The sequence below is a fragment of the Seriola aureovittata genome, chromosome 17, assembly GCF_021018895.1.
Source record: "Seriola aureovittata isolate HTS-2021-v1 ecotype China chromosome 17, ASM2101889v1, whole genome shotgun sequence".
NCBI classification, from domain to species: domain Eukaryota; kingdom Metazoa; phylum Chordata; class Actinopteri; order Carangiformes; family Carangidae; genus Seriola; species Seriola aureovittata.
In genome coordinates, this window is record NC_079380.1 from 17,226,258 (window position 1) to 17,360,043 (window position 133,786).

Consider the following 133,786-nt stretch of genomic DNA (forward strand, 5'->3'; position numbering starts at 1 on the left):
AGGCATAAAAAAGTCATAGTATAGTGAGTTATAAAAAAGTCATAGTATAATAAGGCATAAAAATGTCATAGTATAGTAAGGCATAAAAATGTCATAGTATAGTAAGGCATTAAAAAGTCAGTATAATAAGGCATTAAAAAGCCATAGTATAGTAAGGCATGAAAACGTCATGGTATAGTAAGTCATATAAAAAGTCATAGTATAGTAAGGCATAAATAAAGTCATACTATGGTAAGATATATAAAGTAATACTTTAGTAAGGCATAAAAATGTCATACTATAGTAAGGCATAAAAAAGTATAGTATAGTAAAGCCTAAAACCACATAGTATAGGAAAGCATAAAAAGTCATACTATATTACGGTATAAAAATATCATAGTATAATAAGGCACAAAAATGTCACAGTATAGTAAGATATAAAAAGACATTAGGGTAAGGCATAAAAACAAATAGTATCGTAAAGCATAAAATTGTCATAGTATGGTAAGGCATAAAAAGTCATAGTATAATAAGGCATAAAAATGTCATAGTATAGTAAGGCATTAAAAAGTCATAGTATAATAAAGCATAAAAATGTCATAGTATAGTAAGGCATTAAAAAGTCATAGTATAGTAAGGCATGAAAACGTCATGGTATAGTAAGTCATAAAAAGTCATAGTATAATAAGGCATTAAAAAGTCATAGTATAATAAAGCATAAAAATGTCATAGTATAGTAAGGCATTAAAAAGTCATAGTATAGTAAGGCATGAAAACGTCATGGTATAGTAAGTCATAAAAAGTCATAGTATAATAAGGCATAAAAAAGTCATAGTATAGTGAGTTATAAAAAAGTCATAGTATAATAAGGCATAAAAATGTCATAGTATAGTAAGGCATAAAAATGTCATAGTATAATAAGGCATAAAAAAGTATAGTATAGTAAAGCCTAAAACCACATAGTATAGGAAAGCATAAAAAGTCATACTATATTACGGTATAAAAATATCATAGTATAATAAGGCACAAAAATGTCACAATATAGTAAGATATAAAAAGACATTAGGGTAAGGCATAAAAACAAATAGTATCGTAAAGCATAAAATTGTCATAGTATGGTAAGGCATAAAAAGTCATAGTATAAGAAGGCATAAAAATGTCATAGTATAGTAAGGCATTAAAAAGTCATAGTATAATAAAGCATAAAAATGTCATAGTATAGTAAGGCATTAAAAAGTCATAGTATAGTAAGGCATGAAAACGTCATGGTATAGTAAGTCATAAAAAGTCATAGTATAATAAGGCATTAAAAAGTCATAGTATAATAAAGCATAAAAATGTCATAGTATAGTAAGGCATTAAAAAGTCATAGTATAGTAAGGCATGAAAACGTCATGGTATAGTAAGTCATAAAAAGTCATAGTATAATAAGGCATAAAAAGTCATAGTATAGTGAGTTATAAAAAAGTCATAGTATAATAAGGCATAAAAATGTCATAGTATAGTAAGGCATAAAAATGTCATAGTATAATAAGGCATAAAAAAGTATAGTATAGTAAAGCCTAAAACCACATAGTATAGGAAAGCATAAAAAGTCATACTATATTACGGTATAAAAATATCATAGTATAATAAGGCACAAAAATGTCACAATATAGTAAGATATAAAAAGACATTAGGGTAAGGCATAAAAACAAATAGTATCGTAAAGCATAAAATTGTCATAGTATGGTAAGGCATAAAAAGTCATAGTATAAGAAGGCATAAAAATGTCATAGTATAGTAAGGCATAAAAAGTCATAGTATAATAAGGCATAAGAAATGTCATAGTATAGTATGGCATTAAAAAGTCATAGTATAATAAGGCATAAAAATGTCATAGTATAGTAAGGCATTAAAAAGTCATAGTATAATAAGGCATAAAAAGTCATACTATAATAAGGCATAAAAATGTCATAGTATAGTAAGTCATAAAAAGTCATAGTATAATAAGGCATAAAAATGTCATAGTATAGTAAGGCATTAAAAAGTCATAGTATAATAAGGCATAAAAAAGTCATAGTATAGTAAGGCATGAAAACGTCATGGTATAGTAAGTCATAAAAAGTCATAGTATAATAAGGCATAAAAAAGTCATAGTATAGTGAGTTATAAAAAAGTCATAGTATAATAAGGCATAAAAATGTCATAGTATAGTAAGGCATAAAAATGTCATAGTATAGTAAGGCATTAAAAAGTCATAGTATAATAAGGCATTAAAAAGTCATAGTATAGTAAGGCATAAAAATGTCATAGTATAATAAGGCATAAAAAAGTATAGTATAGTAAAGCCTAAAACCACATAGTATAGGAAAGCATAAAAAGTCATACTATATTACGGTATAAAAATATCATAGTATAATAAGGCACAAAAATGTCACAGTATAGTAAGATATAAAAAGACATTAGGGTAAGGCATAAAAACAAATAGTATCGTAAAGCATAAAATTGTCATAGTATGGTAAGGCATAAAAAGTCATAGTATAAGAAGGCATAAAAATGTCATAGTATAGTAAGGTATAAAAAAAGTCATAGTATAATAAGGCATAAAAATGTCATAGTGTAGTAAGGCATTAAAAAGTCATAGTATAATAAGGCATAAAAACGTCATGGTATAGTGAGTTATAAAAAAGTCATAGTATAGTAAGGCATAAAAAGTCATAGTATAATAAGGCATAAAAATGTCATAGTATAGTATGGCATTAAAAAGTCATAGTATAATAAGGCATAAAAATGTCATAGTATAGTAAGGCATTAAAAAGTCATAGTATAATAAGGCATAAAAAGTCATACTATAATAAGGCATAAAAATGTCATAGTATAGTAAGGCATTAAAAAGTCATAGTATAATAAGGCATTAAAAAGTCATAGTATAGTAAGGCATGAAAACGTCATGGTATAGTAAGTCATATAAAACGTCATAGTATAGTAAGGTATAAAAAAAGTCATAGTATAATAAGGCATAAAAATGTCATAGTATAGTAAGGCATTAAAATTTCATAGTATAATAAGGCATAAAAATGTCATAGTATAGTAAGGCATTAAAAAGTCATAGTATAATAAGGCATAAAAATGTCATAGTATAGTAAGGCATTAAAAAGTCATAGTATAATAAGGCATTAAAAAGTCATAGTATAGTAAGGCATGAAAACGTCATGGTATAGTAAGTCATATAAAAAGTCATAATATAGTAAGGTATAAAAAAAGTCATAGTATAATAAGGCATAAAAATGTCATAGTATAGTAAGGCATTAAAAATTCATAGTATAATAAGGCATAAAAACGTCATGGTATAGTGAGTTATAAAAAAGTCATAGTATAGTAAGGCATAAAAAAGTCATAGTATAATAAGGCATAAAAATGTCATAGTATAGTATGGCATTAAAAAGTCATAGTATAATAAGGCATAAAAATGTCATAGTATAGTAAGGCATGAAAACGTCATAGTATAATAAGGCATAAAAAAGTCATACTATAATAAGGCATAAAAATGTCATAGTATAGTAAGTCATAAAAAGTCATAGTATAATAAGGCATAAAAATGTCATAGTATAGTAAGGCATTAAAAAGTCATAGTATAATAAGGCATAAAAATGTCATAGTATAGTAAGGCATTAAAAAGTCATAGTATAATAAGGCATAAAAAAGTCATAGTATAGTAAGGCATGAAAACGTCATGGTATAGTAAGTCATATAAAAAGTCATAATATAGTAAGGTATAAAAAAAGTCATAGTATAATAAGGCATAAAAATGTCATAGTATAGTAAGGCATTAAAAATTCATAGTATAATAAGGCATAAAAACGTCATGGTATAGTGAGTTATAAAAAAGTCATAGTATAGTAAGGCATAAAAAGTCATAGTATAATAAGGCATAAAAATGTCATAGTATAGTATGGCATTAAAAAGTCATAGTATAATAAGGCATAAAAATGTCATAGTATAGTAAGGCATGAAAACGTCATAGTATAATAAGGCATAAAAAGTCATACTATAATAAGGCATAAAAATGTCATAGTATAGTAAGTCATAAAAAGTCATAGTATAATAAGGCATAAAAATGTCATAGTATAGTAAGGCATTAAAAAGTCATAGTATAATAAGGCATAAAAATGTCATAGTATAGTAAGGCATTAAAAAGTCATAGTATAATAAGGCATAAAAAAGTCATAGTATAGTAAGGCATGAAAACGTCATGGTATAGTAAGTCATAAAAAGTCATAGTATAATAAGGCATAAAAAAGTCATAGTATAGTGAGTTATAAAAAAGTCATAGTATAATAAGGCATAAAAATGTCATAGTATAGTAAGGCATTAAAAATTCATAGTATAATAAGGCATAAAAATGTCATAGTATAGTAAGGCATTAAAAAGTCATAGTATAATAAGGCATAAAAATGTCATAGTATAGTAAGGCATAAAAATTTCATAGTATAGTAAGGCATTAAAAAGTCATAGTATAATAAAGCATTAAAAAGTCATAGTATAGTAAGGCATGAAAACGTCATGGTATAGTAAGTCATTAAAAAGTCATAGTATAATAAGGCATAAAAAAGTCATAGTATAGTAAGGCATTAAAAAGTCATAGTATAATAAGGCATAAAAATGTCATAGTAAGTCATAAAAAGTCATAGTATAATAAAGCATAAAAATGTCATGGTATAGTGAGTTATAAAAAAGTCATAGTATAGTAAGGCATTAAAAAGTCATAGTATAATAAGGCATAAAAAAGTCATAGTATAGTAAGGCATTAAAAAGTCATAGTATAATAAGGCATAAAAATGTCATAGTAAGTCATAAAAAGTCATAGTATAATAAGGCATTAAAAAGTCATAGTATAATAAGGCATAAAAAAGTCATAGTATAGTGAGTTATAAAAAAGTCATAGTATAATAAGGCATAAAAATGTCATAGTATAGTAAGGCATAAAAATGTCATAGTATAGTAAGGCATTAAAAAGTCATAGTATAATAAGGCATAAAAATGTCATAGTATAGTATGGCATTAAAAAGTCATAGTATAATAAGGCATAAAAATGTCATAGTATAGTAAGGCATTAAAAAGTCATAGTATAATAAGGCATAAAAAGTCATACTATAATAAGGCATAAAAATGTCATAGTATAGTAAGTCATAAAAAGTCATAGTATAATAAGGCATAAAAATGTCATAGTATAGTAAGGCATTAAAAAGTCATAGTATAATAAGGCATAAAAATGTCATAGTATAGTAAGGCATTAAAAAGTCATAGTATAATAAAGCATAAAAATGTCATAGTATAGTAAGGCATAAAAATGTCATAGTATAGTAAGGCATTAAAAAGTCATAGTATAATAAGGCATTAAAAAGTCATAGTATAGTAAGGCATGAAAACGTCATGGTATAGTAAGTCATAAAAAGTCATACTATAATAAGGCATAAAAATGTCATAGTATAGTAAGGCATGAAAATGTCATGGTATAGTAAGGCATTAAAAAGTCATAGTATAATAAGGCATAAAAAAGTCATAGTATAGTGAGTTATAAAAAAGTCATAGTATAATAAGGCATAAAAATGTCATAGTATAGTAAGGCATAAAAATGTCATAGTATAGTAAGGCATTAAAAAGTCATAGTATAATAAGGCATAAAAATGTCATAGTATAGTATGGCATTAAAAAGTCATAGTATAATAAGGCATAAAAATGTCATAGTATAGTAAGGCATTAAAAAGTCATAGTATAATAAGGCATAAAAAGTCATACTATAATAAGGCATAAAAATGTCATAGTATAGTAAGTCATAAAAAGTCATAGTATAATAAGGCATAAAAATGTCATAGTATAGTAAGGCATTAAAAAGTCATAGTATAATAAGGCATAAAAATGTCATAGTATAGTAAGGCATTAAAAAGTCATAGTATAATAAGGCATAAAAATGTCATAGTATAGTAAGGCATAAAAATGTCATAGTATAGTAAGGCATTAAAAAGTCATAGTATAATAAGGCATTAAAAAGTCATAGTATAGTAAGGCATGAAAACGTCATGGTATAGTAAGTCATATAAAAAGTCATAGTATAGTAAGGTATAAAAAAAGTCATAGTATAATAAGGCATAAAAATGTCATAGTATAGTAAGGCATAAAAAGTCATAGTATAATAAAGCATAAAAACGTCATGGTATAGTGAGTTATAAAAAAGTCATAGTATAGTAAGGCATAAAAAGTCATAGTATAATAAGGCATAAAAATGTCATAGTATAGTAAGGCATTAAGAATTCATGTATAATAAGGCATAAAAATGTCATAGTATAGTAAGGCATAAAAAGTCATAGTATAATAAGGCATAAAAATGTCATAGTATAGTAAGTCATAAAAAGTCATAGTATAATAAGGCATAAAAATGTCATAGTATAGTAAGGCATGAAAACGTCATGGTATAGTAAGTCATAAAATTGTCATAGTATAATAAGGCATAAAAATGTCATAGTATAGTAAGGCATTAAAAAGTCATAGTATAATAAGGCATAAAAATGTCATAGTATAGTAAGGCATAAAAATGTCATAGTATAGAAAGGCATTAAAAAGTCATAGTATAGTAAGGCATAAAAAGTCATAGTATAATAAGGCATTAAAAATGTCATAGTATAGTATGGCATTAAAAAGTCATAGTATAGTAAGGCATAAAAATGTCATAGTATAGTAAGGCATAAAAAGTCATACTATAATAAGGCATAAAAATGTCATAGTATAGTAAGTCATAAAAAGTCATAGTATAGTAAGGCATAAATAAAGTCATACTATGGTAAGATATATAAAGTAATACTTTAGTAAGGCATAAAAATGTCATACTATAATAAGGCATAAAAAAGTATAGTATAGTAAAGCCTAAAACCACATAGTATAGGAAAGCATAAAAAGTCATACTATATTACGGTATAAAAATATCATAGTATAATAAAGCACAAAAATGTCATAGTATAGTAAGATATAAAAAGACATTAGGGTAAGGCATAAAAACAAATAGTATCGTAAAGCATAAAATTGTCATAGTATAGTAAGGCATAAAAATATCATGTCATAGTAATTCATAAAAGTATCATAGTATAGTAAGGCACAAAAATGTCATACTATAGTAAGCCATAAAAAGTCATAGTATAGTAAGGCTTAAAAATGTCATACTATTGTAAGGCATAAAAAAAGTCACAATGTAGCAAGGCATAAAAACATTATAGTATAGTCAGGCATTTAAACATCATGGCATAGCAAGGTATAAAAGCATCATAGTATAGTAAGTCATAAAAAGTCACAGTATATATAGTACATAGTATATATATATATATATATATCCTCCAAAAATATTGGTAGCACATTTCCCTACCATCCATATGCAAACTTTCACCTTTGGACAGATAACTAATTGGCAACAATTTTGTTTTTAAGTAAAAATATCAAAAGTTACTGCTTCACAAATTTTCTATAGTATCTCAACATCTTGCTGTTTTTTTTTTACAGTTTATCAGACAAAACAAGCAATTTGAGTATGTTATCCATTTGAATTGTAGGAAAAGTATAGTTGAGGCAGTCTTTCTATCAGGCCTAAATTATGGTGATATAATCTACAGACATGCTGCTGCTTCCACTCTCAAACCCCTAGCCTCAGTTTACAATTCTGCCCTTAGATTCATTACCAGAGATCCCTGTGACACTTACCATTACATTCTGTATAACAAAGTTGGTTGATCCACTCTGGCGCAGAGTATGTCTTCATCCATAAAGTCATTATTGGACATTGTTTTCAATGAGTATTGTCCCCTTTTGAATTTTTTTTACACAGTAGTTTTCTTTCTAGCCATCATTGCAAATGAGCCAAACCTCTGATTTTCTAGGCTTCAATAAAGGTTTGAAACTACATGAAAAATTTACTCCATCAGCTGAGTGAGGGCAGCCTCTGTGAGCCAATACTCTTTAAGCTTCTCCCTCTGTTAGTTTCTCCAGATTGAACTAGTATAGTGTAGTGTAGCCTATGTTTGATTCACATTAGTGATTACCTCTGATACAGGATAAGTGAACTTTGAATGTAGATATGAAAATTTTACAGTAATGCAATGGAGAAACTCTGAACTAAAATCATAACTGTGCAGTAATTAATAGCAATATTATAGAATCAGGGATTATTAACGTTTAATAATGCAATACGATTGTAAAAAATCTCCAATTTGTTTTTGTATATCAGGACTGAGATCAATTTTCCCTTGGCCAACAGACTACACACACAATGTAAAACTGCTTATTTACCCAATAATCATGAGGTACATTTACAAGCAGGACACATCATACGTGGTCATTAAAGACTATGGGTGTTTAGCCTTTCACATCACATGAATCATATTTTGGCTGTGTGGTCAATGGTCAAATCTGCTGACACTGCCTTCTCACTGATGGCACAGAAAAGATGATATCAAGGTGTTTTGATATCACAACATCATGACAGAATATAGGCCTGTCATGTCTGAATTGTGTGTCCAGTTTGGGTGTTTACTGTGCATTCTCAATGCTACAAGGCTGAGGTAGTCCATAATGCATGCACAAAAAGAGACTCAGAGTGTCCTTATTTTACCTCAGATTTAATATTTAGCACATTACACAGATACATATTACACACAGAGAGGCCTGCTGTAGATGAAAATAGCAGAGAATTCATTTGAGTCCAGGACTTATCAGGACTTTGAGGCACGGGCTTCAAATGTACTTGGAAAGAAGAAGTTGACCTCTTCTGTCAACACTGATCTGGTCCATAATGTCCAAGATTAGCGAACCATATTCACAGAGGAGTATCACACCGCTGTCCCCTCTTTGCTCCGCCTCTCTTCTTCCTGCCTGCGGAAATAGTCTTTGTTGAGCTGGACTTGCCTCTTTAAAGGTAAGGCAGGCTCCTCTGCCAGTACTGTGCCTGTTGCTTTTTTGTGCTGGGCCAGCATCATGGCGCGGAGCAGGGGGGGGTAGGGGACATAGCGTACAGGTGGCTCAGGGAGTGGCTCAAATTCCCTGAACTGCTGCTCTATGTGTTTGGGAACCAGCCTCCAGTCATGGTACATCACCTTGTCCACCTCCTTGACCTCGCTCTCCTGTTTTCCTGCCAAGCACAAAACACAACAAAGTTACCAGATGCATCCACATTCTTTCTAGAGCAATACAAATAAAGACATCTGAGTAAATACAGAAAATCACAAGCAGAGAGGTGAAGCGGATGTAGATAAAAATCAGACTGTTCAATAAACAGAGTCACAATTATAAAGATGGACTGTGTGTAGATTATATTCTGAGCTGAGGATGAATCCAGCATGTGTAATATTTGATCGTAAGGAAAGAGATGGCTGCCTCTGTCCTTAACACTCAACTGAAACAGATCGGTCATAAAGGCAGTCACGTTAGTAAAGATAGTGCTTGGTTAACAAACTAGTGCCCAACTGAGATTTTGATCTTCTTCTCCCAAAGTAAACTTGTGCCATGTAATGTGCTCCGATGTGGACTGTATGTATGAAGAAATTAAATGCCTGGTCACACCTCATCCGTTCCTCATCGCAGGGTTAACAAACTCAGAATTTTCACTAAACTGCTTTCTGGAATAAGGGGTCCCCTCTTACCTTTGTAGGTGAGGACGCCCCATGCCTTGCCATGATCCATGTTCTAGAAAACAACAAGAAACAAGTTGTACTTTGGTTACAGGACATATTATATCAGACTTTGTTTGGCAGTGAGTTTAAGTCACCACATTCTTTTCTACACTTATTTATGATGACAATATGCAGACTTCACACACTGTCACAGTGCATGGATGTGGCCCGCTCTCACCTCAGATGTGTAGTCGACCTTGACTTTGGTGATCTGCCAGTAGCAGGGCTCAGTGTGGTCCTCTATCCAGGACTTGCGGGTGAAGAGGCGGCCCACTCCGAACAGCCTCATGCCCGCCAGAAGGGAGAAGAGGCGGCTCTCCCTGCGGACATCGGGCCATGCCAGCACCGGCAGCCTCTTCCCCGTGAGGGGCCGTTTCATCGTGTCATAGTCCAGGGCGTACTTCTGGGACTCCCGTGGCCGGGACTTGAGCTCCCGATATGCCCGGATCTTCCGAGCCATTTCTGCTATGAGACGAAGTTGTTTTTTCTTCACCATGATTATCTGTTGTTACAGCAGCTCCTCCGCGATCTGGTTTGTCCTGCAAGACAGGAAATTCGTTTACTTACATTTGAACCTGAAGTAGCTCCTGTCCCCGATGGTTACAGAACAAACTAACCCCTTTAAGTCTGTCAGCACAAACACATTACAGCCCCTCTGTAACAAGGCTAACCGGAGCTAGCCATTAGCTTTAGATTGTGAAAACAACTCACTCAAGATAAAAACGACACTGACGACAGCTGATTGATTTTTAACGAATGTCGCTGAACTATCGATACTGTTTATAACCTACACATATTTGAAATACCTGATGAGCAGGACTAGTCTCACTTGACCTCAGCAAGCAAGCAAGGCATACAACCACCGTTTTTCTGGTACGACCTCAAAATGTTCCGTGTGAACTGCTGGCGTACTTTAGTTCCGCATGAGGGAAAATCAGTTAACATTTAAAAATTTTAATTGGGTGAATAATATAATAATAAGAATAACTAATCTTTAAAGATTTCCAACATAATATCTAAATACCTGTTAAATCAAGGAGTTTTGGTTGTGTCCAAAGTTGTCTTATTACTTAAAGAAATAATGGTGAAATACACCTTTATATTAACTTAAATTAATTTTGAATGGATTTCTCAACAGTACATGATATTCAAGAACCATGCTTCAAAGAAGCTATCACGTGAAAAGTATGTGATTTTGAATTGTTTAAAACTGATATGGACTATTGGTGACTTGTCAAACTTGTCAAAGAAAGCATCTTTCATCATCTCTCCAGAACACTACAGTATTATACTAAAACAATCATCAGGCTGTATGGGTATGTGAAACAAGGTCCCATATTAACTACTGGAAAAACAAAAAACTTTTCCAGCTAATCTGCACATGGCAGGAAGGATGTCTGTTCTGTCTAAGGAATTTGACAGAAAAGGCAATGACTCACTGGCAGCTGCTGCAAAACATTCACAACAAGAGTCAAGTCAGTCCCCTTTAAATGGTGGTCTGCCATTAATACAAACTGTTGTCCCCACATCTGTAACTTCCAACAAACAAACAAAAAAATCTCAAATGTTGCTGATCCTGGACACTACAAAGTAGTAGAAGCGCATAGTAGTGCATAATTAGCATTTATTTTATTTTCAGCTGAAAATCATGCTGATCAGATATACAGAAAAAGGCCAGTAAAGGCCTCCACATACAGTATTATTAATATGACATGATATAGAAGAAACACTTTGAATTTTTCTATTTACAGTATAACAGTAAGAAAAAGTGCATGGATGCATCAATGTGAAGACAAATACAGTGAAATAAGTCTAAAAAAAAAAAAACATAATAATGCTGGACTACAACTAACTTCACTGTGGTTACATTGCTGGATCTACAGAGAGAGGTTCCTGATAAATCATTACAACAACTAGACAGAATTAAGCCATGTCACTACTCATGTCTGATGAGCATGGTCCTCTGGTACCATCACCACTGTTGTTGTGCCAGTGTCTCCATCACAGCACCCCATCCATCTCTTCTGAAAACTATTATCACAGAAAATGCTTTTATTGCATAGTACCTTAAATCTTTGTATCTAGATTTATTTACACCAAGACCTTGAGGAGTGCACATGATCAGAGACGAGTGACTGAGGCAGCAGTTGGCAAACTGTGTAGTTTCAACACCTGGGTCAAACACTATTATACTTTTATTGTTATGGTTTGGTATTCAGGAGAAATTGAATCAAAGAATTATTTAAATATCTGACCCAGGGGTAATATTCCCCTCCTAAGTCATTCATGATCAATTAATACTTAGATTGATCTTTTAACATCACTCAGCCCCTGTAGACTTCAAAGGTCAATGTAAAATGTCTGTATTTCGTGACAGGTTTTGGCAGACATATTGGTACAGCCACAGAAATGTTGCAGACCATTCAGGCAGCAGAGTCCACCTCTCTACTGTCCTTTCATGTGCTCAACATTAAAACTGTTTTTAGCCGTATTTAAAAAAAATATATATATATATAAAACTGTTAGAAACACACTAAACATACACACAGAGAGCTGACATTAGTCTATTCTGCAGCACTAGTTTCATCTTGGAACTCATCATCTGCTGCAAAAACTTCATTAAAATCCAATGTAATCAACTTCAAGCTGACCACAGCATGTGGTCCTTTATTGGGGACACTGGCACCTTTCTACAACAATGTTTTAGGCCAAGTGGGGCTGAGTGATATTGAAAGGATTTAGAATAGAGTATGGCCTTAGTGAATAAGAGTCAAGAGGAGTTTTTAAGGAAAGAGATGAAACAAGGCCTTGAGGAAAACCAAAACAAGGCCATTGCATAAACAGTACAAAAAGGTTTAACATTAAATCTGCTTATAATCTCATATTTTGTCAATCAAATACAATAATTTAAAAAAAAATGTTTAAGAAACGATAAAGTGTAACAGCGAGGAAAAGTTACTTGAAAGGTGTGACAGTGACATATTTAGTGACATATTTGTCTCATGATAGATTTAAAAGAGTTACACTTAACAATGGATACTGCTTACATCTTTTAGAGGAAATCCATAGTTTCTACAAACAAATAGCATGACTATTGGACAAAAGACTTTGAAAGGCTCTTGACAGGCTGATGTTGCCATGAATGTAACAAATATTTCACTAATAACTTTTTTCAATAATGTGATGAGCAATCAGACGTGCATAAGTTGTTTGGAGATGATGGCTGTTCCATGAAAGACAAAAAGGAATAATTTCATTGTTGAGGGGCTAAAAGCTGCAAAGTGCACTCAGGTTAATTCTATCTCCTTCTTACTTTTCTTAGGCTTTTGACAGTTTAAGATTTAGAGCTGTGACGTGTGGTAAAAAATATAGAATAAACTGATTCTCACTTTGGAAATCCAGAAATCGTAGATGCCAGTAAAACAGGTAACAGATGACTCTGAAAATGCATGGATAGCATTTAGGTTGAGAACAATATACAGTATTTGCATACAGGATAAAAACACAGAAAATACCTATACAGTCTCTCATCTCATGAAACCCCCTTTTCTTTACAAATATACCATGATGACCACTAAAATTTGGCCATACTTTACTTCAGTGTCACACTGTACAGTTTACTGTATCATTCCCACACTATGTCACTAATCCCCATTCATGAATGGCAACAGATCTGTAACAATTTATTCTAGCTAACAAAATAACAACATATCTTTTCGCGTATTACTGAAGCTGGTTTTGGGTACTGAGTGTATGATGAGCATGAAGACGTGAATGGCATGAGAGAAGATCACAGTAATTAAGTGTGCAAGCAAAAATACTGCCGTCACAGTTTTCTACCTACGTACCACTCTCTCTGCTCAACCGATCCTGGTTCTTCTCTTCACTACTGTGTAACACTGATGTTGAGGAACGCTTGAGGCAGTTAAGTAACACTAGATTAGATGCCATAGGGCAGTAACCTCTGCCAGTGTTTAAGAGGAGGTAGGATTCAAGCTGTCCAGTCATGTCCAGCGGCATCTTTTCCTCTGACAGGCTTCAGGGTCAGACGTACAACCCTCTGAGTCACTCTCAGAGGAGGATGGTCCAGCTAAGGGCGGGACAGGCAATTGTGAGGGGCGCTCAGGCTCATCTGCGGTTTCATCTGTGGTGCCACTATTGAGACTGAGCACCCAACCTAGTTTGTTGTGGAGCAACTGACGAAGTCCTGGCGGCAGTGGCAACACGTCCAGGGTGTCTATACAGTCCGGCAGCAGCTGGCGAAGGCGAGCGCAGCAAAGGTATAGCAGAGAGGTGGGCGCAGAGCAGGATCTGATCACCTTCATGCTGCTTTTCGCTGCTGTGGAGCACGCCATCGGATAAAACCTCTTATTTTGTAGCTCTGTGGCAGCAACACCTAGGTTGAGAAAGGTGATAAAAAAATTCATGATCGTGTGCAATACCTTGTTCGAACACAACAAAGCACAGAACCCCCACTGAATAAATGTGCACACATCTATTATGTCTGTAAGGTCTTACAGTTTTGCATGTGGGTGATATATAAACTGTGTAGAAAAATGTTCTACATCGCCTTTTATGTACACCCGTATGCTTCATACTATAGCCATATGGTTATGGTTCCTAATTTTGCATTCACAAAAATTATATCACAGATGAAACTAGTTTGTAAATTTGTACAAAGTACCAAGGAACCAATCTGATATGCCAGATTGATATTAGCCAGATGTGACCAATTTACATTAAAGTGTCATCAAATTCTGTGTTCCCAGTACCAGTTTGTCATAGCAGCCCAGTGACTCAATTTTTAGTGCCACACCACACCTGGCCAATGTGTGGTAACCAGTACTGAAGTACCCGAATTGGTATCAAAAGATACCAATCAAAAGATCATGTAATTAAAATAGGAATCAAACTGCCAGCACTCTGATCGATAGTGGACTTTGCTTGTCAGTACTAACCTATGCACTTCCTATTCTTGAAGAAAGTAAGTGTGCCGTGCCACGTGTCCAGATGGACTCCGATGATGGATCCCTGTCCGAATCGAGAAGAGAAATTCATCTTGTCTCCTTTATGATGCAACAAGCCTGAAATAAAAAAAGACAACCAATGATATCTAACTCATAATGTAACCATTTGGAGCAGCCATTGTTACATTATAGCATGTTGTTTTGGTCTTACCTGTGTAAGAAAGACCCCAGCTATCTATATCTTTTCCCAACAGGCTGCAGAACGTGTGTCTGTATTTGTCTAGGTTGACATCAGAAGTACCGATGCCAACCATCTGTACAGAAAAAAGGAACCATTTAGAAAATAAATACATTCGAGTGTCCACGCAGCATGCTTTTGCTCTACTTTTTTTTTTATTTCTTTGAAAATGACTTTACATAACAGGGGCAGGCCAATGTAAGAAGATAAAGAGTAGAGCTTTACCATGTCTGTTCCATAAACTGGGGATGTCATCTTGATTTCCCAGAAGTGCTGCCCTTCAGCCAGCTCTTTGGAGCCACGGATCGCAGCTGTACCACAGCTGTATTCAGAGTGGAAGTTCACTTTGCGATTGTCGCAGCTCAGTAATGTTGCTGTCGATCGGCTGTTTGCATCCCACACCCAGTCAAATTCTAAAACATCAGAAGTCATTCATTCAAGGACAGTGACACACAAAATTTACTTTAATTCACTTTACCTAATATCAATAAACAAATAAAACTTTATTCTTATGATTAATTGAGAATTTAGAGGTCAGTAAAGTATAACATGACTGGATACAGTGATATAACTCAAGTGACATCATTTAATCAACCTATTCATTATAAAATGGGTGTGCCCTATATTACTAAACCCTGGAAATGCAGCAGCTCCCTTGTACCTTGATCATCCTCTCCGCAGTGGCAGTCTTTGACTTGGTGAAATCCTCGCAGACGAGAGTTGTAGCTGGTCTCAGCCTGGGAATCGCAGCCACAGTAGGACTCTCCGGTGACAGGCACTGCACTGGGGACAGGAGGGACCATCACTGCTGAAAAGTCCACCTCAGAGTCTGAATCACTGTACTTGAGAGCAACAATGCAGAAAGAAATAGCACAATCAAATGTCAGCAGCATTGCTTATGCAACTAAACAGCACTGATTGTGGATGTTTCACAGAAATTGGGTGTTGCACTGAAAAAAATTCACATCGCTACGATTTAAAAGTAAAAGGCAGACATCATAGTACATCTCCTTCTCTGGAAAAATGATTAGTTCTGATACAAAGCATGTAAACAACTGAGCCTTTAGCTTCAGGCATCAGACAGAAGCATCAACAAACACATACTGTTAATAGTGGCCACAGGCAAATTAAAAGCTTTCAGTAAGAAAGGGAACCTTGAGGTGAATTTTGCCAGCCTTTTCATGGTGACACATCCTATCCCTTGCCTACAGTGGCATCATATGACACAAACAAAAAATTGCACAATCTCTGACACTTCCTATCTGTTCAGCTGCTGTGTGCTTACCTCTAGTCGGTCATAACTCCATTCCTCACTTTCAGAGGCCAAAACAAGTGCCCTGGCATCAGCATCCCGCCGTATTCCACCCCAGACATATCTCCATGCACGACTGTTCCTGCTCCGTCTAGACATGGCAGCAACTCACTGTCTCAGTAGTAGAAGAACCTGACAGTCAGTTCAGGCTTTAGTCCAGATGTTGGAATAACAGCATCAGTCCAAGCTGCTGAAACACAAAATGACAGCATGCTTATCTTGAGAGGCACAGAAGACTAAAGACTGTGACAGATAATGCACTGCATGTCCTCTTAAAGTTTAAATGACAAGAAAGAAAATACATTTGTACTAACATAACTTGGTGGTTTCTTCCTCTTGTCCTGGTTTCTTGTTTTTTTTTAAAAGAAGAATGCTGTATATTAATATTTCTCAAACCCGTGATATCTGCTCCACCTTTCGGTACTCACTGTTTGATCCTGCAATTTGAAGCTTCATCATAGTTTCATCCAATTTAAGGAAATCTAATAAAGAAATTTAGCGGACTGATTTATGGAGCAATGTAACCCACAACATACCACAAAACACTTACACACACACAACACCCTAACTACTTAACCTAACTCTAACATACTGTTAGTAGTCTGGTCCCAGTCCACAGGTCATTGCCATTATCAGTAAAATCAATATTACTTTGTCGTGTTGATGTTGTTACGCTAACTAGCTCTAGGTAGCCGCCTAGCCCGGCTAACAGGAGCAGCTAACGATACCCGCTGAACAGCGTATGCATTAACAAGTTAGCAGGCTGCTACAACAAGGTCAGCAGCATCACAATTCAAGTCAGACTGCTGGCTATATGTGTACATATAGGTTTGTACACTTGAACACGCCACTGACTATAGTGCGTTCACAGTTTATGAGCCAAGTAGTGAGAAAACATGTCAGCAGGCTCAATAACTGGGCTAGTGATGCAGATTCAGACCTAGCGTATAGTAGCTAGTTAGCTTTCGTTAGCTGCTTGCTGCTACCAGCCTCGGATAAAAGGACTGCGTTAATATTACCTGCCTGTTGTCCACATCCAGAATTCACGTAAAATTAATGACACCGCAGAGATGCTGATCCCAGAAGCCACCTATAACCACCTGGATGATACGGAACAGTTGAATGAGTGACTGGATAAGCTTCCCTTTTCCATGACCTACTTTACATTAGTCTGACCGTAAACAATAACAGGCAGGCTCTCTGTGGGAGCTCACAGCAGTCTCCCGCACAGGAAGTTTTCAACGCGCAACAAAGACTCCTGACATCTCAACCACCTCAACCGACTGAGGTTATTTTATCCAGTATTGCAAGAAATATTTAGATACTTTATTGAAGTAGAACAACAAATACAACACTACAAAATAACTCAATGAAGTTCTGAATTCAAAGAAATACAGTACACAAGTATTATCAGCGATATACATGTCAATGATGGAAAGTATCAACTTAGTAACTACTACTTAGTACAAGTAGTTCAGTTCAGTTTTGAGGTACTCGCACTTTAGAGTATGTCCATCTTATATCACGTTTTGCTTATATTCCACTACATTTCAAAGGGAAATATTTAACCTTTTACTGACTACATCTATCTAAGATTAAGACTGAACATAAAAAACATGAAATGAACCTATGATATGCTTATAAAATGAAATGTATCTTTCAGATTATGCCAAAAGTTTCCACACTGTTTGACTAGTGACCGCTTTAGTGAATAGCAGTTTCCACTTGGAGCACCTTGTCATGTTTCTACTTTCTGAGTTGTTTTTAGCTGTTTTCAGTTCCACCAGATTTCCCCTCCAAACCTCTCACATTGTTTCATGTTTGAGCCCCTAGGATGTAACATTTTCCAAGAAAATAGATACAAATCATTAAACTTTAAATGAAAAGCAATAACAAATTGGAGTTGCAGGTTTTTGATTCAGTAGAAATTAAAACATAGTATAAAAGTTTAGCTGATGTTATGCACATTCAAAAAACAAACAAAAACACTTGGTGTAAGACTTGGTATTAACTTAGGAACTTAGCCGACATTGAAATGTATTTCATAACAAAATTTATTATCTTTCCTGTATAACTGGGGGCTTTCTGAGCTTTCTAATACTCCCCCTCGTTCTCTCCCTCTCCCTCACCCTCAACAGAGTCAAGTCCAACCTCCTCATAATCCTTCTCCAGAGCTGCCATGTCCTCTCTGGCCTCAGAGAACTCTCCCTCCTCCATACCCTCACCTACATACCAGTGGACAAAGGCACGCTTAGCGTACATCAAATCAAACTTGTGGTCAAGCCGAGCCCAGGCCTCTGCAATAGCAGTGGTGTTGCTCAGCATGCACACAGCCCTCTGGACCTTGGCCAGGTCTCCACCAGGAACTACAGTGGGGGGCTGGTAGTTGATGCCGACCTTGAAACCAGTGGGACACCAGTCCACAAACTGGATGGTGCGCTTGGTCTTAATACTGCAAATGGCAGCATTGACATCTTTGGGGACCACATCGCCACGGTACAAAAGGCAGCAGGCCATGTATTTGCCATGGCGAGGGTCGCATTTTACCATCTGATTGGATGGCTCAAAGCAGGCGTTGGTAATTTCTGCCACTGTCAACTGCTCATGGTACGCCTTCTCAGCGGAGATGACAGGGGCATAGGTGGCAAGAGGGAAGTGGATACGGGGATATGGCACCAAGTTGGTCTGAAACTCTGTAAGATCAACATTAAGGGCACCGTCAAAACGAAGGGAAGCAGTAATGGAGGACACAATCTGACTCATCAGCCTGTTCAGGTTGGTGTAGGTAGGACGCTCGATGTCCAGGTTCCTGCGACAGATATCATAGATGGCCTCATTATCCACCATGAAGGCACAGTCAGAGTGCTCTAGGGTGGTGTGTGTGGTCAGGATGGCGTTGTAAGGCTCCACCACAGCAGTGGACACCTGGGGAGCTGGGTAGATGGCAAACTCCAGCTTGGACTTCTTGCCGTAGTCTACAGACAAACGCTCCATCAGCAGGGAGGTGAAGCCCGAGCCGGTACCACCTCCAAAGCTGTGGAAAACCAGGAATCCCTGAAGACCAGTGCACTGGTCAGCCTGAGGATGGATATAAATAAAAAGATTGCAGTAATATAATATAGATCAGTGGTTCTCAACATTTCTGAGGCAATTGATTTGACACTTGACAGTTCTGCACATTCAGAAAACAAACAAACAAAATACACTGCACAGATGATAAAATCAAACTCAAGCATTAATTTAAAATATAAATAAACATAAATCAAATGGTCAGGAGTCATAGTTGCAATGGATAATGATTAGGTGCCCTCTGGTGGTGGAAAGGTAAACTGTATAATTTGAGTAATAATTTGAGTTGTTACAGCATACAGTACATGCACTGCTCTTACTTTCCTGGTGTGTGTCTTCCTGCTCTTATGTGACTCACCAATTTACGGATCCTGTCCAGCACCAGGTCAATTATCTCTTTGCCAATGGTGTAGTGTCCACGGGCGTAGTTGTTGGCAGCATCCTCCTTGCCAGTGATCAGCTGCTCAGGGTGGAACAGCTGCCGGTAGGTCCCAGTGCGCACCTCATCTGAAGAGACAGGTTAAATCAAAATGAGTCAAGGCTTTACTAATCTAATCAAGCAGCAACTATAGTCGACCTTTAATCATGAGTTTACCGATGACAGTGGGCTCCAGATCCACAAAAACAGCTCTGGGGACATGCTTTCCAGCTCCAGTCTCACTGAAGAATGTGTTGAAGGAATCATCCCCTTCTCCAATGGTCTTGTCACTCGGCATTTGACCATCAGGTTGAATCCCATGTTCCAGACAGTAAAGCTCCCAGCAGGCATTGCCAATCTGGACACCAGCCTGACCCACGTGGATTGAGATACACTCACGCTGGAGCAAAACAAAGGCCATTTGTAACATTTTGCAAGTTCACAATAATCAGACGCTTTAGCTCACTCATCACATGGTGAAGAAAGTTAAATAGCAAACACAAGATTCATTTGCATGGGGGAAGGAACTAAACACTTTCATTAATTTACCCGTTGATAAATCAAGAGAAACTGGGTGTACACAACATCACAGACCTCAAATCAGAACCTTAATGGAGTTCTATACATGTGTCCCTTATCTCAGTTATAGATTACTTCACCCTATTGACACCACTCATAGTAAAATCTGCTTTCAACCATCCTTAAAAAAAAAAAAAAAATAGAAGTGTCCATTTCTTTGTTATTTCAACAGGATTTCATTTTTATTCAAAATGTCACCACCTACTACAATATTTTTCTTAGTGTTTTTCCATGGCAGAGGGTTTGGCTGTTGCTTCATAAACATTTCATAGAGATGTCCTTTAAACTTTTACAAAACGTTTACCCTGTAAAAACACTTCATTCAAAGATTTAAGAATGATATCCATGTATGGTGGTTTTGAGTTTATTAATGATAGATTAATGGCTGATTTTGCTTTACTGTATGAACATGAACTGTCTGGCATTGAAATCAAAACAGGAAAAAGATGGAAAAACAATTATGTTAGCTTAGTTTCATAATCATGAATGTAAATTTGATAAGCACCTCTCTTTTGTTTTAAATGAAAAATCTGAACAGTATTTAGAGACCATTAAATCTTGCATCAATAAGAAGTCACTAAAAACTGTAAATGAATGTATTGTTTTTTAAGTTTTTATTTAACTATATTTTGTTGTTTTATTTATTGTTTATGCATACTTTATTGCCCCGTAATTTGTTTGTTGTTATTCATTTTGTTCCATCATGTTGTGCAATGTTAAAGTACAGCCAAGATCTCAAACTGAATTTAGAGGATGCTCTTCCATTAACCAGAAAACATAAATAACGCAATGAAGCTACACTTAAAAAAATACAATTAAAACAGCCTATAGAATAAAGAAACTTAGTTTGCTGGTTCCTCCACCTCAGACTTTTTAGTCAATGTAGCGTAGTGCTCTGACCAAACCTAGCTTAGCATTCGAACGTCATCAAACCTAGCAGTGTTCTGACCGTTAGAAATCCTTAACATTAGCATTAGCTAACAGGATTCAGTTCCCTTGACAATTGATAGCTAACACTGATGTGGGCTACTTCATCCTAGAGATTTCAAAACTGTTAGATAAAAAAATAACCAACATTATCCCATACTCACCATGTTTTTCGAAGTTATGAAACACGAAGATTACCTTAGAAATGAACTAACAATCCACTACCATTTAAGGTCGCCCGTTTGTGCGACACTTGAATCCTCTGTGGCTTTTTATACTCGCTTATGCCGGGAAAATATTTGCTGAATCTGATTGGTCGAGTGTTACATGAGCTCTTTTCCTATTGGTTGAAAAAACTGTCATCTTCTTCAACAGGGTGTCAGAGTTGTTTACTTACAAAGTTTACTCAATTTTCGGACTATTGGGGACGTTTTTGAAATTACACTTAACTAGATATAAAAGTATTTTATATACAATATATCTATAATTAATCTCTAAATATGACTTGTTTATTTTCTTTTTGAGGGAATTTTAATTGTTTGCTGTGTTATTTGCCTCTACATCATATTCTTGCTGGTGCATGTATGTACTTGGGTACCTTGACATGAAAACATTTGGGAGTCCCTTTATAATACTTTGGCAAGTTTTCCATATTCACAGCTCACATTTCCCCAGTTAATCCTTATTCAGGCATAATCCTCGTTCATGATCATATTATTACAGAAAAAAAAATCAACTTAAGTCAGACTGCCATCCTGTGGTTCTTGAAATATTTATGCATTTTATAAAATGTAATACTGCATTATTTGAATTAACTTGCCAATGCCACACTGAAAGACATTCCTCATGCCAGAGCTTATTTTATTGTTCACATTTACCAACTAAATGTGTGAGTACGGCATTTACACAGTGTCCACTTGTCCATACAGTAAACCAACACATCTCTTCACATATGTACATGTGTAGGCCCTGATAAAGCCAGGGTCACTGTGCACTCGGCATAACACCCAGTCACTTAAGGTTCTGAACAGGCTGATGGACTCTAGATGTTCAATATACTGTGACAGATGACGTGTATTTGTGTTACTGTAATCGTACACACCTGAAATAGGGGCAGCTTAGGGGGAGAATGGGCAAATTCTGAATTTTCTGAAGCTAATTTGAAGTCTGAATCTGTTCATTTCAGACACAGTAACTGTCTCTTCATCTATCAGTAAGTTATGCCCATGACTGATAGTGTTTTTTCAAGTTTTGCCTGTTTCCGTTTGGTTTGCTGCTCAAATGAAGGTGATGTTTGTTGAGAATAAAAAATAGCAATATGATAACTACTTTAGTGGTGAAAGTATCAGCAGCAACATGGTCCTGAGATGAAGTGCTTTGTGTGGGGTTTGTCACAGCCAAAGGAATGTAACTGCAGTGTTAGAGAAGCAGAGGGTTATCAAAATCAACTGTTAAAGTTAACTTTGCCTAATGGGGTAAACAAAGTTTGTAATATGGTTTGGCTGATTCCAGTGTTTTTGAGGTGCACTGTCTGGATTTCATTAAATATTTGATTAAGTTTACAATTTCATGTATTGATGAAAACAGCTAAACTTACCTCTTAATATTTACCACTGAAACTTTCAGTACTTTTAAGGCTGTAAAAAGAAAAACATAGGGAACTGCTGAGGTAAGGCATAGTTAAAAAAAAACACTTATCAAAACATTAAAACATGTTACCTGTTTTAATGTGGCTGATCAGTTATATATTCTACAAGACATTCATGTTGTATATGGTATTTATTGTTGTACAGCAAATTCTAAAACTCAAGTCTGTGATTTTCTGGATTCAGAATTAAGATTTTAAATGACCAATTAAATCACTGGTTTCCATTCATCATCAAAACAAAGCAAAAGAACCATGTTCTCCAAAGAAACAGATCAACAGATGCAGCTTTGTATGTCACAGGAACTTTATTCAGAACACTGCCAGTATTTTTTTATTATGAACAAATTGTATATTTGATAGATTAACATTAGTTTTTGGAATGCATTTTAGAAAAAAAACTTGAATCATCTTCAGCTTCACAAGGGCTGTTAAGTCACTTACTTTCCTCCCTCACCCATAACAGTCCAGTCCAACTTCCTCATTCCTTTTTTTTTTTTTTTTTTAAAATACTTTGTGTAACAGGAACATAGGAACCTAGCCAAAATGGCATTTCACAAAAAAAACATTAATGTATTTCATAACAAAATATGTGTGTTTGTTCTGTATAACTGGCAGCTTTCTGAGCTTTCTAATACTCCCCCTCGTTCTCTCCCTCTCCCTCACCCTCAACAGAGTCAAGTCCAACCTCCTCATAATCCTTCTCCAGAGCTGCCATGTCCTCTCTGGCCTCAGAGAACTCTCCCTCCTCCATACCCTCACCTACATACCAGTGGACAAAGGCACGCTTAGCGTACATCAAATCAAACTTGTGGTCAAGCCGAGCCCAGGCCTCTGCAATAGCAGTGGTGTTGCTCAGCATGCACACAGCCCTCTGGACCTTGGCCAGGTCTCCACCAGGAACTACAGTGGGGGGCTGGTAGTTGATGCCGACCTTGAAACCAGTGGGACACCAGTCCACAAACTGGATGGTGCGCTTGGTCTTAATACTGCAAATGGCAGCGTTGACATCTTTGGGGACCACATCGCCACGGTACAAAAGGCAGCAGGCCATGTATTTGCCGTGGCGAGGGTCGCATTTTACCATCTGATTGGATGGCTCAAAGCAGGCGTTGGTAATTTCTGCCACTGTCAACTGCTCATGGTACGCCTTCTCAGCGGAGATGACAGGGGCATAGGTGGCAAGAGGGAAGTGGATACGGGGATATGGCACCAAGTTGGTCTGAAACTCTGTAAGATCAACATTAAGGGCACCGTCAAAACGAAGGGAAGCAGTAATGGAGGACACAATCTGACTCATCAGCCTGTTCAGGTTGGTGTAGGTAGGACGCTCGATGTCCAGGTTCCTGCGACAGATATCATAGATGGCCTCATTATCCACCATGAAGGCACAGTCAGAGTGCTCTAGGGTGGTGTGTGTGGTCAGGATGGAGTTGTAAGGCTCCACCACAGCAGTGGACACCTGGGGAGCTGGGTAGATGGAGAACTCCAGCTTGGACTTCTTGCCGTAGTCTACAGACAAACGCTCCATCAGCAGGGAGGTGAAGCCCGAGCCGGTACCACCTCCAAAGCTGTGGAAAACCAGGAATCCCTGAAGACCAGTGCACTGGTCAGCCTGAGGACGGATATAAATAAAAAGATTGCAGTAATATAATATAGATCAGTGATTCTCAACATTTCTGAGGAAATTGATTTGACACTTGACAGTTCTGCACATTCAGAAAACAAACAAACAAAATACACTGCACAGATGATAAAATATATTTAAAATAATAATAAATGATAAATAATAAATATATATAAAATTTAAAATATAAATAAACATAAATCAAATGGTCAGGAGTCATAGTTGCCATGGATAATGATTAGGTGCCCTCTGGTGGTGGAAAGGTAATGTATAATGTATAATTGAGTAATAATTTGAGTTGATACAGCATACAGTACATGCACTGCTCTTACTTTCCTGGTGTGTGTCTTCCTGCTCTTATGTGACTCACCAATTTACGGATCCTGTCCAGCACCAGGTCAATTATCTCTTTGCCAATGGTGTAGTGTCCACGGGCGTAGTTGTTGGCAGCATCCTCCTTGCCAGTGATCAGCTGCTCAGGGTGGAACAGCTGCCGGTAGGTCCCAGTGCGCACCTCATCTGAAGAGAAAGGTTAAATCAAAATGAGTCAAGGCTTTACTAATCTAATCAAGCAGCAACTATAGTCGACTTGTAATCATGAGTTTACCGATGACAGTGGGCTCCAGATCCACAAAAACAGCTCTGGGGACATGCTTTCCAGCTCCAGTCTCACTGAAGAATGTGTTGAAGGAATCATCCCCTTCTCCAATGGTCTTGTCACTCGGCATTTGACCATCAGGTTGAATCCCATGTTCTAGGCAGTAAAGCTCCCAGCAGGCATTGCCAATCTGGACACCAGCCTGACCCACGTGGATTGAGATACACTCACGCTGGAGCAAAACAAAGGCCATTTGTAACATTTTGCAAGTTCACAATAATCAGACCTTTTAGCTAAATTAATAACTAATTTTGCATTACAACAAAAAGAGAAAAAAACAAGCATATGTCATCAATATAACTGCATAATTATCTTAGGTAGGTTTCATAATCATAGATGTATATTTATCAAGGAAAACCGCTTTTGTGAGTGTACTTAGAGACCATTAAATCTTTTCTAATTTAAAATAAGGCTCTAAAACTGTAAGTGAATTTATTATTTGTGATGTCTTTAGTCAACTTTATTCAGCTGTTTTATTTATTTATTTTATTACACCTTGGTATTTTGTCCCCACATGTTGTCCATTGTTAATGTACAGCCTGCATATCCAAACTGAATTTAAAGGGTGACTTTCCATTAATCAGCAAACACCATAAATCCAATTAAAATACACTTAATCCCATAATGTTTTTCTGATTCCTCTACCTAAAACCTTTCGCCAGAAATCTTACCACTCTGAGGATTATAAAACCTAGTTCAGTACTCTGACCGTTATAAAACCTAGTTCAGTACTCTGACCGTTATCAAACCTAGCTTAGTATTCTGACCGTTACAAAATCTTAGCATTAGCATTAGCTAATTCAGTAACTTCTCAAAGCTTAGCTAACACCAATGTGGGCTACTGCATGCGATGAGACCACAGATGTTTCAAAACTGTTAAATAAAAACAATTAACATAATCCTATACTCACCATTCTTTTCGAGGTTGTGAAGCACGAAGATTACGTTAAAATGATCTGACAATCGAGTACGTTTAACCGTTACGTTCGTTACTGCTTGTATCCTCTGGGGCTTTCAAACGCTCTAATGCCCGGGAAAATATTTGCTGAATCTGATTGGTCCAATGTGACATGAGCTCTTTTTCTATTGGTTAACCAAACTATCTTCTTTTTCGGTCGCTCAAACCTTGATGTTCAAAAATGTGACAGAAAGCGCCTTTCAAATGGGGTTTACAACTGCAGCGTTAGATGACCACATGCTTACTTAGCAATTACTTGGAAAAATCGTTATTAAAATTAACTGTAAAAATTAACTTTTGTCTGGTGGGGTAAACAAAGTTTATAAAATGGTAAAGTAAATCACAACATTGTTTTTTTGTTGTTTTGTTTTTACCTATTTCCATGACAATATTTAGACTGCAGCATATGACCTGCCCATTTCAAGAATAATCAGATTACCGAAACTATAAACTCCACATAAATATTTGGACTGATCATTCAGATAATTTGATGCATCTTGAAATCTCATATTACAGAAAAAAACAGATGATTGTGTGAGGCCTCATTTTTAATTTATTCATGTTCTTGCCACACATCCATTAAAGTGGAGTACTTGTGTTTCATGTGAGTGTGTGTGTCTATGCCTGCTCAGATGTAAATATGTATGTCAGAGGTCAGTGCTCACTGCTTCAGAGAAAAGGATTTTGCAAGAAGTACAAGGCCCGGGGAGTTTACGGCCACAGGGAGAAGAGGGAGCACCAGGCTCCTTTGTTCTCTGCTCTTGGTTTTGTCACTTGTCCAGCAAGAGGCTTGTTCCTAGAGCTACAAAGGAAGCAGATAGAAAAAGGAGAAGTGTTTAACATGACTGATTTGTTATTGTTTGTTATTATGCATGTTGTCACTGACATTTCTCATTTATTTCTTGTTTTGCGCTCAGTTATGTCGAGTATTTTGTTGTTTTTCTTTTCAATCCCTTATTCATTATTATTATTTTTTATTAATTTTAAATTTGTCTTTACTCTGACAAATTCAATAGTGAATTGCAAAAACAACAAATCTAAGCAGAAATTCAACCACCCAATCAGCCCTGACCTGTAACGTCATGACTTTCTCAATCATTCCCCTTCTCAGCAAAACAATGCAATTGTATATTAACTCAGAACAGATGAAGTATTGCATGTCTGAAACCTCAACAGGCTGGGCCTTTTATCAAGGGTAATGTAGAAGTCCTTTATGATGGCAAAGCACATTTATGTAACCTAAGCTAATCAATCAAGGATGAGCATGGTATGTTACTTACTTAATATTAATATAACACACTTAAAACAGTTTTTCTAAGGTTAAATGCAAATTTGTTGTAATATTGACATATTTTAGAGCTCAAATATACATTGGACGGTATTGCCTCATTACAGTTAGAGTGACTTTGGAAAGTGTTTGACAGTTTCAGTATTTTCACATTTTATGTTTATGCTGCAGTCTTCTGGTTAAAAAAAAAATCTACAGTTAATGCCACATAACGACAAAGTGAAAACAGAATTTCAAGTTTTTTTGCAAATATATTAAAGAGACAAGAGTGAAATATCACACTGAGACAAGTATTCAGACCCTTTGCTATGACACTTGAAATTTAGCTCAGGTGCCTCCTATTTCTTTGAATCATCTTTGAGATGTTTCTACATCTTGATTGGCTTCCACCTGTGGTAAATTCGATTGATTGGACATAATTTTGAAAGGCACACACCCATCTATATAAGGTCTCAAAGCTGACAATGCATACCAGAGTAATAATATGCATTGGGGTGGAAGGTGGAGGGAACTGCCTGCAGAGCTCAGAGACAGGATTGTGTTGAGGCACAGATCCAGGGAAGGATACAAAAAAATTCTGCTGCATTAAAAAGTTCCCAAGAGCACAGAGGCCTCCATAACTCTTATATGCATGGGAATTCTCTTTGGGGACCTTGGAGGTCCCTGGACCCCAGTTCAGGCAGTCTTTCCTCATATTCCCCATAAGGAAAATAAACTATTTTTATACACTTCTATGGTAATAAACTGAAAATCTTTAGGCGTTGGAATAATGCTAAAAACAACAAAAGAAATACATTTTAAATAGTCAACATGGGCTTTAGAAAACTGTAATGACACTCAAAATGTTTACAGACCAATCAATAAAATAATCTATAACTGATAATGAAAATTATTGTTAGTTGTAGCCCTAGTTGAAACCTCTGTATTCATTTTAAAAATGTATCGCCTTTGTCCTTACCTGTTTGAAAGATTTTAAGATAATTAAATTACATTTTTGATGAAAACTACAATGATCTATAGGAAGTCCTTCCTGCTTTACATTTAATTTACCAATTTAACCATTTTCCATTTAGACTACAGGTTTACTCACTCCGTTAATTTCAGAAAAGAGACTTGACAATGATGTTCTGGAGGAGGTTGAGTTTTATTTGGAAATCTGACAGGCATGGCTGAACAGTGAGCTTTCACCTTAAACAAAACCAAAAAAAAAAAAAAAAAAAAAAAAAAAAAAAAATCAAGACAGCAGCACTACAGGTAAACGATACTAGTGTTTGAGAATGTCATATTAAACATAAATCCACTTGCACACATTATGCACTCAGCTCATTCACACGCACGCACACACACACACACACACATACACACACACACATACACTCTGTCAACTCCATGTCAACATGTGGACATCCTCCATTAATAATCACACTACACCCAGAGGAATTCCAAGCACTTTGAACAATTACCCACAGTGCAATTAATCTAACTATACACAGATAATTTATATATATTTTTTTAATGTATATAGGGTATTCAATAAACAGTATTCCATTTAGACAGTTTCATTAAGTCAAAATCTTCATAGCTTTTCATAAATACTGAAAAAAAAAGTCTTGACAGCTCCTCACCACTGTGATTCAAAAATGGTCCCCAAAAAGAACATGAAAAAATAAAATACTAATGTGCACGATTTTTCAGCAGTCTCGAAACAGAGAATGACAATCAGAACCACCAACGTAAAACAAAAATCAAAGGAGGGGAAAGGGGCAAAGGGGTAAACGTTGATACTCACACTCACAGCACAGACTGGTTACTACATTTACAGGAGGTGGAGGGACTCGGGATCACTGTACAGGTTAAGATCAGACAACAAATCAGGCAGACTGTCCACACATCATCCCACAACAACCAATACATCTTCATGCCCGTTCTGTACGCACAGGACCTGACACAACTGGATGGCTTTAAACAATATGGATAGATGATATCTACTGAGGACACAGGTGCCAAAGTCGACCGCCAACATGTTTCTGTTGCCATCCCATCCTGTCAGACCCACAGGGTGTAATGGAAGTAGGTGAAAATCTCCTATTTGTTCTTGCTGCTTTGATGTGGAATGAATGAGATGGTGTTTGATGCAGACACTTATTTTGTAGATAGAATGAGGGCCACGATGAGGCCGTAAAGCCCCAACACCTCAGCAAAGATCAGGATCAGGATCATGCCCACGAAAAGCCGGGGCTGCTGGGCAGTGCCTCGCACCCCGGCGTCGCCCACGATGCCGATGGCGAACCCGGCCGCCAGACCACTCAGACCCACACTCAGACCAGCGCCAAGATGCAGGAAACTCCTGTTGGAGAGAGAAAAGAGAACCGTCACTGTACAAGGTAATAATATCTCTAACATCCAGTAGATCAACATCCAGCCCTGTTCTATGAAGTTATCTGGGAAACTGCTGCATGAAATTTCAACTGAATACTTCTGATATCTGTGGCAATTCACAGTACAGGCATTACATTTTAGCTCATCTGTATCAACACGCTTTTAATGTGGTACAGAGGTAGTGTATTCAGCCATATCTTGGCAATAATACACATACTGCATATACAGATCACACCCATATTTTCCTCCATTCAGAGCAGCAACAAGTGTGGTTTTCCAATAAAAAGATACATGGTGCCACCAGCGAGGACATTAAAGGACTTGAACAGGTAAAATGTGGCTGTTTGGACCAATACTGTGCGGTCATTCTCCTGCTTGTTAAATTGCTCTGGAACTTCAAAGATAAAGTGAAATAAAAAAAATTAAAAATTAAAAAATAATAAAATTCACTTGTCTATTCCTTTAAAATGTCAACATATTTTCAGAGATATCATGGGTCAGGTCAATTTTTTTTCATTTTCAAATAATGTGATTGTAGTTAGCGTAAAAGAAGTGTAATTTAGGTCATCGTGATATATGATAATATCAAATATATGCCCCCTGATAATAACTTAATATTGCAATATTTGGGCTGAACTATATCTAGATATTAAATTTTGGATATCTCCCAAGCCTAGTGTAGGTGGAGGCGAAAGGTCCTCTACAGCATCACACAAGGATATGCAGACTTTTAAGTAAATAAAGGCCACCTGCAGATTCTGTTTCAGTCAGAAATACGTCACATTAATGAAACTAAAGACGCTGCAACTGCTGTTTCACTGTGACTTCACGCAAAGCAAACAGCACCACTTATAAGCAATTGTCAAACCACTTATAGGCAATAGTTTCAATATTAACAATGAGTGGCATCTGGTGGCCTAATGGTTAGGATGCATCACCCTCATGTAAACCCTCATATAAAAATGTAACCAGCAAGTCCAAGTGAATGGTTTACTGCAAAACACAGCATCAAGCCAGATGTAGCAAATGTCCCATGACAAAGGAAGTCACATGTTCAGAAAGCTTAAGAGCCAGATGCTTTTCTCAGGAATTGAGTTTGTGAGTTAAGGAGATGGTGGGGTTGTTTGTGTGTGTGTGTGTGTGTGTGTGTGTGTGTGTGTGTGTGTGTGAGAGAGATTCCATTGGAAAGCATAAACATAATGTAAAAGATATAAAATAATGTGTTTCTCAATCCATACAAATTGCATAAACAAAAATGAAAAGGTAAAAATGATCAGAGGTTCATCTTACTTGTAAAGGTTGACTCTCTCAGAGATGTTGTTTGCTATCAGCACAGCCACCACCAGCCCATAGATGGCGATGATACCCGCCATGACCACAGGGATGATGGACTTCATGATGAGCTCTGGCCGCATCACGGACATGGCAGCAATGCCTGTGCCGCTCTTTGCTGTCCCATACGCTGCTCCTAATGCTGAGTACGAGATGAGAGACTTGGTGTTAATTGTTCTGTTCATTTCAGTCTTCACTTACAAATGATTCCCAATGAAACAGTAGTAGAAATGTTCTGACTTCCAGCTCTCTCACATCCAGCAATAATTAGCTGAGAAATTAAAGATAGATATTTTAAAAAATGTTCATCTATGTTTGGGTTTTCTCACAGAACACATAACTGCAAACATGTTGCCAGTTAGTGTATTGTATATATATTGCATATACCTGTACAATCTAAAACGCAATCTACAGTAATACAGTAGCCTTGCAATAATCCTAAACTTCAAGCTTTTGTGTTTTTCTGTATATTTTCGTTTTGTTTTTCATAGTAAGTTCTCTTTTTGTATTTCTTGTATCTGCTCTTATGTTATTTTTGTTTTCTTTGTTTTGCTGTCTGATGTTTATAACTGTACTTGACTGAATTGTTTTGTATTTGGGGAGGACATTGTACAAGCCCTTTGGCTTCCTTCCTGCCATGAGCTCTATTACAGTATGTATTTTACCATAATGACTACAGATAGACTAAAGACCATATTGTGGTTTTCAGAAAAATTTAAATTTTCAGTTTTTGTTGACACTTTGTCAGACAAGCATGAGCAACATAAAATATTCTGTGTTGTATTCAGGACAGGATCAGTAAATTATTTCACTTTCAGGTCAAAGACTTCACCAGCAGTAGGGAGCACATCATGTGCTTTATGTCAGCCAGTTCATCACATCCCACGTGTTGTCACCTGTAGTTGTTCATCTACACTCGTCACTTGACGCAGGGAAATCTCTCTTTTCCTCTGACGATTTAACAGCATCTACGTTCAATGTGAAAATTAATGTATGCAGTCTACAGTATTCAGTGCTATTCTTTGTTAGCTGGTGAGCATGGATCTACACAGGCCAACTGCCGATCATTATACATGGCTTAGATGGCAGCAAGTGGTGAGAAACTCTGCACACAGGATGTTACCTGCTTACAATGAATCCCTGCTGTGCATGAATAAATGTATCACACAACACAGTTTTCACCTCTACTCACTTGCTGCTGTGGGTGTGTTGACACATTCAATGGTTATGTAAATGGTTGTTAATAAGCACTGTGTAAATAAGTAACAGCATTTTCTCTATTAAATTTAACAAGCAGTACATTTCTGATACCTCCCCTTTTCAATGCATTATGGGCCAACTCTGCACAGCCTGCTTTCTCCCCCAGTTTTTTTAAAAGGCGGAGTACTCGCATCCCATTGATATTGAATAGGGTTGGACATCATATTTCTGTCCAGTGGGTCTTCAGCTTTACACAAATGTCAGTTATTAGAGGCCTGATTGAGTTGTCCTGAATGTTTAATAAGGATCATCTTTCTCATCTCCTTTCCTAAATGTTACATCAGGGATTCCACTTCATGCAACTGCCACCTTTGAGAAATCCTGGACCGACTCCATAGTGAGCAATCAAACAACGGTTGTGGCACTGTAGCAACACCCATGGAGAGTTTATTGAGATATGGGCACACTGTTTTCTGATTAAAAGCTGTGAAGCGTACGATGTGGCAATAATGCAAAACAGAGCCCGGCCAGTACGGAAAAAATGGCAATGTTTGATGTAATCATTACTAATAGTTATTTAATAACCAAATTTCCCATGTAGCATTTACACTGAGCCATAACAGCTGAAGCTGACCAAAGTTTGTGCAGGACAGTCTCAAAATATAGTCGATTTTGGTATAAATGAGCTACTGAACAGAGACCTCTGGGATAGGTAGTAAGATACTACATTAAAATAAAACTAATTTAGATTTAATTAAGGACGCACTGATTGAGTTGGGTGTCAGCCAGGGTGTGACCGATCTACATTAAACACAGATTCTTTGCCTGACTTATTCTAAAATTTTAGTTACATTCAGGTACAACAGGCTACTGACTCAGTTTTAGTCCCACAGCAGTCCCTGGCCTAGTGTTACTTTATATAAAAATAATCCAGAAGCAGATTTTAAATTTGCGAAAAAGAGAACACTAGTATCAGATTAATACAATGTGTTGCAGTTACTGGAAAAAAAATGGATCTCTGCATCTCTAGATTACTGTTATGAGCCCAGTCTCTCACTAACCAGATGGACAACCACCAAGTGTCAACTGCTGTCATCATCAAATCATCAGCGACTTCCAAATTATGGAGACAGTTATCTGAGTCTGCAGGAATCGAAATCCCTCGACTTCCCCACAATATCTCCCCCAACAGCACACTGTCTGTAGCGGATTATATTTCCTCTGTGACACACTGGGTGTACCCTGTCTACTGCACATGAATGAATGGAGGGATTTCGCCTTTAATGTGACAGACTGACGTGCAGGCCTTGGCGTTGGCCCTCCTGTGATGCAGCTCAGTAAAACCAATGGGGAAACATGCGCTGTGTTCAATCTCATCAAGAATCCTGTTTATTTTATTATTCGTGTGAATCTGGTCCTTCGTGCGCTGATAGATAAAATACATTTTGACAGATTAAAGAAAGCAGCTGCAAGAGGGTCTGCGTCACCAACCTAGCAGGCACCAGAAAACATCGTTACAGCTATGATATAATATAACCTGGCTCACGCAGGACGCGGTTAGCTACGAGGCTGGTGGCGTGAGGAGCTGGTGGGTCAGCAGCTTGATGTCAACGGACACCTTCCCCCGCCTCTCCCTCGCATCCTTGGCAGGTGTGTGTGAGCTGTGACCGACCCAGCTAACAGCAACACTGCATCTCTGACGACAGTACGTGTGTTGTCTTTCTCTAACAACGCAGTAGGAATTCAACATCTGTCTGAGCTAAGTCGTGGTTAGCGTTGAAAGAATGAAACAGAGATGTCAGGTGGAGAAGCTAGGGTAGTTACCGCTGAAGACCATGGCCGCAGAGGCTCCCATCACAGCGAAGAAAGGGGAGTACTCGGGGCTCTCCTCAGAAGACATTCTCGCTCTTCTCTCGGGGCGATACAGCTACAAGGCAGACTATGTTCTTTTTAGGGTTTCCCCTATCCCACCGTCAGCTTTGGGCTGGTTAAAACGCTGACAGGGAGCGACAACGTATCTGCCAGCGAAGGGACCGGGTTTAGAAGAGGAAAATGGCGAAACGGAAAAAGTCACATGACCAACCTCCTCGGAAGAATCCATTTGTGTGGACGTGGGGGTGGTCGACAGAAACAGGCTTTAAATATCTAACCCTTGTTGTATATTGCACCTAAAATTATCTTGTAGAACGTGTTGTTGTTTGGTAGCAATTTTTAAAGCAATTACATATTACAGAAGTTTGGAAAACCGTGAAATAAAATGTAGAGTTTGTAGAGCGTGTGTGTTGTGGTATCTTCTGCTGCAAGTGCACTGACTGCAGTTGAAACGCTAGTAGTCACTACACACTGGCGTATTAATTATTAGGTGTCAAATAAATCTTAAAATCAACCACTAAATACTGTGTTTTTTGCAATAATTACAAAGTGAGACAACAGCGTAATGTAGAGACGATCAGCAAACACAATAACACAGTGTCAAGTTCCAGCATACACCCGCCTAGGAATAGAGCACAGTATACATGTGTCTGTTGTATGTTGCTTTCACCATGGGATAACAAGCGTGGAAGGGAGATGTTCATTTAAATCAACATTAAACTCCTTGTAGGAGTCAAACAATTAAAGGCTGACTTGATTGAATGACCAGGAGACACACTCTGGGGCTCCCTTTGTCAAGGTGACACTGTAAAATGAAAATGGGTGTTTCTGATGTCAGCTAAAGGGACATTTCACCTCACTTCAGAACATTTGTTTCCTTTCTATGGCAGATTTTGTCTATAGATTAAATCTTTACCCAATCATATATTGTCTTCACGCAATAAATCTCCTAAAATGTATATTTCACCCATAGCATCCATTAGTGAGTCTTGATGGCTATCACAGTTTGTCATATGCATAATTTATTTGTAATTTTATTTATTGAGGTTTATATCCTCAGAGCATTTTTGATTTGACTGAGGCCTCTTGCATAGAACCAACATGCCTTGTTTTTTGTCTTGATTTTCTGTGTATTCAAAAACTAGTCATTGTAATTAAACAAACATTAGAGCTTTGACAGAATTTGAGTCAGATCAAATTAAATTCATTTTTTAAAACTGATTAATAACTGATTTTACTGCTGCAGTCCAATATCACAGGAGAAAAGGACATAGTGTACATTTGGCATCAGTAAAGACCAGGTTAGTCTGCATCACCGCAGCACAACACAACCACTTTTCATGATGAGGAAAGGCGTCTGCATGAAATGTCTGTGTAAATAAATAATTTAATTTTGATTTTGATTTGGTTCATGACAGTTTAATTTCTGACACCAGTAGCTTTGACCACAATACAAATTATACAGTAGGCCTACATCATTTTAACTGAGAGACATGTGCCTAGGTGAGTGGGTTGTCTTGCTAAAACTTGCTTGACATGGAAATCTAAGCTTTACTTACTCCAGCTACCTCCCAGCTCCATCACATTACATGTCCTACATTCCCCCAAGCTTTTATATTCAGTACACTGGGAGAAAACACCTGCACTACTTGGTGGTGTGTACCCCACAGTGTAACAGACCTTCTGTATGCTGCAACATATTATTTTAAATTTTAAATTTTATTGAAGAAGAAAAACATTTAAATGAATATCCCTCAATGCTACTTGTAAAGTTTCTCACTACTACTATAATGTATACATACAATAGACTTTGTGAGGACTGAAAAGTGAAAGCAGAGCAGACAGCTGGGAATGAACTGCACACACATGACTATCAGCAGCCTCTCTACCACATGCCTTTTAAAAAAAAGCTTAGTTCTGATCAGAGTTCACTCATGTGACCTGTTCCTGCTTCAAGTATAATCACCATTTCTTTACAATAAGAGGAGGGTGTGTATTAACTTTCTATTGCTGCCTGTGTTTTGAAAATCCAAAACAAGTTGAGTAATTTTGATAATGCAACAGTCAAACTGTCAGTGATGCAACAGATAATAAAATGTGTAGTTTTTGTCTAACTTTGATTGTGCAAGGCATGAAATTAATGTTTTTATCCTCTGCAAATTTGAATTTGTTTTTCTGTAAATGTGGTTTCTTACCAGACAGAATACAAGTGAAAAAAAGATATTTATAGATAGTTTACCTGTTTACCTAATATATCAGTATTAATTATCCAAACAAGTTTTAATCAGTTGCATACATCAGACGTACACAGATAAATCCAGCTGCAATGTAATAAACCTTAACTAGCCATCATTTGTGAAATCTGAATCCCATAAAATATACATGTAAAATACTACTATATAACATCACTATTGCAGTACATAGATCATTTAATAACTTTCACTCACAAAATGAATCGTCTTCTATATGTATTGTATATACAATTCATTTGATGTTTTATTATTTTCTGTAAGAAAGTGTTTTCGAATCAGACCTGATATAAATTTTGTAATAGAAAAAAAGATTTTTAACCAATTAATGCAGCCCAACTGTTTGTATTGTGTGCTGTAGCATATTGTAACCAGCAGGGTGCCTACAAATTGATATATGGTCTATTATATATATAAAGTTAAAATATATTCTAAAGTACCAACTCCAGTGGTACAGTACTACAGTGCTCACACCACCTGCTGGCTGATTTGTTGACCAGTCACAGCACTCTGTTGGATTTCTTCCTCCATGAATGCGAACTCTGTTAAAATGCACAAGTCGTCTTGTTTTTAATCAGAAATTAGATAGAACTGATGCTGTGAACTTTATAACAGTTTCTTCCAGCACCATTATGTCATATGCATCAGCAAGTGCTCAGTTAAAAAATAAGTTAAAAATGATGCTGAAAGTCAAGTGATGTGGAGGATTATCACTTTTCATGTGGTGAAGAGAGTTCTACATTGTTTCTGTACTTTGAAGAGAAACCTCTTCGCTCAAGCATCTCAAAAAAGACAGACATGTGTTGTGGGAGTCAGGGTCAGAATTATATCTACAACAACATATCACAAGCAAAAGAAAACTGAACTACGCACGTTTCGGACACTGTATTTTAATGAAAGATCAGGTTAAAATAATACACTTTAATGAAAGAAGCAGACATTAAAAATCACCATAAATATGCTACATAATCCTAATCACACTTTGCTCTAACATGATTGAGTAAATGTATCAGTAAGGGCAGCTCAGTATTCGGCTATACACAAACACAAAGGGTAGATTTCATCATCATTAAGTAAAAGTGAAGATATCCCAACTGTGCAGTGGAAACTGTAGATGTGAACCCGACTAATACACCATCCAACTTAAGGCATCTCAGCGACACACACACACACACGCACGCACGCACGCACACACACACACGCACGCACGCACGCACGCACGCACGCACGCACACACGCACGCACACAATGTATAACTACAATCACAAGACACTCATACTCCAGATTTAAGAATTCTTTTTGTGGGCTTTAACATTACTAATTCAACACACTGATTGCCTTTGGCACAAGATGAACAAGTGTCACTGATCTTACTATAAAATAAAACAAAACAGGAATTTCACTGATAAAAAAAAAAGCCCTCCCACTGCTCTAAGCATTCCCATACCCTCGCATCACTCGCAAATGATCTATGGGTTAAACAAGCCTAAATACTTTACACAGTTTGGGCCAGATAGTCTAAACTCAAAGGGAAAACCCAAATACCTGTATCTGATGTGTAAGAGGATTTTTTGACTTGCACTTGCCTCGCCCCCACAGAGCGAGGCTGTTTCGTGGTCACTGATAAGGGTTTCGTCACTCGAACACGCACATGTGTCTGTGTGACTACATCTGCCAGTCTTTCACACACAAACCCTGCACTCATTCGGTCCATGTCCCAGCACAACTAGCAATTAGGATAGCGATATCAGCAAATGTGTTGTTGTGGTCGCTGGAAAAACACGAAGAACAGAAAAAGATAAGGCATCACATGCTACTCTTGGCAAAGCCATACGAAGTGAAAGTGTGGCACAGCGATGGCTTGAACACGGGATGAGGAAGCTACACTGGAACCCTTTTAAGTCGAGGGGGATGCAACTTTTGAAAAAGTCATGAAGAAAGATGAAGTTTTCCCCTCTCAGTCCCAGCCGTTGTCCTTTATCATGTGGGACAGCTCGATGATGTACTTCCCCTCCTTGTACTTCTGACTCAGTTCAAAGGCTTGTTCCTGCAGAAGGAAAGTCCAACAGGGTAAATAATAAAAGAAGATTAAAGTGTAGCTCAAACCAAACTTATACCTGGGTTGTGAACTGCTCAGTACTAATTTCATGTAAGGATATGCAGAAACTCTGAATGTGTCATTTATTCAACTCTTTAACTATCTAATCATAACAATATTAATATGAATAATATTCAAAATTTCAAACTTGTTCTTCAAACTTGATACTATGTTAATTTTTTCACTGAAGAATCATTTGTTTACTCCCCCCACAAAAAAGCACTGTAGCATTATTGAGAAAGAGTGTATGAATGTGTAGCAATGTGTGCTTCACACACACAGGGATAACAAACTACATTAAGCCATCTCCAAAAACATCATAAAATGTGTTAAACTGTATTTATATTTGTACGTTGAGGGGTGATGATGTAACTTTGGAGCCTACACCATAATGGTTGTAGCTACACTGAAGCTGATGTGTAGCTTCTCAAAAATTTAATTAAATATGTGGGTTAGAAAGGCGCCACATGGGGACTGCAAGAACTGTGAGTAGCCCGTTTTTGATGTCAGACATCTAGCAAAGCCATCTCTACTTCAATCCTTCAAGCTCACCACGACCACTCTTCTCCATCACAGACAATGAATGAAAGTAAACGTGGGCAGGACCTGACCTAATCATGTGCGATAAATCAATTTAAAGCTACAGGGGTGCCATCAATGGATGAAATATGATGCCAAGTTGTAAATGGTGGGGCCCAGGTTAACCTCTTTTCGTAAAAGCATAAATCCAGTTTAATGGTCAACAAGCCAGCATCCTCTGTGCAGGAGTACATGCTTACATATTTCCAGCCCAGTGTGGTGTGACAGTTTTCACAGTAGATGTCGGCCACTGCGTGAAGTCCTGTGAGCAGCAGCCTCTCCTCTGCAGGACCACAGCCGACGTTCACCCTGAAACCAAACGCAGTGTCATCAAACAACAGCTCTTCTCTGATTCACAGTACTAAAATCATTCTCCTGTTCACGCACAAGTACAATTTCATCACTCTGGTATCAAACTAATATTCTTGATGAATTGCTTTGTGAGGAAAAAAGACTAAAGTTCGTGAAACAGTCATGGGGAAATGGAGGAAACCATTTAGTGACTCACCTGAGCAGATTAAGTTTAAATTGAATCGGTGCTAATAAAGCTAGATTAAGTTATTTTGACTGGAGAGTCTTGATGCCTTTTCAAGTTATGGTTACAGCCAGAGTATTCCTGACCTACTAACCCAGTAGGAACGTGACTAAAGTTAACTCCCCCAACTTCAAGGTCCAGTCTGCAGTAAATCAAATTATCTGTTGACAGTGTGTAAACATGTCTGATACTGGGAATTTGTTTTCAGGGAGAACATGACTATTTTTGGAATAATATACTGGGAAAATAAAAGAAAATCATAGATTGTAAGGCCCACAAAAAGCTTACAAGGCCACTAATCTAACCTGAAAAGATTGGACCATAATGTGGGGTGAATACAAAGGAATATTTATTGATTTGATTTATTTAATGTGATTTCTACCTTTCTACTTAGTGATAATAGGTCCAAAAATAAGACTGGAAATCTACGATTAAGTGTAGCCACTTTTCTACAGTCAATGTGCCAACAATAAGTAATATTCAAAAATAAAATACTCACACAGAGTTGAAGAGGTAGGCTCGGCCCTGACTGCCTTGGAAAGACTAGATGACAGAGGAAAAATTAAATTAGAGAAAAAATGCAAAACAAGGGGGATACTTCACATACATACATACATATGGATCAAAAAGACAATATGATATCAATTGTAATTTCTCCACTTTCACAAAATATACCCAAAATGTAAGTTTGAGACATCTCCTTTAAAGGTTTATGTCAGTCCAGATTTTCTACTTTCTTAACTATGCGAGAACCATGAAGCGGTGTACGAGCCTTACGAACGAAATGATCATGAACAACAAAGGGTGGCAGCAGGCTGACCTTGGAGATAAGATCGTCATGGTTGGCCAGATGGGCGCGGCAGTGCACACAGCTGTAACGGCGGTGGCAGGAGTCCAGGTAAGCCTGGAATGTCTTGGCCTTTGTCAGCTTCACCATGTCTGAGGAGGAAAGGAGGAAGCAGGATGGTGGTTTGTTGTTGTGCATGGGTTAGTGATGCAGGCATACAGGCTATGACTCCTGAGACCAACTAATTAGTGATAAAGGAGTGGTGCTGGCCGGGTTCCTTTCCTGTGTTTGATCAACTTTACTCCTATCTGTGAGGAATTCCAGGACATCAGACAGACAGGTTTTCCAACAAGTTAGAACACAACTGATAATAGCAAGATGCCGTTCCCAAGCTTTATCCCAAAATAACCTGACCAAAGTAACAAGAAACAACCAGAGCATTAACTGGCCAGACAATGTCCAGAATAAAAGTCAATGTAATGTCTTAACTGAGGACCTGCTTCATAAATCCTTTGCTGGCTTTGTTATCCGTCAAATTATAGAGTGAATATCAAGAGAAAGTGAGAAATCATAAGACAAAACTTTGGGCTCAGGTAACTTCTGGGTGTCTTCTTTTATAGACAAAGTTAATTGTTTTAAAAAAAAAAAAAATCTATGGAAGCCCAATTCATAATTTAGACTTCCTATCAGCAAATGTTTGAGCTGGAATGATTAGCCAACTACTCTGATAGTCAATTAATTATTTTAGTCATGAATAATTACTTCAGTCATTTTTTAAGCAAAAGTGTCAAATATTTCTTATTTTCTTAGTTCTCTAATAAGATGTCTGATTAAATTTTGGTTTCTTGACAGAAATTGGCTTCCATAAAAATGGACACTTTAATCTACTAACAATACGTGAAATGCAGCCCTAGTAAACAACCTGAATGTGTTGCAATCATGCATCTGTGTTATTGTCACTGTGCAGAAACTGAAAGTCATAGAGTCAAAGTAACGTTTGTAACAAAGCAAGTGTTATTGTAAATGAACACAATTAGTTCAGATTTATGCTGGCAGATGGGTTACGGCAGCCGTTTATCAAGCAGCTTGTTTCCTGGTTCATAACAGTTTGCACAAAGAATTGTCGCTTCATTAGCTGCAATCAGTTAACCCAAATTCAAGCCCTGCTGCGACGTTTCTGCACAACACTTCCAACACTGGTGACCGTCTACCAGTGGTTAAATAATGACACAAATGCCCACAAGCGGCCTGATGCATGTGTCAGCTACAGGAGAAATTAGCTCCGACCTAGCGAGTGTGTTAGCTAGCTGGCTAGCTCCGCATAGTCACAACAGACAGCAGCTAACAGCAGCTCAGAAGCGCATTGCAGGATATTCCTCGGTGTCTGTCGACTCACCTGATACTACCGGAGCTCTTCGCAGTCTAAGCAGCGGCCCAATGTTACTGACAGCTGAAAACCATGCGATTACAGCCGGTATTAGGTCGGCAGGTGTGCTCGGTTCAGCAGTCGACCACCACGCGTTGACCGTTCGGACAATGAAGACAACACCGACCGTCTCTGGTTGTTGCAGCGTTTGCCCGCGTCTCTTTTTTGAACTAGCTTTCAAAGCTTCTCCGCAGCCTCTTCCTTAAACCAGGAGCAGGAATCCGACAATGCTGGCAAGCTGACAGGGTGAGAGTGCGGCGGCCCCGGCGGGAGGAAAAATTTGGTTTGTTTATGAAAACACGCAGAGGAGGAAGTCTGAAGACTGCAAAACAAATCCCTGTCGACCAATGAGAGCCTCAGAGTGACGTTTAGAATGTGGGTCAACCAATCAGATTCGACTTCACATGAGCCCTTTATTGCCATCAGAATGATTGTTGGTACAGTTTCATGAAGGCTGTTCGTGGGTTATCTGTTCCTGCTGCTGGATTTGGGATGAAAGTCTCCTGTAGACTGACTAAAAAGTACATTTATTCAACTACTGCACTTAAGTTCACACTTAAGGTACTTGTACTTACCTTGAGCATTATCTTTTCTTTTCATGCCACTGTGTACTTTTACTTCACTACATTATATTGTAGATGATCAACACAAAATCTGCTATTTTGATAATAGATAAATACTTGCTGTTTCCAACTTATCAAATATGAGGATTTGATGCTCTTGTTTGTCACACTCAATAGTAAACTCCATATATTTATCTGATTTTATACTGCTGGTAAAACAAAAGAAGATATTTGAAGATGTCAAAATTACTCACAAGTGAAGATGGTAAAATCTAAAATGGGAAATTTCTCACTTTTTTCTGGCGTTTTGTAGTTAGTTGTAGCCTTAAAATATTGCTCTTTTTTACCTATCAGATTTTTTAACCTATTATCCTATCCTACCCAGCAGTATTGACAAGCATCAATAAATTGATTGACAGAAAATTAACTGGGCTTTTTGGATAATTTTCAAGACAGGTTTATCAGGTGTTGGCTATTGCGTGGACAAAATAAGCTCAAATTGACGTTTTACAATAATATGCATTTGTTTTGTCCAAAACCCAAAAGATACACACACACACACACACACACACACACACACAACACACACACACACACACACACACACACACACACACACACACACAGAAAATTAAGACAAACAGCAAATATTTACATTTCAGAGTCTTAAACCAAGACGTTTTGTCATTTTTGCTTTAGAAATTACTAAAATAATTATTCAATTATAAAAATGATTTCAGATGAATTTTCTGTAATTGATTCACTCTATTAAAAAGCTTTCCTTCTAGGTAGAAACTGTAGTTTGGTGGACGATACTTTAGTCTTTAAGGTATTTAGTCCCACAACATATATGTGAATCTAAATTGGCCTCAATGTCGATAAACCGCCTTGATTCCTAGAAATATCACTGACAACAGATCCCCTGTGTCCTCAGTGGTAGCTGTGAATGTCCCTGGTTGTATGGTCACAAGAGCCTTATTTCTCTGCTTGGTGACTTAATCACACCTTTTCTCTTTGCATTTATTGTAAAGACCTCGTTGGCACTGATCCACTTATATTCCATTAACTCACTCGTCACACTGCAAGGCACAGCTAAATAGGGTCAGGAAAATACAGCCTTTGTTTCACTAATAGACTGGTTGATTATAAACGGACTTTGACCGTGCACGGCCTGGGAAAACAAGGACACAGGTGTGGTCTGCTGCACATGTAAACCCTCAGTTTATGTGCATATATAGTAGATGTGAGACTGTTTGACTGAATACAGATGCACAACACAACCTCAACAACACTGTACTCACCTTCATAAATATATTTGTAGCACCAATAATTGTAATTTTTCTTTACTTTAGTTTCTGACCCCATGTTTGTGTTCCTTTCAACTTAATAGCACAAAAAAGAGAATATAACAGCTTAATACAAGTGAATTGTCCCAGATCATTTATTTAAGTCCAGCACTTACTCAAACCAGACAAATAATGTCAGGAAATAACACGAGACACAGTCAAAACAAAGTCATGTTGCTCTCTTATCATGAGAAATGTGATGTCATGTGACATGGTCCAGCTGGTTAAATATTCACTCTAGCACTGGCATATTTGCTGCAAAGAAAATCAATGGCTGTTTCTTCTGGGTGGAGGCCATAGATATGAACTGATTGCAGATCACTCCCCAAACAAATAATTCCATCAACAGTGCTTTTAGGTTTGAGATTAAAGAGTTGAATGATAGTTCTGTTCCTGTTGGATAGTGTTTAACATTTCCTGGTAGACCAACAGCTCTCTGACTAATCTTGTCATGGGTGTGGAAATGAGTCTCACACTTGTACTACTTCTCTTTTATAGTCTGGTCTTTTCTTTTTTTTTTCTTTTCTTTTTGTTTTACACAATCCTCATTCATGAGAAAACTGCCATGTCTGAGTTCTCATGACTGGATGTGTTTCGAAGTCACTCCTGACTTCTGTTTCTGCTGAGGTAGTTTGATAGAACAGTTGGATAGTCACTCATCACCCCTGTGGCTCCTACTTCAAATGCAGCCTTTATGTCGTCATCTTCATTGCACACAAACAAATGCACCTGAAATTACAGATATATCAATCAACCCTAGTGATCGGTTTGGGATCCTGGAGAGCACAGGCCCTCTTTAACAACTCAAAAACATACTTAGCTATTGTTTCATCACCTTGATACCTTTTCCTTATACATGTGATTCTGAACTGATGACATGTTTCAGACCCCAGCTGTAAAACATGGTTAAATGCAATTGCATCTATGATTGGTGTTGACTATACTCTTTATGCATCACTACCCCTCCCAAATCCTGAATAAATCTATGTGGATGTCTGTCATTGGAGTAACAGTTTGTTCATAAAAGGTCTAACTATATAACACATGAAATGTATATCTTTTTCATTTCTGTATTTTGTCACCTTCATCAGATATGCGAGCCTACAGTACTTTTCTACATATTGGGTTTGAATGAGGTCAGACGGAAAGAGACAGGGGGAAAAATAACTGGTTTTATTATGATTACTTTGGTCTGTGGGACTGCAAATAACAAGGAAATAAAGCTGACCACAAAAAACCCCCAAGGATTATGTTTGAACATAAACAGTAAAATCACATAGTGTCCTTTTCCCCTGTCATCCTTGCTGCAGTTCTGAGCTACAGCTACAGCTTAATGGTACTGAAAACTAAAGTGGGAGAGGAGCAGTTGTCTCAGATGTAACAGAGCAGACATCAACATAAAGTAAGACACTGGGGCATCAAGGAGCAGTTGTTCAGCTACACTGTAGTCAAATAATTGATAGAGCACAATGTCATGATATTGATATGTAATAATATGTTATCAGTCCCATGGCAGCAGCATTGAGATACTCCTCAGTGTTATTGTACATTATTGAAATATACAGTACACTGAACTCATACTAACATGTACAGTGGACTTTGTCAGGCTAATGTTTCCGTCATTGGTTACACAGATGTCATGATGTATTACAGATGATGTTCTTGCAATATATCACATACTGCTTAATCATGAGAAACAGTAGCCCCCCCTTTTTTTTTTGTTTCTCCCACTTCTACAACTGACACTTAACTACTTTCTCCTGGAGTGTGGTGGGAAAAAAAATCATCCCTCTGTTTTTATATGGATGATGGGGCGAAGAGCTTTTCTTCCCTGCTTCAGAAATCCTCACAAGTGCGGCGAGGCCCTCAGCAGCTGACAGAGCTACAGCATATGACTTGTTGTTTTCATGCTCAAACTATTCAGTGACCACTCGTGGCCTGACGATGGGGGTGATCTCATCCCAGTGGAGATTACTCACATCAGGGCAGAGGTGATGCATCGGAGACACTCACAGCGGCTGTGTGAGCTGAACTGTTAATCTTAGCTGAAATAATGAGGTGTTTTCTGCATTAAAACACTACGTTCTTTGGTTAAATTAAGTCCTACAGATAAACATGCAGATATTTTGGTTTTAAAGTCTTGTTCGTGTATCCTGGGAAAAATAATTATTTCAGATGTTGGGGCCAAAATATGTTCTTTTCTAGATACATTATGATAGATAGATAGATAGATAGATAGATAGATAGATAGATAGATAGATAGATAGATAGATAGATAGATAGATAGATAGATAGATAGATAGATTGATAGATATAGATGCTGGTGGTTTCATACCTGAATTCCACGGGCTGCAAGATGTTTAAAAAGACTCTTCCTCATAGTTACTCTGGAATGACAGCATGTAAAAATCTATGAAAATTCAGTCTATACACAAACTAAACTGCTTGATTTTACCCATAACATGTTGTAATTCTGCGTACAAAGTCAGTCAGCTATACTTTTTTATGGAAATGTTCGTTAATGTCTCTCTCATTATCACTTTAAATTTCAAAAGCCATTCTAACTAGAACCATAGCTTCACTCACTTTTCTAACAAACAGACGAGGAGCTTGTTCCTCAGGATGCGCTTCTCAGGAATGAACGTCCTTCATCAGCACATAGAGAGAAACAATAAACATTGATACCAAAGGTTAGAGAGGAAAAATCTGAGTGGATTAAACCAGATGAATGTACAGAATGGCAAACAGCCACAGTAACTAAAATATCATAGTGTGATATGTTAAAACTCAGATTAAGATGTGGGATGCTGCTATAAAACATAGACAACTGTGGTTTAGTCCAATCATCAAGGTCAACCGTTTCCCTCCTCTTTATGAACAGATTTGCAAATTTCAACAAGGACCTCATTGTGTAATGACACACGCCCATGACCACACGCATTGACTCAACATGCAAAGATACACAAGCGTGCAGCCACACCTGTTGATGATGCGCGGAAAGTAGAACTGCAGTAAACTCTCTCCCAGCGGCACAAAGGGCAGCAGGCCGCTGTAGAAGAGAAGCAGAAGCAGGACACCTCGGTTCATACTGAAACTGTACGGCATGGATCCGTTCTACGAAGAAGCAGAGACACAGAGAGAGAGGTGGGGGGGTGGGGGTGGGTGTCAACACTGACACAGAGACAGCTTTTATGAACGTGAGGAGTAAAGACAGCTAATGGTGCACTAAGAGAAGCTTGTAATGCCATCACATTTTTACATTAGGTGTGAAATGGTAGCATAACACTGTACAAGTAACTTTGTCTCCCCCAAGTGGGTTATGTACCATTCTGTGGCATTCCTTCATGATCCTGGAGTTCACAGAGGCCCAGACGGTGATCTCCTCCCTGTTGTAGCATCTCACCAGGTCAGACACCTACAGACAGACAAGGGGGGGGGGAAATCAAGGGCAGTCAATTATCACCTTTAATCGTGGAAGTCTAAAAGCAACATGACGTCCAAAAGGGCTTCAAACAGGAAGAGAACTGACAAATGGTGGCTGCAATTTAAAGCTCATAATCTGGGATAATCCTGACATTTCACCAGATAGTTGCAAGTCACCACAAAACTCCGAACTACAAACCTTGGTGAAACACTTTAAATGAATACAACACATCTTCAGCCTCGCAAAGCTTGTCCATGGGGCCTGACTGACATTTACAGGCCGCTCATATCCATCCCTCATTTGTAAAACCTGCACAAAACCTAAAGCCTTGAAACTGATATGCTCTGATTAGTTGCCTAACACTCCCTAAACCATGTTTCTATTGTTATGAGTATATCGCTCACCAAGTGTTTATCTATTACATGGTTGATTTTCTTACTTTACAAAATGCACTTTAAAATCATACATTGCATCAAAGTTGAAATAAAAGTGGAGGTTTTCTGCAGCGTGATCCAGGAGTGAGGAAGGGCAGAGTTTTTTTTCATATCCTTTGGGGAAGACACTGTGCTGTGGTTATTCTATTTATTTATTTATCTATTTTTAGGTGTTCTGTACCTTTTCTATCAGCTTGTGGTTGTTCTCCTTGATCTCTAGGCTGACTGGGATCTCAGGGAACTTCCTGAACACGTCCTCCAGCAGAGCAAGCTTCCTGTCAGCACCGCTGCTATAGTGACCTGGAGGATGGGAGGGGTGAAAAGGAAGGTTGCACCACAAACACAGACACACACACAGACACACACACAGACACACACACAGACACACACACAGACACACACAGACACACACACACACACACACACACACACACACACACACACACACACACACACACACTGTTTGACCTAGTTCATCAGCAGCTTTTTGTTAAAGAATAAGAGGAAAAACTCACCTGCATAAAATGTCACCTCCAGTCTCTCCTTATACAAAGGCAAATCCTGAAAGAGTGGAAAAACAGACCTGAAAAACTAGATTATTGTGGTGTTTATTGTCATGAAATATATATCTTGTTATGATCGTATGCTGCAGCTGCATTGTTGCATGCAAGATAGCTGGATGCAAACTCAAGTATTTATTTGAAGGTAATACAATTCTTCAGTAAATACTCACTTAGAAAACAGCAATATATCTGACGAAAAACTCAGTGAATATAAAAAAAGATTTAAATGTATCTTAGCACACACTGATGTAAAACACAGTTCCAGTTAAAAGGAAACCTTAAAAGTCCTGCTGCATATGTGGCTCCATGGCTCAGGTAAGTTTAAAGTGAATACTTGGGTTTGCATGCAGCTGTTCCACCTGAAATGCAGCTGAATATGTAACATGTAAATGTAACTGCTGTGTGTGAGCACATGATGAGAAACTCATCCTGTTTTATGTAACAAGCCTCTTCCATGCCAGTGTCATGGGCTAAAAAAAGTAACCCAGAAAACACTGTTTGGCCCGCGGAAGCCGGAGCTGCTGTCTCAGCGTGACCTTTGACCTAACCCACAGTCCTGTGAGGTCTGTCCTCCCACCTGTAGTTCGAGCGAGGAGATGGTGACGTCGTGTCCGGTCTGCCTCAGCAGATTCTCATCATGTGACACCACCACATGTCCGTCATGTGTCAAGCGACAGTCCAGCTCCAGCATCTGTGTGCCGTGCTGCACAGCACTGCGGACAGACGCACAGATGGAGAAACCATAAGAAATGAGAATATACACATTTGTTACCTGCAAACTGAGAGAGCGTCTGCAGCACGCCACTCTTACATGAGAAAACAATCTCTTCAAATGCGGTACCACAAACAACAAAGGACAGCACACAGTGTGATTCCTTAATGAAGCACAAATGTATTTTGTACAGTGCGTCATTAAATGATTTTCAGCCCTGACACCCAGCAACACTGATATCTTTAATACTAGGATTTTTATTTCAGCAGTTTTAACTTGTCTCATGACACAGGCGACAAGACGACATAGTTCTGATTTCTAGAAGAGGCCGAAAACCTCTCATACAGTCAATTAGACAGCACCCAAGGGTGTGCAAGTGGAGAGATGACGAATGTATAAACACAGAAAATTTCTTATCACATATAAGACAATTTACCAGGCTGGATAATCTACTTGATGTTAAGCTCATCAGAAAGAAAAGATAAAATCAGGGGAAACTGGACTGAGTTACAGGGGAAAGTCTGTGTTCCTCTAACAACTGAGCAGCTGTTCTGCCTCTGCAGCTCACCTCTTCAGTTCGGTACTCACTGTGTGAATGCCTCCATGGTGCCTTCTATCCTCTCCCCACATCCTGAAAACAAACAGAGTCAGGGTCGATGATGGCAGCAGAGGGACCCCAGGGCGAGTCTGCCAGGGACCCCAGAAATACAGAAAACAGGCACACTTGGCTACATTTGGACAAACTTTAGTTGAGGAGAATTTTTTTTTCAAATTGTCATATTATTAAAAATTTTCAATATACTTCCAGATATATGGAAGCAGAACAAGACTGAGCCACTGAAACAGTGCTACTCCTCACTACAACACATTAAGTTGTCATCGGTTATCAGATATTCGTATTATCTTTTGTATTATTTGTTGACTTTGACTTTGACTTGACTTTTTGCTGCAGGTTAAAAACAAAATTGCAGAAAAAAACATCAGTAAAATAAAATGAGATTGTCTTAAAAGTTAGTGAAGAATATTTGTGCAACTATTAGATGTCTTGAGTCATTAACCCAGAAAGCAACACTGTGCAACCTGTGAAAATGAATGAGCCTTTAAGATGTGGAAAGTTGAAGCACAAATCCTTTGATAGTGAAGCATCCGTCTCCTTGGCTACTTAACAGCCAGTCAGTAATCCTTCATGACACCCTGAATATTGACGGACACACAGCTGTGCTGACAGTTGCACTGCACAAGTCACAATCAGGTTTTGAATCAGCCTGATTCAAAACCTGATTATAGATACCTCCACCTCCTGCCCCCACCTCCACACCCTTACCTCCTCTATGCGAGATGTGTGTGCAGTAAAAGGCTGTGCGTTTCCTCCTATGGAGAATGTGTGGGTTCTTCAGCAGGTACAACGAGGTGAGCGTGTATCCTCCCAACGCCGGGAGGATGAAATACAAAAAATTGCTCATCTTTCCCCAACAAACACGTCCAGTGACCCCCTGATAGACTTCACCTTTTATGTTATATAAAAAACTGTGATCAATCTAAACTGGCAGATAAGTGTCTCCTAGTGTCCAAGCTCTCAGTGGTGACAGCCAACACCTCTCTTTGGTCTTCCACTGACGAACAGGTCTAAAAGCTTGACGGAAGACAACCTCTGCTCCCTGTCTTCTTTGGAAGATAAGAAAAAAACTTGACAGACTGGTAAGACCGAAGACATGAATCCCACGAATGTTTCATAACTCAAGAAAAGGGTAAGTCTTGCTCTTACTCACGCTTTGCAAAGACACCTGAAACCTCCAGAGCTGTAAAAAATAGTTAATGAAGCACGGACTCAAAGCTCAGAGCTCACCTCACTGCCCTCTCCCTCACTGGCCTCTCCCTTGCCTGTGGCAGGACTATTTCACCCTGTTTACACTGCTTTTGTTCTGCAGGAACGAGTGGCTTTGTGTGTGTGTGTGTGTGTGTGTGTGTGTGTGTGTGTGTGTGTGTGTGTGTGTACACGTGTGTCATACCTGGACACCACATTTACCAACATTTTTCTACTTCATTGTCGGGGACATCGCATTAATGAAACAGAACACATCTAACAGTAATTAGCCTCAAAATAATCTCACAGGTGGTGTAAATGAGGAAAAATCTATTGTTCTTTCCAGATTTAAGCTTGAAGAAAAACAAGCATAGACGAAAAGTAAATCAAAGGCATCCTCGGAAGTGCAGCAGGTTTTCTTAGCCTGCGTCTGTTTGACAAAGAGGATGTGGCAGCGTGTGGAGGTATGTAAACTGAACTCTGACCCACAAGGCCAGAAATATGAAAACAGCTACATGTCTGGAGGCATGTGCGCTCGCTATACCTACAGTACAAAGTCAGCAGAGTGTAGTACTGTATTGTTTAGCTCCAATAACAAAGCTGGCATCTGACAACAATGGTGCAACAGGCCTAGGTCGCTCTTAGATGTTACAACAAACCTGGTTTTCACCAGAAGGCAGAAATCTATTCACTGCAGTGCAATGTGATTTTCTAGCATGTTCTCACACTCCCAGGTTTGTCCTGTTGACTTATAAAGGATGTTTATATGCTGGTTGTTTTGAAAAACAGATCAAGTTCAATGTTTGTTTATTTTTCTGTTTTCACATAAATTTCAAACTTAAAATCCGACACCTCTGCTGCCAAAGACTCTGGGAATGTCGGGGATGGAGAGAAAAGCCATGCTGAGACATGTAACTTCGAAAGTAGCGTCGTAACTTTATTTCTTCTGAGGCCAGTTTCACAAAGATTCTGACTTGTTTGAAGGCTAAGCCATGTTTCCATGGTAACAACCAATGACACCTGCCAACAGTTCCACAAAATGACAAAAAAATAAAAAGAGGAAAACAGTTTTCCAACAATGTTGTGAAAGGAGTGATGAGAAAGCAGAGATTTTTTTTAAGGAGAACAGCCGCCTGTTGGAAATGTCCAGCTGTGGGGACAGATTCACAGAAGGGGAAATGAGTAAAAGTGACTCACATTTAAAACCTTGATTCTCACATTATAAATACTAACATTATTTATTCAGTAGGATAGATGAATGACAAGTAAACAACTTTAAATAATCTAATATTAAATAATATCAATAAGTAGCTGCTATTTATAACTCCAAATACTCTATAGCCCTTGAAAAGACCCCCCCACCTCTCCTTTATAGGAGCAAGACACCCAGACTGAAAGAGATGCAAAGTGACCACACACCACATCTCTTTGTGGTTGTTTTACATCAGCTTTATAGTTGTGTGGCTTCATTTCCCGTTTCTTCTGAGCCGTGGGTTCTCGTACTAAAACTAAGCTAAGCAGTTTGCTGCTGTTGTCAGGTCAGCCATGTTTCTTATCTGATAAAGATTAACAGAATCACAGCAAATTATTACCTTAGATAGTCAAGAAACTTTGTCCAGGTGAACGGGTGAGTTCAAAAGTGCTGAAAGGACCATAAAAGAAAGAACTAAATACTACAAGAGGAAAAGAAACAAACATCCACAGACAGTTGTAACAGTATCAGGAAATTTTATTTAATTATAGGTATATAATTCTGTTTCTTTATTAATCGTTTAATTCATAATACCCATAGAATATACAGACTATAACCCTCAATAACTCATATCTCTTTGACAGTCTACTTATATCTTCTTTTAAAATAATTCCTTCTAAGATCTTGGAGGGGAAATTAAAAAACAAAACAAAAAACAATACAAAAAAAACAAGAAAAAACAAACAAAAAAACCCTAACTTTTAGAAAGATTGAAAACACTGCCAATAATAATTCACCCATAAGAGAAATAAGGAAGAAAAAAATACAAATAAAAACATCCTAATAATAAAAAAATGATACAACTATAACTCCCTTTTATGTAAAAAAAAAAAAGAAAAAAAAAGAATGAAAGAAAGAAGAGAAAAAGAAAAATACAACAACTCACCAATATAACAACAATAGCAATAATAAGAACAGCCATTTAAAAACAACAATATCTGGAAAGAGGCCTCAGACTGACAGGCCTTTAGACTTGTCGATACTGTGTGTGAATGTATGTGGTGTGTTTAAGTGCAACACTTCACAAACACACAGATACACTCCTCAGCGAGAGAGAAGTGTGTGTGTGTGTGTGTGTGTGTGTGTGTGTGTGTGTCTCAGGAGGATTGCAAAAAAAGGGGTCCTCTTGGTTCATTCCCATGGTTAGTTACCCAGTGAGATGTTTGGTTTGGTGGCAGGTCGGAGGGAAAAAAAAATATTTGTGTGACTGTTTTCTTTGTTGGTCAAAAAGAAGAGAAAGAAAAACAGTCACACAGATGTAAAAGCACAGGTAACTGCAGGGAGAGGGCCCAAGCTGTGAGGAAACAATACACACTTCCAACACACACACACACACGCGCACACACACACACAGACGACAAAGAGTCTTGGCTTTATGTTACTCATGAGCAGATACAGAAACACTTTTACACAGACATAAATTACTGCGGACAATGAGCCTTAAACACACGCAGCAGGGGAAACTTAAAGCTGGACGAGCAGGATACGAGACAGAGAGGGAAAGACCGACCAAAATAACAACCTCGAAGGGGACAGAGCATGGCTGGAAAGACAAAGTGCTGGCGTGCTGATTGAGTTGTGTGATTGGAGCGAGTTTTCCTGCTTGTATGACCGTCCATGATCTAGGAATCAGCTGAGACAACGGGCGGGGGGCATGATTTTCTGAGGAGGGAGGAGGAAAGCGACAGCAAAGTCAGAGATATTAAAAGGTCTTCATCAGTCTCACAGTAGATAAGCAGAAAAAGGTGTGAAAAAATAAGGGGGGGGGGGGGGGGGCAGCCCTTTTGGTTAAAGCGTGGTGAGAGTTGGGAGGGTGAACAAAACGAGCGTCACCACATGCACCAAAAAGCCTCACACTGACCCCACAGTGCTGGCTATGGCTTGAGAGAGAACCGCCTACCATGTCAAACAAACCGATGATTTTGCATGTGTTGGTCCATTTTGGGAGGGAGGGAGGGGAGCGGGCTTCTCTTACTGGTCCCAGTGCAAGAGGCAAAAATTAGTGCAGACTGAGCTGGTGACTGAGCTGGACCCACAGGTCGGTGGGTGGTCACAGAGGAGAGGAGGGAGCAGACACTGACGACTGATGCGAACAATGAACACACAGAAGTAGTAGCCTATAACGTGCACACACTCAAAGACACACGAGTAACCATCTCTGAGGAACAGCACTATAATCACCCACATTAAAGAAATACACATCCAGTATGTTAACAGGCGGCTGGGAAAACACACACAAAACACACAGGCAAAGGGAGGAGGGAACAGGAGCGCAAAAAAGAAAACTGGGCAGAGAGGGGCAAACTGGGATATATGCTGTACAACCATGAAGTGCTGATGGTTGCTTGGCCGCGCACTGAGCAGGAATAACAGTACAGCACTCCTCTGGGACATTCTTGACCGTTTTAGCTGTTTTTGTTTTTGCAGTAGTCCTACAGGAGGCGCTGTTCTCGTAAATGTTCGCAACAAAACCGGAGAACGCCAAGCTGCAGTGACAGACTTCTCAAACTCAGGCCAGTTACATTCAACACACACATAAATCGACAGGACTTTTTCCCACGGCAGACGTTTCGGCGTGTCGCAGCAGGAGAAGCACAGGTGTTACTCACAACATCAGTAATTAGGACATTCCATTCAGGTGAGCGAGTGTCAGGGTCCTGTTACTGTGAGTGTGCTGGATCACTGGCATGATTTACTGGGAAACTGCGTTTCCCTCTGCTAAGACAAGTCCAAGTGTCCGCCGTGACAAAGGTATGTAGGCCGAGATAACCATAATCTAAAAATGCTTGCCGAAAATTGCGTCCGTTTGAATGTATGAATATTAAGTTATTCAGATTTGGGCCTTCACTATCACTTTAGGTCTCAGCCTGCCAACACTTCTGACTCCATGTGGTCGTCCTGGATCAAACAGCAGCACACAGGAACACAGTCCAAAAACAGCACTGAGCGATGGAAAGGCTGATGTCAACTACACCCCCCATTTTCCAGAACAAGGTGTTCCCTAAAAATGGTTACAGTGAAAATTAGGGTTCAGAGGAGCCGAGGAAGAGAGAGGGCTTCAGTGGTGTCATGAGACAAATAGTTCACCAGTCAGCTGCTATGTATTTGTTACAGGAATGTAATTTAACATAGGAATGTAATGCTGACGGTGGATACGTTATTTGATGTTGGTTGTCTTTAATAGAAAAGTGACTTTACAGGGCCAAATGTGGACAATATAATATTGTTATACCAGTGGCTTACATCAATGTTCTGGTGGCATTTCTTTCACTACAGAACTTCTGTTAACTGAGGTGGACACTGAGCATCACGTGTTTGGCGTTTCAAGCCTCCACGGTGCTAATTTGTGAGCTGTTGGAGAGGACTGCAGTAAGAACACATGAACGTTCTGGAAAATGGGGCTTAGGCATCACAGGTGAAAGAAATCTGACTGAACAGGCAATCATGGAATCTATTTTATGCTCTCTGCTTCGGTGTGATTTGCTCTGAACATGCAGCGCCTCCTGAATATAACGGTTTTGTTCAGTTCAGTTTGTCTGCCCCTGATACGAGTTGCAGATCAATGTAGTTAAGGTAAAAACTGATATTCCTTAGTTGCTCCCCAGCCAAGGTCCTTGCATCTCTCTGCCACTTTGGTAAATTTCAGGAATGCATGCATTCATATGAACATCATACGCGGTTGTTTTTTTGTTTTTGTTTTTTGTAAGAAAAAAAAAAAAAAAAAGCGACAACAAAGAAATCTATAAACCTGCCAACATGCCAGTAAAAACACTGAATGTTTGTCTCAAAATCAAGAGTTCAAAAATGACTTGCAAATATAAACCCCAAAACATACAAATACGACTCTGAACTGATTCGAAAACACTCAAACAACAGTATACAAACGAAAACTGCAACAAGCACACTTAAAAAGAAAAAAAAAGAAAAAAGAAAAAAAAAAAGCTTTTATATTTTTGTATATACATACACACACCCGATTAACATCCCCGTTCTTTTAGCCCTCAATTTTTCCAGGTTGTAATTTACATGGAGCAAGACAAGAGAGTTATGGTGTTGGTTAATACAGTAGTATGTGTTTATATGAGAGGGAGCGACAGACAGATCAGCGACAGGAGCAGGAGAGATGAACAAAGGAGTGTGATGAGGAGAGGAGAGGAAAGGAGAGGAGAGGAGAGGAGAGGAGAGGAAAGGAGAAGAGAAGAGAAGAGAGGAGAGGAGAGGAGAGGAAAGGAGAAGAGAAGAGAGGAGAGGAGAGGAGAGGAGAGGAGAGGAGCAGTGAGTTACGGCAGATGGGACAGTGGGAGTCGGGACATTTGACTGGAGGCAAACGTGAGGCGAGAGGAGGGAGAGTCCAACATGGACAAAACTGAAACAGTATGAGTACGACAGACCCTACCACCCCACCCAACCACAGAAATCAAAGTTAAACTTAGCTCTCTCTTGCAGTAGAAATGGAAAGATAAGCAGTTAAATGTTCATATTTCTTGTTTTCTCTTTTTGTTGGTTTCTTGAAGATTCCTTTTTCTTTTTGTTTTAGCATGTCATTTGGAGTCTTCTTGTTCCGAGCCTCTGCGTGGCTTTGTCACTCTTTAGGGCTAGAAAACAGATCCAGACTTTTAATTAATGAACATTAAACATTAAATATTAAGTCACATTCTCGTGACTGTGACATCCTAAAGACACAATTCTTATCAAATAAAGGATTTTGACCCATCCCTATTATTTATAGTAAGATTTGAGAGATGCAGCGGAGATGAAAACTAAGATGAGCTGATTACATATTGCTGCATGGAAAACTGAAGAAAAAAAGGTTTTAAAATGCAGTCAAGGTTTACTCTGTAAAATTTGACAGACATGAACAATTCACTGTTCAGGTAATAACTTTCACTTTCAGAACTTTCACATTTTAACCTGCCACAGTTGTTTTCACTCCCAAACAAATGGTTTAGATAATATGCAAGACTGACGTCACCACCTCCCCACAGTGACAGGAACCACAACTAAGGTCTAAACTAAGGAAATAAGAGCCCAGGTTGTAGAAAAACAAAGACCAGAGGAAGTTTTTAAGTTTGTGTTGATCCTGTAATTATTACTTTAGTATTTGGAACAAAATGTCTTGTAGCCTGAATCTAATCTGTCCATTCAGTGAACATGGAAAATTACATTTAAAGGCTTCTGACATCATGTTTATTCATTTACATAAGCCATAATCACATCACATGAAGCTGGACAAGCACATATTTTCTATTCATATATTACTGTCCTGTTGTCTCTGTGTGACAGCAAACAGGTTCACTGGCTTTAAAACTTGCTGCTGAGGTTTGGGTGTTTTTACATGCACGCACGAATCACGGGAGCTCCACTGACATCTAGTGGTCTCAAATCAAACTATTCAATTCAAAGCTCTCACAGTTTTAAGAAAACAAATCAGACAAAGCATGCATCTTTTTGACACATGCAGATAGCTGATTGAAGCTGTTTTCTTTTGCTTAACTTGCTTTTACCAGAGCAGGTACTGGACTGTGGCTCTGCTGGTGCAGGCTGCTGTGGAGGTGTGTGTTTGGGTTTCATTTCTTATGTACCTGTGTGTCTCAGGAGCCCTGGTAGGTTTCCTGGAAACGAGCCGTTTCCTCAAAGATCAGTTCCTTCAGCTTCTCCTTGGGAAGGTCGTCCAGCTCCATGGAGAAGGTGAAGGGCTCCTCTGCAACTGGCTACACACACACACACACACACACATTTACATTTAACAACCCTTCAGTGCTAAAATTGAGAAGTGCGGTGTGAAAACTGTTCTGTACTTCCATTTCACAGTTGCAACATTGTGCACACAGTTATTAAATTTACCAAAACAACAGCAGCAATGATCTGGAAACAGTGTTTAAACTAGGGCTGAACAATTTATCAAATTATTATCAAAATTGCAATATCCAAATCACAGGAGCTGCAATATTTCTATAAAAGGTAAAATGTATCACAACATATTGTACCATCAATCAAGCATTGTGGTGCTACAGAGATGCCCCCAAAACATATTGCCAGAGGTAAGGGAACCTGCTTGTTTGGTACAAAACATCATCATCATTTCTATTTTTTTTTCAGTGAAAATGAAATGCAATAATTACCATTCCAACTGAAATCGTGACTCATATCGCAATATCTGCCAAAATAATTTAAGTATAATTTTTTTTGCATATTGTTCACCCTTAGCCTAAAGTTAGGATTTAAAGCTTAGTACTGCTGTTGAATGGGAAAACCTAAAAAAGAAAACAGAAAGAACAAGAAGTACAATTAAAAATACTGGAAAAACAAAAGGAAGAAATCCACGCTTTAGCTTTCTACATAATCACGCAATCACATCTTCATCCTTACACAAATTAAGATGTGATGAGTGATTACATTCTTTACCCAGTCTCAGGCTGAACCATGGAGCAAACTTCATACTAATTGCATTCCAAACACAGCTAAGAGGCTTCCCAGCACAAAGCAGAAAGGCTTACAATTAAAGCTTGGCTCGTGGTTGACGAACATGTTTGAATTAATAACCCCTTCTGCCACCGACATTTGTGCAAAGCTCAATACTAAGTGTTGTTGTTCCTCATTTCGGGCAAATTCAGTGCAGCACAGTTTTAATACTGATCGAGCGAGCATTCAAAAAGACACTGCTGCTCTTACAACTTCGATCTCTATGCGTACCTCATCTGTGGGATCGTAGTACTGCTCCAGGTAGGGATGAGCCAGGGCCTCCTCAACGCTGATACGCTTGATGGGGTTAAAGGTCAACATGCGGCCCAGCAGGTCCAGAGCTGCGATAGATTCATCAAGAACTTTAAATTAGTTCAGTCACCAGGTTGTGCAGCAATATAAAATACAGCTTTGTCAAAATATTTACTGGACTGAAACTTCAATTCAGGGATTTTAAACAATGATAAAATAGTTCAATTTAATATACTCAAGTTTTTTTTACATTTCTTTTATGCTCTCTATCAAGACATTATATACATATTTTATAATAGTAATTTGAGTTAAATTTGAGGAACACTGAATATGATTTTACTATCCCACTAATCTAAATAACTTTAATATTAATACCATGATAAATTTGCCAAAATACCACTTCACTAGATAATCTTGATGAATTTCTAATGTAGCTTCTAAATTATTATAATAATTATACATTAAAGGCTGTTGTAAAAAATATCCTTTCAGGCTATAAATAATAATAATAATAATAATAATAATAATAATAATAATAATAATAATAATAATAATAATAATAATAATAATAATAATAATAATAATAATAATAATAATATAAATGAATGTGACTTTAAAATGTCTTTGTTAATGTCACTGATCCAATTACAGCAGTTACAACAGAATCATTTCACCTGCAAAGTCATTTTCACAGCCAACAGTTAGTTTGACCGCACAGCGACATCTGTGTCATGTTCAATACAGAGCTCAGAGCGCTACAAAGCATCTTCAGCCTCCAGCTCCTCCCTCAGATTAGTCTAGGTTTTGTTATTTTAAATAAATGTCTTCTTTTCTCACATTCAATGGCTACAAATGAGCAGCATCACTCTACCTTTAGAGTCCGCCTTGTAGAAGAGCTTCTCCCAGGGGATCTTGGGTTTTTCAGGCAGGGACTGCAGGTAATTCCTCGCCTTCATGTTGATGATGCAGTTCAGATCTTCTTGAGATGGAGAGCCAAGGACGCCTGCACACAGAGGAGAGTAAGGGACATTTTTCAATATGGCTGTGATGTTATAGTGCATGGTGTTAACATCTTGCAGAAATGACTGAGAACAGTGTCTCACCCAGTATGTGGTTGAGCTGGTCCAAGTAGTGTTTCCCAGGGAAGATAGGCTTGTTGGACAACATCTCAGCCAAGATGCAGCCCACTGACCAGATGTCGATGGACTTAGAGTAGCCCTGAAACAGACACAGACACACACACACGCACACGCGCACACACACACACACACACACACACACACACACACACACACACACACACACACACACACACACAGTCAACTAACTGAGAAACTATCTAGTCAAATACAAAATCCACATCAGTCAGGCGCACACCTACCTTTGAGTTGAGCATGATTTCTGGAGCCCTGTACCAACGTGTAGCCACGTACTCAGTCAAGAAACCTGTGTGGTCGTGCTCGGGGTCGGCTATCCGTGCCAGGCCAAAGTCGCAGATCTGAGGACAGCAAAGAGGGTCAAAGGTCAACATCAGTCTGCAAGCTGGTCACACTTATCATATTAATCACTGGTCAGATTTACAAGTCACTCATAGACCTTTCGAAACTGAACAGCTGACGAGAAGTGGTTGGTCAGGTAAGAGAGCTGGTGAGTTTGTAAAAGTTTTACACAGTTCCTGCAGTTCCTGTTTTTATGCTTGTCTCATAAACTTTATTTCTCCTGAAATCTTTTTACTCTTGAGGCCTCTTTTTGAAGGCTTCTAAATTATGTTTTTGTTTCATCAAATGACTAAACTGCAGGAAATCTGGAGCCCGGCAGTAATCCAGCAGAGCATTACAGTACACGGTGTACAAGTGGGGAGAAATGGGGGGCTTAATGGTGGTTTTAGTATTACACTACACATACTAAAGTAACAATAGTGGCACAACGCCATAGATGTAATGATGTAATGTGTAGCTGCAGTTATAAGGGTTTATTTTGATTTTTTTGTCTTGGAGTGGAATGGATCAGAAAGCTGCAACAATATGTGCTGCCTTTGTTCTTCACTCCTCCCACATGATCAACTAATCCAGGGATTGATGGTTGGCTGCCGAGAGTTCACAAGTGTACTCTGAGGCTGAACAACACGCCAAAGAGCAAAGAGAACCCTGATGGCTCATTTCACCCCCAAAAAAACAACAACAAAAATAAATAAATAAATGAATAAAATAAAAACCCACTGATGACGATGGCCTCAGTTATGTTTCCTAGTAGCTTGTGATGATGATATATCAAAAAGTGACCAGCCCCGGCACCAAGGCTGTATTGTGTTATTGAAACTGCCTAAAGTCCTTTCCTAAATCCTAAAGTACTGACACCTAACTGGACAGTAAAAGTTATTCATTTACATTGTTTAGATCTTCATTGATAATCTCTGCTGTAGACACTCCAGCAGTATTACACTTTAGGCCACTTCATGTTCAGCCACTTACATGCTAAAAAAAGAAACAGATGCCTGAGAACATTGTGGAATCAGGAAAGGAAAATGCCTTCAGGGCTTTTCTTTTTTTTCCTTTTTCTTTTAATACAACATACCAATTTAGTGTTTGTATTTTCAAGCGTTACACTTAAAAAAGCCTCAACTAGACCTAGATGGGAAAAAAAAAAGCTAAGTCCATTCAGACAAGGTAAGAAGAGACAACAGGACGTCAGAGGAGGGGATTAAGGCTCACCTGTGTTGTCATGTAACTTTAACTTTAAAACAGCACATTTTAAGTGTGAAAGTCTGCATCATTTAAATAGTGACAACTCTGGTTTCTTGGCAGGGTCAGGAAGGGCTTGCGTCAATCCATCACCCGTATCCAACATTCCTGGGATTCTTTCTTGCTACTGGTGCCAATGCTTAAATAAACATAATGGCTAAAAAACACATTATGGTTCTTAGTGAAAGGAACTGAAGCATTTGACTTTAAAACACCATGTGAGATCAAGAAAATATCCCCTTTTGCCTCCAAAATGAAGTTAAGCGTACCCGATACCAAATAGTAACTTCGACACAGAGATATGTTTAATATCTATACCAAATTTACAACATATAAATGTAACATATGCGCTATGCAAAGTTATTAAATGTAGTTTTCTTGTATGTGCATGTGTAAAATCTACCAGAAATGATGTGTGTGTGTGTGTGTGTGTGAGCTGACCTTGAGGTCGCAGGTGGTGTTGATGAGCAGGTTGGAGGGTTTGAGGTCACGGTGCAACACATTGGCTGAGTGAATGTACTTGAGGCCTCGCAGGATCTGGTAGAGGAAGTAGCAGACATGGTCGTTGCTCAGTCTCTGGCTCTTCAGCAGCTTGTACAGGTCCGTCTCCATCAGAGTCTGCACGATGTAGCTGGAAGGACGCACGGGTCAAGGAGGGACAACAACTGACTATATCAAAGATAAAACATAAGGGCCGTTTTTAAATGTTTCCTGCATTATACAATGGAAGTTAATGAATTTAAAAAAAAAAAAAATAAATAAATCGAGCCGAGAGCTGCTGAATCAGGCACATCATCATCTAAACCACACTCCGTAGCTCACTGACTGGACCAGCTTCCAGCTTCTGGATGCAATGATTCTCCGTCATGTTTTCTCGACTCATATCATGTAGACAAACTGAAACTTAGTCATGTCTAATAGATGCAATGATTGTATTGCAACAATTTTGTTACTCAAGTCATACATCAGAAACCTTAAAAAAAATGTGACCACAGAAACTACAGTGGCAACTAAAATATGTAGTGTCTCATTTGAGAGTTTTTCTATCATGAATGAGACACACAGACAGACAGACAGACAGACACGAGCCCAGAGAAGTCTGAAACATCAGCACTAATGTCCTTTAGCAGAATCTTGCAGCTCCACAAAGAGAAACCTTTTATCCATGCCGCTGGCGTGGCTCTAGGGATGGCAATGTCAGTCAATCAGTCCACCACTTTGGTCCAGACTGAAATATTTCAGCTTACTGGATGGACTGCCATGAAATTTTGTAAACATTTATATCCTTCTCAGGATAAACTGTAATAACTTTGAAGGTCCCTTGACTTTTCCTCTAGAACAACCATCAAGTCAAAATTTCTATTTGTCTAATACTTTGGTTTAAGACCAAATACCTGCAAAATTAATAACTCTCGTCAGTGCCTTACTACTGCCTCAACAGTCATGCTGATATAACAGGACAGGCCCTGCTGTTGTCTCTGTCTCTGGATATTGTAACATCAACCCTAAATCAGGAGTCATCACAAGTCAGCAACAACACAATACAACAAAGTGGAGCAACCAGGCAGATCAAACAAGAAAACCAGACACAAAAAAAAACACAAGGACATCACACATTTCCTTTCCGTTTTTCAGGGGACAAAGGAGCTTTTCAGAGAGAAACTGCCAGGGCAGCAGGCAGTCACAGCGAGTCACTGACCGGCCATGCCCACGGTCCAGTGCTAGCTGCTTTGCAGATGGTCACTAGGACTGACCTGAATAACGTGGCTGAATGGAAACAGCAAAGTTGAAACAGAACTAGTAAATTCTTAAATGATCGATTAAGAGGGTGCTCACAGTTTAGATGGGTTACTCACAACATTTGTGCCTAGTCACCGAAAACATCTTGCATTTTTACCTCTGGAATATGCCAACATATCAAAGCTCCTTTAATGTCTTTTGTATCAACTTTGGTTCCAACTTCTATTAGACAATGTTATTCAACAAGCTAATAAAAATTGCATATTTCAGAAACTGCAGTTGAAAATAATGTTCAGGAAGACCAGCAGCTCTGGGATATCTATATTTCATTTGCAGCCTTAAGTCAGCTTGTCCAGCCAAAACATTAATTTCTTCTTCCCTTTTAACTATTGAACTTTTGGTCAAACTAGTCTTTGTTCATTTGTTGGGTTTAACTGCACCACACACCTCAATCATTTTTGGTCAGGTGTAGTCACAGCAGAGTTCTCAAAGCCACATACTTCAAGTGAAAAAACAAAGCTGTTGCAATAGTGTTAATGACTCTTCAAATGTCACTGCACACTGTTTTGTTATGAGTTATTGACCCCAACATGGTTAAATGAAAACTTTCTGAGTGTTACACTTATAGCAAGTGTGGCACTTTATATATTAAAAAAAAATAATTAAAAAAAATCAACCCGTTTCTTTTTTAGTGCTTTTTTTTGTTGTTGCAAAGATCATTGAAACTGTTGATTTCCTTGCAATTGTGCAGTGTTGAGTCAGCCTGAAACAAGAAATTAAATGCTTTTAGCAGTTAAAGACTAAGGATGAGCTATTTTTTAAATTTTTAATTAATCAGTTGAATCCTATATTAAAATAAGTTTGGGGAATATGTGACATATGCATGAACACTATGTAGAAAAATGCAGTGACACCATGAAAGGATACACATCCCTCATGTTGTCAATGTGCCGTGCCCTGAGAATGTCGTTGATGCCGATGATATTCTCATGGTGGAAACGCAGCAGGATCTTGATTTCCCTCAGTGTGCGCTGGCAGTATGTCTGGTGCTCAAAAGGGCTGATTTTCTTGATGGCAACACGCTGGCTCGTCATGTTGTCCATGGCAGAGCTGGACAGGGTGGAAAGCACAAGACAGGTCTCATATTACACACTGCATACTTCACACACAATGACTATCAGAAACTGGGCTGGTACTAAGCTCCAAATAGGGCGTTGTCTGACCGTCTCCACTGCCAAGATGCACATGTGACACGCATCTTTTTTTTTGCTGTGATATGTTGTGAAGTGCTGTAGGTGTAGGCCTGAGTGTAGGTGCAGTGTCAGTGTGGTGTAGGTGTAGAGTAGATGGAGAACAGGCAGTGCTGAGTGCAGCAGTGAATGATGTGTTTCTGGGTCTGTTGCATTTACGGTCAATCCCCCTGTAAATTTCAGTGCCAAACCTGTCAGACCTTTCACTGATCGCTTGATTCCCTTTGTGGGGAAAAAAAAACATCCAAGCTAGGTTTTTACACAGGCACTCACCAACAACAGGAACAACCGTTACATCACATCTTTCCTATTGGTAAAAGCATTTTCTCTTATTGCACAACACACGGCATGATCTGCTCAAGTTCACGGGCACTGTTCCTTCTTCAATGGCTGAAATGCACTGACATGAACAATAACAGCTGTAAAAGAAACATCTGTACGCCGTTTTGAAGCTAGTGTAACGCCATATATTCGGTTTTCTTACACTGTACCAACCAATGGGTGTTGACAATGTTTACAAACACCAAATGCTGCAACAGTGGAATCACGTGACCATGATGACACAAACAAAACAGCACCGTGCTGACACACTCCTGAGATGCGAGTGATCCACACGGTGAGTCCTGTTGGAGTGGATGTGTGGGCCCAGCTCTCCTGCTACCATCCACTTTACACTGACACACAGCGCTGTCACATCTGATCGTGTTCACAGCTCAGCGTCGGTAGCACTGACTTGGCATTGATACCAAGAGTAACAGGGTTGTTCAACATGTCCACACAAGGCTGTAGATTACAAACAGCGATAACACGAGGAAAGGCCTCCCTCGCTACAACTAACAAATCCCACTTGCATCCTCTGCAGCGGCTTTACTGCAGGCTGAATGTTTAAGAACTGAAGTACAGATTAATGTGACTGGGAGACAGATACCGGAAGAAACAAATGGCCACAGCGACAACTAGTTGGAAATCTGTGGTAAAATGCAGTCTGCAAACGATTTCTGATCAGATAGCAAACTACGTCCTGCGCAATCACTCCCAATCTTGTTTCCTGTAAAGCTGATAGCCACGCCTGTAGCTAGTCAGCTAACCTGCTAAACACAAGCTGGGCTTATTGAGGTTCAACAATGTCTGAATGTTGGGCAGCTATTGAAAATACAAACATCGTGACCGCACTCTCATTTTCTGTTAAACGTTTGTTGCACACAAGAGCTAAGATTAGCTGGCTGACAGTATTTGCTAACAAACAGCTTACGTTAGCTAGCACTTTTGATTCAGATACTACGGTAGCCCAGCAGAGACGACAAGCACAACTCACCACACCATTCCGTACGCCCCCTCCCCGATGTAAGACAGGTTCGTGTAACGGGGGCCCACATCGAATATCTGGCCCTTCACGGACTCGGAACCGGTCTTGGATCCCGCTGCTCCGGGCGCTCCATCATGCGCAACAGTGCCAGTCGCCCCGGCAGCAGCAGCGCTGTTGGAGCCTGCGGCCCCGACTGCTGCGGTGCTGCTCGAATCCGCCATTCTTCCTCTCCAAACGGCTCCTGCTCTGTCAGAGTGTTTCACCAAGGGACCGCCGTCGCCGTTGCCGTCGCCGCCGCTCTCAACACGGTTTAACGTTTGTCCGATGCTTTAATCGAGTGGATTGTTTGACTGACGGAGCAGAGTACCGACCGGGCCCTCTGTACTACCGGACTGTAAATGGATTTCGTGCGCGAGCGCGGATTTAGTCTCAGCACCGAGCGTAAATGCGCGTGCCAAACTACGGTAATACAGGTGCGTTAGATATATTACTGGGGTGACTTGTTTGGGCGGAGTCGTGCCAGCTGGCTACAGTTCGAATATGAGGCACCGCCTTTCCAGCTCCATTGTTATAGTGAAACAAGCGCAACCTGCAAAATAAACATGCAGCAGCGAGAGTGGGCGTGCCGAAATATGTTGCATGCTGCCTGTTATGGCAAGAATAATAGAGTTTATGATCAAATGGTCCATTTATCGATTTTTTTGGGACATTCCACCCCGACTACCACGGGTGTTTTATTATAAACTGATTGCACTTTGTTGCACCCATTAACGTTATGTCAGAGTGCTGTGCCCACAGGTGAGGCCTTTTTGTTAGCATGTATAAGGATTTTACTTAATTAACATGAGAAAAACAGGATTCAGGTATTATAGTTGACAGTAAATGATAGTATATGTATTGTGCACCCTTATATTCTAGACATATTCATCAATCTGTAATGTACTGTAGTATTAAAAGAGAAACCTGTTTTAATAAAAAAGGGGAGTTAGAAGGGCCCACCTAAAAGCCTTTGCATTGTTCCAAGTCATAATTAGCATCATTGATGAAATGGGTGTTTGTTATCTTTTGATATGTCTAAAGATTTCCCACATTCAATACCTTTCTAAAATATAATATAATATGTTTGTAATTTTTGCCTTGTGCATAGAGATAAATACAAAACACAACAAAGTGATACTGTGCCAACCGAATCGTACACTACCAAATGCATTTTAAAACAGGCAACAAAACACACAAAGACTACAAACACAAAGTTATTTTCATGCATACATATACATACATATTTAAAACGGAAGTAAACGATCAAATGATATGTCATTAAACGTCACACAAGAGAGCTCACCCAAAAATACTGCATGGTTTGTCCGAGTAGTACTCACTCATCTTCATCATCTATCAAATCCATACAGTTTCAAAACCAATGGTCCCTGGACCTGTATAAAAGCCTACCTTTAATTTTAACATCTACACGGTCTGATAACCATGTCCTTAATTTGTCCATATTTGATCATATTTGCACTTTTCTTGAGTCACAGCTTAGAATTTTCCTCTTTCGACCTAACAGACAACTGAAATGTTAATAAATTTCCCTCAATTAAGGAGATTAGTTTTTTAAATAAATATTTACAAAGCAATATATGCACGTATTAACCAAAACAAAATTACGAGGGACACAACAGAAACGCAACATAAATTGCGTTTGGAAAAACTGGCCTATCTGTTTTACATTCATTTATTTATTTGTAAGAGGGACAGGTTCACCATAAATACTCGAATGTGGTCACCGTGGAAACGATTGCGACTGCTGTAACCACACCCCTTTGCTGACGTCACCGCGCCGGGCGGTGCACTTCCTGGTTACGGTGCGCTGAATGCTGCATGTACTGGTTGTACTGTTGTTGATGAGTTTGTCTCAAGGAATGGTTCATTTCCTTCTGCAACCAAACTGGATCCGTCGGATCCGTCTAGCGCTCACTCTCTTTGGACTCCCGTACACCGTCTGCACCTCCGGAGTTAGGTATGGACTGAAACGTTATTTTTAAAGATTTATCTAGCAGATATGAAAATGTTACATTTATAGGACAGTTTAGGCTTTAAGCTAACATTGCAATCTAAAGAAGACATAGTTAGCTATTTAGGTAAAACTTCATGATCAGTTGCATTATTATCAGAGCCAGGCGATATGATTGAAGTCAGTATTACAGTAGCCATAACCTTTCGTTGTTTCGATATCAATACACACAGTATTGACGTGGCTTATGTGCAAAATCAAAGTAAGTAACATATTAGTATGAAATGTTGAACAAATTTTAACAAATAATAATTCAAGCTTTTCTAAACTAGACTATTATTAATTTAGGCAACAGATGGGTGTGCAGTAGTGTAGCAATAGCTCTCATCCTGTTTCAGTGATTCCCAATAGTGACAAGTGTCAGTGTTTGGTTCCTTCCTTAATATGTGTTGTCAGTTAATGACAGATTTAGGCTGGGGGAAGGTACTTTCTATAATTTGCTAAACAGTCAGGCGGGCAATGTGTGGATGTGGGGTGGTGCCAGGATCATACTGCTGCTGCAGCTGCTGCAGCTACAGGGAAGGCAGAGTGAAGCTTACTTACTGGATTTCAATGGCTCACATTTCTTCTCCCTCAGGTCTGCTATCTCCTGCTCATCTTATCCTTTCAGCACCATCAGACCAATCACTTCCAGTTGCTATAACCTCTACATGACCAGTGCCTGGACAATGCCATCATCAGCAGCACCTCATGTAAAGTCCAGATGCCCCCAGTATCCAGGATCCAACATCAAGCGCTTCCCAGTGCCTGATGACAAGGTGGACTGGAGTCAGAACTGGCCGCAATATAAACCCGTCAGCTACACTGACCCTTCAGTTGCAAAGAAACCAGCATGGGCGGATCCTGATATTGGGTGAGCAACACAAAAAACTTTAAGTGCATCAAGTATATTTTGATAAAATTAGGACTGCATGTTGAATTAATTATAGATTTCCTTGTGTTATGTATGCCAGTTGTTTTCAGAGATAATCTGCAGTTTATTCATTCCTGTTTTGATGACTTTTTCATATTTTACAGCTCTTTCTCTCCACATTTCAACACTGTGGATGGTGCTGTGGACAGGACAGGCTTTGAGGGCAGCTACAAAGTGGAAGAGGGAAAGCCACTGTAAGTTATTGAGAACCAAGAGAAATGGTTTTACTCAAAAACAGCTACCGGTAGTTCATATCTGCATTTTGTGATTTTCAAGCTTTGAGGGGTACAAAGCTGACTATAAGAAAGTCATAGTATCAGGACTTTGTATTCTATATCAGCTTATGTAGTTCTGATGGCTAATGTGTTAGCAAACCATTTCCTGATGTTACTTTAACATCCAGCAGTGGTTGTATAGAGCTACTTTTTTGAATATTGATTCTCAAGCGAGGATCTATAGTATTACCAACCCTTTCACATTCCAGAAATATTTAATTAAATCATTTCAAAGGCATCACTTAATGCATACCTTTTAAAGTCATTTTGGCAAATATATCGTCTTAAAACTTCTGAGAAATAAATGAGCAAATTCACTTTTTCCATCATTTAGAAATCCTCATGGACGTACAGGGCTGAATGGTAGAGGTCTGCTGGGACGATGGGGACCCAATCATGCAGCAGATCCCATTGTCACAAGGTAACATTTTATTTACTTCCAGATACTCACTAACCATAGTTCATTACTCAGTGAACATAGAGTACACATACATGTACACATTAGAGTTATATAACTCAATTTAGTCATGTTAAGAATGACTCAGAAGAGTAAAACTCTATAATGCATTTTTATGAGGCAAGGTTCGTAACATTATAACAGTTTTCTGTCATGTCAAAAAGATGGATTTGCTCAATTACCAAAGAAAAGGGAACTTTGTGCACTATTCTGTTTTTCTTTTGAAAAATGTCTGATGTACATCACTATCTGGCAGATGGAAAGTAGATGCCAAAGGAGTGAAGATACAGCACCTGGTCACCAAACGGCCTATCCTGCAGTTTGTGTCCATCAAGAGGAAAGACTGTGGGGAGTGGGCCATTCCTGGGGTTGGTGGCTTTTACAAATCAAATATTATTGATGCTATGTGTTGTTTTGCACTCAACCTTCTCTGCAACTTATCCTCTTACACTGTGTCATTCTACCTTGCTTTTTATTGTGCTGACCATGATGTGCTAGCAGCTATTCAAGAGTACAGCCAAGACACAGAGGGGGGGAGTGGTTTTGGGTATGTAAGATGTCATGGTCCTGTGACTTGCTTGTTCATGTGTGTGCACGTGCTTGTGTTGTAGGGGATGGTAGATCCTGGTGAGCAAGTCTCTCTCACGCTGCAGCGGGAGTTCTCAGAAGAGGCGTTGAACTCCCTTTCACTGTTGCCATCAGAGAAAGCAAAGATCCATGAGCGCATTACCAAACTCTTCAAATCACCAGGGTTGCAGGTCAGCAGTTGACTAATACTTCCTGTCTACTGTCACCTTTTATCCAACAAGCGCTTCTATAAGGAAAACTTATATATTTTTTCTCCTTCAGGTCTATAAAGGCTATGTGGATGATCCTAGAAACACTGACAATGCTTGGATGGAGACAGTTGCAGTCAACTTCCATGATGACTCAGGTATCAATGATTAGGAAAAATTGTTTTTTTTCTTTTTAATCGTAACTCTTTACGTTTTTGCACATTGATTTAATACTTTAAAAATCTAGTGTGTCATGCTCCAGAAATTTGTCAACACAGCAATTTAAAAAAAAGCTCATTATAGTTCTGAAGACATTTTCTCCCTGAGTGGCAACAAACAGCATTTTTGTGGGACAATGAGATGTCTTTGTCGTTACTGTAGGCGACAGTGTGAGTGAGCTGCCGCTGCAAGCTGGTGATGACGCAGGACAAGTCCAATGGGTTGATGTTGACTCGTCTTTCACCCTCTATGCGAGTCATTCCCGCTTCCTGGAGCTGGTTGCCAAAGAGAAGAAAGCTCACTGGTAACCAAGGATGAAGGACTGTTCTGATACGACGATGAAAGAAACATTAAGAGCATTATTGCTCTCTGTTTGCTTAGAGTGCCTGTGTATTTAGGATGCATGACACCCAACCTTATGTACCTCACTAATTTAAACATTATAATCACAGCTACAATAGTGAAAGCCTAATATGCATCTCATTAGTTTGACACCCGCATATGTATGTCCAGTATATAATGCACAGCAACATTGTGGCTATGCAGTTTTAAGACTAATATAGAACTTATGAAATGAATGGAACTAGCAGGTTGAAAGCTTGGCTGCTAAAAGGACATGCAAATTTAAAAAGGTGTGAAATTGAACTTTTCCAACTGTGTTCAAGCTGCTGTCTGACTTTTGTAATAGAACAGAAAAGAGGAGAGGAACTGTACATGCTCATAAAAAAGAAACTGAGACATGAGACAGTAAAAAGCACGATGCTGCTCAGTGGCACCCTTCACCAAAAGACATGGCTAACCACATTATTTCTATTGGCACAAATTATGTAAATTTATTCAATATTAACAAGGATCGCATTAACCCAGTGAGATCGTGTAAGAACAAACACAATGAGCTGCTGAACATAACACATACCACATGAATGTAAGTGTGATAATCAGAATGAAAAAGTGTAGACTGACTTTGATCTCTACATGTGAATAGAATATGAAGATGCGCTGGAGCTCCTCACAGCACAGCAGTGCACTGATGCTCGGCACAGACGGGCTGAAGCTTAGAGGACAAACATGTTTTCAAGTGCTAACAGACGGTGGAAGCAAAGGCCATTTCACATTCAACAGCTTGGCCTTTCCAAATGTTCACATCAGTATGTGTCATCTCACTGGTGGGCATTCTTTGCAACGAAGCAGGGAGTGAGAATTGCGCATTAAATGGTTTGTATGTGTTAGGATTACTAATGCAAATGCTTCTATCATTGAAAGGTAGTCAGCAACAGACAGCCCAACTCAAATTAGTTTCTTAATGAGAGATAGCAGCATAATATTATGCTTCTAGCAGTAAAACATGTTTGTCTTCGGGCTGAATGAACAGATTTCAGAAGATGTGATGTAAATGTTTTACATGCTGTAACTCTATTGAGGATTGCCCTTTACTCTCATCACTGATCAGGTCCTAACATTTGTCTGTATGACATGATTTTCAACCTCACAGGATAGATTTATATAGTAAAATCTATAAATTCTCCACATCCATTCAGGTTCTCAGCTCATTCAGCTCTGTTAGTCTCCCAGTGCACCCAGGGCACTTACCCCACTGGAGCCTTTACAGCAGAAGCACTAATAGCATTTGTGTTGTGGGAAAGCCCTTTAATCTTTGGCTTTAATGTTTTGATGCTTTCATTTTTTTGGGCTTGTGGTTAGTACAAGACAAAAGTAAATAAATGACAGAATGAGAGAGTCATCACTGAGATGCTTCACAACCAAGTGATCAAAAAATTTCAATTTAAATTACTTTCATTTTAATGACCAATGTTATACATAAGGTTTTGCTGATTGGATTGTCTGTCTGCTATAATATGAAAATGAACTCAAAGTTGTCTTCTTACAAACTTGCACTGAATTTCCTGGAAGTGACTGAATACTAAAGTGTTTGAAACTGTGTTTTTGTTTGATTCATCTACTTTAAATAGCAAATTATTATGAATTCTTCTGAACATCTTTTTCCTCACAAAATGTATGTGTCTTGAAACTGATCATTCTACATTGTATACTGTATGCACACTGTATTTATTGTCTTACAGTGTGGATAACAGCTGTCCTGTCTAATGTCTCATGGTCGTATTAGAAGCAGTAATCTTCAAATGTTCATGCACACATTTAGACCTTATACACTATGAGGTGCTACAAAACCAAGCATTTGTTTCTTGCTCTACATGAGCAGATCTATACAAATGTCCGATGTGTAGATTTTTTAACAAATTCTGTTGTGAAAAGAAAAAGTTTTCATGTGCAATTAAACACAATGGACTGAAGTTTACCTGGACTAAAGAGCATCAGAGACAAATATTTATCTATAGTATTTGTCATACTGTTAAGTTGTGTGCACAGTGACTGCTCTTTTCACCAGCATGATGCTTCTACTGGCTATCGGATGGTCTCATCTGTAATCATTTACTAAATCGGGTGCAGTGTATTTCTAAGTGGCCTTGAACCAGACTGTAGCAAGCTATACTGCATGGTTACTGTGGCTATATTCTATACTGTAAGGACAGTTCAGCAACACAGGCAATGAGGTGTAAGGTTGACAACATTTACATAACCTACACTGTATTTTCAGATTTAAAATTATTTGTAGAAAGTGTAATGTTACTGACCGGAGATTGTGTTGCTCACCAGACAATTTCAAAGGCCAAATGCAGTAGAAAAATGTCAAGGTATAATCACTTACAAATAATTGTGTTTCCAGGTCAGGCTCGGTGGAAAGAACAGCTTAACAGTAAAATTGATTCATTTTGCAGACACAGCTCTGCCTGTGTGTAGTCGTTAATGTTAGGGTGTATGCCTGTCTGCACATTTACTGCAGACATAATTGCATGTGAGCTGAGAGTCTGCTTGAAAGTGGAAAATATTTCATCCTCTTGACATAATTTGTAAGTTTGTAAGGTCTCCTTTAGAAATTTAGTCTAACTTTTGAACAGGTTTTGATCTGTACATATCTCACTTGTTTACCTTCTTTTTCCAAAATGAGGAACATTTTTCATCTTTTCATCTTATCATTTCATCTCTCGCTCTTTGATGGAGATGATTACTCAACCATTTGTTGGCCCACATCCTGTTGCTAAGCTTCAGTTTTTATAAGCTAGGCTATGTATTTTATGCACCCCTCTTGAATGGCTGTTTACTTAAGTAAAATGCCCGGGTTGGTCATGAACATGGCAATTTGTGACACTGCAACTACATTACCCAAAGGCCTTTGCGATAAAAGCCGCTGAAGCTGACGACGTGGCCGAGCTACGTCTCAACCCCGTGTTTCAACCAACGGACCGGGGCGATTCAAACAAGGCAAACCGGCTTTGTTCAGAGAGTCATAGACTGTTGCTTGATGCTTGAACGAGTCTCTCAGAAACTTTGATATCACCACTTTCTAACAATGTCTGGGAAAATCAAGAACCGAAGTGCCGCGAACGCAGAATCGATATCTGGCGGTGTGTCCTGCGATGAGCGCATCTTGCGGGATTGTCATCAGCTGTACACGGATCCCGACAGTGGTGAGTTGGCTGACATACTGTCTTCAGGACGCAGACCCTCCCTGGAAATGGCTCCAACATTGACTTTTTTGATAAAGAAGTGAACCCAGCAAAGCCCCCGGCAGGGGTTACCTCACTAAGTTGTAACGTGAGGTTATCCCTGATGCCGCAGGGGGCTAACCGTTAGCTAGCTAATATGCACGGGTGTTGTGATTTTGGCTGACGTTGCGCTGGACAGCATTAAGCTAGTTAATGTAGCCGCCCACGGATGCAGCAGCCTTTGTTAAGTTATTAGTTAACGATGATTGAGGGACACAGCGGGGTACGGCAACGTCCATGTAAAGGAGCTGTTCATATACTACGGACTGTCAGTTTGCAATAGACAGCTCAGTCAGGGGCGTCGCTAGGAAGTATGGGACCCAATGAAATCAATGAAGGGAAAATGCCATCATTGTTCCAGCTCCTTCACTATCAGTCATGCTCCTGACTAACTGACCTGAATCCTGCAAGTGCAACCACAGCACCACAGTGACTGGAAAGATGCACCCTTTTAATGGAAACTAGTGCACCAGTTACAGCAGAGTTAATCAGTCATCACATGTTTAGAGCTGCAATGATTAATTGCTTGAAACAAAATTAATTGTTCTCTGTCTTGTTCAGGGCTGATCACGGTGGCTGAAACTGTTGGTGTGAAGTTGCTGGCTCCCAGGAAAAAGATCACTGTGATGCTGATGGGCAACCACTCTGCTGGGAAAAGCTCTTTCATCAACTGGTAAATATATTTTACCGATGTATGTGACAGGAGATTTAACAGAGAGCAAGTCTGTCCACCCAAGATCAAACTACTCAACGATTACTGAACCACACAAAGCTATATATGCTGCAAAATAGAAATATTGCAATATTAATATCATGTTGAAAAGATATAACAAGTCTACCTTCACTTAGTCTAAGCCTGTCCATCTTCATTTCTGTCTCTACCTTCATTGACACAGTGTTCTCTACAATTTAACTGATGAATACAATGCACAATCATAAGTACATTAGCATCTTACTGGGAATACTCACGTCAGTCAGTACAGATTGTACACCACTCTGTTGATTGTACAGAATAAGATTTAATTGATTTAGTTTGGACAGTGGACAAAACTGATTTAAACACAAATGTTTCCCATCTATGCATCACAAATTTGCTTGGTACAAGCTTCTTTAAATTAAGCTTTGTTTTTCTTTGGCAGGTATGTGGAGGAGCACATCCAGCGCACTGGAGTGGCTATTGAGACCCAGGGCTTCAGCTTTGTCACAAGTGGACGCAAGAGAGAATCTCTCACAGTGAGTGCAACAGTATCTTATTTTTGTGAAATATGTTCTATTTGGTCCAGTAAAAAATTAAAGAAAGGTCCTTTCAAAAATGTATTTCTTATTCCCAACATGTTTCATTAAAAGTTGTACTGCCAATCGCTCACTTTCCCTGTAAGTCACTCCTCATGATAGTGATTTATTACATGAACATAAGTGAGATCTTCTCTAGTGATTTCAGTTCTTCTGATGGGCCTGACACCTGGTTTATGAAATGTCTAACTGATCTTTATCTTTTGTTCCTTAGGGAAATGCCACCCTTCATCTGTATCCACACTTCAAGCCTCTGCAAGAGTTCAAAGGTGAGATTTTCATTTCCAATTGGCTCAGAGATTTTCTATATTTGTTGTTGTCTTTCCATTGTACAATTAATTCAACATGATTTACGTGTGGCCTATGGAGGATGCAACACAAATTTGACAGACACAATGGATCAGTGTGACGGCACCCTCACAGCTCTGTAGTGTGAGCAAACGGTGTAGCTAACGCCTAGTCTTGTGGAAGATAAACGGGGATGGTTGATGTGTCACTCAAAGAAGCATTGCGTTTATTCGGCTGCACGTTTGTTAAAGCCGCTTCCGTTTTTCTTATTGCAAGTTTTTGATCTCATTTGATTTCCAGGTGTTTCAGAGTACCTGAGCACAGAGGTCTGCACGTCACGACAGAAACGGTTCAGCCTGGTGACGTTTGTGGATTCGCCAGGCTTGGTGGATGGTGATATGAAGTATCCCTTTGACGTAGACGAGGTCATCATGTGGCTTGGTGGGTTGCCACTAACTGACCTTGGCTGTTGTTGTACTGTAGTCCTCAACGGTCCCCTAAGGCTTAGTGACACTGAGTTATTTTAAAAGGCATTCTTTAAATAGTGCAAAATCAGACAGATGTTTTGTGTGTTAAATCTGTGACATTAATGTGATACACAGGCCATGTTGGATTTGAATTTAAATTACTTCCAGGGTGTGTGTGTGTGTGTGTGTGTGTGTGTGTGTGTGTGTGTGTGTGTGTGTGTGTGTGTATATATATATATATTCCTCCATATTGAGCTAAAGCTTAAAAAAACAGGTTTCTAAAAGTACTATAGTGCTTTTTCCAGGTAACAGCTGGTTGCACCACTTCCTTTGGGAGCTGACTGTGATTGGATCAAAGCAGAAGGTTGACGGCGGAATCATATTGTCATGAAAATGTGACACAATGCCAAAATTTGTATTTAAATAAAATGTGATTAAAACTGTAGAGGAACTTGAAGAAAATCCTACAGGAAAGTTGAGGGAAATATTTACTCTGACATCATACGTCCATTACTAGTTTAATCCAATAAGAATTAATTAGGACATTGCGTAATAGGAAGTTCAACATGTTGTGGAAAATAATGGTCATTCCCACTGTCACTCTCAGGTGATCTCTGTGACCTGATTCTCGTGTTCTTCGACCCCATGGGTCAGGCTCTGTGCAAGCGCACCCTCAACATTGTGGAGAATCTGAATGAGAAACATGGGGACCGGCTGCATTTTTACCTGAGCAAGGCTGACGAGGCCGGGGGAGAGTCGGACAGACAGGTATGTACAACAACAGTGCAGATTAAAAATGTGTTGTGAGAAGATCACCCGGTATCATCAAGTCAAAAAAACACATGCAGTGCTTATATTGTCTGATCCAGCCCCGCCTTGGAGGAATGATTACCTAAACAGAATACATCCTCTTCATGTTAAAGTGTGTGGGTTGCTGGAAGCTGCTGCTAAGTGTCTTTTCCACTGCATGTCTATTTCAAGTATGTAGGAGTGCAGAGAACACAAGCAAATGGACTCCCATCTCCATAAAATACAGCTCGAACAGAATCACTAGACATAATATCAATAATACTCAGCAGCAGGAAATGACATCTTCACTCTCTCCTCCTGACACGTTTATTTGTTGTTTTCTCAGAGAGTAATGATGCAGATTGTCCAGGAGCTCTGCAAGCGACCAGGACTCAACAAATGTGGTTTTGACATGCCCACTATCTATATTCCTAATCCAAACAAGGTAAGCGCTGCACTTTCAGTGGGTTTTAGATGATTGGCGGCTTTTAAGTTCATACACCAGCAGCTACTACTTTGCATTCAGTGTCATTCCAATTAGTTTAATTAACTCACTGACTGTGTTCCTCTTTTCAGCCAAGTCGTTGTGTCAACCAGATAGAGGAGGTGTGTCGCACCGTTGAGAAAACTATTAACCAAACAGTTCAGAATACCCTGAACTCTCTGGAGAAGGACTGTGAGCTCATTAGTGAGGCCATCACTGATACCCTCATTAACGACAGGTAACACACACACACAAACAGTCTGCGTTACAGACCGTAATATCATACCATATAAATTTGGACCTGCACAGAGAGTTACTTTATTAAACCCAGATTAGTGCGACACACAGAGTGGCATCAGTCAGTGATGCCTTCAGATAATAACCTTGATCCCCTGCTCTCTCAGGCAGACCAGTGTAGAAAACCGACGAGCACGCTGTAAGAGCTGCTTCCTGACTCTGCTGGGCTTCAGCGTCCCGATGGCTCTGATGGCTTTACTGGTGTTGGGCGCTCTGTCCAAGGAAATGCTGGAGATAGCTCTGGGCCAGGAGGGCAAAGAGGCGCTCTCACTCTACCTGGTGAGTGTCCAAGCAAGTACACATTCACAGAGAATCTTTGATGTGGGTGGTCAAAGCTAATTTTAGCTGCTCTTATCATCCACAGACTCCCATAGTGAGAATATTTGACTCCCTCTCTGTGGAGCAGCAGCTCTACAGCTGTGGCGGAATGGTGCTTCTCTCCTTCCTGCTGCTCCTCATTGCACGTTTCTCCTTCAGGTAGGAGACTCAGATCTCGGCACCATCACAGCTTTTGGTCTGAATTATCACAGTCTTGCTGTATATATTGAATATTGCTGTACTGTAACATACTTGAAGAGCATTTACCCTTTTATTGTAATATCCTTTACATTGTGTAAACACTTAATCTAATTTACCCCTTTTCTCTTAAGTACAATTTTTAATATTTTATTTTTTTTGGTTATTTACCTTGCTTTCTCCAATGGACAAGTGCAACTTGGTTGCTTTATTCTTTATATTAAAGCTCGACTGTTACTGGATTTTAGACATTATTTTTTCATTTCCCCTTATGGGATGGAGAAGATAATCTCAATTTGTTTGTAGTTTGGCAGCTGCATGTGCTTACGGCTCCCTGTGGATTTGAAGCACTACTGTTGAAGATTTAAAAAACAAAGCATATACTGTGTTAATAGCAATAGACTTTGAGGAGTTTCCCTCGACTTCTTTGCAGGACTCGACCAACTCTGTCAGGCAAACAGAAAAGGCAGCTGCAGGAGAAGCTGGAGTATGTTCAGGAGGTGGTGAAGACCAAAAAGGTATTGTGAATGTCAATTGTTATGAAATGTTACTGGCAATAAATTGGCTGTATTTCAGTCTTTTTAACTGTCTATCTCTTCCCTCTAGAAAAAGCTCTATGAAGAATACCTTCGCCAGAGTGTCAGCGACCAGGACATGGATTTGTAAAGAAAGATGAGATGTACAGAAAAGACTCGGCATCCCCACAGTGACCTAGGACCAAATGAAAGTAAAGCTTTTCCGATGAACACTCTCGTGTCTCTGACCACTTGATTCTGTGTTTTTTTGTGTGCAGATGTAAATTACAGTTGTAAGCACATATTACACCCATCTAAATCCAGGTGCTTTGAATACTGTAAAGTAAAGCCTGTATTACTATTAGAAGATGTTACCTCTGTAAAAACCGTTAACACTACCTGCAGATAAGTAGGGTTCACTATCATGTCAGATGAACTTTTGTTACTTGTTGCTTGTTTGTTGTGAGCATTTATAAACATGTCTTCTGTGCCTCTGCTCAACTAAGGAATTCAGGCTTATACCACTTAAAGATATTTTTAACAAACTGCAAACTATTTATGATATTTCTTTATCAGAGAAACTGTATTTTGGTTAAACAGCATATAGCACTGGTCTACGTAAGTCACTTTGTATGTGTTACTGTTTCTGAAAACATTTCACCAGCATTTTATACGGTACTATGTCTGCTTTGTATCATGAAATTACAGTTTTGGTATTAATACAGAAATTTACATCAAGAACATCTGTGTTATAATAATGAGAGTAATGAATTATCTACACATCTGCTATTGAAGTAAATTAAGATTATGAGTCAGCAAACATTTTATCAGTGACCAATTCAAGTTTTTGTACTTTCGTGTCCTACATTGTGACTTTTAATCATTGATTAATAAAAAACTATATTCAACAGAAGAAATTAGACTTTTTCTTAACCTTGCCATCTTATGGGGGGAATTGCAAATCTTCAATAATAATAATAATAATCTTTATGTACTGTATAGTCATGTACACCCATACTATTTATTTGCCTGTACTCTCTGCCACATCCTGTTTGACTGCAAATGGATGAAGCTATGACTGAATGCATTCCCTCTCAATATCACATTTCTAGATGAAAGTAGAAGAGAGGCATGTATGAAATTCGTTGGTATCACCATTTCAGGTGGCCACAAGTTTGCTGAGAACAAACTAATTACAGGTTCTGTGTATTTGTAACTGTCTGAGAGAAAGGTATTTCATTTCAGTGTTTATTTTATATGTATTTGAAATTTAAGTTTGAAATCATTATAATGTGTTAAAACTGTAATATAAGATTATCTTGAACGCAACCTTTTGGGGTTTCAAGTGGTCAGAGGTCACACCTGGGCATTGTGGGATATTTTTACAAAAAAGAAAAGAAAGAGAGGTCCTACATGTGCTGAAGGAGAGCCAAACGTGGCTACTGAGGACAATATTCTGCACGGTTGGAGAGGCGCACACGGTAGTGTACTTTTATTTAGTTTTTCATATTTGGTATTTATGTTTAAAAGTGACCTTTTGTATGTTCCTTTGATGTTTTCAGTTTAAGCAATTAACGGGTGTATTTGGTTGTTTTTGTATTTTTTTGTGTGTAGTTTTCACGGTGTCTGATGACAGAGATGCTTGAGAGAGAATAAAACATCATGAAGGACATCTGTATGATGCGTGGCCATATTTCTTGAACCGGTGCAGCTACAGTATTTCCTATTTTAAACCAAACACAGACCCTGTACAGCCATGTCTTTGTCGCGCAAAGGAAACAGGTGCAAAAAGACTGAACTGTAAAGCTGATGCAAATAAGATAGTTTCATGATTACATACATTTTCTGTGAAGGACATCAAAGAACCATAGATCATATCAACATGCAGTATGAAAAGTGACCTGCTTTCCACAGAGGAGACATTATCCTGCAGAACTCCAGGGCCAGTTCCTTGTCAAAGCTGATAATACACTACAGTACGCATCCAAATTAGGCACTTTGCACTTGCAACTTAGCACTATGACAAGCACAAACATCCATGCAATCAGATTTCTGTGCTGATTTTTGTTTTGCTGGAAGGTAGGCTTGGACAATTCCTTGAGTTTAGATTAGATGTTGAAAACCACATGAAGCCATGACAGAGCAACACATTTCCCCAAGGCCTTTTAAGTTCTGACCTTCATCAGCAGATCCCTCTTCCAGCACCAAAAACAGAAAGCTGTTAAAAAAAAAAAAATTATGGCTAAAGCATCCAAGAGACTGACTCTAACCAGATGTGAAAGCACTACAGCACACAGAGACAAGAACTTAAGAACTGGCCATATTGGCAAAAAAGGCTATGAGGCAATTTTGCAGTATTTTTAGGATTTCTTTTCTTTATTTTGAAAAAGAGTTTCAGACTTAATGATATGTTTGGGACATTCCCAGATAGTGCTTTAAAATTAAAATATAGATTTAGGAATCAATCTTGGAACAAAAGTAAAACAACTTCATACTGTATTAAGGTTACTCAGGACTGTTAAAAATGAACATATCATCTTCTCCAATAATACCAGCAGTCCTCCATCAGAGGGTATCCATATTCCCCTCCCTGTTATTTTCATTATAATATGCTCAGGATAATTGAAACCATTTGCGAACTACTGTCCGTGAACGTTTCCCTAAAGTTTTTCAGGAAAGTTTGGTAAACGTTCCGGGAACGTTCATTTTTGGTAAAAGTTGTGGTTATACCATCTGTGGTATACATCACAGTAGATGGTGCTATTGTAACATTTTGGACACTCATCGCGGACATCCCTCGTCACCCCCACCCCCCTGTCAATTAACCATACCCACACGTGACTCTTCCGTTTGGTGAAAGAACACCTGCGTTGAAAATCCACGTCTGCTGGAGCAGGTAAGCCAATTTTGAAAAACAGTTTTAAGTCCAATTTACATCGTCATTTTTTACTTGCTGACTGAGTTTTACCACGTGTCACACTTTGTGCATTTTGGTCTTTTTTTGAGTAAAACCAAAACATGCTAACATGTAGCTGTTAGGTAAATCAATCAATCAATCAATCAATCAATCAATCAATCAATCAATCAATCAATCAATCAATCAATCAATCAATTGGTCACCAGTGGGGCAATAATGGTTATAATGCTATAACCATAACTACTCATAGATTTTTATTTCACGCACATAAATTGTCTTGGGATTATATAACGCTGAGTTTTTATTTCTACATCATTAATTGGTTAAATAAAGGGATTACGAAAGTGGACCATATTCACAAATGCTTTTCATTTATTTGTAAATTAAATTAATATACTCAGATATTTTTTTATTCGTGGAATTTGAGTATTTGCAGACCGTTTTATATTTGGAAGATATTTTTGTGAGTGAACAAATTTATTTTTTGTATTTGTGGAGGCTTTTTTATATTTACAGATCACACATTTAAAACGGGATTGCCAATCTGGTGACACAAATAATACGGAGACAAATCTACCTACCTAAGCCCACTTTCCTCTTCACCTGCTTCCTCCATAAGTTTTCACATCTCATTTCCTCTTCTCTCCTTCATTCTTTTCCTCCCTTTCTCTTCCACTCATCTGTTTCTACTCTTTTCTTCACTCCTCAAATCCAGACTTTCTCCCCTTTCCTCTTCTCACGCGTTCTCCACTCCTTTCCTCCTGGTTCTTCTTCACTTATTTTCCTCCTCTCTCCTTCTCTTAACTTTAGGTTTTCTCTCCTTTCTCACTCCCCTCATCATCTCTTCACCTATTCGTGGTTCCTCTCCTGGGCCACAGGTTGTCCTGTCCTTTCCTCTTGCTCTCCTCATGGCTCGGCCAGTGCGCCGAAAATCAAACCATCAAGTGTTCTGCATCAAGCCCGAATGCTGCGCAAGTTGCCAGGCAACAGATTGTGGCTGTTTCCCCCGTACAGTACTTATAGATCTCCATTGATGTGTCAGTCCAGTCAGAGAGACTGGGAGAATATGACATCAAGCTGAAGTTGTGGGCTGCCAACCACCGGACATGACTGGAAGCCTACTTAGGGTGTGGGATGGAGGATATGGGCGTAGCAGTTACAAAAAACAAAACCTGAAACCACTTTTCTTGGTATTTTAGTACCATTTAACCAGTCAAATAAAACGCAGATTAAAACTCAAGACAAAGTGGGATAGGCTTTTGAGAACAGGAAGGAGGTTGACGTGATTTCCGCAGGCTTAGACCGGGGAAAGTTGTTTCCTGAAGTTGACACTGTGCTGATAATTTCCACACCAAAGTCCCGGTGTTCGTACAAATAAGAAACATGACCTGGACAGGTTTGTCTGACCGTTGGTAGTGGTTTTCCTCGTCAGCCGATGAGCTGTTTCCTGGGGAGCTGTCTGACGAGAGGATGAGCTCCAACACTGAAGACACAGGTAAGAAATAAAAACACCGTTAAACTTTAATCTCCCTCAGGTCTAACAGGATTGGCTGTGATGTGACACTAACCTCTTTACAACTTTAACAGTAGTAAACATTAACTTCAACCTGTTGCTTGTCTTCAGGGAGACCTGTTGATTTTCTGGACCGACAAAACGGCCTGTTAGCATCGGTGATGGTAGAAACGAACTCGCGTTGCTAGCCGTTAGCTGACACTAACACTCGTGTTCAAACTGTGGTCCGGAGACCTCTGTAAACCCCCTTAAAAGGAGTTTAATGTGAGGTTTTTTACTCTGAATACATTCATTCATTGCGAGAGATCAGTTTCACTTTTCTGAATGCAAGTATTATATCTGTATAGCTAACCGCTAACCGTTTAAACATTGCTGGAGGAAGTATTCAGAGCCTTTACTTATGTAAAAGTGAAAATACTGCAGTAAAACAGTACTTCATTACAAGCGAAGGTCGTACATTAGCTTAAAGTACTCACAGTATCAAAAGTACTCCCAATGCAGAAAAACGGTGTGACCTTATTATTGTTGAGTTGAGTGGTTTAATTATGAAAGTGTTTTGCATATCAAATGAATAGCTGTCAAATGCATGTAGTGGAGTGAAATGTGCATTTTCTTCTGAATTGTAGTGGAGACGAAAGATAATGTAGCATGAAATATAAATACTCAAGTAAAGTACAAGTACCTCATATGTATACTGAAATACTTATATACATTTCACTACTGTTTTTAAAGGTGTTCTTTGAGAAAAGTATTAGTGTGTACTAATGTAGGTCGCTTGGGATGTTTGGGAACTTTCAAGGTAGAGTTGGAACTATGCTTGTTTTCTGATAACAGAAGAGGACAAGCAGAGTAGGCTTATCAGGTGTGCCTTGGCAGCAACAGTAACACAAAGATGAAGAGGTGTGATTTTGCTATCTAAGTATTCCCACAATAGTTGAACCCCCTCCTGTATATTTGACATTTAAAAGCACTGAAAATTGATTGGCACCTATTTGGGTAATCAAAATCATTCAAGTCAGTGCCAGCTATTCTGACAATACATTGTACAAATGTATTTGGACAAATGTGATGTTGCAAATCTTCTGCTTTTCTATTGTTTTATGTCTTCATAAGTCAAATATCTTTAACTTGTAACATCTAGTTGAAAAATAAATTAAGTAAATTAATTGAAGGAACAATTCAGTATATTTCCTCTCCTCATCAATATCCTACTGTACTAAACAACTGGTCATGTGCCCTGACATACTTTCATATACAGTAAGAATGTTGTCAGGTGTTGTCATCCATAGCCTAAACCTAGCACATGATAAGGTTTGTGAAAATACAGATTATCATGTGACGGGCCAACCTGTGTAGAGTAATTTAAGGATTTTTATAGCACAATCAAACAGTAAACAACAAGGATAACACAAACATGCTGTGTAGTTTAATGGAGCTAAAATAATGCTAGGAATACATCCTGTATTGATCAGTGACATCAGATGAGCTTTCACCTCATCTTATTGTTTTGTATTTCCTTTGTCTGATTGCTAGTAATGCAGATTTCTTTTAATGACATCACCTGACTGTTTACCACATGCAAACAACCACAAAACAACTTAATGAAGGCACAACACAGAAATCTGTTTGTCATTTTCAGAGACGAGCCTACAGGCCCAGCTAGCCGATAGCCGAGCTCAGGTCGAACACTGGCAGGGTGTGGCGACGATCTGTGAGCTGAGCAAACAGGAGGAACTGGCAGAGCTGCAAAAACAATGTGATCAAGAGATCCAGTCTTTGCAGGAGGCTCTTAGAGGTCAGTGTGTGTGTGTGTGTGTGTGTGTGTGTGTGTGTGTGTGTGTGTGTGTGTGTGTGTGTGTGTGTGTGTGTGTGTGTGTGTTTGGCTGGGCCCGTGTGTTTAAATGCAAGAGTGAAACATGGTGTGTTTGTGACAGTCCTTGTGGGCACATTGTCTGGTAATTTCACATAATAAGACAGTACTGTCTGTTCGTAAGGAGAAAGAAATGAGAGCCTAAATAATCTGAAGCTGGACTCCATGTGTGTCACATCTAACATTTTTCACATAGATGCTAACACTCTGTATTATTCGGTAAACATTGAGAGTTGGAGATTAGCATTTCATTGTTGGACAAACACAAGAGAAACTTCATGTGTTTAACATAAATACAGTAAAAGCATATCATAAATAAAATCATACAAATTCTACAAGAAAATATGCTCGTTTATATATCACATAAAAACAAAATTTACTGGATACCACAGAATATTTTTGTTTCATGAGCATATTCAGTGTACAGAATGTTTTTACACTCTGACCTTGTTTGAAGGAACTGTATACATAAGTAATATTTAACTGATGGGAAACGTCTCAATTGGTTTCATTTTAACGATACAAACCAGTTTTTACTTCTTAAAAAAAGAACTGGTGCTTTTTTGTAATGGGAACTAAACAGCTGTACAGTTGTCATTTTAATTTCATTTCCTGTTTGTGTAGTTTCTAATTGAGGTCAGATGGTTGAAATAACATAATTGACAGTGTTGTCTTAAAATCAGTTGTTTTAGTTTCAGTTGGACATTTGATACAAAGCTCAGATTGAGTGCACTAAAATCTTTGGCATGCAGCCTAGATGTTACCTTAAAGAAGATAAAAGGTCAGGAGGAAGCAGAGAAACATTCATTCATATATATATATATATATATATATATATATATATATATATATCTCCTTTTTAAAACAATTAAAGTTTGTTTATAGTGTTATAACTTCTTACCAATAAAACTAAATGCAATCTTGTCCAAACCATATGACAGAAGGATTAAATGACTTCATCATTATTTTCTTCTCCTGTTGTGTTTAAAGAGACAGCAGCACAGTATGAGGCCAGGATAGCTGTTCTTCAGTCTCAGCCTGTGGAATGGAGGAGAGCCAGTGGACAGAACATGGTCAGTGTTTTTCTTCAATTGTGTCTCAAGTGTTCTCGGACCCGATCTCAATTTGTTTTTCTCTACCTGTTAGATCAGTGGGAGGAAAGTCAGGATGGATGCTGAAGTCTCCAGCAATGAATCCTCAACACTGATCAACAACAGCCTGACAGAGGCTGAGGCATCGCTTTCTGCAGGCAAGACGCACAGCCAACCAGCAGAGCTTGAGGCAGTGGCAGAGGGAGAAGGAGGTCCACTTACGACAGAAGGGTATTTTTCACTGCGGAACTGCGACTCGGCCTCGTTGTCCTCCTTCTCCTTAGACACACCCTCCCTGCCCCGGAAACTCCATGCTCAGGACGACACAGATTCGCTGGTGTCCACAGGAACTTTGGTGCCTGAAGCCATTTACCTGCCACCGGCTGGACACCGGCTGGTCACACACTGCGACTGGGATGCGCTCAACGCTCAGGCATGTCCTCTTTTGTAATACATTTACATACAAAGACACGAAATCCACTTGCAGAAATGTAATTTTCCGCTGCTTCAGTTTGTCTCTGAAGAAAAAATATCTTTGGGACAACTGATGTGTACTTCACAACGTCTTTCAACATTGAAAATATTGTAACTTTGTGTATTTATATATTCATGAAAACATTGTTTCTCCTCAATCTGTGCAATTTTAATTTATTCCGGCATGCTTTCAGTCTTCAGTCAGTCAGGTGTAATGAGAGTGTGCTGTGTTGTGCTGGGCAGGTGTCAGAGCTGCGGGGGGAGGTGAGTCGGCTGCAGGCTGAGAAGGAGGAGCTGGAGAGAGAACTGGACACACAGACCAACCACACACACAAACAGGTGGGTAATACTGCACTGCGTGTGGGTAGACACCTGTGAGTGTGTAGAGACTGTGAGTCAGTTTCACACAGTGTCCTCATAGTGTACACATCATATCACAGAGTGGCAATGACATGCACAGACTTATACACATGTTAATATGTTGGTGTGTTTGTTCAGGTTACAATGCTGCAGTCTCAGGTCCAGACCTCAGAGGCCCTCCTCCAGGATTTGCAGAAATCTTTTAGCCAATCACAGAATGCCGTCCAGAGCCGGCTGGTGAGTGACATCTTGTTGATCCTACCTGGTGTGTGTGATTGTGGCAGGGATGGTCGGAGAGCTTTAAAGAGAGCTTGGACAGAGCCAGACTTGCTGTTTAAGCTCTTTATACTAAGTTAAGCTAACTGGCTTCTGGCTCTGGTTTCATCTCTATCGTACATATATGAGAGTGGTTTCAGTCTGCTCACAATAGTCTTTGTAAGAAAACAAATAAGCCGGTTTCCCAAAATGTTGAACAGTTCCTTTAAATATTCTTATGATTACTTTTATTTTATCTGTCTTGATTTAAAAAATGGAAGGATGTCAAGAACAGAAATTAAATTGTCTTTTTGTTGCAAATGTGTAACTCAAGTGCACAATGACTCACTCACCCACCACATTAAACCAACAGTAGTCACTTGATTCCTAGGGCAAGTCTGTAGTTGTGTGCCAGCATACAATTTATTAATACTTTACTGAGTAGGTGTTAAAAGTTGCAGTTTTCTGTCCAGGCAGAGTTGTCCCTCTCTCAGAGGAAGATGTGCAGTGAGCTGTGCAGGCTGAAAGGAGAGGAGGTTGAGGAAGAGGTACCAGACTCCAGCTCATCATTCCAAGCAACACTGCAGGTACAGATCCTGTTTCAGGTTTTCATTTACAGTAGATCTGACCCACAAGTACTGCAGCAAGGAAAACTCACTTTAAATCCATTTTATAAAGACTCATATAAACATGTAGTGTAGCACAATTAATTAAATATATATAGAATCATGTCAACTACAGTATACTGACAGCAATAGTTTCATATAGCATTGTGAAGCGAACAGAAACCTGCAAGACACTTGCTTACGCCTCTTTTGAGGTGACTTCCTGTCTGTTTAGTGCTGCTTTTCTTCATTTGTGATATCTCCTGAGATGACTGGACATTATCCAAACCTTCACACACTTAAACATTTTGTGTTTTTATGAAATCTCATATTTGGACAAACATTGAACTTTATAACCAAGTTGTCATTGACATGGCTTTGGAAGTATTTTCACCATCTGTTGGTCATTTTCATTTTTTATTTGGTTTCTTTCATTTGATGAGTCTTGCAGTACAGGTGACAGATTGTGTTTGTGCTTGACAGCCTGTATAAGAGATAATGGCACAGCCTCAAAGCAGCATTTACTGTATGTGTCTCCTGCTCACGGCGTCAATGTGTGTTCACTGTTGAACTCTGATCTGCAGGGGGCGCACTGTGAGGAGCGTCTTCGCATTGAGATAGTCAACCTGAGGGAGCAGCTGGACACTCGGACAGAGGAGAACGGTGTGTGGATTACATTCTCATGTAGGCAGTGTTCCTGTACTGACTGGCTTGACTGTAACACAGTTTTTTTTTTTTTTTTTTTTCTTCCTTTTCTCGCTTCCTGCCTGCTCCCACCTGCAACTTCTGTCATTAGATGTTTTGGAAGGTGAGTGAACAACTCATGCTTTATTGTTAGTCTGGTGAGCCAGTGAGTAGGTCTTGTGGTTAGTGTATTACATTCAGATTTAATTCAGATTTATTTCACCTTTAACCTTTGTATTCCCTTTGGTGAGAACAGTGTTATCTTCACCAATAGAAGATAAGACTCAATCTAATAATCTGGAATTTTCTTTTTAAAATGCATGTCATTGTTTGTCCAAGTAAAAAAAAAAACAAAAAAAAACAACCTTGTGCCTTGTGTGTGATTGTGTGTGCAGTGCAGCTGTCCAGTTTGAAGACGGAGACGGAGAGGATCCAGGCTCACAAGGACCAGTTGCAGGCTGAGCTGCTGGCCTGTCGCACTGAACTGGAAGCCCTGCGGGTGGCACTCTCTCATGTACAGAGCACCAACAAGGCTCTCAGCAGTGATAAAGTAAACCCAATTTTATTCTAGCACCAAACGTAGTGTTACTGTTGATGCTTGTATGTGAGCTGCTGTCTGTGTGCCTCAGTGAAGTCTATAGTGATGTTGTAATGTAATGGTGATGAAATTGTTATGTGGTTGGCTGGTTGCATTCTGTGATGAGCTGATGAGCTAAAGAGGCAGGGATCGACAGAAGTGATAATTCATATATATTTATATATTTTTATTTTTTACAATTATTAATCATATTGTTATGTTAACACACGGCCCAACTCACTTGTTTCCAAATATTTCAATAAGTTGAGAAATTTTTTTCTAAAGCTGCTGTTTTCAGAGTCAAGAATTAACCTTCAATTCAAATTAATAATTCAGATTATTTGTCTCAGCTTTAGGGAATTAAATATTAATTAATTGCACATGAACTAATTTCAGATTTCTCACAGTTGCAGAAGAAAAGAAGTATTGTTTTCTGTTTTTGATCATGCGTCCATATTACAATATTTAGACAATGAGAAACCTAAATACATGTACCACATCTGTCATCAAACACACTGGACTTTAATTTGACTCGTTCTCTCTGTCAGGCGGCCCTGCAACAACAGTGTCTGGAGCTGCGAAGTCAAGTGATCAGCCTGCGCTCCCAGGTTGAAACCAGCCAGACTGTACAAAGGGACTTTGTCCAGCTGTCCCAGTCACTGCAGGTATGAACTAGTGGGCAATGGTAGAATTCAGCTTGAATGGTGGGGACGGTTAAAAGCCTGATTTAAAAAAAATGGTGAAAACAATTATCTCTTGCAGAAACTGATACATATACATCAGTGACAAACTGTTGATTTACTCGCTGCTTTCTTACCCTTCAGGTGAAGCTGGAGTTAATTCGGCAGGCTGAGAGTCTGGAACAAGTCAGGGAAATCCTGGAAGAGGGGGTCAGTGAAGCTGGTTCCTCACCTGCAGATGCCTCGTGAGTCTTAGAAAACCAAAGAGCACGGACCAAGATGAAATATGCCTAGAGTGACCAATAAGGGCCAGCTAACCATGGCCACATTAAATACAGACGCTGTGGGAAAGTGACCACTGAAATCTTCACAGCTGGTGCTGCAAGCACAGTATTGCAACACTGATGGTATTTCTAAACGGAGACATGATGGTTCTGTTTGTTCCACAGATGGTTTGGTGTCAGTGACTCAAACTGTTGCTTAGTGACCAAAGTGATCTTTGATGAACCGTTAATTCTTTGCAGACACTGTTTAACTGTTTAAATGTCTCACAGTCTCCATTTTTCTTACATCTAATAACGATTATTTCTGTACTAAAAAATATGTAAATATAATCTGTTTATAAAACTGACATGACTCCAGCAAAACACTCAACAGTTCAACACTTGATTTTGCACTATATCAGTAACTAATATGCAAACTACACAATCAATTTCCCATGCAAACACTGCTTTGTGAAAAGATATGAAGACCTCTACAAGCAATGGATTCATAAATACAAAATATACTCTCTTAAATTAACTGCATTTCAGATGGGATTTTTATTATCTGTATTAGTTTGTTGTCTTTTTCTTTAAGCTTATTATTACTAAGTATTCCTGTTGTTAAAACAAAAAATCAATGAAATGTGAATGTGTAACATTTTGCCATTTTTTTGTGTTAATACATACTGAAAACTAAAGATAGACTTTCACCTTTTCTTCTTCAAACTTTGAATTCATAATTAGATACTATGATAAAGTTTCTGAATTGCATGCAGGGTTGCCTAATATGAAGACAAATTTCAAATTTCTATGACTAATACGCATATTAGTTTGTTACACAGCATATTTGATATATTAATTAGATAATTTCTATTGAATCTATTTATAAAAACATGCATGCATCTTGAAACCGTATTCATGTATGGAGTCACAGGCCAAGATCCAGAGTAAACTTCCTATGCAGATAATAGAACTTAGAGTAATTTAGTACAAAATGATACATAACCTACATGAATTGTAATCACAGAGCTGCAGCAACAGTCATAAATCAGTCTACATGAATATATTCACAGTTATTTGGCCGAGTAGTGACTAGTTACAGAAGAGCTTTTGTTTGAGCAGGGTAGAAAACTGATGGTAACAAAGTCAAACACAAAGAAGTTTTTGTCAAACCGATGTTGAGCATTAATTCCTCACAGCTGCAGAACTCTTGTAAACTAATGACTTTGGTTTTCTGTCAGACCAGGTCCACTACGTGTCGTTGACCACATTATAATTCCTGCTATGCTAAACAGCTTCTCACGGCAAATTATACACATCAAAACTGAAGAGAAAACTGAACACTGAGGTCCAAGTTTGACAGTTTCTTTAATACATATCTTTATTCTTTAAGAATAGAATCAACACAGAATAGTTTTAATAACTCTTACCTATATATTAATTTCAGTACATACACAGAAAAAATATTTTGCAGCTTTTTTTGGGTGTATTTTCAGATGGCTTATGTGTTTTCTGTTGTATTCATGCCACTTGATGATTTGATCTCATCAGGTGAATCTTGGCAGGCTGGCTTTCAGTGGGAGCGCTCAGCCTTTTCTCTCCATCCTCTGTGTCTCTGTGCTCTCTCTGCCTCAGACACTCTCTGTTGCACTTTGCCTCTAGACTTTCCCTGCATGAGAAAACAAAGACTTGTCAGTTATACGGTGATGGCAGTGTTCCCAGGTTAAGTGAATACATTAAGAGCTAATAGTTTTTTGTTTAAGGGAATTGGACATTAAGTTCTTGGGAAATATGCAGTTTTGCTTTGTTGGCTTGAGGTAGATGAGAAAACTGATGTTAACTTGGCTCAGTGCAACCAAACGGCTAGCCTGTCTCTGTCTAAAGGAAACAAAATCCACTTATCAGCAAATCTAAAACTTGTTAATCAACAGATTAGAGCCTCTGCTGGTTGCCTGGCAACTGCAAGAAATCATGGTCGTATTAAGGAGAGGAAAGGGGACACATCTGGCAGACACAAATTTATTTCCTCACGTTTAGCCACTAGCTACAGTCATTGGCAGTGTGGTTGATTGTGAAGTGTTGATTCCTGAGGAATTTTTCATTCTTGTTTCTCATTTCCTTTCTTTTACTATCTAAATAAACAAGATGCAGTGTCCTTAGTGAGCTCTAGAGGTGATGGAAGGCAGATTTTGTTACCTTTGGACAGAGCCAGGCTAGCAGTTTCCCCCTGATTCCAGTCTTTATGCTAAGCTAAGCTAACCGGCTGCTGACTCGAGCTTTGTATTCACTGTATTGATCAGAGAGTGGTATCAATCGTCTCATCTAAGAATATCAAGAAAGCAAATAAGATCATTCCCCAAAATGTATCGTGCTCATTTTTGTGTCACACAATGGGAAAACTTTTCCTCACTTTGTGACAATATCAAGTGGAAAAAGTTTTTAAGCCAAAATAGATAATTTATGTATTATCTGTTTCTTCCTCCAGAGGATCCACAAACTACCCTATGCTAAAAGCTAAAGTAGCATATTCCAATGGTAAATACCAACTATGCACCACTACATATGATACTGTGATACCAATTATTAGATTTCTACTGGCAGTTCATGACAGATTCACAGCCATCAACACGATCATAGCTACATTCACAGTGCAAGTGATTAGTTCAGAAAGATTACCAAGATCACCAACATGTACACATGCTTAACAGACAATGTTTCTTTGACAGAGTCACTTAAACATATATAATACCCAGCATGAAACTTGTAAAACATGCACATGCAGAGTGCTTAAACCTTTAGCTTGAGTCAGGGGAATACCTTGTTTTGTTACAGGGGTATGTAGGAGGGGGAAACAAGTTTAGGCTGGATTGTCAGAAGGGGAACGGGGAAAAAGAGCATCCAAGGAGAGGAGCATTAAATGAATGGGAACCACAATTTAGAGGATAGAAAATTAAAACAGTGTAGAAAAAGAAGAGTGGGGGGAGAGAGGTTAACAGTTAAAATACATTAAAAGACATTTAATTGGGAGGTAAATTATTCCATAACATTCAATCAATCAATCAATCAATCAATCAATCAATCAATCATGTTTTCTTTGAAAATTATTGAAAAGGAGAAAAAAAGTTTAGGCTGAAATGTTCAAGAAGGAGGATAAAACCATGTATTTTTAAAATGTGTACATATTTTTTAAGTACCTCTATATCTAGCATAAGCAACTGGCAACTTCTAAACACCTGAATGAACTGAAAGCTCACACCTGAACTATTCCCAATTACTGTAGCTACACACAGTGGCTGCATTTTATTTCATTCTTTGTTTAGATTAACTTGTTAACTGTGATTATGATTGGTAGGACATAAATAGTAATCTCAGGCACAGTAACGGTAGGCTCAGGTGCACATCATCACATCCTAGAAAATTGGTATGAATTCATCCATATCCCTCTTCTCATAGTACAAGAGCATCACCAACCTGATGTAATTATGTCTGTGTGGAGTTTCAAATAGTTTTTTACACATTATGGAGATCATACTAGAGCTTACCCTCCAGATATGTGCGAGCCACAAACTTGAGAAGCTCATCGATGAGGATGACTGGGAAGGAGAGCTTCAGCACCATCAACCACTGCTCCACATTCAAGTGAGTGAGCTTGAAGATCATCTGTGGACGAGAGCAGTGCTGTGTTAAAACTGCCAGATAAATATCAGCCAGAAATCACATCATGGAGAAGGGACATGGAAAATTAAATGAATTTAAGAAGCAATAAATGCACATAATAAATCCGCAGTAATGATGGAAGGTGACTCATATTAGCTTATTGCTAATATTAACAATATTGGCACATATGATGGCTAAACAGTAATTTCATTGATTGGAGTGCAGAAACTTCATGTTTGGGGTAATTTGATACTGTTCTTACTATTTTTACACTATTTGTCCTCCAGCTGTGCTTTCAGCTGTATAATGACATAATGACCTTCACTTAACCCTGATCCTCACTGTTTCACTGCTAATGTCTTGATTTTGGGACTTAACTGGAACTTAATGACTCGGAACTAGTTGTACTCGGCTACTAAGAAGCAAAGTTAAATTAAACAGGGCACCTGGGGACTTGTGTCAAGATATTAAGAAACAACTGAAACAATGAACCATTTGAGAAGTTCACAAAGCTGAGCAACTGGATTGATTGGGTGCCAACCTGAGCGCCACCTCTGTTAGTGATTTGGGCAACAGAGTGGTGTGTCATCTGTAAGTATTTAAGCAATGACAGTGTGAGAGAGAACATGGAGGTTGGCAGAGGCGGTGTGTGTGTGTGAGGGAAGAGTGGAGGGGAGATGGATGTAGTGCAGGAGGCCAGACTCACGGGCAGTGGGTCGACGTAGATGATCATGAAGTGAAGGGACATGGAGAGGCTCATGGCGCCCACCAGCCAGACGTTGCTCCAGGGGGGCATGCGCACCAGGGACTGGTTCTCAGACAAGCTGGGGGGAGGTGGGGTTGGACGGGGAGGCGGAGGGGTACATTAATGCGTGTGTGTCGAGGTGAATGCATGAAAATATACACTTGAAGAATAAGAATAAACTGGAAATATGGCAAATAATGAAGAACACCATCCTGGACTAGGCTTCTAAAAACATCTCAGCACAGTGGAAACTGTTACAGTGAGTGTGTTTGTATACTCACAGCCATGTGTTTTCAACATGTTATACATTCATATCATAGTAACAGCTGCAACTTCCATGAGTGCATGTACTACATGTACTACAAGGAAAAGTAAAAACCACAGTGTAAAACTGCTCAAGAAAAGTCCAGTGTTTGTCCACTAGTAACCAGAGTTGACAAATACATTCAGAGGAGTAAAAGCTGCTATATGACTCTCTGGATTGTAGTAGAATAGAAGTATAAAGTAGCATTGAATCGAAATACTCAAGTAAAAGTACTTCAAATTTGTACTTGAGTACAGTACCTGTTCAGAGCGTTGCACATCTCGATGGTGACTAGCACAGACAGAGCCATGGTCATTGGAGGAGAAGACTCGAACACCTCGCAGGGAACCCCGGCAAAGTCCTCATTCTCCTCGCTGCACTGCATGAAGTGTGACTGATGGGAGAGACGGAAACAGGCACAGTCTATCAGATGCTTAGAACCATCTTTGCAGTGTGTTTGTATTGAGGTGCTGTAGTTTTATATGATTAGTTTTCTGAGTTACAGCAGTTTACAGTTTAACAGTGTCCCACAGATAATTATTTTTCACAGCAGAAGTTCACAGACAACCGTGTTAAATACGAACCAGTTGGTGGAAGGTGACCATCGGGCCATCGTCACTGTACACAAACCACCAGGCGGCTGCTGCAACAGTAGCAGCGCCAACATAACCTGAAAGACATGTGACCGTGTTTAATCTCAAACTCTTGACCAAAATGTGGATGGTACAGTTATAATGGCAGCCAAAGAGCTTCTGATGATGTTGTCAAAGAAATCAAATGTTTATTTGATGTATAATACCATAATAGAGGTAGGTGTGTTACCATGGCAATGACATAATTTGCAAAAGTCAATTGAGGCAGACAGGGGATGAAGGATTTATCTGCAGTATCAGTAATAATCAAATCAATGTGAAGTATATAATTTCATGTCCATGTTCCTGCCCTCAAATGCTTCACTGGATAAGACCGAGTTAAAGAGAAAGAGAGAGAGAAAAAACACTGTACTTCCAATGGCCAGATATCTGAAGAAGAGCCAGCCAGAGATGAGGGGCTCCTTGGGGGAGCGGGGGGCTTTGCCCATGATGTCCAGGTCAGGGGGGTTGAAGCCCAGCGCAGTGGCAGGCAGACCGTCAGTCACAAGGTTAACCCACAGCAGCTGGACGGGGATGAGAGCCTCGGGCAGACCCAGGGCAGCAGTCAGGAAGATACTGAAAAACAGACAGATTTTTTTGTATTAGCTTTGACACGGTTCCTCTTTTTGTCTTATGCAAAGACTGGAACTTTTTCTTGTAGTTGCGCTAAAATGTCACAGACAAGAGTCACAACATCCCATACACACATACATATCCTGTACTCACCACACAACCTCGCCTACGTTGGAGGAGATGAGGTAGCGGATGAACTGCTTCATGTTGTTGTAAATGGCTCTGCCCTCCTCAACAGCAGACACAATGGAAGAGAAGTTGTCGTCAGCCAGGACCATCTCAGAGGCAGACTTGGCAACGGCAGTGCCAGAGCCCATGGCGATGCCAATCTCCGCCTTTTTCAAGGCAGGGGCATCATTCACTCCATCACCGGTCTTAGTGCAGGGTAGAGGGGAAAATGGAGGAGACGAATGATGTATTAGCCTGAGACAAGTTATGGTATTTGCCTTTTAAACACAACAAAAGCTTTGTTCTCCTCACCATGGCAGTAATCTCATCAAAGCCTTGCAGGAACTCAACGATCTTCGACTTGTGGGACGGTTCCACTCTGGCAAAGCAGCAAGCCTTTCGCACGGCCTTCTTCTGATCATAGGGAGCGAGGTCATCAAACTCACGACCAGTGAAGGCCTTGCCAGTGACATCCTCATCCTCGCTGAAGATGCCGATACGACGGCAGATGGCCACAGCTGTGCCCTTGTTATCACCTAGGGGCAGATAGAAATTAAGATTTAGTTTTAGCTGTTAAGGTTTACATTTATTTGGTCTAAAGGGAGATTAAAATACAGGATGACACGTATACTGACCAGTGATCATGATGACACGGATGCCAGCAGCCCTGCACAGCTCGATGGAGCTCATAACTTCCTTACGAGGAGGGTCGAGCATGCCGACACAGCCCACAAAGGTCAAGTCAGTCTGGATATAATAAGAGAGCAAAAAGTTTAGTGTCCTGTGGAGACACTCACAGCTAAGAAAACAATTTTCATTATCTGTCCTCCGTCACCCACCTCATAGTCTACAAACTTGGTTGAGTCCTCCAGGTTCATCTCCTCCTTCCTCAGAGGTGTGTCACGGGTGGCCAGAGCCAAACAGCGGAGGGTGTCGCGCCCTGTGCCCCACTCCTTGATGACTGACATGATGTTGTCTTTGACCGGGCCAGTCAGGGGTACGCGGGTGGTGCCCACGCGGACGTAGGCGCAGCGCTCGATGACACCCTCTGGAGCACCCTGATGACACAGTAATGACAACCATTTGTGTGTGTTTGTTGAACAGATATTTGGCTCTATTTCTTGTGATTCTTTTTTATTATAATGCCACAATATTTCTTATATAGTTCCCACATTTGAACAGTTTTTGGAGATGCCCTTTTGTTTATGTGTCACGCACTCACTTTGACAAACATCTTGTTTCCCACAGGGCCTTTGGCAGACTTGGCAGGTGAACAGTAGACTGACATGGACTTCCTGTCTCTGGAGAACTCCAGGGTGAATTCCTTCTTCATCAGCTGCTTGATCACCTGCCAGAAAGTGAAGGAAAAAGAAGTGAACTGGATGAAAAAGATAAAAAATCAAGGTTGAGTCTGGTATGTCCTCAACAATGTGCTGAAACATGTGACGTCTTTTTACATTCAACAGCTCTTTTGATCCATTGTTCAGATAAAATATTGATAACAGCCACTTTCTTGAATCTATGTGGCCACTAAAATGAATTTAGAATAGCAAAAACTTTTATTTTGGAGACACATGAACCTGTTTTCTGTGTTAGTGAGATGTCTTTGTATAGGACAACACATTGCATATGCTGTGGGATCTTTTGCAGACTTACAGTGCAGCACGTATTTGCCCTCTCCACCTTGGACAGACCACGCACTTCAGTGTTGAACACGTTCATCTTCTCCACCAAACAGCACAGGGCTGTCTCAGTGGCCTCACCCACTTTCTCATAAATACCCTTGGACTGCACCATGGGCCGAGAGAGAGAGAAAGAAAGTGAGTATATTTTAGCCTCATCTGTCTTTTACATGTAAACATACAAAATATCCTCTGCAGACCTCATTGTAGTCCAGAGAAGAGTCATTGCACAGAGCGCAGATGGTAGCCAGCTCTACCAGTCCGTCAAACTGTCCGCACTTCACAGACAAGTTATTCTTTGTACTAATAGAAAATGACAAAAATATGTAGTCAAGATATTGTTCTGCAAGAATGGGTTACTGTTTTATGTGTGTGTCTTTTTAACATGAACTCTTTACTCTTTGACACTTACACTTCTCCCTCAGGGGTGTACTTTGAGCCAGAGATGTCGAACTGGCCGAGGGAAACATTGTCGGCCTCAACTTTATCGATGATGAACATCTGCATGAAAACGTGGGGAAAAACACAGTCTCTGTATTAGATCTGCTCTCCTTTTCAGAGACCTCACACCTGTGAACATGAACCCACCTTAGTTACACACATCTGGTTGGTGGTGAGGGTGCCAGTCTTGTCGGAGCAGATGACTGAGGTGCAGCCCAGGGTCTCCACAGAGGGCAGGCTTCTGACGATGGCGTTCTTCTTGGCCATGCGGCGCGTTCCCAGAGCCAGGCAGGTGGTGATGACAGCTGGCAGGCCTGATGGACAGATGGTTGAAGCGCAGGGGGAAAAGAGAGGTGCACAGTGAAGATGACATGAGGTGAAAGGTAAGATGGGTTGGAAGATGGACAAAAACATTAAGGGGGTCTTCTCAATCCAAAAAAAACAGGTGATAAAGAATGATCTGACATGTCTGCTCAAGACCAGCTGGACTTTAGGGGCTCTGCCACTTGGCGAGCTGACAGTATTGGTGGTCCCAACACAGTCCTTAACACATTAGTTGGAGCACACCCAAACTGCAGTGTTCTCCAGAGGTATTCATGTGGGGAGGGGGCTTCTGCAAGCCACTCAGTCCCTCTGCAGCCAGTGTCAGACCTGGGTTCAGATTCTTGGCAAAAATCAACGCTGACAATGATGTGAAGAAGGTCTGGAGAGCGTCCAGCTTAGTGACATTATGGTGGCATCGGTGTTTGCAGATGATGTTGTCCTTTTGGCATCATTAGACTGTGGTCTCTGAGGTGTGTTGGCACAGTTTGTAGCTGACTGTAGTGTGACGGGGTGGAGTGAGAGCACCTCCAAATCGGAGACCACTATTCACTCAGAACAAGGTAACATTTGGTCTTTAAAAGTCTGAAAAATCACTGAATTCAATTCCCTCTCTAAAAGGCCTAAAAAAGTATAAGTAAGTAAATAGAATTTCTTTCTTGCCATACATATACAGGTATATATATATATATATATATATATATATATATACAATAGACATTATTGCCAAAGACATTTTTATATATATATTTTCCTGGTTCGTGGTTGTAGTTTTTGAGGAGACTTTATACCGATATAAACTACATAAAGCAACAAAGTAATGAATGAGCATCAAACTGGAAATCAACTTGACAAATTGTATTATATCCACGATATGACGTTATTAAACTGTGTACCAGTGTTAATATTGTAAAGATCAATCTTAAGCCACAGGCCCTCATTTAATTTCTAATGGACTGGGGGCTGCAGCTTCATATAGACGAGCTACACAACATGAATCTTAGATATGATAATCTTCTTGGGCAAGCAAATGGAAGTTAATCCCAGTGGTTTACCTTCAGGAATGGCAGCCACAGCCAGAGCCACAGCAATCTTGAAATAGTAGATAGCACCGCGGATCCAGGAGCCTCCATGGACGGGGTCATTGAAATGACCAATGTTGATTATCCAGACGGCCACACAGATGAGGGAGATGACCTGGAGGACAGGCAGTCGAAGGGATTTGTTAGATATTAGCTGGAGTTTTGTTTCATGTACAAATTTTAGGTCATTTAGGTCTTGAACCTTGAACACAATATGAATACATAAATAAAAAACTGCTCTGTCTCACCCACCTTAGAGAGCTGCTCTCCAAACTCATCCAGTTTCTGCTGCAGAGGGGTCCTCTCCTGCTCAGTGGCAGCCATCTGGTCACGAATCTTACCGATCTCAGTGGTGACGCCAGTTGCTACAGCTATACCGGTGGCTTTTCCAGCAGCGATATTGGTGCCCTGAACAGAAATTAAGAGAGTGAGAAACTCATCAGAAAACCAGTTAGTCTGAAACATCTCAGCATCTTTAACGTTTATGGTTCCAGGAGGATGTGTCCTGATGATTTTAGTGATTCCCTGACTTTCATGAGGTCTGCATTTGTGGTTTTGGGTGAAATTTTACAACAACTAGGGCAGGATGGATTGAAATTTGTTTAACATCCAGGATAAACTGTAATAACTTTGGTGATCCTCTGGCTTTTCATCATCAAGCCAAAATTTCAGTTCGTCCACTACTTAAGAAATGTTTGCATGGTAACACACTAAACTAAGGTGGTGCACATGGTGAACAGTACATCTGCTAAATATCAGCTTTGCCATTGTGTGCGTCTTAGCATGCTGATGTTAGCATTTAGACGGTAGTGCTTTGGCTACAGCCTCATTAACCTCGCAGAGCTGGCAGCGTATCTGTAGATTCTTAGTCTTGTTATTGGTTAGTATTTTACACAACACTCAGGTGGAGCATGTGTAATTGTACTAATTTCAGCCAGGGGTTCAATGTTTTGAGAAACAGGTATTTAGTACAGTATGTGAAGCTTATGAGCTGAAGTGTAGCAGTGTATCTTCCTGAGGATCATTTTTTGTCCCTGATAGAACTGGGTAGTTTTATCAGTGTGAGCCACATGCTTAATTTAATAGTGATTTTAGAAGAAGCATGCATTAATCATTTAATTCCTCTGTAATAAGTCAATGGCAGTAACACACTGTTGGAGCAAAAAGATAAAACATATAAAGATGCATCTTCAATTTATAATAGTTAGAAAACTGTCATTGTTGACTTAGTGTTATTGCTCAGAGTCAGTCGGTTACAGGTGTGTATTTTACAGCAGGTGTTCAGTATCTTTAGACAGCACAGAGCAATGATGATGATGAAACATCACCTGGATTATCAGTTAATAGTCAGATTTGATCAGATTAAACCCACTGAGGTGTCATTTTCCATCCACCACACTTATGCAAATATTAGTAGTTGGGAGCAAAAGATAAACAGCTGCTGGTGCTTATTCTCTGGTCTGGTGCCATTAAAGAAGGAGAAGGCACAATGACATGATGTAATAAAGAGACTCCCTCTCAAACATTAGATGAACAAAAACAATATGTAAAACATGAATTAAATATGGTCACATATATATATATATTTTGTATGTTACACCTGAGCTTGTCCTGTTATAACAAGTACAAATGTCTGCTGTGAAAAAAGGTGTATTTGGTGGTACGAAGGAGGGACAGTTGTGGGGTTTAGGAAAAAGGGTTTAGGAGAGCAAGTGGAGTTTGTCAGGTCTGATGGAAACATAGAGGTGGAAAAGAGAGACTCACAGAGAACAGCATGTTCTTTTTGTCCTGGTTGACAGCTCGGGGGTCTGGGACAGCATCGGTGTGCTTGATCACGCTGACGGACTCACCTATAGGAGACACAAGTGTTGGGTTGGGTGATCAATGAACAAAGCAGATACCAAAATACATGGAAATACATCATTTTGTGGCCGCCCCATTTGTCATGCAACACCTACCAGTGAGAATGGACTGGTCCACACGCAGGGTTGTAGATTTGATGGAGATGATCCTGATGTCGGCTGGCACTTTGTCACCAACTAGATGCACACACACACAAACACACACGGAGAAATACACAAAAAAGTTACTTAATCAACAATCGGATTTGATTTAGCCTTTCTACTTTAAGCAGTTTTTGCCTTTTTTGCAGGATTATAGTACAAACTGTTTCATATCAATCTGACTGCAGCATTACAGCAGGATGGAGGTATGGGGGAGGGTATGGAGGGGTTGGAGGGGTTGGGGGGTTGGGGGGGGTAGAGTTGATTGACTGGTTTTAGCACTCTGGATGGATGGTGTTGTTGTTGAAAGCTGATACCACAGTCAGAGTCAGAGAGAGAGGGAGACCTTGGGGAGATCATGAAATGAAAAGAACAGGTGTACAACAAACAGAGGGAGAGGGTGAGACAGAGGAGCGAGTCGATATTAAATGTATTTATACTCAAGCTTGTTTTTTTTTCTTCCCACAGAAAGTTCCTTCAGTTCCCCTCCACCCCCTTTTCTCTGTTACTGCCTTAAAAGGGCCCGTGTTCAATCTCAAGGACATCAGTACCCATGTATTTGCGCACACACTCACACACACACTTGCATGTGACTCGACTTAAAGCAGCCGGTGATTCAGCAGCTATAGGACGCTGAGGCGCTCAATGTTAAATCTGGGGTCAAACAAAGAGATCTGGCTAAATGAACAAACTGTATTGTTTGCTTGAGCCTGGGGCAAAGGTCATCACTGATCATTCCTTCCCTTCACACTAGCAGTCAGACGTCATTACTGTAAAACACGTGCCGTCTAGATCCAAGGTTAAGAAGTCCTGGATAAGCCACAGAGATGAGCTTTGGCCTGATTATAACTGTGATACATGGTTAAAGTAACCTCTAAATATATATGTAGTAGCTTACTATCACTATTATTTATGATTTGACTGTCACAAGAAGAACTTTATTGCTTTGTTGCCAATGTAGTTTTCCAGTGCTAAAGACTTTATCATTACAGTATTACAAATGTAATATACTTGAATTTAAATCTCTGTCTTTTGCTGACTGACTGGAGACAGAATGCACACAGACCCACGGATCCTTTTTATTATTTGTGTTTAGGCACGTTGAATGCATGCTCATACCTTTCCCAAGCTAAATTTGCATTTTAAAATTGCACATTCAACAGAATTTGCAGACAAGTATGAAGAACTGGATGATGCTTTCTCCTCTTATATTATTACACCACTCGTGAAGAGTCCAGGCCACACAGACATGAGCATGCAACAACATCAACAGTCCTACCTCTTGTTTCACTAAGTTTGTTTTTCCTGTGCATTTCCTCCTTTTAAATTGCGATTATGTTCTTAACTGTGAGCTGGGACTATGTTGACTACAACAGTGTCAGTGGTTTATAGATTCTGAATAGACTTTCTGAATAACTGCAAACCCTCCATTATTGGGAATCTTACCGGAAACCTCCACCACATCGCCGGGGACGATCTCCCTGGCCTTGATTCTCTGCACACTCTTCCTGTCCGACCGGTAAACTTTCCCCATCTCAGGCTCATACTCCTTCAGAGCCTCAATAGCGCTCTCTGCGTTGCGCTCCTGTTTTGCGAAAACACACACAAAACATGGAACAGAAAAACATAAATGCTACAAACATCAGGAAGAGCAGCAGAGGAGGGATCGCTCCTCGAGGATGGAGATGGGTGTTTTAAACAGATGTTGAGACATTACAATATAAGTGAAAAGAAAAGATCACATTTAATGTTAATTAATTCTTACATATGGTAAGTAAAGGAGTCAAACACCTGAAAAGTGACTTGTGTAATTGTGCAAGTTAAACTATTGACCTTTACAATATTCCTGCAATACCTTTGCAATGCATTTTTCTCAACACTATCCATGGTGTTGATTTAACTGGGAAAAATGACTTGAGTTGGTAATGTTAGTGTTTTGTCAGATTGTTGATGATGATAAATTCTTTTTTCGTTATGTGAGCTTGACCTTTGACCTTTGATGACCGAAATCTAATCAATTTATCTTTGTTCTAAATTTGAAGAAATTCCCTCAAGGCGTTTCTGAGATATCGAATGGGATAAAAGTAATAACATCTGCTACAGTCTGAAACATTTGTGCACTGTTTTGTGCAGAGAAAGAGAGAGAGATAATTGAGGCTTTTCTTTTATTAATTTATCTACTATTTAGTTTTTAAGCCTATAAATATTCATGATCATATAAGCAAAAATCACAGCGGAAGTTTGGAGAAAAATCCTAAGATAAGCTTTTTTTGAGTTTAAGACACAAACTTTTAGCTAATCTGTTTCTGGTGGTTACCACATCATATATAGTATATATGTATACAGTATATACCAATTAGTTTCTATGGCGACAGGCGTGGTTAACCATGCAGCCAAAGATGGTGAGAAATATGTCAAAATGTCCAAAAAGTAAAAAAAATCTCAAAGAATAGTAAAAAAAAAAAAAGGGAAAATAGATAGAAATAAAAACAGATGAATTATTTACCACATCTGCAGTGAACACCACATGTGTCTGCACTGTGCGATGTCCATCTGACTGAGCAGCCTGAAGCTGAACAACAGGTTGATCAGAGAATAATGTTCAGTTCAGTCTGTGATTTCTTGCATGGCCGCCCTCGACCGCCTCAAAGTGTAAAGCCCAACTTACGCCAGCCGCCCCCTCCCTCTCTCCATTCTCCCCCCACACCCCCCCATGTGTGAATCCTTGTGCATAGTTTCCAAATGACTGCCACAGGGTTGATATGAACCCCCCCCCCCCCCTCGCACACAGACACCGCACACACACTCCAGGCCTGTGGTAACCTGATCGTCCCTCTGTATTTTTACTGTGGATTGCACGGTGTGGATTGTTACGAAGCAGACTGCAGTTTGAGCCTTCAAGGCAGCACGGGTCCCAGTCTGCCCCCTCTGCCCCTCCTCCCCCTCCCCTCTCCCCTCCACTCAGCCCGTCGGCTTAACCTTTCACCTTTTCACCTCCTGCTGACGTCATGCCTCTCATTTTGGCTTCCCTTGAACTTTGAGCCTTCAGCCGCTGCGCTGGAAGGAGTGTGTGCTCACAGTAAAGGACACGGGCTGCGACCAGAACAGGCCGCCGTCGTGCGTGATTTATTGTGTGTGACTGTTGCTAAGTATGAGAGTCTATTTAGGTGTGTGTAAAAGACAGCATTCAAGGGCCAGGTATGTGTCCTTGTGATTGCAATTGTTCCTTTGTGCTCATGTGTGTGTGTGTGTGTGTGTGTGTGTGTGTGCTCACAGACCTGCCACACTCCAACGACAGCATTTGCGATGAGGATGAGGAGGATGACGAAGGGCTCGACGAAGGCAGTGACTGTCTCCTCACCTTCCTCAAACAAAGCCAGAACCTGAGACAGACAGACAGACAGACAGACAGACAGACAGACAGACAGACAGACAGCACATCCTTATATTTCACACTAATATTCTCTTATATTAAAAAACAAAACTGTAAACAATTGGGGACAACATAAGGACTGAAACTAACATTACATACATACATATAGGGATCCAAAAGTCTCAGACCACTTTCCCATTATTGAACCCACTGTACATATACATATATAATTACAAATATTCAATGGTTATATATATCTATGAATATTTGTGGTGTAGAAGTGATATAGTAGATCTACAATGATATAAAAGCAAATCCTCACATTTGAGAGGCACAAATCCGCGAATGCTCAGCATTTTTACTTAACTGAAACAATAAATCAATTATGAAAATGTTTAAAGGTTAAATTTTTGTCGATTGACTGATTGATTCATCACCAAATTAACTGTTTCAACACAAATATTTGTATTTATTTTATCCTATTTATTATGTTTAGGATTTACATGTAGGTGGTATGGTCCCAGACAAACATTGTGATCTCTCAAGTCTTCACTTACAAATCCCAAACATTAACTTTTAAACTCAGATTTTTCCTTTAATTACGACTTAGAAAAAAAAGACTTTTACACACTTCTGTATAATGTATACGTGCATGTTTCCAACACTTATTTGAGCTATATGATCTACATCGAAACAATTAGTCAACGATGGCGTTTTTCAGTATTTTCTGACACAGACTATCAAAAAATAGAAATCAGCTGAAAAGTCCTTAGTTGTAGTCTTAATATGATGTCTACACTGAGTAAATACTCAAACCCAAGAACACTCTTGACTCTTTTTGTGTTGAAATATTGCATGCTTATACTGCAGGTCTAGCCTAATACTCTACTTGGTATGAGTGTCTTTAATTTTGTGGTGAACTTGATGCCCTGGGTGACAGTATTATCTCCTACTGCCTGCCGCCATTGAACATAAAACAGTCACAGGGAGCTATTTATGAGTTATGAACCATTACTGGATCAAATGACATATCACTTTGTGCCTTTTGTATCTTATGTTATCCTATGTGTGAAGCATCTCCTCTACATGTGACTCTATAGTCAAACACGTGTGCGCCCCTGTGAGTGCGAGTCCCATGTCATTATCACAGGTCTGTTTCGGAAAGGCTTCGTGTTGACATTGACACAGATTAGTTGCAGGCCAGCGGAGCACAGAGCTAAGCGGAGAGAGAAGACAAGAGTCCTCCCATCCTCCTCTAGTAGCATTTAGCTTTTTGCTCAGCATCATAATGTTCTGTGTTTTTCATTTCCCTGCGTTTCACCTCACATCTTTTCTCATCCCAAAATAGGCTCTGTAGCTCACTCTCTCCGCTCTGTCTTCACCCTGCCTCTCTTCAAAGAAACAATCGATCTCCAGAGTGAGAGTTGGAGCCTGTCAGCACGTTGCAGTGGTAGGACATTCATGTGTATATGAATAGGATGACCATGTATTTGCAGTATTTAGTGTTCTCTCTTTTAGAAACCATATACGACTCTGAATCTATTGCTCTCGTTTGTCATTGTAACAAACAATGCCATTGTGCAACCCAATCCCTGACTCCCCCCTCACCCTCCTCTCTGTCTCTCACTCTCTCCTGCTGCTGCAAGCCATCCCTCGTTCCTTCCATCACTGACCTTTGTCCAAGGATACAGTTTCTCGTCCTGGCTTGAGACTTTCTTAAAATAAAGCCCCTGCCATGCGCGCGCACACACACACACACACACACACACACACACACACACACACACACACACACAGAGCCACTCTCTTGTCTTTTTCCTCATCTTGCTCTATCTATTTCACACACACACACACACACACACACACACACACACAGAGCCGTCAGGCCTTCTAAGGCCATACTGACAGCTGTACAGGGAGGCCAGAGGGCAGAGATCGAGGATTAAGACAATGTGTCCAGCCTACTCTCATCCACAAAACTGTTTTGGAGAGAGAGCGACTCGGACGGGGAGGGGAGGAGGGAGAGAGGGATTCCTTGTGTAAATGAGAGTCAGGAAATGAGTCCAAATGTAATTTAATAACCCAGTCATGTACATGCTGTGTTTGTCGGCCTGAGTGTGTGAGTGTGTGGGTAATCACAATGAAAACATGTGACGGGTTACAGGAGACGCAGCTCATCGAGGGAGACTTCAGCACATTCATTGTTAGTTCACCGTCCCTTAACGTTTGCCTGTGTAATGGCCAATCTTGTTCTTCTCAAACCTATTACCTTATCAGATTTGTTTCATCCCTGTTTCTGAGGTACATCATCAACATCAAGACACATTTCAGATACATGCCCTCATTTGTAACAACTTGCAGCTAATATACGACCATGTTGCCCCTCAAACAACTCCTCCAGGGCCGCTGCTCCTTTGATTAAGACTAAGCCAGACATTAATCTTGATATAACCTAAGCCTAAACACAAACATTTGATTGGTGGAGCTTGTTCTGCTTGGGGGCAAGGGAGGGCTTTAATTGTTGATACCACATTCTGGGTGGTTAGCTTCAGGTTTTGGTGAGTGTAAATAGTGCTGAGTCAATCACTTGTTTCGTGTGATGTATAGTGCAAGTGTACGTGCAAAGAGTAATAATTTACTTTTTCTCTTTGCTCTTTATCTTCGCTAAGCATTTCATAGTGCTCATAGTTCAAATTTCCCACAAATGTATTTTAGGTAAATGTGAATGGGCTACAGGTGTACTTTAATCATTATGGAACAAATATCTAATCTTTCTTCTCTCCTTATAAATCTTACAAAGACACAATATCATGGACAGTGAGAAGTGAAAAGACTCACAAAAGAGATGCAGGCGGCCAGCAGTAAGATTCTGACCAACAAGTCCTCAAACTGTTCCGCCACCAACTCCCAGATACTCTTTCCTGGTAAACAGAAAATACATACAATCACATACAGTATCCATGAGTGTATCAGCGTATATGTAGTTCAGTGTTGTATAAATGTATGTATTTATATATTTACCTGGTAAATGTTAATTTAGTCTCTGTTTTTCTGAGTTTGCATGCAAGACTGCTGAACCAAGAGTAGGAAAAGCATTGAATGTGATATTTGATAATCATTAATTTACAATAGCTTATTTTTTAGCATCTGCCCCCTAAATGATCTGTATGATGTACAAACTCAGCACTTGTTTCTGTGTTTCCTTGTTTGTCTTTTGGTCAGATTAACGTAGCTAACTGCTCGCAGTAAAACCACAGGTGCAGATACAGACAGGTCTAATGTGCTAGTTTTGGGTTTGAGTGAAATCAGCTGATTTCTTGAGCCGTGTGAGGTGTAAACATTATTAGTTATTTAGGTCACAATATAATTATACATATAAAACAATTTTCAAGCCTGCAGCACGCTCTGAACAGAGCAAGGAGCCAGCGACAGGTGTCTAACAAAGGACTGTGTGACTTGTCATCACAGGAAGTGAGGGGAGCAGGTGTGTGCGCGTGGCGCAAAGTTAAGAGATGCGCTCTGATCAACAGCACATGAGTCAAACACGAATAACTGAAAAGCGAGTGTTTAAAGTGGACTCACCCTCCTCTGCTGGCAGCTCTGTGGGTGAAGAGAGACAAAGAATATTAATAAAGCACGCCATCTTTACGTTTGATTTTTAATGTTTGCAGCATTAAGTGTCGATGAGGGCAACACCGTTTTGATGCTTAAACAACTGAGGAATCAAAATGCACAATAAACACCATATTACAGTGTCAACATCTGTCTCTTCATAAATATACTGGTTTTTGTTTTGTTCTGGTGATGGCAATTTCTATCAATCTGTCCTTCAACATCCATCCCTGAACTGAGTGTAAATTAATGGTATATAAGCAGCAGCTGGTTTGTTCAGGCCTTGCTGTCCTGCTGCCAGTTTGTGACACAGATATAGTGGCTTCCCTAACTGACCTTTACAGTGACCCTTAATTACTGTGTTATTATAGTTTGCTGTTACTCTGTCAACATCCGTTTGCTAGCTGAGATTCTACACACCAAATACAGTCACTGCACCCTGACTGAGTGTGCGATATGCATTGTTCATTTTACTGAGGGTGAGATGCTCCGGTGAAACAAGTTTTTACTACAAATAGACCTTTTTTTCACAGCAGACATTTTGACTCGTCTTAGCAGGAAACGCACAGTTCCATTTAAGAGTCCCAGTGCGAGGCGCATAGGTCACCGGGATGCTTAAATAAAACAGAGGGATCTTTAATGCTTTCCCTGCTATGACAAGTTAAAGTGTCTGTTGTAAAAACAGCCTGTAGGATGCAGATGTTCTCAACTCAAGGTCCATTTACAAGCTTTTTCTGGAGCTCTCAGTTGCATTTTAAAACTTTCATTTCACTGTGAGATGTAGTCGGAAAGAACAATTGAGTGGACCGCCGGTGTGATAAGTGGATTCACAAAATAAAAACATAAATGATGTTCAATCTAAACTGAAGCCAGTAGTGATGGTCAGAAACCTGACACTCTGATGCACCTGCTGCACAAACATCACTCCCCCTTTGTGTCATTCAGATAGTTTCCCTTAATTAGACCGTCATCACAAAGTCACACACTGCACCAGTTCATCTCTCAGTCTTCAACAGTCTTCCCACTTCTCCTCCTCCTTACACCTCCTCTTTCTTCTTCTCTCACTGTCTGTTTCTGCCAATTTATCTTAAACCAAACCTCTCATATACCTAGTGTTTCTGCCTCTATACTTTCCCATCTGTCCTCCAAGCTACATCCAATGAGCTGATGCATGTGTGTTCCTCCTCCTGGACCTCTCCATCCTGCAATTCCTCATTCACTTCATCCATTACTATTCTCTCTTTCCACTCTCCAGTGCTCCATCCCATCCAACTGTTCCTTCTGGTCATCCAGCCAACTCTTTCTCTCCCTCACCGTTGAAGCCATACTTGTCCAGGTTCTTCTTAACCTGCTCAGGTGACAAGCCGGAGTCTTCAGTGACGCCGAAGTAGGACAGAACGTCCCCTGACTCTTTGATGTGTGCGTTCTCCATCCTCGCTGAAACGGAGAGGCTTCAGGACAAAGGGATAAAGAAAAAACACAGAAACACTCACATCAGTCTGAGCGGCCCAGCTGGCCTGAAACTGAAACTTAAAACAACTGAAGCTGTGTTAACCCACCACTTTCTTGGAGTGTGGGATTGGGATTAAAAACTGGCAACCTCCTGCGTTCACACTTGCTCTCTCTCTGCCCCCTCTCTCTCTCTCTCTCTCTCTCTCTGGGCTGTTGCTCTCCTCTCAGAGCCCTGGACTGACAGAAAGTGCAACCCAGCAAACTGTCCTGAAAAGTTTTATACAGATGAAAAAGTGGCCTCATTGGTGCTTGCTCACCATGCACTCACCCCTCATTGGCCGAGAACGTCACAAATAGGTGGGCAGGGATGGCCCTGTGGTAAAGAATAGGAAGGGGGGTGGGGGGGTGGGAGAGGGGCAGCAACTGTGGTGGGGACTACTGCCTGGCAAGCTGGAAATAAGATGTGCAGAAGAGAACATGCATGGTCAGGACAATGGCTTTCTGAATGAGACGTAGGGGACATTGATGGGCACATGACAGAGTACTAGAGTGTGCCTGTCTGTGGACACGTGGACACTCACTTACTCAGGGTTTGTTTCTGCTTTTGCAAAAGCAGATTTCAAACTTCAACTTCAAGTAGATTTCCTCAATGTGGAGATACTATTATGAACAGAACAGAACGCAAAAAATTGCAGTGAAGTCATTTCTGCCACTTGTAATTTTGCTGAGCAAACCTGAAGAAGCCACAGGTGAAATGTGTTGCTCGCTCTGATTAAAATTCATCTCAGAGTGCGGTGGTTAATTTTGATTTGAACTTTATTTGAGTATTTCCATTTTATGTTACTAAACAGTTTAGTTTTACTCCACCACATTTCCCAGGGTGCTTTTTACGTTCAAGCCTGAGTCATAGGGGCCATTTTTCTTCAAAACTATTACTTTTACTTTTAATACTGTAAGTTTATTTTGATGATGATACATTTACCTAAGAAAAGGATTGTGCTTCTTCGTCTTCTTGCATATCACAATTATCCATCTATCACGAGCACTGAGGATGAAGCAGCGTTGGGCGAGCTAACTGTGCAGCAGAGGAAACACATGCATACGTCACTCAGAGGGGAGCAATTTGAAGAGAAGGGGGGGTCCAGCTCCGCTATTTCACCTCTTCAGTGCATGCGAGAGTAAAGGAGCTGTACAGGGCCCTGATGTAGAGATCAATGATCTCACAGTCACTCAAACAAGAGGAAGAAGAAGGAGAAAGAAGAGTATAAAGTTGGAGCGGTAGAGAGACTTTTAGGATCTATGAACATGTGAGTTCAGAACACTTAAGCCCCATTTATTGCTGTGGAAAGCATGCACAGCTATTACCTGCTGTTTGTCCATAAAATACTGACAATTAATGGTTTGGAAAGAAGTTCAGGGCTTCTGTTATGTGTTAGATCCTCTTGCACATACAGTACATACTTTGACTGGGATAAATTTACAGTGGCATACAGTTTACCTGCACTTATCACCACCAAAGTGACCTGCAGGTCTTTTAATGCAGGGTCTCACATTGGACCACAACCCAGTCTGAGCTGCATATTTCTGTTGCTGTTTAAGTTTTGTTTAAACTTTAGCCATCCCTTCAGTTATAGTCAGACAAGCTCATTCTCCACCTGCCACAGGTGATAAAAATGATCCCCACTCAAGGGCCACTTACTCAATCTGGAGATTTCAATCATATCACACGGCCTGTTGGCAGATGAATACACAAAATCAAGTCACAAAATGTGATTTTTGACCTTGTCAGTCAGTTCATCACCACCACCACCTTCAGCTGTGCTGAATACTACTTAATAAACATTAGCATGCTATCATGTTAAACTAAGATGGTGAAGACTATACCTGCTTAAAATCAGCACGTTAGCATTGTCAGTGTGGGCATGTTACTTGGCATGAGACTTTTACTCTTGTTTATCCGTAAGTCAAAGCTTTTATATATGTAATGCGATTAAATTATCATACTTTATATGAAAAGAACAGATGTAGTCTGTAATTGTTAGTATTTCTTAGGTGTTTTTGTAAGTTCAGGTAACACCTTAGCTTACGGCCTGCAACATACAGCACGATTCTTCCCAATTTAGTGTTTAATGTAACTTCTTTTACCAACTATGTATCAGTACAGTTTGTACTGATAGGCTACAGGTATGTACAGTAGGTGCCAGGAGATGTTGAATTAGGGAATAAGGAGATGTCAAAATGGGAAATTAAAAAGATTTTAGATTGTAGGTATTTCGTAACTAACCTGCTCTATTATTACAGTGTACAGTGTGTTCATTATTGAGCCATAAAAACACAAACACAACACAGAAGGCTGACCACTCATTAACATTAGAGTATCATCCTTCATCACCAGACTTTTTTTCATTATCCGTCTCACACCCTCTTTCTCTCTGTTTTTATTTCTCTCTGTCTACTCTAATATTGGTGTCTTGCTTGTGTCTCCCTCCGGGTGAGGGTTTGTGTTAAAGCTGCTCTGCTCTGTGTGTTCCCCCTCTGACCCGCGGTGCTGTTGTGGGCCGGCTGAAGCAGTGCAAAGCTCAAGGTGGCTCACTGACATTTAGCTCAATCTCCCTTTGGGATCAGGTTACTGCGGCTGATTCTAAGCACTGTGCTCTAATGCTAATAAAGCACAACAGTGATAATGCTGCACCACCTGCACAGTTGCACACACACACACACACACACACATGCACACGTCACAATGTTCTTACACAGTGAGAAGGCAATTCTTGAAACACTAGTTTGGAATCATTACTTGGAAAGAATAATGTGTATCATGCAGGTCAAGTCATTTGAGCTGTTTGCGGTGAGAGTTTAATTCAAAAGGACACTTCACCTCAATGTGAAAGAGACTGACTAACTGTTATGTTGAAAATGAAATGAACAAAAAACTAAATTTAATGGCCAACTACAGACTTGTCTGATATAAAAGAGATTATTACATAATAATATTATAATGACATTTTACATTCACAAAGCGTTTTATTGGGCTGACTTATCCCTCATTTACTAAAATACTTAGCTCTCCTTGGCTAACCTTATTCTGACTTTCACTAAGTGATTGTTTCAGGTTATAGCTGCCAGTCAGAGAGTAAGCGTCCACACTTCCACCTGTAAGTTCATGTTATCATGTTTTCATGTTTTCTGTCGTGACTGTTAACTTAAGGACATTTAAGTCCTGGGATAACATGGACAAGGGAGAGGACACAGTGCTCCTAAAACAGGACGTCCTCTACTGTCGACCCCTCAGTGCGCTGAAGTGTGTTCAGAATCTTAACCCAGGACTTATATGACTTATCATTTAGGTTAAAAAGAATCAGACCTGATAAGATCTGATAGGGGGAATAATATATTTTCTCTGTGAACATTTTAAAAATTTCTTGAAAAGCCTCAACTCTCTTGATCTTTCAGTTTTGTATTGAAATACATTTATTTTCAGTGAACTTGGACACATTTGCCATGATCTCTTTAAAGTTGGTATGTTGCTATTTGAATCATCGTCCACTTGAGTTCTGACAAAGTTAACAACAAATAATTAATATAAGAATATTTATCAATACTTTTTAAAAATGCTTTACCAGAGTAAACTTAGTTACACCAGTTACATGTACCTGCTAATGGAACAAACTCAACATAGAAAAGCACATTATGTGTGAGCATGTACACATTGTGTATTATTTTTTCAGTCTGTATGTATGTAACTGCAAATAATTGCTAATAAATACCATTATTATTTTGTTGACATTCTTTGCTGTTATAGTTCACTTGGTCAGTCTTTTTGCTGATAATGTGTAATTAATACAAACTTTATTTACAACTTAATTAAACAAGTTAACTTCATACAATATGCACAAAAAACTATACACTACAAAAGTTACGTTTACTAACAGCAATTTTACTTTATTCATTTTTTCACATAAAAAATGTTTTTTGAAATTGGGAAGTCAGATATCCTGTGATGGCCATCAAAGACTCCAAATTCCAAGGACGTCAACATTGTGAATGTCGCTTAATTATCCATCTGTTTTTCATCATCATTCTCTCCTGCAGTTGTATTCCACATTCACCTTTCCCCTCAAATGATTATGTGCATAATGATTTGGAGCTGGGACGGGGGACAGGCTCGTGATGTAACCTGGATGTAACGAGTGTGTGTGAGAGCTTGTTGGCAGGCGGCTCACTGAGGGAGGCGGGCACGTCAGGACTGCCTGTCTGTGGCTGCTCATCGCTGTGATAGATACAGGAAGCACTTTGAGGGAGGATGATGAGGGCCAAAAGTAGCAGCAGAACAAGCAGTAGTGTGTTTGTGTGTGTGTGTAGGTAGAGTTTATACTGCATTGTATTATTAGCTGAGGCAGGGCAGCTGGGGTTTGAAGTGCCTGACTGTAACTGTACCTATAGCAGCAGTTGTGCTCCTCTGGTATAAATAGTGCAGTGGGCATGTGGGCAGGCAGCTATGACACAATGGCAGAATTTCGGTGTTCTTTCAGGGAGGTTTGAGAATGTGACACCCTGCAGGCGAGGACCCCCCTAGATGCTACACCGAGGCTTGAAGGTTACATCAAGGTGGGGATGTGTTTGCAGAGCATTTACATGCACTATGGCAACCAGATTATTCCCCATTAATCTCAACTGAGAATGTAAATAGAAAACCCAGTTTCCCTTTCAAAGGATAAAAGATTTAACAGTTAAAGGAGCAGGTTGACATTTTGGGAAATGCACTTTTACTTTCTTGTGAGAAAATCAATACCACTCTCATGTCTGTACAGTACATGCACATGTCTGTACAATATGAAGCTACAGCCTGTATCAATCTTTGCATCTAATTCTCAGCAAGAAAGTGGATAACTGTATCACCCTAAATGTTGAACTATTTATTTGACACAGATATTTTTGCTGATAAAAACCATTAACTTCTGTTATCTTAAACCTGCAATAGCTTATTTTTTGGACACGTAGGGGCAGTGGAAACAAGTTGTAAACACAACGGTGACATATCATCACTTTTTAAGCTGATATGGGTAACTTGTCTGCCTATTTATCACATCCAGCAGTCACAGAGCGACATTATCATTCATTTGGAGTCATGTTTGTGGCCATTCGATGAATACCAGTCCAGTATTTACTCTCTTTTAGCTCTGCTTCTGTCACAACCAACTCCTGAGGAAAACATCTGATTCTTAAATTCAGATTACTGACCTATATGCACAGTAGAGTAATTAGACTAATGCAACACATGCAAACACCTTGTCTTTATAACTTGAACAGTAATTTCAAGTTGTTATGTACATGTAACTATATTTACATAGTTAAAGTCACATGTCACTTAAATCAGTTAAATAAAAAATTAAAAACTGTGCTCCTTTATTTATTTATAACAGTGACTACTGCTTCCCAGTCGTGTGTGTGAATAAACTCCAATGTCCTGCCATCCCAGCAATCTCTCGCCTGAAATCTTTCTGTTCTCTGTTTCACCAGCTCATGATTCCTGTCCTGTCCTCCACCTGCTTCATCACTTTTCTGCCACGCGCCCTGAAAAACTGTCCCTGGAAGTAAATCAAGGCCGTGCGCTCTCTTAAGTAAGTGTATCCCTGACAACATGAAGTGAGGACACACTCCAGGCTCTCATGTTGCTCTGTTATGTCACCAAACCCCCCCCCCCCCCCCGATCCTTCATCTCTGCTTCAAGGAGATACTGGAAACTGATAAAGAGCCACTTCCTCCTCACAAGATCTTTTTCAGATTTGAAATGAGGAAGAGCCAACAAACACTCACACACAAGCACACTTATATATACACACTCTGCACTGTGTCTCCAAGATCTGTGTTGTGGGTCTGTTTACAGATGCCTGCCCAGTCTTTTATAAGACTTATGACATGAATTAATGGCATATTACCAGCTACTGCTACTGAATATAAATCTATTTGGTTTGTGGCACATTCTTCAGGTTGTTAGTGTCTGCGTGGTACCTGGCCATGGGAGAAGAAGGTGCAGAGACGACCTCATTTAGCTGAACTGTTCCAAAAAAGTTTATAATTATTTTCTCTGTAACCCTTACCACCTTTTGCTTACTGTCTGGGTGAGGAGGTGCCCTCCCTGTTTCTCACAGGGGGGGGGGGGCAACTCCTTATAAGCCTCATGTGACTGTTTGGATTTTGTCTCACTGTAAGAGCTGTCTCAACGAAAATTTTAACTCATGTTGTGTGTATGTCTATCACTTCTTTTCTTTGACTGAAGTTTACATGATAACTAGCTGCCCGGTCCGATGGCTAAAGCTGTTGATAAGCAATCACCACCACCTGCTCCTCGCAAGTAACCATGTTTGGTGGCAGAGAAAACGTACAAAAAACCCCTTTAAGTTGTTATTTTTTCCTAGATGAGTCTGTAGACTCTTAATTTCAAACTGTACTGTCTTTTACTTGCATTTATCTGTGCAATGCACTGTATGAAACATAACTGTTGCTAATATTTCATAGTGTGCTCACATGTCATTTCCTCAGTGAATGAATAAGTTTTAGCATCTAACTTCATTTCATAACAATCAGAATATGTTTATGCTGATGAGACAATGGGCACGTGCCCATTGTGTGCCCCTCTACTCCACGGTGCCACTCTCTCTGGCAGGTTAGTTGGAGGAGTTTGGCATGCTTAGAGCTTCAGAGTATATTTAACCCTGTGGCTCCCCTGCCGGATGGCCCCGCCATATACGGGCCTGAGCGCGGGCAGGCTGGGAATGAGTTAGTGCACGGGGTTGGAGAAACAGTAGCGACGACAGGATGATGGATGAGTGTTGAGCAAGATGGAGGGACTTTACTATGAAGAAGTTCAGAGAGAGATGTGGAAGAGCTTAGTGACAATAAATATTTATTACCCACTTGCTTGTTTTTCATTGACCAGCTGTGGCAGACTCTTTGTTTGGCCTCGTCATTTCTTTAAGCAGTTTATATGATGAAAACAGACTGAAAACATGTCAGCTTCTTCACAAAGTGCTGGGCAATATTGAAATATGATTCAGCTGCAGGTACAAATGACTTGCATTTTATTGGAGGCATTCATCATCCAGCGGCAAACACAAGTCCTGCAGACTGCAATCAGAAAAACAAGTGTAACAACAGCCATGTGAGAGAATATAGAAATGTGACCTTGCACAAGTGTCAACATATCTGAGCATGTCACAATATGTTCAAGTGTGAGTGTGAGACAGACAGACAGACAGACAGACAGATAGACAGACAGAAACAGTGTATGGTATGCATCAGACAGGTGCGTGTATGCGCGGGCATGCAAGTGTGAGTGCATATGCAGGGTGTGTGTGTGTGTTTGTGTGACAGGTGCTTAGCTGGAATGGCGCTAAGCTTTAAGTGCTGTCCCAACCCAAGCCCTATTCCTGGGGTACACACACACACACACACACACACACATACATACAACACAATATTAGTAATCAACGCGAGGAGAATACTATCCCTGAATAATTATAGTTAAGTAGAGCAAACTTATCTATGTTTTTTGATTGACAGTTACACAAACAAACTACATTCACATTTTTGTTTCGCAGAGGGTTATTACTTATAGTTAATATCAAACTGACCATTCACCAAACCCCTCCCTCGAACAGCAATGTTGTCCAATCATAGCTTAGCAACTATAACTAGGCATGCCAGGCCTGTCAGAGTGTCTCCAGATGTGGTGTGGTGTGGCTCTTGTCAGAAAGACTGTGCTGGCTCTTTTTACCCTCTGAAAAACAAAAAATGCAAGCCCAAAAGTGTATGGAGTCGATTAAATAGTGTATTTATCTGCTTTGCCGTTTGTTGCATACGTTAGTGTGTCCAGCTAACTAGCTTACTCTTGAGTAGTACCATAACTTACTAGGACAAGGGGCATTTCATGCTACAATATTTTGTGTGGGATTACAGGTTAAGGAAAGCTCATTGGCAGCTAGCACATCTTCTGTGTGTAGTATTAGCCTACTGTATGGAAGCCCTTCCTGAATGCTGCTACAGCAGAGTTTAGGCTGTTTGTGGCTTCGTTTAGCTCGGGTGGATTGAGAGAAATTTATTATTAATCCGAGATAGTGTTTAATCTGCTAAACACATTTGTTCTCATTCTCATTTCTCTTGTAACATCAGTAGTGAAACATATTGTTCAGAAACACCCTTGTCCGAGCATGTAATCTAAGCAGTTAAATAGGGTAATGTTACCATAAAATTTTTGCTTATATTTATAATATAAGCCCCTACAGAGCTGACTTTTTGCTTAAATCCATACAGCTTCAGCCTCAGTCTTATGTGTGGCCACCAAGTACATATTCGTAACCTGTGAACAGAGCTCTCATTTTAAAACAAGTCAGCTTGAAACTTAAACATGTCAGCTGAAGGCGTAGTTCTTAATCAACCCATGATGCTAACATGATCTTAATTAGCTGGCTAGCTGCAGCTGTTAAAATCTACCAGTGATATAACTTCAGCCAGCAAACTTAACAGTTACCTGCTAGAAAGGTAACTGTTGTCTCCTAATTGTCTCTATCTAGTTCTGAAATCAAGAAACCAATGTGTCTCAAATTAATAAGAATTAAATCTGCAACTGTTATTATCGTTAACGGTATATTTGTTTGACAGGTGTAGCATTTTTAAAATCACCTTGCATTTTATGAAAATATAACAAAAATACATTAAAGTAAAAAAAATTGACTTACAATATTGCAGAGCATCTGACACTACAGCTTTTACAACATTGGCATGCACAAAGAATTACAGAAGTACATACTCTGTCTGCATATTAATCTACCAATCATGACAACATGACAACAGAACATTAAAATTCTGTCTATAAAAGCAGTTTCATCAGATCTCATAAATCAGTGATGAATTACTCTAGGTGTGGACGTGCCTAACTATCAACCAACATCAAATTAAAAGTAACTCACTTGTGTCACAGTGTGCATGCATTGACTCAAAAACAGGCATCTTCTCATTAATTCCTATTCCAGGTGTCAGTGTTGTATTGAAGTTAATTTAGTATGCAGGCAGATTGTAGCCGTCGGGGGATAGATGAGGGCAGGACTGCTGGATGTCGACCCCAGGGCCTATAAATCACCCGCAGTATGTGTGGAGCTCGATTACCGCTCCAGAGCTGGAACCAAAAGAGCCCAGTGCTGAAAGAGGAGCCAAGTAAATAATATAACACTGACTCCATCACTGCTGCTCTGGAACAATTCTCTGTGGGAACTATGGTGGGCACCCAGAGCTTTGAGGAGATAAAACATGGGAAGAGATTTAATACTTTAATGCTTGATTAATTTATCATCCCTTTATCAGTAGAATCTTTTTGTCTTTTATGTTTATTTTTTGAAACATTTTAACACTTGTAGTATTATGCTTAAATTTAATTAAATCAATTTGATTTATTTATGTAGTATTTTTGAAACATGTTTATATTGTCTTTAATTGTCTGGAAAATTGGTGTAATTGACAGTGTAAGGGGTCATGGCTACAAAGGACTGCAAAAATAGTTAGCTGAACAGAAGGTCCCATTTCTCCAGAGCCAGTTGACAACACTTCCTATTAATAGTGAGGATTGTCCTTGGGTATTTTTATAAAAGGAGATGGGGTGTGAGTGTGTATATGTGTGAGTGTGAGTGTGTACACGAGGAAAGTAAGGCAGAAGGGGATGAAGGTTTCTCAGAGAAGACAGATAGAAAAAAGCTTGTATTACAGCAGCCTTACGCACCACTCGGCTAATGTTTCAGACTTGCTTTCACTCATTGGCGTGGAGCACTTTCACCAATCCCCCCCCATCCTTCTTCATACACTTGATATCACTTATTCCATGTATCTCTGTTTTTGTCTGTCATTTTCTCCACTGTGCTTTCACACACACACACACACACACACACACACACACACACACACACACACACACACACACACACACACACACACACACACACACACACACCCCTGATCTATTTTTAGCGTGCTGTGGGGTTTGAAGGTAGAGTTGTCCCGACCCCTTGTCTCACCCCAGCTCCAGGCCTTACAAGGACCCCCCGGTGGACACAGTTGCCCAGCAACCAGCAGTGTTTGCACCTAAGCTGTGAAGGTCCAGCGAACGACCTGCACCTGCCCTTCATCATCTTAATTATCAACGTCACCATCCCCTCGTCTTCCTTCATAGCATCAGCATCTTTGTCATGGTTCAATGTGCTAATGTAGAAAAGAGGAGAGATGTGAAGTTGTGCTCATTGTGTCTTCAGCTGTTCAGATACGAGTTATATCTGGGTGTGTCATGGCCCACTGAAACATCAGAAAATTGACATACCAGCTGTGAAATGAATGATAAATGTGTGCAGTACTTGCTTTTTGAAAAAAAATGCACTGAGCTGTTAATACAGTTATATTGCTCATACAGTTAAATTTCAAAATGTATCTAAAACATTTCACCCTCGGCAGCATCACATGCCCAGAAAAAACTGTTACAGATGTGTGATCAGTTCTCACAAACACATCATTTTAAAGTGTGCAGCGACTTGCTGACACTCAGTGAACAAAGGCTAATTAGGAAATTAGATTATGTCCTATTTCCCTGATGAACAGTGATAGTTTGATATTTTGGGAAACACTTATTCTCCGTTGCAGAATTAGATGAAAGGATCAATTAATGCCTCTTTTGTCTGAATAAAGTGTGTGTCTTTGTATCTGCATTAATAAAGATAATAACATTCTTTTCCTTTCTTGTGTAATAAAGGTGTGTAATTGCCCCCAAAGAGTAAGTTTCTCTTTATTAAAATGATGATGTTCCATCATCATAATCTCTACAATCACAGTTGCAGTTATTATAACAACCATTTTTAATCATCATCCTTACAACTGTTATCATATTCACACTATTGTCACCTTTACCAAGATTCTCATTATAGCCAATTATAAAAGCCATCATCATTATTATCATCTTTCTTTGCCATTTTACCCAATTTCACCCATCTTGTCCATCAATGTCATGAAGTCCAATTAGGTTAATTATCCCACAAAGACAGAGAGTGAACAGTACAGAGTGTGACAGTGAGCTGTGATAATGATGGCAGGGCTAGAAGGAGAGTTGAGGAGCAGAAAGATCGAGGCCATTAGTAAGAGACAGCCGCTGGAGACAGAGTGACATGTTGGGGGACAGAAGAGATGCACACACAACACTGAGTCCTGTGACAAATAAATATCAACACAGTCTGAGGGCAAACAGTGGGCTCCTGGAAAAAAAGTATTAAAATAACAGAATTTGTCAGTAAATTCAGGGACAAAATGGATGTTAAAGAAACTGTGTGAGGGAATTACCTGGCAAGGAACCAGTAGGCTGGTATCTAGATTCATATTTTACATTAATGGCTTCAGATTAATTAAATTAAATACCTAGTCCAAATGATTCTTATTTCAGGGATATGGAGCCATCAGCAAAAAAATACAAAGGATTTTTTACACACAATTAGCACATGCACCTTTTTGAACAAGGTATTTCTGGTGTGGTTTGAAGTACAAATCATCATCTGTTCTCTATGGGATGAAAACATGTTGCATCTCTGGAACACAGATCAATAAAGTCAAATCTATTTGTTGCCTTTGACCAAGGGCGTAGGTTTGCATATGGACGGTAGGGGCATGTCCCTATTTTGGGATGGCAGAATTGTCCCTACCAATATTTGAGGGAACTCGTTCACACTATGTTTGGAGTGAAGTCATATTAGATCATTACGATGTGCCCTCCAAGAGGCTTCATCTCCAGGACAACCAATTTAGGCATGCTAGCATTTGATTGACTGAAAGGGCGGGGGCTATCTGAAGGCTCACATCATGTCAAGTCAAGTCAATTTATTTCTAAAGCACATTTAAACACAGCTTGAGCTGACCAAAGTGCTGGACAAAGGGCAATTAAAATGAAATAAAATAAGCAGGTAAAAAAAAATGTATATAGTACAACAATGTATACAGTACATATAGTAAACAAAAAGAAGCAAATAATCAATATGAACATGACAATGGACTAGGAAGCTAGTGAGCTAAAGGCCAGTGAATAAAAATATGTTTGTAACCCAAATTTTAAAACGGAGATGGAAGGAGCACATGACTATGCCGTTACTTTACGATTTTATGCCTTACTATACTATGACGTTTCTTGACGTTTTTTGTCTTTATACTATGACGTTTTTCACGTTTTTATCCCTTACTATACTATGATGTTTTTTCACATTTTTATGCCTTACTATACTATGACGTTTTATGCTTTAGTATACTATGACGTTTTTTGGCATTTTTATGCCTTACTATACTATGACGTTTTATGCTTTAGTATACTATGATGTTTTTTCACATTTTTATGCCTTACTATACTATGACATTTTATGCTTTAGTATACTATGACGTTTTTTGGCATTTTTATGTCTTACTATACTATGACGTTTTATGGCATTTTTATGTCTTACTATACTATGACGTTTTTTCACATTTTTATGCCTTACTATAACATGACGTTTTATGCTTTAGTATACTATGACGTTTTTTGGCATTTTTATGTCTTACTATACTATGACGTTTTTTCACATTTTTATGCCTTACTATACTATGACGTTTTTTGTCACGTTTTTATGCCTTACTATACTATGACGTTTTATGCTTTAGTATACTATGACGTTTTTTGGCATTTTTATGTCTTACTATACTATGACGTTTTTTCACATTTTTATGCCTTACTATACTATGACGTTTTTTCACATTTTTATGCCTTACTATACTATGACGTTTTTTGTCACGTTTTTATGCCTTACTATAACATGACGTTTCTTGACGTTTTTTGTCTTTATACTATGACGTTTTTCACGTTTTTATCCCTTACTATACTATGATGTTTTTTCACATTTTTATGCCTTACTATACTATGACGTTTTATGCTTTAGTATACTATGACGTTTTTTGGCATTTTTATTCCTTACTATACTATGACGTTTTATGCTTTAGTATACTATGATGTTTTTTCACATTTTTATGCCTTACTATACTATGACATTTTATGCTTTAGTATACTATGACGTTTTTTGGCATTTTTATGTCTTACTATACTATGACGTTTTATGGCATTTTTATGTCTTACTATACTATGACGTTTTTTCACATTTTTATGCCTTACTATAACATGACGTTTTATGCTTTAGTATACTATGACGTTTTTTGGCATTTTTATGTCTTACTATACTATGACGTTTTTTCACATTTTTATGCCTTACTATACTATGACGTTTTTTGTCACGTTTTTATGCCTTACTATACTATGACGTTTTATGCTTTAGTATACTATGACGTTTTTTGGCATTTTTTTGTCTTACTATACTATGACGTTTTTTCACATTTTTATGCCTTACTATACTATGACGTTTTTTCACATTTTTATGCCTTACTATACTATGACGTTTTTTGTCACGTTTTTATGCCTTACTATAACATGACGTTTTATGCTTTAGTATACTATGACGTTTTTTGGCATTTTTATGTCTTACTATACTATGACGTTTTTTCACATTTTTATGCCTTACTATACTATGACGTTTTTTGTCACGTTTTTATGCCTTACTATACTATGACGTTTTTTCACATTTTTATGCCTTACTATACTATGACGTTTTTTCACATTTTTATGCCTTACTATACTATGACGTTTTTTGTTACGTTTTTATGCCTTACTATACTATGACGTTTTTTCATGTTTTTTTGCCTTACTATAACATGACGTTTTATGCTTTAGTATACTATGACGTTTTTTCACATTTTTATGCCTTACTATAACATGACGTTTTATGCTTTAGTATACTATGACGTTTTTTGGCATTTTTATGCCTTACTATACTATGACGTTTAATGCTTTAGTATACTATGACGTTTTTTGGCATTTTTATGCCTTACTATACTATGACGTTTAATGCTTTAGTATACTATGACGTTTTTTCACATTTTTATGCCTTACTATAACATGACATTTTATGCTTTAGTATACTATGACGTTTTTTGGCATTTTTATGCCTTACTATACTATGACGCTTTTTTCACATTTCTATGCCTTACTATACTATGACGTTTTATGGCATTTTTATGTCTTACTATACTATGACTTTTTTTCACATTTTTATGCCTTAATATACTATGACGTTTTTTGTCACGATTTTATGCCTTACTATACTATGACGTTTTTTGTCACTTTTTTATGCTTTACTATACTATGACGTTTTTTGTCACTTTTTTATGCCTTACTATACTATGACATTTTTTGTCACATTTTTATGCCTTACTATAATATGACGTTTTATGCTTTAGTATACTATGACGTTTTATGGCATTTTTATGCTTTAGTATACTATAATGTTTTATGCCATTTTTATGCCTTACTATACTATGACGTTTTATGCTTTAGTATACTATGACGTTTTTTCACATTTTTATGCCTTACTATACTATGACGTTTTTTGTTACGTTTTTATGCCTTACTATACTATGACGTTTTTTTATGTTTTTTTGCCTTACTATAACATGACATTTTATGCTTTAGTATACTATGACGTTTTTTGGCATTTTTATGCCTTACTATAACATGACGTTTTATGCTTTAGTATACTATGACGTTTTTTGGCATTTTTATGTCTTACTATACTATGACGTTTTTTCACATTTTTATGCCTTACTATACTATGACGTTTTTTCACATTTTTATGCCTTACTATACTATGACGTTTTTTCATGTTTTTTTGCCTTACTATAACATGACATTTTATGCTTTAGTATACTATGACGTTTTTTCACATTTTTATGCCTTACTATACTATGACGTTTTTTCACATTTTTATGCCTTACTATAACATTACATTTTATGCTTTAGTATACTATGACGTTTTTTGGCATTTTTATGCCTTACTATACTATGACGTTTTTTCACATTTTTATGCCTTACTATACTATGACGTTTTTTGTTACGTTTTTATGCCTTACTATACTATGACGTTTTTTCATGTTTTTTTGCCTTACTATAACATGACGTTTTATGCTGTAGTATACTATGACGTTTTTTGGCATTTTTATGCCTTACTATAACATGACGTTTTATGCTTTAGTATACTATGACGTTTTTTCACATTTTTATGCCTTACTATAATATGACGTTTTATGCTTTAGTATACTATGACGTTTTTTGGCATTTTTATGCCTTAATATACTATGACGTTTTTTGTTACGTTTTTATGCCTTACTATACTATGACGTTTAATGCTTTAGTATAGTATGATGTTTTTTGGCATTTTTATGCCTTACTATAACATGACGTTTTATGCTTTAGTATACTATGACATTTTTTGGCATTTTTATGCCTTAATATACTATGACGTTTTTTGTTACGTTTTTATACCTTACTATACTATGACGTTTTATGGCATTTTTATGTCTTACTATACTATGACGTTTTTTCACATTTTTATGCCTTACTATAACATGACGTTTTATGCTTTAGTATACTATGACGTTTTTTGGCATTTTTATGCCTTACTATACTATGACATTTTTTGTCACGTTTTTATGCCTTACTATACTATGACGTTTTTTCATGTTTTTTTGCCTTACTATAACATGACATTTTATGCTTTAGTATACTATGACGTTTTTTGGCATTTTTATGCCTTACTATAACATGACGTTTTATGCTTTAGTATACTATGACGTTTTTTGGCATTTTTATGTCTTACTATACTATGACGTTTTTTCACATTTTTATGCCTTACTATACTATGACGTTTTTTCACATTTTTATGCCTTACTATACTATGACGTTTTTTCATGTTTTTTTGCCTTACTATAACATGACATTTTATGCTTTAGTATACTATGACGTTTTTTGGCATTTTTATGTCTTACTATAACATGACATTTTATGCTTTAGTATACTATGACGTTTTTTGGCATTTTTATGCCTTACTATACTATGACGTTTTTTCACATTTTTATGCCTTACTATAACATGACATTTTATGCTTTAGTATACTATGACGTTTTATGGCATTTTTATGCTTTAGTATACTATAATGTTTTATGCCATTTTTATGCCTTACTATACTATGACGTTTTATGCTTTAGTATACTATGACGTTTTTTCACATTTTTATGCCTTACTATACTATAACGTTTTTGGCACGTTTTAATGCCTTACTATACTATGACGTTTTTTCACATTTTTATGCCTTACTATACTATGACGTTTTTTCACATTTTTATGCTTTACTATACTATGACGTTTTTTCACATTTTTATGCCTTACTATAACATGACGTTTTATGCTTTAGTATACTATGACGTTTTTTGGCATTTTTATGTCTTACTATACTATGACGTTTTTTCAAATTTTTATGCCTTACTATACTATGACATTTTTTCACATTTTTATGCCTTACTATACTATGACGTTTTTTGTTACGTTTTTATGCCTTACTATACTATGACGTTTTTTGTCACGTTTTTATGCCTTACTATAACATGACATTTTTATGCCTTACTATAACATGACATTTTATGCTTTAGTATACTATGACGTTTTTTGGCATTTTTATGCTTACTATAACATGACGTTTTATGCTTTAGTATACTATGACGTTTTTTGGCATTTTTATGTCTTACTATACTATGACGTTTTTTCACATTTTTATGCCTTACTATACTATGACGTTTTTTCACATTTTTATGCCTTACTATACTATGACGTTTTTTCATGTTTTTTTGCCTTACTATAATATGACATTTTATGCTTTAGTATACTATGACGTTTTTTGGCATTTTTATGTCTTACTATAACATGACATTTTATGCTTTAGTATACTATGACGTTTTTTGGCATTTTTATGCCTTACTATACTATGACGTTTTTTCACATTTTTATGCCTTACTATAACATGACATTTTATGCTTTAGTATACTATGACGTTTTATGGCATTTTTATGCTTTAGTATACTATAATGTTTTATGCCATTTTTATGCCTTACTATACTATGACGTTTTATGCTTTAGTATACTATGACGTTTTTTCACATTTTTATGCCTTACTATACTATAACGTTTTTGGCACGTTTTAATGCCTTACTATACTATGACGTTTTTTCACATTTTTATGCCTTACTATACTATGACGTTTTTTCACATTTTTATGCTTTACTATACTATGACGTTTTTTCACATTTTTATGCCTTACTATAACATGACGTTTTATGCTTTAGTATACTATGACGTTTTTTGGCATTTTTATGTCTTACTATACTATGACGTTTTTTCAAATTTTTATGCCTTACTATACTATGACATTTTTTCACATTTTTATGCCTTACTATACTATGACGTTTTTTGTTACGTTTTTATGCCTTACTATACTATGACGTTTTTTCATGTTTTTTTGCCTTACTATAACATGACATTTTATGCTTTAGTATACTATGACGTTTTTTGGCATTTTTATGCCTTACTATAACATGACGTTTTATGCTTTAGTATACTATGACGTTTTTTGGCATTTTTATGTCTTACTATAACATGACGTTTTTTGTCACATTTTTATGCCTTACTATACTATGACGTTTTTTCACATTTTTATGCCTTACTATACTATGACGTTTTTTCATGTTTTTTTGCCTTACTATAACATGACATTTTATGCTTTAGTATACTATGACGTTTTTTGGCATTTTTATGTCTTACTATAACATGACATTTTATGCTTTAGTATACTATGACGTTTTTTGGCATTTTTATGCCTTACTATACTATGACGTTTTTTCACATTTTTATGCCTTACTATAACATGACATTTTATGCTTTAGTATACTATGACGTTTTATGGCATTTTTATGCTTTAGTATACTATAATGTTTTATGCCATTTTTATGCCTTACTATACTATGACGTTTTATGCTTTAGTATACTATGACGTTTTTTCACATTTTTATGCCTTACTATACTATAACGTTTTTGGCACGTTTTAATGCCTTACTATACTATGACGTTTTTTCACATTTTTATGCTTTACTATACTATGACGTTTTTTCACATTTTTATGCCTTACTATAACATGACGTTTTATGCTTTAGTATACTATGACGTTTTTTGGCATTTTTATGTCTTACTATACTATGACGTTTTTTCAAATTTTTATGCCTTACTATACTATGACGTTTTTTCACATTTTTATGCTTTACTATACTATGACGTTTTTTGTTACGTTTTTATGCCTTACTATACTATGACGTTTTTTCATGTTTTTTTGCCTTACTATAACATGACATTTTATGCTTTAGTATACTATGACGTTTTTTGGCATTTTTATGCCTTACTATAACATGACGTTTTATGCTTTAGTATACTATGACGTTTATTGGCATTTTTATGTCTTACTATACTATGACGTTTTTTCACATTTTTATGCCTTACTATACTATGACGTTTTTTGTCACGTTTTTATGCCTTACTATACTATGAAGTTTTTTCACATTTTTATGCCTTACTATACTATGACGTTTTTTGTTACGTTTTTATGCCTTACTATAATATGACGTTTTTTCATGTTTTTTTGCCTTACTATAACATGACATTTTATGCTTTAGTATACTATGACGTTTTTTGGCATTTTTATGCCTTACTATAACATGACGTTTTATGCTTTAGCATACTATGACGTTTTTTGGCATTTTTATGCCTTACTATACTATGACGTTTTTTTCACATTTCTATGCCTTACTATAATATGACGTTTAATGCTTTAGCATACTATGACGTTTTTTGGCATTTTTATGCCTTACTATACTATGACATTTTTTGTCACGTTTTTATGCCTTACTATAATATGACGTTTTATGCTTTAGTATACTATGACGTTTTATGGCATTTTTATGCTTTAGTATACTATAATGTTTTATGCCATTTTTATGCCTTACTATACTATGACGTTTTTGGCACGTTTTAATGCCTTACTATACTATGACGTTTTATGCTTTAGTATACTATGACATTTTTTCACATTTTTATGCCTTACTATACTATAACGTTTTTGGCACGTTTTAATGCCTTACTATACTATGACGTTTTTTCACATTTTTATGCCTTACTATACTATGACGTTTTTTCACATTTTTATGCTTTACTATACTATGACGTTTTTTGTTACGTTTTTATGCCTTACTATACTATGACGTTTTTTCATGTTTTTTTGCCTTACTATAACATGACATTTTATGCTTTAGTATACTATGACGTTTTTTGGCATTTTTATGTCTTACTATACTATGACGTTTTTTCACATTTTTATGCCTTACTATACTATGACGTTTTTTGTTACGTTTTTATGCCTTACTATACTATGACGTTTTTTCATGTTTTTTTGCCTTACTATAACATGACATTTTATGCTTTAGTATACTATGACGTTTTTTGGCATTTTTATGCCTTACTATAACATGACGTTTTATGCTTTAGCATACTATGACGTTTTTTGGCATTTTTATGCCTTACTATAATATGACGTTTTTTTCACATTTTTATGCCTTACTATACTATGACGTTTTTTTCACATTTCTATGCCTTACTATAATATGACGTTTAATGCTTTAGTATACTATGACGTTTTTTGGCATTTTTATGTCTTACTATACTATGACTTTTTCTCACATTTTTATGCCTTAATATACTATGACGTTTTTTGTCACGATTTTATGCCATACTATACTATGACGTTTTTTGTCACTTTTTTATGCCTTACTATACTATGACATTTTTTGTCACGTTTTTATGACTTACTATAATATGACGTTTTATGCTTTAGTATACTATGACGTTTTATGGCATTTTTATGCTTTAGTATACTATAATGTTTTATGCCATTTTTATGCCTTACTATACTATGACGGTTTATGCTTTAGTATACTATGACATTTTTTCACATTTTTATGCCTTACTATACTATAACGTTTTTGGCACGTTTTAATGCCTTACTATACTATGACGTTTTTTCACATTTTTATGCCTTACTATACTATGACGTTTTTTAACATTTTTATGCTTTACTATACTATGACGTTTTTTGTCACGATTTTATGCCTTACTATACTATGACGTTTTTTCACATTTTTATGCCTTACTATACTATGACGTTTTTTGTCACGATTTTATGCCTTACTATACTATGACGTTTTTTCACATTTTTATGCCTTACTATACTATGACGTTTTTTGGCATTTTTATGCCTTACTATACTATGACGTTTTTTGTCACATTTTTATGCCTTACTATACTATGACGTTTAATGCTTTAGTATACTATGACGTTTTTTGGCATTTTTATGTCTTACTATACTATGACGTTTTTTGGCATTTTTATGCCTTACTATACTATGACGTTTTTTCACATTTTTATGCTTTACTATACTATGACGTTTTTTATCACGTTTTTATGCCTTACTATACTATGACGTTTTTTGTCACGTTTTTATGCCTTACTATACTATGACGTTTTTTCACATTTTTATGCCTTACTATACTATGACGTTTTTTTACATTTTTATGCTTTACTATACTATGACGTTTTTTGTCACGATTTTATGCCTTACTATACTATGACGTTTTTTCACATTTTTATGCCTTACTATACTATGACGTTTTTTGGCATTTTTATGCCTTACTATACTATGACATTTTTTGTCACGTTTTTATGCCTTACTATACTATGACGTTTAATGCTTTAGTATACTATGACGTTTTTTGGCATTTTTATGTCTTACTATACTATGACGTTTTTTGGCATTTTTATGCCTTACTATACTATGACGTTTTTTCACATTTTTATGCTTTACTATACTATGACGTTTTTTATCACGTTTTTATGCCTTACTATACTATGACGTTTTTTGTCACGTTTTTATGCCTTACTATACTATGATGTTATTTCACATTTTTATGCCTTACTATACTATGACGTTTTTTCACATTTTTATGCTTTACTATACTATGACGTTTTTTGTCACGATTTTATGCCTTACTATACTATGACGTTTTTTATCACGTTTTTATGCCTTACTATACTATGACGTTTTTTGTCACGTTTTTATGCCTTACTATACTATGATGTTATTTCACATTTTTATGCCTTACTATACTATGACGTTTTTTGGCATTTTTATGCCTGACTCATATTATGACTTTTTTCACGTTTTTAGGCCTTACTATACTATGACGTTTTATGCCTTATTATAATATGACGTTTTTTCACATTTTTATGCCTTAATACACTATGATGTTTTTATTCCTTAATATGCTAGGTTTTTTTTTTAAAACAAATTTATGCCTTACTATACTATGACGTTTTTTGTTACGTTTTTATGCCTTAGTATACTATGACGTTTTTTCATGTTTTTTTGCCTTACTATAACATGACATTTTATGCTTTAGTATACTATGACGTTTTTTGGCATTTTTATGCCTTACTATAACATGACGTTTTATGCTTTAGTATACTATGACGTTTATTGGCATTTTTATGTCTTACTATACTATGACGTTTTTTCACATTTTTATGCCTTACTATACTATGACGTTTTTTGTCACGTTTTTATGCCTTACTATACTATGACGTTTTTTCACATTTTTATGCCTTACTATACTATGACGTTTTTTGTTACGTTTTTATGCCTTACTATAATATGACGTTTTTTCATGTTTTTTTGCCTTACTATAACATGACATTTTATGCTTTAGTATACTATGACGTTTTTTGGCATTTTTATGCCTTACTATAACATGACGTTTTATGCTTTAGCATACTATGACGTTTTTTGGCATTTTTATGCCTTACTATAATATGACGTTTTTTGGCATTTTTATGCCTTACTATACTATGACGTTTTTTTCACATTTCTATGCCTTACTATAATATGACGTTTAATGCTTTAGTATACTATGACGTTTTTTGGCATTTTTATGTCTTACTATACTATGACTTTTTCTCACATTTTTATGCCTTAATATACTATGACGTTTTTTGTCACGATTTTATGCCTTACTATACTATGACGTTTTTTGTCACTTTTTTATGCCTTACTATACTATGACATTTTTTGTCACGTTTTTATGACTTACTATAATATGACGTTTTATGCTTTAGTATACTATGACGTTTTATGGCATTTTTATGCTTTAGTATACTATAATGTTTTATGCCATTTTTATGCCTTACTATACTATGACGGTTTATGCTTTAGTATACTATGACATTTTTTCACATTTTTATGCCTTACTATACTATAACGTTTTTGGCACGTTTTAATGCCTTACTATACTATGACGTTTTTTCACATTTTTATGCCTTACTATACTATGACGTTTTTTTACATTTTTATGCTTTACTATACTATGACGTTTTTTGTCACGATTTTATGCCTTACTATACTATGACGTTTTTTCACATTTTTATGCCTTACTATACTATGACGTTTTTTGGCATTTTTATGCCTTACTATACTATGACGTTTTTTGTCACATTTTTATGCCTTACTATACTATGACGTTTAATGCTTTAGTATACTATGACGTTTTTTGGCATTTTTATGTCTTACTATACTATGATGTTTTTTGGCATTTTTATGCCTTACTATACTATGACGTTTTTTCACATTTTTATGCTTTACTATACTATGACGTTTTTTATCACGTTTTTATGCTTTACTATACTATGACGTTTTTTGTCACGTTTTTATGCCTTACTATACTATGATGTTATTTCACATTTTTATGCCTTACTATACTATGACGTTTTTTCACATATTTATGCTTTACTATACTATGACATTTTTTGTCACGATTTTATGCCTTACTATACTATGACGTTTTTTATCACGTTTTTATGCCTTACTATACTATGACGTTTTTTGTCACGTTTTTATGCCTTACTATACTATGATGTTATTTCACATTTTTATGCCTTACTATACTATGACGTTTTTTGGCATTTTTATGCCTGACTCATATTATGACTTTTTTCACGTTTTTAGGCCTTACTATACTATGACGTTTTATGCCTTATTATAATATGACGTTTTTTCACATTTTTATGCTTTAGTATACTATGATGTTTTTTCACATTTTTATGCCTTAATATACTATGACGTTTTTTGGCATTTTTATGCCTTACTATAATATGACGTTTTATGCCTTACTATACTATGATGTTTTATTCCTTACTATACTATGACTTATGACATATATATGACATATATGTCTCTATATCAATAGTGATGTTAACATATGTGTCACATATAAGAGGATATATTATAATGACTTATATACAGTACATACTCTGGATATACAAATATATACGTTTTTGGTTGCATATATATGAATATAACATATGCGTATAATATAAACAGATACTAAAATACATGTTTATATAAGCTACATATATTTTTCATGATATTGTTCCAATTTCTAAAAGGTTTCATATGTTATTTTTATATATATATAAGCTATATTTCAAATACAAATATCCTATATGTTAAAAAAAACCTTTGGTTGACGGCATTAAAACGGCAATCTCTTTGTTTTGGAGGGGTTGTTGTGTCTCCACCAAACCTACGCCCTTGCCTTTGACAGATGAGTCAACAATTTTGACCTACAGAGAGCATTGCAAGTGAGTCAGTAATGACTTATCAAACTTGTTTGC

At 38.4% G+C, this 133,786-nt stretch overlaps 12 protein-coding genes across 19 annotated transcripts; 3 read left to right on the plus strand and 9 right to left on the minus strand.

The window, feature by feature from the left end:
• Nucleotides 1-8,602: 8,602 nt before the first annotated feature.
• Nucleotides 8,603-10,563, minus strand: mrps34 (mitochondrial ribosomal protein S34). 2 transcript variants are annotated; one of them, XM_056401541.1, is made up of 4 exons: nt 10,478-10,563; nt 9,850-10,210; nt 9,642-9,684; nt 8,603-9,130 (listed from the first exon to the last, which is right to left on the minus strand). In XM_056401541.1, exons 2-4 carry the CDS (start codon nt 10,165-10,167, stop codon nt 8,832-8,834), a joined length of 660 nt encoding a protein of 219 aa, XP_056257516.1. In that variant the 5' UTR covers nt 10,168-10,210; nt 10,478-10,563; the 3' UTR covers nt 8,603-8,831. The 2 variants fall into 2 exon arrangements, with proteins under 2 accessions (XP_056257516.1, XP_056257517.1); XM_056401542.1 differs by having other exon boundaries at nt 10,383-10,516.
• Nucleotides 10,564-11,278: 715 nt separating this feature from the next.
• Nucleotides 11,279-17,373, minus strand: spsb3a (splA/ryanodine receptor domain and SOCS box containing 3a). Of its 3 annotated transcripts, none has more exons than XM_056401312.1 (7): nt 17,208-17,373; nt 16,162-16,375; nt 15,538-15,718; nt 15,102-15,289; nt 14,850-14,952; nt 14,630-14,755; nt 11,279-14,067 (listed from the first exon to the last, which is right to left on the minus strand). In XM_056401312.1, exons 2-7 carry the CDS (start codon nt 16,285-16,287, stop codon nt 13,676-13,678), a joined length of 1,116 nt encoding a protein of 371 aa, XP_056257287.1. In that variant the 5' UTR covers nt 16,288-16,375; nt 17,208-17,373; the 3' UTR covers nt 11,279-13,675. The 3 variants fall into 3 exon arrangements, with proteins under 3 accessions (XP_056257287.1, XP_056257286.1, XP_056257288.1); XM_056401311.1 differs by having other exon boundaries at nt 16,162-16,378; XM_056401313.1 differs by lacking the exon at nt 17,208-17,373 and adding an exon at nt 16,503-16,670 and having other exon boundaries at nt 16,162-16,378.
• Nucleotides 17,374-17,492: 119 nt separating this feature from the next.
• On the minus strand, nt 17,493-21,437 carry LOC130185077 (tubulin alpha-1C chain-like). Of its 2 annotated transcripts, XM_056401309.1 has the most exons (4): nt 21,346-21,437; nt 19,853-20,075; nt 19,616-19,764; nt 17,493-19,266 (listed from the first exon to the last, which is right to left on the minus strand). In XM_056401309.1, exons 1-4 carry the CDS (start codon nt 21,346-21,348, stop codon nt 18,283-18,285), a joined length of 1,359 nt encoding a protein of 452 aa, XP_056257284.1. In that variant the 5' UTR covers nt 21,349-21,437; the 3' UTR covers nt 17,493-18,282. The 2 variants fall into 2 exon arrangements, with proteins under 2 accessions (XP_056257284.1, XP_056257283.1); XM_056401308.1 differs by lacking the exon at nt 21,346-21,437 and having other exon boundaries at nt 19,853-20,105.
• Nucleotides 21,438-23,111: 1,674 nt separating this feature from the next.
• LOC130185123 (tubulin alpha-1C chain-like) lies at nt 23,112-26,133 on the minus strand. The gene is made up of 4 exons (XM_056401391.1): nt 26,023-26,133; nt 25,061-25,283; nt 24,824-24,972; nt 23,112-24,441 (listed from the first exon to the last, which is right to left on the minus strand). Exons 1-4 carry the CDS (start codon nt 26,023-26,025, stop codon nt 23,458-23,460), a joined length of 1,359 nt encoding a protein of 452 aa, XP_056257366.1. The 5' UTR covers nt 26,026-26,133; the 3' UTR covers nt 23,112-23,457.
• Nucleotides 26,134-28,854: 2,721 nt separating this feature from the next.
• On the minus strand, nt 28,855-34,333 carry atp6v0ca (ATPase H+ transporting V0 subunit ca). Its single transcript, XM_056401392.1, has 3 exons — nt 34,093-34,333; nt 31,027-31,210; nt 28,855-29,704 (listed from the first exon to the last, which is right to left on the minus strand). The coding sequence occupies exons 1-3, from the start codon at nt 34,166-34,168 to the stop codon at nt 29,500-29,502; spliced, it is 465 nt and encodes a 154-aa protein (XP_056257367.1). The 5' UTR covers nt 34,169-34,333; the 3' UTR covers nt 28,855-29,499.
• Nucleotides 34,334-37,259: 2,926 nt separating this feature from the next.
• ypel3 (yippee-like 3) lies at nt 37,260-42,141 on the minus strand. The gene is made up of 5 exons (XM_056402516.1): nt 41,785-42,141; nt 40,422-40,540; nt 40,101-40,144; nt 39,267-39,375; nt 37,260-38,436 (listed from the first exon to the last, which is right to left on the minus strand). Exons 2-5 carry the CDS (start codon nt 40,536-40,538, stop codon nt 38,347-38,349), a joined length of 360 nt encoding a protein of 119 aa, XP_056258491.1. The 5' UTR covers nt 40,539-40,540; nt 41,785-42,141; the 3' UTR covers nt 37,260-38,346.
• A 1,661-nt stretch (nt 42,142-43,802) lies between these two features.
• Nucleotides 43,803-50,721, minus strand: gdpd3a (glycerophosphodiester phosphodiesterase domain containing 3a). The gene is made up of 10 exons (XM_056400632.1): nt 50,181-50,721; nt 49,445-49,487; nt 48,722-48,857; nt 48,097-48,142; nt 47,763-47,881; nt 47,049-47,138; nt 46,704-46,837; nt 46,310-46,369; nt 46,059-46,110; nt 43,803-44,452 (listed from the first exon to the last, which is right to left on the minus strand). Exons 1-10 carry the CDS (start codon nt 50,317-50,319, stop codon nt 44,324-44,326), a joined length of 948 nt encoding a protein of 315 aa, XP_056256607.1. The 5' UTR covers nt 50,320-50,721; the 3' UTR covers nt 43,803-44,323.
• A 1,647-nt stretch (nt 50,722-52,368) lies between these two features.
• mapk3 (mitogen-activated protein kinase 3) lies at nt 52,369-66,056 on the minus strand. Its single transcript, XM_056400629.1, has 9 exons — nt 65,673-66,056; nt 64,035-64,217; nt 61,809-61,998; nt 60,008-60,124; nt 59,730-59,844; nt 59,498-59,629; nt 58,606-58,715; nt 57,495-57,623; nt 52,369-56,507 (listed from the first exon to the last, which is right to left on the minus strand). Exons 1-8 carry the CDS (start codon nt 65,882-65,884, stop codon nt 57,504-57,506), a joined length of 1,179 nt encoding a protein of 392 aa, XP_056256604.1. The 5' UTR covers nt 65,885-66,056; the 3' UTR covers nt 52,369-56,507; nt 57,495-57,503.
• Nucleotides 66,057-67,392: 1,336 nt separating this feature from the next.
• nudt9 (nudix (nucleoside diphosphate linked moiety X)-type motif 9) lies at nt 67,393-72,313 on the plus strand. 2 transcript variants are annotated; one of them, XM_056400630.1, is made up of 8 exons: nt 67,393-67,680; nt 68,312-68,587; nt 68,752-68,841; nt 69,257-69,343; nt 69,636-69,747; nt 69,991-70,137; nt 70,229-70,313; nt 70,537-72,313. In XM_056400630.1, exons 1-8 carry the CDS (start codon nt 67,535-67,537, stop codon nt 70,680-70,682), a joined length of 1,089 nt encoding a protein of 362 aa, XP_056256605.1. In that variant the 5' UTR covers nt 67,393-67,534; the 3' UTR covers nt 70,683-72,313. The 2 variants fall into 2 exon arrangements, with proteins under 2 accessions (XP_056256605.1, XP_056256606.1); XM_056400631.1 differs by having other exon boundaries at nt 68,345-68,587.
• Nucleotides 72,314-73,660: 1,347 nt separating this feature from the next.
• On the plus strand, nt 73,661-79,566 carry si:ch211-11k18.4 (uncharacterized). Its single transcript, XM_056400464.1, has 12 exons — nt 73,661-73,922; nt 74,562-74,673; nt 75,140-75,233; nt 75,508-75,562; nt 75,882-76,022; nt 76,656-76,816; nt 77,184-77,282; nt 77,414-77,559; nt 77,726-77,897; nt 77,983-78,095; nt 78,568-78,652; nt 78,741-79,566. Exons 1-12 carry the CDS (start codon nt 73,805-73,807, stop codon nt 78,798-78,800), a joined length of 1,356 nt encoding a protein of 451 aa, XP_056256439.1. The 5' UTR covers nt 73,661-73,804; the 3' UTR covers nt 78,801-79,566.
• Nucleotides 79,567-81,499: 1,933 nt separating this feature from the next.
• Nucleotides 81,500-90,653, plus strand: rabep2 (rabaptin, RAB GTPase binding effector protein 2). Of its 2 annotated transcripts, XM_056401754.1 has the most exons (12): nt 81,500-83,061; nt 84,719-84,874; nt 85,940-86,022; nt 86,096-86,473; nt 86,758-86,853; nt 87,013-87,111; nt 87,603-87,716; nt 88,319-88,397; nt 88,531-88,542; nt 88,814-88,968; nt 89,544-89,660; nt 89,820-90,653. In XM_056401754.1, the coding sequence occupies exons 1-12, from the start codon at nt 83,037-83,039 to the stop codon at nt 89,922-89,924; spliced, it is 1,419 nt and encodes a 472-aa protein (XP_056257729.1). In that variant the 5' UTR covers nt 81,500-83,036; the 3' UTR covers nt 89,925-90,653. The 2 variants fall into 2 exon arrangements, with proteins under 2 accessions (XP_056257729.1, XP_056257730.1); XM_056401755.1 differs by lacking the exon at nt 88,531-88,542 and having other exon boundaries at nt 81,502-83,061.
• Nucleotides 90,654-91,287: 634 nt separating this feature from the next.
• atp2a1 (ATPase sarcoplasmic/endoplasmic reticulum Ca2+ transporting 1) lies at nt 91,288-110,215 on the minus strand. Of its 2 annotated transcripts, XM_056401753.1 has the most exons (26): nt 110,091-110,215; nt 109,846-109,982; nt 108,502-108,519; nt 107,758-107,840; nt 104,825-104,929; nt 102,993-103,131; nt 101,502-101,582; nt 101,308-101,393; nt 99,796-99,951; nt 99,517-99,658; nt 98,288-98,454; nt 98,112-98,200; nt 97,900-98,002; nt 97,674-97,805; nt 97,240-97,365; nt 96,857-97,075; nt 96,653-96,764; nt 96,330-96,553; nt 96,003-96,223; nt 95,650-95,852; nt 95,229-95,314; nt 94,905-95,038; nt 94,302-94,419; nt 93,481-93,598; nt 92,756-92,800; nt 91,288-91,607 (listed from the first exon to the last, which is right to left on the minus strand). In XM_056401753.1, exons 2-25 carry the CDS (start codon nt 109,961-109,963, stop codon nt 92,796-92,798), a joined length of 2,985 nt encoding a protein of 994 aa, XP_056257728.1. In that variant the 5' UTR covers nt 109,964-109,982; nt 110,091-110,215; the 3' UTR covers nt 91,288-91,607; nt 92,756-92,795. The 2 variants fall into 2 exon arrangements, with proteins under 2 accessions (XP_056257728.1, XP_056257727.1); XM_056401752.1 differs by lacking the exon at nt 92,756-92,800.
• Between the last annotated feature and the right edge of the window lie 23,571 nt (nt 110,216-133,786).

Excerpts from the sequence above, each read along its gene's own strand:
- mrps34 (XM_056401541.1), bottom strand. The coding sequence starts at position 10,167 with ATGGTGAAGAAAAAACAACTTCGTCTCATAGCAGAAATGGCTCGGAAG. Across the intron at positions 9,685-9,849 it reads AGGTCGACTACACATCTGAG|AACATGGATCATGGCAAGGC; the intron begins GTGAGAGCGGGC and ends GTTGTTTTCTAG. Across the intron at positions 9,131-9,641 it reads GGGCGTCCTCACCTACAAAG|GAAAACAGGAGAGCGAGGTC; the intron begins GTAAGAGGGGAC and ends TGTGCTTGGCAG.
- spsb3a (XM_056401312.1), bottom strand. The coding sequence starts at position 16,287 with ATGTCTAGACGGAGCAGGAACAGTCGTGCATGGAGATATGTCTGGGGT. Across the intron at positions 15,290-15,537 it reads CTGCGGAGAGGATGATCAAG|AATTTGACTGGGTGTGGGAT; the intron begins GTACAAGGGAGC and ends CTGATGTTTTAG. Across the intron at positions 14,953-15,101 it reads CAGTTTATGGAACAGACATG|ATGGTTGGCATCGGTACTTC; the intron begins GTAAAGCTCTAC and ends TTTTCTGTACAG.
- LOC130185077 (XM_056401308.1), bottom strand. The coding sequence starts at position 20,105 with ATGTTACAAATGGCCTTTGTTTTGCTCCAGCGTGAGTGTATCTCAATC. Across the intron at positions 19,765-19,852 it reads TCTGGAGCCCACTGTCATCG|ATGAGGTGCGCACTGGGACC; the intron begins GTAAACTCATGA and ends CTGTCTCTTCAG. Across the intron at positions 19,267-19,615 it reads TGGACAGGATCCGTAAATTG|GCTGACCAGTGCACTGGTCT; the intron begins GTGAGTCACATA and ends ATCCATCCTCAG.
- LOC130185123 (XM_056401391.1), bottom strand. Across the intron at positions 24,973-25,060 it reads TCTGGAGCCCACTGTCATCG|ATGAGGTGCGCACTGGGACC; the intron begins GTAAACTCATGA and ends CTTTCTCTTCAG. Across the intron at positions 24,442-24,823 it reads TGGACAGGATCCGTAAATTG|GCTGACCAGTGCACTGGTCT; the intron begins GTGAGTCACATA and ends ATCCGTCCTCAG.
- atp6v0ca (XM_056401392.1), bottom strand. The coding sequence starts at position 34,168 with ATGTCTTCTGAGGAGAGCCCCGAGTACTCCCCTTTCTTCGCTGTGATG. Across the intron at positions 31,211-34,092 it reads TGCGGCCATGGTCTTCAGCG|CATTAGGAGCAGCGTATGGG; the intron begins GTAACTACCCTA and ends TCTCGTACTCAG. Across the intron at positions 29,705-31,026 it reads GAGAGAGTCAACCTTTACAA|GAGTTTCCTGCATCTTGGCG; the intron begins GTAAGATGAACC and ends TCTCTCCAACAG.
- ypel3 (XM_056402516.1), bottom strand. The coding sequence starts at position 40,538 with ATGGTGAAGCTGACAAAGGCCAAGACATTCCAGGCTTACCTGGACTCC. Across the intron at positions 40,145-40,421 it reads ATGACGATCTTATCTCCAAG|TCTTTCCAAGGCAGTCAGGG; the intron begins GTCAGCCTGCTG and ends TCTGTCATCTAG. Across the intron at positions 38,437-39,266 it reads CCACACTGGGCTGGAAATAT|GAACAAGCCTTTGAACTGAG; the intron begins GTAAGCATGTAC and ends TTCCTTCTGCAG.
- gdpd3a (XM_056400632.1), bottom strand. The coding sequence starts at position 50,319 with ATGAGCAATTTTTTGTATTTCATCCTCCCGGCGTTGGGAGGATACACG. Across the intron at positions 47,139-47,762 it reads ACCACAAGCTGATAGAAAAG|GTGTCTGACCTGGTGAGATG; the intron begins GTACAGAACACC and ends GTCTGTCTGTAG. Across the intron at positions 46,111-46,309 it reads CTCGTCTGTTTGTTAGAAAA|AGTAACTATGAGGAAGAGTC; the intron begins GTGAGTGAAGCT and ends CTGTCATTCCAG.
- mapk3 (XM_056400629.1), bottom strand. The coding sequence starts at position 65,884 with ATGGCGGATTCGAGCAGCACCGCAGCAGTCGGGGCCGCAGGCTCCAAC. Across the intron at positions 60,125-61,808 it reads ACACCACCTGCGACCTCAAG|ATCTGCGACTTTGGCCTGGC; the intron begins GTCAGCTCACAC and ends TGCTGTCCTCAG. Across the intron at positions 57,624-58,605 it reads ACTACGATCCCACAGATGAG|CCAGTTGCAGAGGAGCCCTT; the intron begins GTACGCATAGAG and ends GTGTGTGTGTAG.
- nudt9 (XM_056400630.1), top strand. The coding sequence starts at position 67,535 with ATGCTGCATGTACTGGTTGTACTGTTGTTGATGAGTTTGTCTCAAGGA. Across the intron at positions 68,588-68,751 it reads TGGGCGGATCCTGATATTGG|CTCTTTCTCTCCACATTTCA; the intron begins GTGAGCAACACA and ends CATATTTTACAG. Across the intron at positions 69,344-69,635 it reads GCAGATCCCATTGTCACAAG|ATGGAAAGTAGATGCCAAAG; the intron begins GTAACATTTTAT and ends ACTATCTGGCAG.
- si:ch211-11k18.4 (XM_056400464.1), top strand. The coding sequence starts at position 73,805 with ATGTCTGGGAAAATCAAGAACCGAAGTGCCGCGAACGCAGAATCGATA. Across the intron at positions 73,923-74,561 it reads GTACACGGATCCCGACAGTG|GGCTGATCACGGTGGCTGAA; the intron begins GTGAGTTGGCTG and ends TGTCTTGTTCAG. Across the intron at positions 77,560-77,725 it reads GATACCCTCATTAACGACAG|GCAGACCAGTGTAGAAAACC; the intron begins GTAACACACACA and ends CTGCTCTCTCAG.
- rabep2 (XM_056401754.1), top strand. The coding sequence starts at position 83,037 with ATGAGCTCCAACACTGAAGACACAG. Across the intron at positions 86,854-87,012 it reads CCAACCACACACACAAACAG|GTTACAATGCTGCAGTCTCA; the intron begins GTGGGTAATACT and ends GTGTTTGTTCAG. Across the intron at positions 87,112-87,602 it reads ATGCCGTCCAGAGCCGGCTG|GCAGAGTTGTCCCTCTCTCA; the intron begins GTGAGTGACATC and ends TTTTCTGTCCAG.
- atp2a1 (XM_056401752.1), bottom strand. The coding sequence starts at position 109,963 with ATGGAGAACGCACACATCAAAGAGTCAGGGGACGTTCTGTCCTACTTC. Across the intron at positions 104,930-107,757 it reads TGGCCGCCTGCATCTCTTTT|GTTCTGGCTTTGTTTGAGGA; the intron begins GTGAGTCTTTTC and ends TGTCTGTCTCAG. Across the intron at positions 97,366-97,673 it reads GGGCAAATACGTGCTGCACT|GTGATCAAGCAGCTGATGAA; the intron begins GTAAGTCTGCAA and ends ACTTTCTGGCAG.